Consider the following 135110-nt stretch of genomic DNA (forward strand, 5'->3'; position numbering starts at 1 on the left):
TTATTATTATTATTGTTGTTGTACTATTGTCGTTTATAATTTGTACAATTAACCTCCCTGTGGTTCGACCCCAGTCTTGCCGGGTTATTTATTACTTCGACACTCCTGCACTTGGGATAAGACATTAATCTTTTAGTCGTGTCAGCTATGTTTTTCAATAATATGTTTCTACCCATTATTATGTTGATAATTTTATTTTTTAATAAAATTAATATCTAAACACTAACAAAATATTCTATTGGTGTTATAAAATATTCTGGTAGTGCATTGTATTAAATATTGATTACATCATTCTCATTGACAAGATTGAGATACATAATCAAGCTATTATGAAGGAATTATTTAATCCAATTCAAAGTCATTCACACCTTTGATTTCCAATGGAACTGGTTGAAAATTCTGTGGACAGATGGATGCTGACCACGGGGATGAATTTGCCGGCTTGAACATGTTATTATAATTACTATAAAAAGGTATTATATATTTATCAAAGCTTCCTACAGATAATTATTTACAATTTTTTCTTATGATGAGATTGATCAGAAGACATGGAGCATAAACCAAATCTATGTACAGACACCCTAGACCATTTCTCTTCTACCCTAATGGATGCCTTGTTTTTAGAGACAACATTAATCAGCGCCATGTGAGAGGATGAGAAAGATTTCTTCAAGAGGAAGGAAGCGAATCAACTATTCACCACCATACATGAATATTACACAAAGTTTTTCACCCTTTTCAAGGCATTTCCTTCCTGCTCTCCATGATCCTTGTCCCGGGGGAATGCATTTGAGTGCTCTTTTATGCGACCCCAGATAAAAATATTCATTAAGTAATTGCATTCATTCAACCCATATTTTAAACTGCCGATCGATCTTAACAATATTGGTATTTTATTATATTCATCATTTTCACATTTTCTCAAATAATAAAAGGTTCTTTCAATCTGAAAATTACTGATTTGTGCTAAATAATAATAATAATAAAGAACGAACGGGGGATTAATTGATGAACTAATCTTTAATATCACATAAAAAAATCACTAAATCTAAATTATTAAACGGATAGCGGCGACTGACCCTAATGATTTATATACCAAGATTATTGGTCATATATATAAATTCTGGAAAAAAAAAATGTCCCTATAGGTTACTGTTACGTTTCAGCAACAATCTTTTGAACTTGAATTTTATGAAATGCAAACGATATATGATGAAGACGAGAGATGGCAAAAGGGCTGCGTTCAGCATGCCTAATTTAGTATGCCTGACAAATTTCTCACTGGTTCGAGTTCTCACAGATTTAAATAGATATAAGGTGATCAGGTTAGCAAATTGCCAGCTCTGTAGTCCTGCAGGGCACAGACTTTTACTACGTACAACAATTTTCTACTTAAAGTTTATATTAATAGCAGGTCGAGTTGACAGCCACTGAACCCATGTTCTGTTCATCAAAATTAGCTGGATTAGACAGTTTGACTCTGGATCCTCCATGGGTATGATGAAGACACGATACCTAGCTAGCTAGCAGTACTCTCTGCCTGGCTCCTCAGAGATATTCTATATATGTAATTAAACAATTTTTTTCATTGCTTATTAATTTATTCTTTATATATTCTCACCGAGGTGCAGGCCATGGAGGTCCAAAAGAACTTGGGACGTTGAGGGAGTGCTGGCTAGCATTCCAAAGTCACCACTGATGTCCATTTTGTGACCATGCACGATCTCTCCCGCGATAAAACATTTGCTTTCAAACTACGGCTAGCTAGCTACTGATACTAACACTAACACATCAGCTTTTTTTCTGTTTTCTATTTGTAGGGATTTGAATGAGAGGGTGACACGGATATATCATATGGTGATGATGTCTTCTCTACCACAAATATAAAGGACAGAAATGATAAGATCCAGCTTTGAGGATACGTATGGCACTGTCATATGTATACTACGTGGCTAAAAGAAGAATCACTGAATCATGTTATGATTGATTGTATCTTGGAAACATGCTAGTTATGCAAATCAGACCATATTTTTTCTTACAATTTTTACGACTTACAATTACTACAAGGTACATCAATGGATTAGGTAGCCTTCCAACATTAGCTCTTCAAGAACAGCAATGATTTAGATGGCTTTCTAACTTTTAGTTCTACAAGTACAGCGATGAAATAGATAGCTTCCTAACATTATCTCTACAATTACAGCAATGATCGATGTTGATATGGTTAATTTTCCGACATTTCTTATTGATCGAGCGGTCCATATATACTCTGTCCGATCCTATATGTATCCTAACATTCAGACAAATATAAGAATCAGATCAGAAGAAGAACATCCACCCAAGCTCCAACAGTACTAGAGATATCCCAAAACTACTACTAAACAATCAAAATACCATTTTAGCCAGCGAGCTCGCATGCATGCATTATAACCAACGAAATATTAGTATATATTATCAAATATAACGCATATGATGTACAACTAGTATGAGGTTGACAATATATTAAATTAATATTATATCATTGGCTTGCATTATATTATGGGTTGAATTGGATTTTTTTTTAATATACAAAAAAAACATTAATATATTTGTAATAAAAAAATTAATTAGTATAGAGATTAACTCGACGTGATCTGATTAACTTAACGAGTTTAAAGACAAACATTGTTAATATATTTGTAATAAAGAGATTAATTAGTATAGAGGTTAACTCGATGTGATCTGATTAACTTAACGAGTTTAAAGAAAACACATATTGCTGATGAAAGATAGAGAAAAAACAAATAAAAAATTAAAACTAAAAGTATTGAATCTGAAATACCAACAAGGACCGAAATTGATTTTCTAGATAGGAGAGATAAATGGAGGGGGAAAAGAAAGGGTCACCGACGACAAATCAACTAATTTTAAATATCACGTGTCATCAATAAAGAAAAAGAACATGAAGGAGAACCAAATAAGATGGTAGAAATTTATTGACTACCATCGTAAAACGCTGCACACGTTGTCTAAAATACATCACATTTTTCATGTATTAGCACTTGTTAGGTACTCGTCAATAACTTTGTTGATTTAAAAATTATTAATCAAATTGTAAATTATATTAGTATCTTCAACCAATCTAACAATTACAAAAAAAAAAAATACAAGATAACAAGACATCAATATCCCTATTTCAATAGCTTAGTTTTTGTCTCTAAGATAATATACGTAGTCATACAATATATATATATATAAAAGACAACACTCTTGCCCTACAATGTTAGTTTTTTATTTTTTTTATTTCTATTATAGGGGTATTTTGATTCTTTTACTATTATAAATATATTGAATAAACAAGAATGCCTCCTTCGAACAAGTCTATAATGCACCATATGAAAAGATAGATACCCCTGGTTAAAAAACGAGCAACTTTTCTTGTAAATGATAAAAAGATTATTGCATTACAGTGGTGAATAAAAAAAATATAAAAGGAGCTACAATGTTTTTACCTTCAGATTTAGTTGTTGTTTTTTTCCTTTTCACTTTGCCTTCGGCTACCTTTGCAACTAATTATGGAAAGAAATGATAGGATGTAATTGTTTATGTTTTTTGAAGTAGAAAGAAATCTGACAGTTAGAATATAGAAAAGGGAGGTATGCATACGCAATCACCTCACCTGAAAGAAACTACGAAAGAGCAATGGAATGCTTCTGTTTAGGCATTACGTGGCTATTAAAGCGTTGACCTTAAGCAACAATGTCGCCGTCCCACGTACCTCACCCCAAAGGCTTCTTAATTATTTTAAGGGGAAAAAAAACAAATAAAAGTAATTAAGAAGATAGTTGACAATCTAGATGGCGGGAAATCTTTACTATAAATAACCCCCCATGCAACCCCTTCCATTCGCAATCACAATAAAAGCAATCTCTCCCTCTCCTCCTCTGACCTTGTGTTCGGCTCATTGTTCCATGGCAATTCCAGTGATTGATTTCTCTAAGGTTAATGGCACAGGCGAAGAGAGGGCCAAGACAATGGCTCAGATTGCCAATGGATGCGAGGAGTGGGGTTTCTTCCAGGTAATTTTATTTTTTATGTAGTTTCAGGGCAATGTTTGTTGGATGATCATAACTCATAAAACTGGGTCTTAGAAAAGAATGGTGGATAATATTGGATTCCCTGACCATTCAAGCCTTTACCCTCAAAAAGAATTTCCTGGTGTGGCATTACCTGCCAAGAGCTTATGGTGTAAGAGAATTTCTCTAAATTAATGCGCATTGTTCATGACTTGTTACAGCTGATGAACCATGGAATCCCAGAGGAGCTCCTAGAGAGGGTGAAGAAGGTTTGCTCAGAATACTTTAAGCTGGAAAGAGAAGAAACCTTCAAGAACTCAACAGTAGCAAAGACTTTGAATGACTTGGCTGGGAAGAAGAGCGGTGAGAAATTGGAGAGCGTGGACTGGGAAGATGTCATCACTCTCCTAGATAACAACGAGTGGCCATCCAAAACCCCCGGATTCAAGTAAGTATAAGCACTTCCAATTTCCATGCATGATTTCTCTATCCTCTGAAACTCGTATAAACAAAAGGTGACTCGATAAAAGAACAGACTCGGCACAGACAAATGTAGCTCAACTTTCATCATCCCTGAAAATTACCAATGGTATAACTAATCAAAGAAAAACAGGCGGTGTATATAACTTTCTGGCATTAATGACAGGGAAACCATGACTGAATACCGTGCTGAGCTGAAGAAATTGGCCGAGAAGGTCATGGAAGTGATGGATGAGAACTTGGACTTACCAAAAGGATACATCAAGAAGGCATTCGATGACGGAGAAGGAGACGGTGCCTTCTTTGGTACCAAGGTTAGCCACTACCCACCATGTCCTCATCCTGAGCAAATCGATGGTCTCCGAGCCCACACCGATGCTGGGGGTGTCATCTTACTCTTCCAAGATGATGTGGTAGGCGGCCTTCAAATCCTCAAAGATGGGCAATGGATTGATGTCCAGCCAATGAAGAACACTATTGTCATCAATACCGGTGATCAGATTGAGGTCCTTAGCAATGGCCGATACAAGAGTACATGGCACCGTGTTTTGGCCTCCCCGGACGGGAACAGAAGGTCAATTGCTTCTTTCTATAATCCATCGCTTAAGGCAACTGTAGCTCCTGCACCAGCATTGGTGGAGAAAGATAGCGAAAAGATCAATCAAACTTACCCCAAGTTTTTGTTTGGTGATTACATGTCTGTTTATGCTGAGCAGAAGTTCCTTCCGAAAGAGCCCAGGTTCCAAGCTGCAACGGCCATGTAAAAAGGAGCAGCAGCTTCACATTAAGAAGATGAAACCTTTTCTTTTTCTAGTATAAGTTTTTAGTGACAGGTAATTTGCCTCATGGCAGAAGGCTTCTTTCTCTTGATCATACATATGAAGAGAAACGAAAGCTTGTTATATCCGTGTGTTTTCTTTTGATTGTCTATGTAATTTCCTTGTTTTGCAATGATGAGGTGCTTACACTACATTTGCTAAAGTTTGCTTTGTACAATAATAGTATCCTATATAAACAGTACTGTGAAAGCTCTACATCTTCAAGAAACTATATTTTTCCTTTCCTTTTTACCAGACTCTGTTTGTGTAATACACTACAGGATTTGATGAGAAAACTTGTCGATGGGGAACAAAGAGAAATCATTGAGGGAAGCGGGGTGAAGAAGAGTCCAGCAAGTCTATATATATATATGATAGGAGATGCAGAAACAAAGCGCTGGTTTGTTTAGATGGTTGTTACATAGAAGAGAAAAGGAGAGAGCGCCCAGTGTTGTAAACAATTTTAATGGTCACATCTGATCCTTTCATCCACTTGTATGTGTGCACAAAGCAGAAATTTGATGAACATGAGTTTTATGGAGTGATCACGAATTGAAAATCTGAGGGTTCTTGAGCCCAAAATTAAAGCACAAAGGTTAGAATGGCCAGCATCTAAGCCTTAAGGGACCATATAAGTAATTAACCCTGTGTTTGATGCATTGATCAAGATCATTAATGGTGCTTTAAAGATTTTTCTAATTTTCATTATCTCACAAATAGAGAGCGGTGCGGCATCCAGATTCAAGGAGTACCTAGATAATACACAAGCTTTCGATACCACGCCAGTATAATATCCACTCTGCCTGCGCTTTTTTAAGTTATTTTATATTCTGTACTCCTTCCTCTATCCTAGGAATTCCAACGCATTACTAAAGAAGGCGCACATCATATATAAATAAAGTTTTATCAACAGAGTATGAGCAACCAGGCACCGAGAATGTAGGTCCAGCCAAAGCTGAAAGGTTATGTTTCTATTGCCAATAGTCATTCATAGTATATACTTGCATTATCATTATCGACAAGAAGAAGAAGAAATGGCAAACCCTATCCTCATGTGGGAGTCAATGTTGGTAATGACTAATTAATAGTATTTACTCACTGTATGTTCAATTTTCTGTAGTAATCCTAATTTACAATCTGCACAGAAATTTACACAAACCTCGATCCTGGCTTGAAAATGGAGTAGGTTTCTCTTCAGTTTCTGAACTTCAAAGGGCCTTCTGATCTAGTCTCTCATTCCAGTTTAGGCAGCGGATCAAGCTGTGAAACCAATCGCCTGTTTGATCAGATTTGTTGACTGTTGGAAGCGGGTGCTGGCTCATAGATATCCGGACTGAATCCCCTCTTGAGAGCTGCTGCCTCCTCTTCCCATCAAAAGAAACCCATGCATTACTTCGAGCATCCTCTGGAATCTGTTTGATCAGCAATTATAAATCCTCAATCTGAAGAATATAACAGAAAGAAACATGAATGCAGAATCTGAGAGCGTTTAGTTTACCTTCAATTCAAGTCTTGCAGAATCTGGAAGGATGACTGGCCTAAATGACAGAGAATGCGGGCAGATAGGGGTAAACAACATGCAAGGAACATTTGGATGCACCTGATCCAGTATACACATCAATACACAGATGATTATGTTAATTGGAAATGGCCAGAAATAGCAATAACCACAGGGAATATATTAAGACCGTGTTTGCATTAGAGGTTTCAAGAGGAAAGGAAGGGAAATGAGCCCTCGATCTTGCTTGTCAATCCTTTTGCGAGGGAAAAAGGGATTGATAGAGATGGTTTTCCATTAACATGGCTTTATAGATCAAGAAATGGGTGGAAGAAGAAGAAGAATAGATAGCACAAAATCCAACTACAAGGAACAAACTTAAGTCCGATTTCTCAAAATATATTCACTCTGGCAATTCTTAAAGAGTGCATGGACAAATTTGTACAACTTTCCCTCATCCTAATGAAACAAGGCTCCCCCCAAAAAAATTAAGATTTAGGCATGAAAACTCAAAATAATGTAAGAATTGACATCTAAGATTTGATAACTATCTGGATGCTAAATATCACAAATTGCAAGAGACACTCAAAAGGACAGTTTACCATGGAACCTCCTGCGGCTGTGGAATAAGCAGTGCTTCCTGTAGGTGTGGCCACTATGACTCCATCACCTTGCACCTAGAAGAAAAGGTATTCATAAAAATAAGCACGGAAATATCATTGAAGATGTGAAAATTTCTTGTATGCTATGTATATGCTTAAACATGCAGAATGAGCATAAATTTTCATTGCTGTAAAAAAACTAAAATACAACTTAATTTTTTTCTAAGCAGAGGAGCAAACATAAGTCTTGCTCCTTGTGAAATAATTGAGGGCAGAATACAAGAATGTGAATTTGTGTCATCTGAGACATGATATTGCCAAACTCACCTTGGTTATAAAAGGTATTCATAAAATAAGTACGAAAATATCATTGAAGATGTGAAAATCTCTTGTATGCTATGTATATGTGTAACCATGCAGAATGTGGAGTAAATGTGCATTGCTGTTGAAACACAAAAATAAAACTTAAATTTGTTCTAATCGTTAGAGCCAATATAAGTCTTGTCCCTTGTGAAATAATTGAGGGCAGTATGCAATAATGTGAATTTGGGTCTTCTGAGACATGATATTGCCAAACTCACCTTGGTTATAAGTCGGTCATGTTCATAGCATTCAATCTTAGAAAGATATGGATTAGAACCCCGATCAACCACCATCTCATTTAAGACATCAAAAACTTTCCCGGGCACTGCTTTACCATTGCGAAAGATTTCACACCGGAGGCGCATTCTAAGAGTTATATAAACACCGTCCAAGGTCTTATTCCCATGAATAACTTGTCTCAAGTCCTGCCTGTAGTCTTCAAACTATATCAAAAAGAAAGAACAAAAGGCAGCAGTCAAGTATGAGAGCATAAAAACACCATTAACAAAACATGAGGTATCAAACTTACATAATGAGAAGTCAGAAATCCAAGAGATCCAAGGTTGAAGGACACAACAGGTGGAACCGCCCCTCGAAATAAATTTGATGCATGTAGTATAACCCCATCTCCCCCCAAGCATGCCACAAAATCAACCCTCTCATGAAGATCACTGAATCAAGAGATGCACATACTACCAGTGAGGCATTTGGAATATAAAATTATACATCAATGTCTTTGCTTGTTTGGATCCCAATTCCCAACTTCCGGTACCTGGTATCTTGACTATAAAAGGTCTGAACAAATCCAAACCCTGGAATTCTAGCAAATATGTCATGAACGTCAGGTTCAACAAGAACATTCATTTTCTCTTGGTGATACAAGAAGTAGGCAACCTGCCAACAGACAGAAAAATAAGTTAGGATTACTACACATGAATAAAATGATTTCAGTGGTGCTCATTACTACGAAGTTCTGAAAGCATTGTCCTGAGTTAATCCCTGCTTCCATTTTCAATTATCACTACTCAGCACCTGTAGGACCCGCAAACTGTTTCCCCTATGGGTACCCTCTGCATTCATGTTCAACCAACCATAAGACACGATGGATATCAATTTCCATCAACATTTTCCAAGCACTGAGTGATGAACTCAATGGACAAAGTTTGTCTTAAGGAAATTGCAAGACAAAGTGTTATTCCATGCAAAAAGGCTTCATTTGTGTTCTTATGTTCTCGTAATTCTGGGGAATGTAATATTTAAGGCTTTGTTTGAAAGAAATTTGTCTCTAGACTTCACACTTCGAATTGAGTGAATGAGAATGCAACTGCATATGTTGATTTTCTCTATGCTGCAATGGAAAATTTTCAAATTGAGAAAAACCCAATTTGAACTTTTTTGGATAAAAATTCAAGTAAAAACTTGATCTATTTTTAATGACTGTGCAGATGCTTTGATCCTTGGAAATTTGGAACAATGTCTACACAGTTATGGTTTCATAATTAACTTATATCAAGAAGCCAATTTTCCAGGAATTTGGCATCAATTGAGGATATTTTTACATAGTACCTCTTTTGCTTCTTCCATGAGTTCTTTCCCCAGCTTCTTCAGCAACAATACTGTCTTTGGCGTAGTTTTCCACATAAGCATCTGTTGCTGGGTGCTAGGATGAGTGAAGGCCAGGGAAGATTCTGTAACCTGCTCTCTGGTGCAGGAGAATCCATCTGTCCGCACAAGAAACATCTCTGCTTTCCTTCTTGACTGCACCCTTACAACACCAGTTGCAGAAGCACACATGTTTCCTTCAATAGTGCACATGCCATCATCACTAGAGGCTGAGGAAACAACACCATTGTTTGTATTATCATCCTTAATTATTTTACGTGCAAGATGCTCATTCATGCCTGAACCAGCAGAAGTATTACTACATCCATTCAGATGCTTGTCACTGTCAGCAGGTGAGCTCTGAGGCTTTGGAGATGCATTTTTACCACTTACTAATCCGTAGGATCTTTTTGCCTCCACGAACCCTAACTCAGGATCAATACCATCAACTTTCGGGACTGTCGCAACACCTGTCGTTCTAGAAACAAGCAACTTTTCAAACCCTTTCAACTGATACTTAGAGTATGTTGGAGGTGTGATTTTTTTAGTTCGGAAAAATCTGGACATCTCTGCTTTGGAAAAGAAATCGCAAGGAGGGACCTGAGCCTTCAGAGGGTCAGCTTCCAAGGAGATGTTTGCTGAGAATCCTACCCCATTATCTACCATTTCTAATGGAATAGAACCCTGAACAGAAGCATGGCCATTGTATCCCCCATTAATGATCTGACCATTTTCATCCTTTGGAGAGACAACTTCATTAGATGCTCCATTTGAACCATGATCTTTATCCAAAGCCTCTGGCAGAGATCCATTTTCCTGTCCTGAAAGGGACCCCCCTCTAAGGATGATGGAAGGTCCCTGCCTACTTCCCACATCTCTCTGAGTGGTAATCTGAGATGCACTGCGAGTCATATACTGCCTCCATCTGGAGACCATAGCAGAAGTTCTCCATACTCCTTCCTTGCTGTGGAGATAGATGGGCTTTTTGCTGAAATCTGAAACCAAAGAAGCAAACTTTTCAACCTGGTCCATTGAAGGTGCTGTCCTAACTTCAACAGGAATTTTAATCAATTCAACCTTCCCAGCTGCAATAGCATCAGCTACCTCTGCTTCATACAAGTTATCCTTAATAATTTCCGCCCTAAGATCTAAAATGGTCTTGAATCCTCTCTCCAGTAACCACTTTAGACCTTCCTCTGTTACCTGCCCACCCCTCCAAAATGCAGCCTCAGAATTTTTGGACATTAGATCTTCTTTAGAAGTGGATAAATAAACTGCATTCCAATTTGCAAACAGCATATGACAAGGACAATCATCAAGCCGGGGAAAACCAGAATCATAACACACATTCTTCAACCTCTGTAGTTTCCTCCATACATCTAGGCTTCGATCATAGTCAGGTGTCAAATAGTTTTCAAGAGCAACATGCAAACTCTCACAGCACCTTTTCATCTCACTCCTGAAAATGGCTAGAGGTGGAAGTTTATCCTCCATTGCACTAACTTCTGCATCCCGAAAGGAACTCATGATGGAAGATCTTCCAGAAAGAACATCTTCTCTTCCTTTATTCAAAAGCGAAAGGATGCAGCCAAGCACAGATACTATTTTATCTTCCAACAATGGCTTTTCCTCTGGCGTAAAATCATAAGAAATTTTACACTCTCCAGTCAATGGATTGCACAATGTATCCATCAATGCAGCATGAAGCTGTTCGGCTGCTCTAAATATTCTACAATAAGCCTCGACTTCAGCGATGTCCCCGGGAACTGGACCAATCCAGGGCAGCTGTGATGGATCATGAGACTGCCCGATCTTCTAATCAAATATATATCCATGTCAGTCTATCATATGGATGTCTTTCCTATATCATTAAGTGCCCATTTGGGAATAACTAGCTTTTGGCTTTTGTTTACATTCCATGGCTTTATTCAAAAGCAAAATTCCAAAGTGTTTGGTGATACTTAAAAGCTAATATCACAACCACTTCCACACATGACTTTACAGTCATTTTCAGAAGGCAATCCGTAGCTTTTGAGAAGCCACAGCCACAACTAAAAGTCACAGCATTTCCAAACAGACCCTAAATCATGATCTTTTATATCAACCATACATGTTAGATAGAAAATAAGTAAGAACCAAAACACGCAAAGTGGAAATAATATAACATACCTAGAAAATGAGAACAATTATTCTTGTTGATGCAGATAAATTGATAAAAAGGGAAATAGCAACATCAGTTAGGATGTGAAAGTAACATGTAAGTGGATAACCATGAGCACTAAGAAAACAAGATTGTGAGAGTAAGAACAGCTGAAAAGTGGAGCAGAATGTTAGTGGCCACTTCCTGATTTCAATCCCACAATAAGTTTTCAAACTCGGTTTCTCTAATTTGACAGCTTCTGATGATGGGCCTTGCCCTAGCTCAAAGGATACACTTCTGATGAAAAAATGGAAATGTTACCTTGTCAATTTACAACAATGTCATTTTGATGTGTGCTTTCAACCCAAAAAGATCCGTTAAACCCATTATCATTATCCAAGCATTATTTCTCCTTATTATGTAATCTTTTAAGTTCAAGTGTACACTAAACCTTTCAGTGGTACAGAGTCAAATGCTAGAAAACGCATTTATTATGATTACACTCGATACAATAGTTACCATAGTTTTATGGGGATGTAAAGAGTTCACCAAAACGTCTAATTTTGACTAATCATACAGGTTTGCTATTTCATGCCTATAACTATATTTAAAGCCCAAATTGGATGTTGGAAAGAAGGAAAAGCAGATAATTATGCCCAGAAGCTCTTCTTTTAGTTTTTTCCAAGCAAAACTTTGGCGCTCTCTCTCTCACTTTCAAAGACAAAATAACTTAACAACATTGTTGTTTCAATCACAAATATCTACTTAAGAGTACAATTAACTAGTTACAGAACGAAGCTCATTGCAATTTTGAATTCGACAAGCATAGTTCTCACTACTCAGCGGGTTTTAAATTAATTCCAATTGAGAAATTACATGAAGAGCCAGTCAAAAATTGAAGTTCGATCATAATAATCAGTAAGAAAAACCCATTAGCTGATCCAAGAGTCTCAATACGGGCAACATCAAATATTCACGAGTAAGAGTTTCCAAGTCACAGATATCATGTCAATCTTGCCCAGATGAAAAAGAAAAGGGCACCCGTTACTGTCTGGGACATTTAATCGAACAAGATAAATAAAAGAATACGAAGAGATCAGAAAGAAATCATATAGTGAGAAGGAGAATGACCTTAGAGTCCAAACCCAAGTTCACAGAGAAAGACCTGGATAACTCCGCACTGACGACAAACTTAAGCTTTCTCTTGAACCTCTCCTTTCTTTGTAAATAAAAACCACAACCCACCAGTTTACTGTCTCTGTTATGAAGCTTGAACGAGCATGGACATGACGTCAATATTCCGGTGACCGGAGATAACCTATTCATGATGATAGACACGTGGAAGAGACACAGCACCATGCGTGAATGAATTTTGGTTTTGGTGTTTGCTGTTCGGTTTATTTTTTATTTTTTATTTTTTTAGGATAATAAAATAGCGTTTAAGAATTGAGAAAAGAAAAAATTGATGTCGATCTTGTGCATATGAGATGGCGGATAGAAGTTATTTGAATTTAGGAGGTGATATTACTGGTAGCCTTACCTTTTCTAGCTTGTGGTGGTGGTGATGGAATTTATTTTTTTTTCTTTTAAATAAAGCTTTTGTCGTGTTGCTTCTAAAGTTTTTTTATAATGCTAATTTCGACCGAAATTAATTTTTAAGAAACTTTTATGCAGTGAGTTAATGGATTTAGTAAATCTTGTAAACTGAATGATTGAAATTATTTTTCTTACTTTCTTGAAATTATTTTTTATAAAATAGATATATACTATTTACTACTTGGATTCGCTCATTCATTTTATGTATAAAATCATTTTAAAGAATAATTCTGAGAAAAATACTCAATACAATTAGCATTGCTCTTTCTCAATGTCAATTCCTCAAATCCTTCATGTGATTCTTTCCCTTTGTGGGTGTCTTCTCTAATCTACTGTGTTTTTCATTTAATATTAATAGTATATTGATTTAATTGGAGAGGAAAGATGCAAATATTATTGTTGCGAATAGTGGATAAAATATAATTGTATAGTTAAGAGTAAACATTGCCACCACAAAAGAAAATACAGTTACCTCCACTTGATTAGCTTGACGGGGAATTATTGAAGGCTCGTCAAGCAAGCTTCTACTAGTCTCCACTTTTCTAGAACTAAGTTAAAAAAAAAAAAAAAGGAATAAAATCTCAATACTTAAATATGAAGTCTTAAATAAATTCAAAATTAGAGATTGGTCATGAGCTTTGCTCTACAAAAGGAAGACATGCTGATTGTTCAATATCAATGCAAAGGCAGGATTGGATGCCCATTGTTTTATCGACGACAGTCTCGTGAATCTTTAAGGAAAACCACACACACATCAGTTGACAAAATAAACTGCCATATGTTGCAAGTACTATTTCACTAGCTTGCAGATTAAACAAAAAATCATTCACTAATTTTGCATCCATTACAAGAAAAAAAGGTTCTCTCGTTCAAGTTACAACTCATTTTTCAACCCATGAATATTCTAAAATCTAGTCTTTTTTAATCTCAAAATTAATACAACTGATTTTGAAATTTAAGACCCAAAAATAAATATATAAACCAAACGTAAAAAAGGAAAAGGCTAATTAAGATCAATGACTTGTAAGAGTCTATTTAACCTGACCAGCGATTAATTAAGCGTCTGAATTAGTGAAAGATTTCAGTCGACCTTTTCTTTCTTTCATCCAAATCCCAGTCTCCAATTGACAAAACCGAATAGTGGGGACCGATATATATATAGTTGTTTGTCAGCCAGTCTTTGGTGGTGTTAGCGTGGCGCTGCCCAATTTTATTGGACAAAAGTAGCCTCGATAGAATGTTGTATTGACTATCTCTTCCTTTCCCTTTAATACTCTCTGTTCCCGAGATACTTCTTACCTTTCAGTCAGGCAAGGAATGCGCCTGTGCTTCAGCTCAGGTCATGCTACTTCTGGTACGAACTCTATCTATAAGCATTTGCCTCCCTGTCAAATCTTCTTCATAACCAACAACCTACATTTACAGCATCAAGCACCATCATTACAACAGAATCCTTCCTCCATCCAATAAAGGAATACGATGTTGCAACTGTGTTTCAACAATCATGTAGCTGATAAAAAAAATTTAGACGATTAAAGGGCTGAAACCTGAGAGTCTGTTTGTGTTTCGCTGAAACTATCATATGGTCCTCCATTTGCTTCTTTGGGACTGGATAGCTCATCTCTTCTCCCAGTCCTGAAAAGAACAGAGGAACAACACCCAATTCAAAAGAAGTGCACGGGATAAAAAGGAGGGGAAAAGGACCTTTACTAGCACAAGTCAAGAGGACATTTTGAATTTGAGATAAGCACGAAAATCTATCAGTTGGCTGACATTCTGACTTTTTCTTGTTCTCAAGGTTTTGTGTCCTCAATAATGACAAGCAGCCCTAATCAAGAGGGCATTTTCGATTTGAATTAACAAAGAATATTTCTATCCGCTGGCTGACATCCTCTCTTATCTTAAAGTTTCAAGTCCTCAATAATGACAAGGAAAAAACAAAAGAGTTACTCAAAAGAACGAGCGGCACAAGAACACGGCAAACAGTCAAAATTACCAAGGGACCAGTTCGAAAAAAAAGCATATATATAATCATTTATTTGATACCAAAAATACACGCTAATTGCAAACATAAACAAAAACTTGCCTACTTAACCAGTGCTTCGGTAACCCGATCACAGAGGGAGAACCCCCATGGCCTTCACCAAGCATTGAACAGTCAGATGAAAATAGCTGTCCTATTGTCAAGGATTAAACAGAAGCAGAAGTCGCATAGTATATATCTAAAGGAATAATCAGGATCTAAGGATACACTTTTATCACACCCACTCCTCCCTGGTGACTTCTGATCTTGAATCTTGTAGGAAAACCAGACAGAAATTAGTTAACCAGTAAATTGAATGCTAACCATGCAATCAAAAAATAACTGGTGTTTTTACCTTGCTTGTCTGCTCCAACAAGTCCTCAATAGCAGCAGCTACATCAGGAATGTCATGAGAAGATTCTCCATTATCTTTTGCGTCGTCACCTTCAGTGGAATTTATATTGCGGGTAGAATCACTCTTAACTCTAGATGAAAGCAGACTCTTCTGATCATTATCTTTAAGAATCTTTGCCTTTTTACAGATATCAGTAGAATGCTGGGCCTCTTCCATGAAGCTGCTGATTAAACTACCACCAGTTTGGGCTGATGAGTTTCTAAGGCCTTGTGGCTGAGTAATAAATTGAGATGCATTCTCTCCATATATCATTTGAACATCTTGTGTAGGAAACTGGCTCACAGTGCATAATCCTGCCTCTTCATCTTGAGAGGTAATTTCTTTTGGGCAAAACTGATCCACTGCAACAACTTCATTCTGCCAAAACAGTGCACCGGTTGTATAGAGATATTTTGTGCAAACAAGTACCACTCTAAATTTCAGAAGTTCAAGTGCAAGTGGATGGCGTGTGCATGCATACAAAGAAAAGTATCAGGAATATACCTGCCTGACACACTCGTAAATCCACTCAGATGTAATCAAGTATATGTTCCATTTACAGGCAGCTTCATACTTTGGCCCGCTGGTAAACTTGCATAATAAATGTGTGACCTTTCTAGTCAATTTCTCCACAAATTTAGCTCCAAGAACAAAGCATAAGTTTCTTAATAGCAATCTATCTTTCTCTTCATACTGTGAGATGCAAAAGCGGAATTTTTCAAAACCAGGCAAAGGAATCCGGCAGGGAAGTGGAGAATATATAATATGACTACCGATATCCAGCAGACATCCACCCTTCAATAGCAATCACATTCATTAGCAATTGTAAGTGAAATGGATTAGCAGACAATGAAGCCACAACAAACAAAATGCAAACAAATAATACAATAGCAAGAATAAGGAGCTACAGCAGCAGCAGAAAGAAGAAGATTATTAGACAAGTATTCAGTTTAGGCTATTATTCTTGAGGGATGAAAATACTTCTTAAGTTGATGGTAGAAATTGTGTTTTTCATGATAGCACAGTTGTGGGAAAAGTCAAAAAAATTAATTATACGTAGAGTCCATGGACTTGTTCTTGGAAGAAAAGGTACCAAATGCATACCTAAAGATGGTGCCTAGTAAAATAAGCTAAATCAAATTGGAGTTCTCAACCTCTTCTTTTTGCGTGTATTTATTTAGGAAAGAATCCATGGACTTTTACTTGAAGAATAATTTGAAGCATCAGCTAAGAAAGGTAAGAAAAGGTTATAGAAAACACCCAAGTGCTCGTTGTTTTTCTTCATGTCCCCACTTCTCTCCATGTAACAAATTCACATAAAAATCTCTCCCATTTCTTGTTCCTCCCCCTCAATGAAGTGATAAAGCTAAATATGAGGTGGAACATCAATGCATGCGCATGCTGATTCTTAACTGGAAGTAGAATCTGAGCCTCTATAATTCAAATCCTAATCAACAAATAATCATGCCACAATGAAACATTACTAAAAAAGAACATCGATGGTTACAAGTCACCCAAATATACCTCCAAACAAGACCGGACCCAGTGACTGGACACGTAAAGAGTCTGGGGATCATCAGCAGACCTAGATATCACACCATGGCATTCAATCATGAAGTGCACTTTCTGTTTTGCTATATCTACCAACACCTCACCTCCTCCTAGATTGATCCATTGCACAATTTCAGATCTCTGGCAGGAAAAAAATAAAACAATTAGAACATCACCAGACATTCCATGCAATAATTTAACTGCAATAGTTGGATATAAATGTATAAGAGAATGAAAATTTCAACTGGTTACCCTATCTTCAGGAAAGCTTTTTGAAAAACAAAATGTTTTCCCCTGAAATACATTTATTGACTTCATCCTTTGAACATCTAGACCACTGCAATCATTTTGAGTCCTTTTTGCACCCTTCTTTGGATCGTTTACAACAGGAAATACATTTTGTTGGGACCACCTCACAGTCCCTTCCAAAGGGGTACTCAAATTTATGTTCATTTCTGGTTTCGCATCTCTGTTTTCTTTCAATAATGATTGCATTCTAAGGCCAGAATTTGCACCACCGAGCACCTGATCAGAGTGAATGCTTGGATGAACAGTGAAATTCTTAGCTTGATTACGAGCCATGCCTGTAATTGTTCCTTTGAGAGAGCTCACGGGATCTACATGATCAGGTTGAGGAGTTAGAGAACATAACAAACATGCATGACAAGAGATTTTTAACAGCTTATTTACCAGAACAAAAATTAATCTCAGCAAAACACATAAAAAATAAATAAGTAACAAAATATGTCCAGTCTGATCATGAATAGAACAAAACAAACAAAAGTCAAAAGAAAGTCATCATAGAGTCATTAGAAAACCTTTGGGAAGAAGTAAATCATACGCAATATGCTGACAGAGAACAGGGATCTCTTTCTTTTCACGATCACAATCTTCAAGCCAGGCAGCTCTAACAACATTAATAACACCAGAAGCTGCAAGCCCTCTTAACTCCTTCTTTTCACTACAGTACATTAAGCATGTGAGAGACCAGGAATGTAAAGAATAAGAGATTCCCCAAATTCATCATGCCAAGCAGAAAGATCAAATCAACAAAATTTAAATTAACTGAAAACATAAGCAAGTTGGCATGGGATGATAATACATGAGAACCATTGCTTAAAAGAACCTGAAACAAATAAGGATAGTGGAAGAAAGCCAAGGCACAGAATGCTTACACCTCTGTCGGAGCCCCAACAACAATATGGGTCAATTTATCATTGAAAGTCATATACCGCGACCCCCCACCTTTCCGCACCATATTAACTAGTTTGCGTAATTCAGGAGCTTCAAAACCAACAAGTGATATTCTACACTCCGACAAGTACATATCACTATCTTCAGATTGAGAGTCATCGGCAACACAACCATCAAGGTTTGTTGCGATTGTTTCCTTTACCATAGGCTTATCACAGTCCACCACTTTTATAGAAACAGGACAATCTGAAAACATAGAAGACATGTTTTGTGAGAGTGTAGCTTCCAAGTCTGGATCTGAAGACCCAGCACACGTAGTAGCAGGCAAATTTGATTCTGAAGCCACTGAGGATGGGACAGAAAGCGTGTTCCCAATACACTTGTCTTGACTGTGTTGTGCAATCATGGGACCCCTCACTGTTTTGCTTGAAGATAGACAACCACCCTGGACAGGATAGGACTCCTCGTTAAGACACGCTATTCATCAAAGAAGGTGATTCGAAGTCAGATGCAATTTTTACAATCTCTAAAAATTTAATTGAATAACATGTTATGAATCCATGAATAAAAACAAAATTACTTCAAAATATTATTTAAATTTATAGCATCTATAATGTAAAGCACTACCTTTGCAAGCAACAGATTGATCAAACCATTTCCTCGTTACAATATGAATGTGGCCCCATCTTCTGGCAACCTTGTATTTGTCACCTTCAGGAGCGTACAAGCAGTCAAGAAAACAAATACACAAGCTTGATTACGCCTTTAGAAACGTTTATCATTCAGGACTGCCAGTTCTTGTACATATATTGCTATCTATTACTATATTTCCCAAGCCCAGAAAATGCATGAGATGTTTAAATCCCCTGAAGAGCAATTGCACAACACAATCCAACACAATCACAGATGCATGTGTGATATACAAGCTTACAACAGTCTAGGATAGGCAAATAAAAGAAAACACATATGAGAAACCATCTGTATGAAAACTAAAATAGACTGAACGGTTTTGTTATAAAAAAAAACACTTAAAAGAAAATTGCTGTAATGCGAGATTGAGAGTTAACAGTATAAAACAGTATCAAGATCAATGGTTTTCTTAAGAAAACAGGAAAGGATATATCAGATATCAAATGTGTACACTTCTTGGTCAGCTCAGCAGAATATTTCCCACCATTTTGTATGATGAGTTTTTCAATCTCCTTCCTTTTATCTGTGAAAATTAGCTAACTGGCATTAGAGAAATATATCTTTTCAGCAACAACAATAAGGAAATAGCTTATATGATAACCTGCTGGTATTCTTGTAACACATATTGTTAATCCAGAAAAAGGAAGAACCCTGTACGATTCCTGAGGAACAACACGGTGCTCATTCCAGCATTGATATAACCAATTAATAGTGACAATTGGTTTCTTCAGCACATTCAAAGCCCACTGCGAAAAGGAAAAGGAAAACAATAAAAAATCAGAAGAGCAATTATAGTAGTTATCAATGTAAATTTACATATCCTAACAATATTCTACCTGACCATCAAAACCTCTACAATAAGGATAGTAAAGATTGAACAATCATAAAGCAGATTGGGAATGGTCATTAAATGATGAAATTTTTAAGGCGTGTCAAATCCTTGTGGGTGGGGCACTACAAAATCTAATGACAGGACTCGATCACAACCTCTATCCAGTGTCAATGGAAAATGTAAGTTTAAACAGCATCGTTAAAAAAAAAATTCCTAAGAAGACATGCTTGATGACAAGCTCCAGTGGTTTAAAGAAAAAAGGAGCACAATCAAGCTCAACAAAATGCATCAATCAGTTTTTGGAAGTCTTAGAAGCTAATTCATTGCATCACGAACACTAACACACATGCATACAGAGAAAGAGCATGAGCGAAGAAGTAGAGCAAGGCATGAAACTAATTGTAGTGCTTGTCCACAAACAAAAGAATTACAACAAAACGAAAAACATTATGAATTTGCAAGAGTCGCCAAGAGCTAGACCTTGTACTTTGCAGCAGAAACATTCTTCACTACGACAAATCTAACATCCACAGATGCTTTAGTCTGCAACACCCCACCCATTGCTGTTACCATCTGTTCAATCTTAACCTGAAACAAAATAAAAAATATTGGAACCTACAGTATTATACATGTAATAATTGGAGAGGGAAGGACATGGAAACTGAAATTTGGACTCCCAACAATCTTCTGAATTAAGAGAGAGAGAGAGAGGCTGGAATGAGCCATTAACCCTTGAACAAAAAGAAAAGAAAAGAAAAAAGAGAGCTCATGACCAAACCGTTTGAATAAATATTGCATATAACCGTTGAACCAAAAAAAAAAAGTTGAAAATAATTCTTGGATAGTCCCCATCGATAAGCACAATACTTACCTTTTCATCCATGTCAAAGCCAGACGCGAGTACTTTGATGCCATCCATTGCAAGGCAGCAAGTGAAGCCCTGCTTAGGAAGTGGTCTATGTTCTTTTGCACAAGAAAGCACACAATGAGGACCTGCTCAAGATTACACAAACAAATAAAGATTGTCAATAAACAAAATTCACTTCATTAATAAGCAAGTTATTTCACACAGCCATATCCCTCCTTATTGAAACTACGCATATCAGCACAGTAAACAAGAAAAAAAATTAAAAAAACTATAAGATAATACCGAGCAAATTGCAGCCCTTAGCTTTAAGATCTTCGAATTTCTCCTGAAAGGTATAAAAACAATCAAATGAAGGTGAAACTGAATTGAAATGTGTAGGAATTGTTTAATTGATAGAACCTACATGATCGGGAGAAGAGATTATGTGGAAATCGTTGGGGCCGTGTCGCGAAGGATCGCAGCAGAGAAATACATCGGCACCGTTGTGCTTGAGACCATCGAGAAGAGCGTCGAAGACCTCAGGAGGAACAAGGTTCCTGGAAATGAACACGTTCGCTCCCTTGAAAGGCCACGTATTCAACATCTTCTTCTATCTCTTGCAAATGCTATGGGTGACCGCATCAGAGAGAGAGAGAAGACTAGTAAGCAAAAGGTAGTGGAGAGTAGGGATTTTATTTGTCTTCCTGGAGGGGAGAGAATTTTTAAAAGTGCGGAGATGTGAAACCACAAAGGGCTAATAAAATGAAAGCGCGGGAAAGGATGGATAGATGGGGTTCTGTCTCTATTTTTATGTTTTTAAAATATTTAAAACTTTTTTTTATTTTAAATTAATATTCTTTATATTTTTAATTATTTTAATATATTATTTTATTATTTTAATATATTTTTACGTAAAAAATAATATCTTCACTGCGTTTCCGATCATTGATGTCCCTGTAATGCATGCTTCAACCCTCCGATGGTAAGTCGCTTTTTGATATCTTGGAAAACCCGTGTCGTTTCATTTCCTGAAGAAAAGCATGTGATGTCGTTTGCTTGCTCTTATTTATAAGAGAGTACTGTCCACAAAAACTGCACGTCGCTCTATCCTCAAAAGAGCGACATGTCTTACATGATTTCCTGTTTTGACTTTTTTCTTGGTTGCTTAATGGTCTGTTTATTGGATCCAAAGGGGCTGTCCTGTCAGCGAATTTTGCCTTGGGACTTTTACATCTCATTACCAAGGCTCAGCTCTCTGTGGTATGAACTCATCACCACGGCCTGTTTCCAAGTCTCCGTTTCAGTTCTAAAGCAGAAAACCAACGAGATTTGACTTTTTTCTCGAAAGCAACACGGCCTCATTCCATCCATCTGCCTAAACCACAGTTTGCTCTGACAATCAGATATCACTGCAAGCCACTATCAACTACAAAAAAACAAGGCGGCGGATCAAACTAAAGAGCAAGCAATAAATAGAACAGAGAGTCTCAAACCGATGCCTCCAAGCAAGGAATATTGCACAAGCAATCTGCATCTCTTATCTGAGATGAGATGAGATGAGATGAGATGATACGCCAATTCACAACTCGCCAAACAAGGCAATTCAATTGCAAAAATGGTATCAATCAGCTAGTCAGAATTGATGAAGCTGTGAAGAAATGCAAAGGCAAAGGAAAAGGGACTTATGTTATACAATCACTTTTTTGGTGTGGACATCCTAGTCGAACTATTATTAAGTCAGCTAGATGGCTCGAAACTCGAAGGGGCAGTTGATGGAAGGTTTAACTTTTGGGGGGGAAGAACAGAAGCATGCTTATGTGACTTGTGTCTTTCCCCACTAGATTGGGGATGCAACTTCTCTGTACGGAGATGTGTTTCATCCAACTCTTGTTCTGGTTTCCTCTTTACCTTCTTCTTTGTCAGAGCACCATCAACACCCATCTTTGATTCATCCATGGAATTGCTTGAACTTCCTTTCGGCTTCTCCTTGAGCTTGTCCACAACAAGACCGTTTGTTGAAGGACTGGGTAACCGAACAGATGCTGCTGTGGAATTGGAAACTGGCTTACTAGCTAAAGCCAAAACAGGACCAGCCATTTCCATGGCCACCCTTTCTTGCACATGTGGCTGAGCAACTAAACCAGACTCAGCTCGAACAACCTCCTCTTGTTTAAGAGTCAACATCTTTTTACTCTTCATTTTCTCCAGATCCTAAATTTTACAAATCAATTTCAACATCAGCATCCCAACAAAAAAAGAAATAAAGAAAGCAGAAGATGCATGGGCTTTCAGAGTTTTTCACATAATGACCAACCGGTACTAAAAGACAACTAAAAAAATAATTATTTCTATAACAAGAAGTAAAGGTCCTCTCAGTAATAAAACAGCAGGCATCACTATTTCCAATCTATAACATCTACAAACCACAGTAGATGTTATATTCCATTGATAGAAAAACTACACTCCTGTTTTAATCGTAATTATACAAAAAAAATATCTCCGGCTTGAGTCTACATCAAGCAATCTTTTATCAACTTAAACAACTTTTTGAGACCCGCAAATGCCAGCCACTTCATAAATCACAATTCACCACAGCATAGTCCAACCTTATATGATTAGGATTGTAAATTAAGACTGTCAAGACATAGTTACAGTTATATTATTTAAACAAAAGAAGCATCTAGGAAATAGTAACCTTCATGTTTCAAATACAAGATGGTTGGGGATGGGGGGAAGCAGAATTAGATATGAGGAAGTTGCATACCTTATTTCTGCAGTATACAACCCTTCGTCTCTCTTTTGCCCTACAGATTGCACGCTTGATACCATGGTTGTCCATAAGGCCACTTGGCCACAATTGTGCAAGCTAAATCACAGATGAAATAGACCGTGAAAAGCATATTGGAGAAAACCAAATCAGATTCAATTAGACTTCATAAACAAAAAGAATCAGCACAAGAGAACATTGCTAGAAGGGCAAAGAAGTTGGTGATTGTAGAGCTGTAGAGGGCTAATAACTTATGGAAAATGGATATTGTCTTTAAGAATATATTTGGCATATGAAAGCACTAAGAATATTTTTGGCAAATGAAAGCACCACGAAACATGTTTGGGGAAAAGAAGGGGAAAAGAAAGCACAACCTCCACATACAACTTTCTGACTTGTGGACCTGAATCCTCATCCAATCCCTATAATCATCAAGATCAGAGCAACGCATGAGATGCATTGACAAAAAGATTTCCACAAAAAAAAAAAATTAAGGCATTCCAAGCAGGTATGTACCTCAACAAAAAGGTCATAAAGATCACAAATCTTATCCTCCAACAGAACATCCATGCTAAATTTCTTTTTAAGGGCCTCTTTTTCTTCAGAACCAATTTCTTGAAAATCATCAGATGCTCCAGCTTGCTGAACTAATGCCTGAGAAATCATTGGATCAATTCTACAGTGTTTAAAAAGCAATAGAAGTTAGCATGCAATGGTCAAGGAACATTCATACTTCCATCAATAAGGTGCTGTAAAGGCATCATTAATTGATAATCAATTATATCAAGATTTCAGATGCAAAAGCGCTAGTATTCAATTAATTCTTGACAAGCATGTCACCAATCAGCATTTAATATGTTTCATCCTTTAAAAAAAAAAAAAAAAAGAAACGATGACTAGGGAAATATGTAAAAAACAGTTTCATCTATCATTGACTTCTAGATAGATCTCCAGCAAAAAGAGCATTGTACCTGAAGGCCCTAAGCAACAGTTCTGAATGCCAGTCTGAGTTTTTTTTTTTTTTGTGTGTGTGTGTGTGTGTGAGAGAGAGAGAGAGAGAGATGTATCAACATACATTAGACTCCACAGAAGGGATTCGTGTCGTAATCATCTCCGTAACCTCCTTCTTTATCTGTTGAAACCTATCATCTTTCTCCTGCTTCACTGACAAGCCTGTGTTAATCATTATTTTCAAGTTTCTCTGCAGCAAAAAAAAAAAACGAGAAGCTCAGAAAATTTTCACAAAAGCTGTAAACGATATTGAAAGCCAAGGCGCGTAAAGACAGCAATGATAATACAGATTTCATCCATTTTCATACTAACAATTACTACCATGTTTTCATTTAATCTATCATAATGCTATCATGGCAACATAGAGGGCTTGAATGACCACAGAAACTCTTCCAAACATCAATAGATTAAGTGATGTGATTGTGGTTAGTGGTCTTTCAGATTAAGATTGTCTTGTGATTGTGTGATTTGATCATTTCCATCTCTAATTAAATTTTCTTCGATCTAAAAAGGTCAATTGTTCATTTTATATTCAGTAGTAATAAAATGAAATGTATCAATGAGAAGTGGTGACTTAAAACTGGTTTCCCAGATTCAATTCTTCAGAATTTCTCAAAACTAAGAAGAGAGTGACAGGACTTAAAGCACCAAATAGGCAACTTAACACTACATCCACAAGGAGCAGCAACCACAACCATCATCCAAACACTTCCCTCAACTACTTGGAGATATCACAGATGAGAATTGCGGTTGCAATCTGGGAGAGGGAGGGGGAGAAGAGGGAAGCAACGCAACCATATTTAAGAGTCATGTCTTCAATCTCAACAAGAAGATACCTTCAGTGTCCTGAGCTGAATTAAGTGACCAAGAATACTCATTAGACGATTCAGTAACTCTTTTGACATTTTCCCTTGGCTTGCCTGTTGCAACCATTGGAAAGTAAACATTTTACATTTCTTTGCTGCCTCCTTGTATAACTATCAAAGACAAGAAAAGCAAAAGAGTATGTAATGAACAGTGTTTAAAAAGTTAAGAATTATAGTACTGCTAGTCTGGCAACTTTGGCAAGCTTCAGCTTTATTTCTGTAGGCAATCTCCTTTTAATTGCCTGGGCTGAAGTATCAGTCTCTTGATTCTCCATAGCAGGTGGCCTTGCTGTAATTTTTTACACAGAGAAGAACATTTCAATTTGCAAGAAACTTGCACATATTATAGTCATTGGGAGTGTACATGTGACAAGTATTTTTGAGCTTACATTCTGCAACCATCTTCTCTAACTCCCTGATAGCCTTTTCTAGCATCGAACTTTTAGGCCTGACACTAGAACCATCCTTTCTGTGGACATGTGAAGTTTTCTGCAAAGTTTTACATTCAAGATCAAGACAAGCAACATGGACATGTTATCAGACCAACATACAAAATGCTATAGTTTCTGTGACAAGAAAGAAATGCAGTACATGATAAAAACCTTTAACTAGACTCTCTCTGGAACAAGAAATCATGGCAGCATACAGTAAAACTAAATGGTTCTAAAATAATTTGCACATGCATCCGAGCATTAGAGACTGTTTTCCAACAATACCTTCTCCTCTCCAAAAAAATAAAAAAACTATTATTATTCCAAATATTTCTCTCTGAAACTCATGTGGCACAGTTTAATACACCAGTGAAGATTCAAAGCTATATCTGCATGTAAGAGTTTAACGAGTAAATTCACAGATACAAGATCTTCATTTCCAGATTTTGCTGAGTTGCAATGCATGGTTATCTGAATCCATCTTAAAAATAGAGCTAAATGCTAATGCCAATATTACTAATTTTGGCTAAAAAATCTCAAAGGAAAAGAAATTATAAAATAAAAAAATGTCAGCTTACTGCTGCTTGCGTGTAAATCTTGCCATCAGAAATATTAAGATTGAGATCAGGAAGTTCACGGACCCCATTCTTTTCTTTTGATCTAACTGATGATTCAAGATCTTCAGCATTGTTTACCGTTTTTGCAGTTTGCAACTTGGGTTGCATATAAGCACTTTTTTCATGAGACTTCTGATTTGAAGAATCAGAGAGTCCACTTGCTTCCTTAGGTTTGCTTGTGAGGTTCTTAGGCTGGAGGCCTCCTGTCTTTGACTTTTCAATATCCTTTGTTTCCGCCAGGGATGCATAAGCATCACCATTTGAACCTCTCACTGACAAAGACGGATCCAACTTCATTTTAGTTTCTGCAGATTTCTTTTTGGAAGAATTTCCAGGTGAATTTGATTGACTCTGGAACTTTACATTCTCGTATTGTTCACTTATCATAGTCAAATTTTGAGACAGGTTTGAAGAGTTCTTTCCAGGAGGCAGTGCCAACTTCTCCACAGTTGACTTTCCCAGCTTTGCAAGTTTATTTGAAATGCGACCATCATCAGACTCATTAGGTGCCTTTAATAAATCTTTTCTTTGCCTTTTCTTTGGTTTCTCATTTGGCACAACAGGAGGCTCATTTCTTGCAAAAAATGAAACAAAAGGAATCAGAAAAGAGAAAAGCAAAACACTTTCAAGATGAAGAAAGGAAAAAAAATATATATAAACATGAGTTCTCCTAGATATAAATTACATAGAAAGCATATTCAACCAAGTCCACAGATGAAGTTACAGAGTCAGCATTGCCAAGATACTGGTTAGCTTAAGCACCAGAAGACAACACATGGTTAATAATCATTTTTGCAGTTGACAGAATGAACTGTATAACTCTTACTCCTATCTTAAAGGTCATTAACATGTGAAAGCCTGAAAAGGCTGAAAATCCTTTGAATGTGGAAGCTTTATGCACCAACAACGCTTATTTAAATTTTTTAATTCCACTACCCTGAAATCACTACAACACACCTAATTTGGATCTGGAGTATCTTGAAAAAAGCACAGTCTAAGAATTTGTGCTAAAAGCATCTAAAATAGTCCTGACAAATTGAAGCTGCAGGATCTTCATATTCTCTTCAAGGGGTCAGCAATCTTAAATGTGAGAGGGTGTGAGAAATCTTCATCGCACAAGTTTTGAGCATAATAAGGATTTTTCTGCATCAAAATCCAATTCAATTATGCCCCCGAACAAATCCATTTCTATATCCTTCAGTGCTATATGATACCTACTACCTCGTTAGGTTATTACTGAGTAATTGAAGGAAGAGAAAAGGGGGAGGCTTCTAAAAAAGGCAACTTTACGGTCTACATTCTGTAAGTGACAATCACTGGTTGCAAGGAGCAGAGACCTCTCTACTCCATTGTTTGACTCCTGCATCATATGATGCTCTCTACCACAATAATTCATTTGAAAAGAAAATAAAAGATCCAGTTGCAGTGAGATTTTCTACCCAATATTGGATGGAGCTATTATTCAATAAAACAAATTTGTGATCATTGAAGTACAAGCTCTAAAAAGGTTCAGAGGTAACTCACATGCGTTCCAGCTTCCCCCTGTTAACAAAGAAGCCATCATGTTTTATTGCTGAATTATCAACTTCAAAGTATTCATCCTGCAGAAGAAATATTTTAAAAAACAATGTAAGCCTCTTCATATTCGAAAACCACTTTCACACAATGATAGTACTGGAAGACACAGCTGCACAAATACCGACAAAGAAATTTGATGCAAACTACAGTTAAAGGTACCAACCAGCTCAGCGTCATCTATAAAAGAATCTTCTGTATCATACTGATCATCGTCAGGAACATCCATTAGATCCTCCTCGTCGCTGCTATCCTTACCCTGTGAGGGATTGAAATCGTGTTAGCAAATCAAATGCCATTTACATTGACTATATCCTCACACATTAATGAGGACTATGTACGTTCAACTACAAGCAAAAAGGAAATAACACATGTGGAGCTAAGTATAGTATACCGTGTATAGACGCTCAATCTTCTCGATTACCGCACTGAAACGATTTGGAGGAGGGTCCTCATTCACTTCATTTTCAGTCACTGGTGCCTGAAACAAAATTATCTAACAATTAATCACTATAAAGAACAAATTCCAGGTACCAGCTAACTACAATTTATCCAAATACATTGCAAATTTAATTAGTAATTAAGATGAATAAACACACATAAGCAATGGCATAAACATATATAGTTCTAAGTGATTGAGTATTGGAAATGGAAGGGAGCTTACAGGGGCAATTCGAGACTCGAGGTTAGGGTGAGCGTTAACGGGAGGCGGGTCTGGTGCGGCGGGTGCGGCGGGTGCGGATCCACTATTGACCTTGTTGGCGTCTTTCATAAGCTTTTTCCATGACACGAATGTTGTCTCTCCGGGTCGGAGCTCCACAGTGAATATTTGCCTGTCTCCTAATTTCACATACGACGGCGTTAACCTTGAAGATGACGATTCTCCTCCGCCACGGCTGCTCCCTTCCTCCATCGAGACAGTGCAAGGTCGGGTCAGAATTCTAGGGTATGAGATTTGAGTGGGAATCGGACAATTCAAGACTCGGGAAACATGGAGGAGGAAAAGAAACCCTAGGAGGAGATGTTGTAGGAAGAAGGAGGAGAATAGCTGGGCGGGATGCCGAAACGGTTTTGTGGGGTTTAACTGGAAAAGTGAAATATTTTATGTTTTTGTAATTTTCTTGCGTTTTCTTTCCCGAGAAAAATCGGGGGAGGGAAAGGGCGGGTCATGGCCCGTTTTGACAATTTAGCCCGACCCGGAAATGATAAGAGGGCGGTTATTTGTCTTCAATTCTGACAGGTCCACTGCGATGACTTGAAGCGGACCGCTCGTACACTAAAGTTCAAGTATATTTGGTATTGTGTTAATTATTATAGTTATAATACTTTAAGTATGTTTGGTATTGTGTTAATTATTATAATTATAATTTTAAAAAAATTATTTTATAAAAATTATTTTTAGTTGAAGTTAGTTTAAAAAAATAAATATTTAATTAAAATTATAATTGAAATTAAGATGGAAGAAAAAATAATTTAATATATTTAATTAAAAATACAAGAAAAGTGAAAAGAGAAAATAAAATAATTAGGTTATAAAATAATTTAAAAATATATATATTAATATTAATGATTTTTAATTTAATATTATGAATTTAATTATTATTATTATATACATCCAACAATAACTATAATTTTTATAATTTTTTAACGTATAATAAAATTAGATAAAATATTATCATTAATATATATATATATACAGTATCCACGCAGTTAACAATGCAAGAAAATTGCATAAACAATAAAAAAAATAAGTAATTCTTACTTTTTAAATTTTATGTTTTCAATGCAAAAAAGATATATTGCACTGTTCACTAAAAATAGTTAACAGTGCACCACTATGCACTGTTCTTGCACTGTTTAATAAACAGTGCAATTGCATAAACAATAAAAAAAAAATTTACTTTTTAAATTTTATTTTAAATAAAAATAAAACCGCAGCCACAGAGCCAAACGGGCTCTTCATGCTCAAAAGTGCAAAAAAGATATATGAGACAATAAATAGTATATTTTCATTTTTTCTAACAAAACAGCTACAACTGTATTTTAAATAAAAATACAATCACAGCCGTAGAGCCAAACGGGCTCTTCATGCTCAAAAGGCAAAACCTTAAACTTACCCATTTTTATTTTTCTTACAATTATTCAATTTTATCACTATGCTGTAATTTCCGTGAATTAGACCTCAAGAGTTAAAAAAAAATATTTGACGCGAAAGCAAGTTTAGGGAAATAAAAAGGCAAAGAAAGTTTGCTGCCGTAGTGTCTTTAGTGATTTGATTAAAACATCATTTTTCATTGCGTCATGCTAATTAAAATTTTTGAATTTTTTTAATATTGAATTAATTTTTTTTGTATTTTTTATTATTTTAATGTATTTATATCAAAAATAAAAAATATTATTTTAACATATTTAAATAAAAAACACTTTAAAAACTAATTTCTATAATACTAAAAAATAAGCTCTAGATTATTTGTAGTTGTATACTAAAAGTTATATTAAAATATTTTTAAACAAAAAAATTGAAATTATTTTTTAAAAAATATTAAAACAATTATATATTATATATACTTTATTCAACTTATATTAATTTATTAAACTTATGGATAGGGTTATGCACTCCATTTAATTAAAAATAATTTTATGATATAGTTATATAAAAAACTAACTTAAAACCAAATAAATATTGGATGATAAAATTAAAAAATTAACTAAATAAAAATTTAATTTTGAAAGTTAAAATTAAATAAAATAAAAGCCAAGTCAGTGTGCTTGTGAAATCAAAATTAAATAAATTATTCATTAATAGATAATATGGAAGTAAGATTTATTTATAATTTAATTTTTATAATTCCTAAAAACTATTTAATTAGTTATTGCAGTATAAAAAATAATTAAATGATGCCTTAATTAGTCTTTTTCCCTTGCATTTCATGTACTATATTTTAACATTATTTTTAGAAAAATAATTATATTTTAACACTTTGAATATATCTTTAGTTATTAATTGCTTGCACATATATATTAAATTGTATATTTTGTTATAGCTATTTTTTTAAAAAAAAACCAAAATGTTTTTAGCTAGCAACAATTGTTATAGCTATTTTTTTTAAAAGAAAAACCAAAATGTTTTTAGCTAGCAACAATTCAAATATCTAATGAAATAAAATTAGAAAAGAATTCTTTTCAACTTTTTCGCCATCATATATTCACATTACACTGATTTTTTTTTTTCTCTTTGATTTTTTTAATACATTGATTTTATTTTGTGGGGGTTTTATATTTTTTTTTATTTTGTAAAGAAAAAAAAGTAATAAATGGCACATCACCTATTATGTTTTTGAGGTGTTTGAAGATGAAAGCATGGTGAATATTAACTTGATGAAATGCCAAAAAAATCATATTTTACTCTAATGTTTGAAAACAAATAAAACCCCGTGAACCTACTGAGTTTGTTAATTAATGTCCTCAACCCGTCTTTTTTATTTTTATTTTCATGGAATATAGTAATTTTATTAAACTCAAGAAATTGAAAAATACCTTGTTATTTTCAAAATCCATGGAAATTACAATTCGCTAATAAAAAATAAATAAATAAAATAATAATTAATAACAATAATAATAATAAAATAATTTCCAAGTTACTTCTAATTCATTCATGGAAGTCAAATCAAATTCTATAGGATTGTTGTTATTGCTCATTTATAGAAAATATCTCAAGTCATCAATCATCAATCATCAATTAACCAATAATAGAATCAACCAATAATAGAGGGATAGATTCCACTTCTATAATATATTGACAGAATATCTTATCTTTCCATGCTAGAGAATGCTAATCTCCTTCGAATCATAAGATTTAATAAAGACTCTTTTTCAAATGAGATGTAAATCTGATAAGCAGGAGATAGAACTTAGATTATTAATAAAAAAAATTAAAAAAAAATATTAAAACCATATATAACTAGATCAAGATATATTAATTATTACTTTTAAAATATAAACATTGTATCTAGGATAATGATCATTTGATGGGTATAAATTCATTTAAAATTATATTGATTGAAATAAACTTATAAGTCACTATTACTATTTATATTCAATGGGCATATACATAATTGAATTGATTCATCTCAAATTAATATATTCAATGGGCATACACATAATTGAATTGATTCATCTCAAATTAACTCAAAACAAGGGTATCTCAAAAAATAAAAACACAAAATCATTAATACATAACATAACAAAAACAAACCAAAATCAACATCATGGATAAATAAATATATGTACATGGTTAACACATATAAATCTCACATTGAAATCAAATGATTATGCATAAAATAAATCAATTGCAACTCATCCTCCCAACTTATTATGGGATATTGATTACAATCTTATTCTACCTTGAAAAATAAATCATTTACAGCTTCATGCTACAAAATTGTCACATATCAGTATAAATCTCTACACTTCAAATGTTTTGCGTAAAATTTAGATAATATATTATAATGATAAATAGGCTAGAAAAGTTATTTTTACCTATAAAATGTTCTAGAAAGTAGTTGAAATAGTGGCAACACGTGGCTTGCATGCCCTAATGTATGGACATATTGTGATGTGTGGATTCATGTGCCGATAAAAGCTGGGGCAAGTGACACGCTAGATCAGGTGTACCTTCTCCTCCTCCTCTTCCTTTCTACACTAGCGATGAAGTGCACTGTCACCTAAAGAAAGAGATTGGTGAAGGGAAATGTTTGATATTTTTTGTTTTCTTCCTCTATTCATGTAATATTTATCGCTACTAATGATGTCATTATTGGTTAGTGATGCCAATGTTGCTAGGTGTGTTTTGGTAGAGGGAAAAAAATTATTGATGATGTGAGAAGTGAAAGACTTGTAGGTTGGGAAGGAAAGAGACTTCTATTGTGATATACTACCAAATTTTTTAAATTTATCGATTAAATATTTTGTTGGTATTTATACTCTCAATTTATTGATATGAAATTTACTGATGGGCTCACGAATAAAAATACTTCATTAGAAAAACTATCATCAGTGATTATGGTTTATAGGTAATAAAATTACCAATGGATTTATTGATGAAAAAACACATAAAAAAATTATCATCTTCAGTTTGTCGGTATATTCATCGATGAATAGGACATATCACCGATAAAAAACATCATATGTAATTCCATCAGTGATTTTTTTATTCATCAGTATTTCCCTTGATGAATTTGATATATAACTAATAAAAATTGTACGTGTATAATTCTATCGGTGATTAAACAGTGGCAGTAATATTTGCAATAATTTTTTTTCCAACTCTCTGAAATATACCAACAAACTTAGTCTATTGTTAGCATCTTTAGTAATTATTTAAAAATAGTTTTTAAAAAAATAAAAAAAAGTATAAAATAATTAAAATAAAGTAATATAATAAACAAAAGTATAAAATAATTAAAATAAAGTAATATTTAAATACTTATTATAATTTTAAACATTTATAAGTCCAAATAAAATTAATTTAGAACAAAGGCGTCGATGGAAAGAAAGGAAGCAGGTCTTTGTTGGGACCATAAGACCAATAAAAAGAAGCGCATGTACCACCTATTTGTGATTTCAACTCCATGTACAATTAGTGAAGTTTGAGCATCTTAGCAGTGAGTCATTCTGTTTGAGCAGTAATATAGGCTGCCCAAGTTTCAACTCGTTGGTTTAAAATCACCTTAAACTCTTATGTTTGAGTGCTCAAAACCAATTGCAAGTATCTAATAGTTGAAACACTATAAGCTATTCGCAAGTCCTAAATTATAGTGTTAGAAAGACAATACACCTGATTTCTATAAAAACAGTCCTCAATCGTAGTATTAGTGATGACGGTGTTGTTGGGTGTGTTTTGGTGGAGGGAAGAAAATCATGTGATGATGTGAGAAGTGAAAGACTCATAGGTTGGGAAGGAGAGGGACTTCTACAGAGACTTATTATTAAAAATTTTAAATTTATCGATGGAATATTATATTGATATTTATAGTCTTAGTCAGTTGACATAAAATTTACCGATGGGCTCATGAACAAAAGTACTTCATCAGAAAAACTATCTTCAATGATTATGTATATTGGTGAGTTTGTCAATAATAAAATTATCGATAAATTTATTAACAAAAAAACACATTAAAAAATTATTCTTTGTAGTCCGTCAGTATTTTCATCGATGGATATGACATATCACCAACAAAAATACCATAAGTAATTCCATCGGTGATTTTTTTATTCACTAGTATTTCCATTGATGAATTTAACATATAACCAATAAAAAAAATTGTATATAATTTTGTTGGTGATTAAACAATGGCAATAACACTTGTAATAATTCTTTTCCAACTCTCTGAAATATACAAATAGACTTAGCCCGTTGTTAACACCGTTAGTAATTATTTAAAAATATTAAACAAAAATATAAAATAATTAAAATAAATCAATATAAAAATCAAATATTTATTACAAATTTAAACATTTATAAGTTTAGATAAAATTAATTTAGAATAAAGGCATAGATAGAAGAGAAGAAAGTAGGTCTTCGTTAGGACCATGAGACCAATAAAGAGAAGTACATGCACCACTTATTTGTAATTTCAACTCCATATACAATCGGTGGAATTCAAGCATCTTAGCAGTGATTTGTTTTATTTGAGCAGTAATATAGGCCGCCCGAGCTTCAACTTGTTGATTTAAAATCACCTCAAATTTTGAAGTTTGAGTGCTCAAAACTAATTACGAGTATCTAATAGTTAAAACACTATAAGTCGTTCACAAGTCCTCAATCGTAGTATTAGAGAGACAGTACACTCAATTTTTATTAGGTTTGGATGATCTTGCCTCCGATCATAATTCTGGATTAAGATCCTGACGGGTCGAAGGATCATTCCTATATCTCTCATTCAACCAGTTGTTATATGTATCTTAAAAAAAAAAAGATGAACATACTTGTTTTTTTTGATAAATTTAGAATATATTTTTTTAGTAATAAAGAAATACCTCATTTAAAACTAAACATTTCAATACATGGAAAATACCTTAACCCTCTAAATCCTTCGTATCAAATTTAGAATTAGAAGTCAAATAATTCTTCAAATTTTCCATCTCATCATTATTTATGATAATCATATCATCTACATAAATCATGTGCTATTAATTTGTCATTCTGCCGTTTATGAAATAGCTTATGATAAGCATTACTTTGCTCACATCCAGATTTTTTTCATGACAAGTTGAAATCTACCAAACCAGGATCCTGTCCAGACCAGAAAATTAAGCCTTTTTCAGCTTTCACACACGCTTAGATCCATTACTGATTAGATGGATTCGATCCATTATTAGTATTTTTATTATAGTTGAAATAATTAATATTAAATAAATTATAATTTGTGTTGTAAATATTATTAATTCAATTGTAATTTAAATGATAATATTTATACCCCAAATAATAGTATTGTTGATATTAGTACTTTGAATTATAATAAAAATCATAATTGCCTATATCCAAAAGCGTACAGCCGTGGAGAAAATCTGGAGCCTAGGCATAAGATTAGCCCGGATATAAGTAGAACGGCGTCGAATAACACTTGCCTATATCCAAAGGAAGCGTACAGCCGTGGAGAAAATCTGGAGCCACCTGATCAAGGCAGCAGGGAAGCTATACATGCATCTGCTTTATTCCAGCAACCACAGTCTCATGAGAGCATTACAAGTGTGTTATTTAGCTAAGTCAAAACCTAATTAATAATCCAAATCAAAGAAATGTTGAGGATAATCGATCGACATACCACCATGCGAGTCCTAATCACAAAGTTGCTTTGGTTTTTAAAACCTCTGCACAGCAACATGGTAGTCAGAACATAAATGTTCAATATATATATGTGCAAGGCAAAAAGAAAGAAAAAAAGCCCCTTCAGACAAACACCGACTAATTGGAGGATCGAAAAAGTCCTCATGAATATATGTTCGTGCACATAAATCTTTTATCATGCACTGTAAGCGTATATTAATGTCAATTTGTATGTAAATTGAAACAAGATTTAATTTTAAAAATCCACTGGTATCATACCAACAGCGGTCATCCAATTTCACACGATATATAATTATATACATGCTAGGCCGTATTTTTTTTCATGAAAGTATATAAATTTTGACAAAAAACAAAAAATAAAAAGATCAAACTGGAAAATATATAAAAATTAGAATTAAAGGATTAAATTAAAAAATAATAAAAATTTAAATAACAAAAATCAAAACTAAAAGGATTAAATCTAAAAAAGCAATAAAAATAAAGACAAAGTGCATCTTTTCGTGTAAAAGAGAGAAATTAAAGTGTAAAAAAATAAAAAGAACCAATGATAAATCAATTATTTTTAGATGACACATACTAGCCATAAAAAAAAAAAGACATGGTGGAGAACAAAATGAGATAGCGAGAGAAAATTTTCTAACGGTCAAGAAATGTTTCATGCGCTGCCTAAAATATGTGACACTTCTCAAGCACCAATAATTTTTTTGAACATAAAAATAGTAATTAAATATTAAATTACTTCATTATCTTTGACCAACCCAATAATTACAAAAAAAAAACCTTAAAGAAAAGACTCCAATACCCATGTATACATAGCCGATTTTTTTTACTTCAAGGATAATTGTGTAATTCTACTCTATAGTTAAAAGAAAAATACTAAAATACTATTTTCCAGCAATGTTAGTTTATTTTTATTCTAGAGATATTTTAGTTATTTTACTATGTATTAAAATATAAATAGATAAAAACACCTCTAAATAAATCTATAATGATAAATAACTGTGTAAAAATATCAAAATATCTTTAAATCAAAGACAATAAATTTTTTTTACTAGATTATAAACATATATAAATCTCTTGTTAATAATCACAGAGTTCCAACTAGAGATTACAGGGAAAGTAAATACTTTTAATTTCAAACTACCTACAAGATGTTTAATTTTTTTTCTAAGTATATTTGTTATATATATATATATATATATATAAAAGAAAAGAAAATGATAATAAACTTAAATTCTTTTAGATTCCTGAAAGGCACCTCTATGGTCCGATGGCTCCAAAGTAAAGAGACGCAACCTGCAGCGTGTTCGATTTACTTCGAGTACAAAATGTGAAAGTTCACTCACAGCCTTGGAGCCTGAAATCCATTTTTCATCTGCAATGGGGCACGTAAGAAAGCTTCGAAACCTTTTTTGCCATATTCCTTATCTCGTGGCATGAAATCTATGGAGATGAGACCCTATGACTGAATTTTTCGATTTGATGGTTAAGGTTTGATCATTATTTAACAACTACTACGTATTTTCATCCCTCAAACCTAGACATGACCATCATACCTCAAGGCCATGGACTTGCTTTGTTTTTGAACATCAAGACCATATCTATGCTAGGGCACCTATATATCCAGGACGTAAGACATGTGCGCCTTCATTTTACGTATCAGACACAACCTAGTCTATGTAGAAGTCTTGTCCAGATTTCTAAATTAAAACCCTAAGCAACAATTAATATCAGTCATCTCCACAGGAGGAAGAAAAGGAACCAATGGTTAACAAGGTGAAATAAAACTACCAAAGCCAGATCAAACACCAGATAAAAGCAGATGGCTTGGTTTTGTCAACTACCCACAAACAAACCCTTACCTGGTTCTCCCTTTGTGCCACTCGAAAGTCTTGTATCCTCTAACTCGTAATAGTAAGCTCCTCTATTGCTTTGCCTTATTTCTGTGATCTCTCTTTAACTCCTAGCTCTACCTCTACCTCCTCACACCTTCAATTTCAAATCAAGAAAAAGAAACAAAGAGAAAGGACTTCTCTGTGTGTGGTGGTGCGAAATGGGGAGAGGTAAGATTGAGATCAAGAGGATTGAGAACGCGAGCAACAGGCAGGTGACCTACTCTAAGAGGAAAAATGGGATTATAAAAAAAGCTAAAGAGATCACAGTTTTATGCGATGCTCAAGTTTCTCTTGTCATCTTTGCTAGTTCTGGAAGGATGCATGAGTACTGCAGCCCTTCCACTACGTATGTAGTTCCAGTTTGTTTCTTCCTCGTTTGTCTAGGTCTTTTGTGAATCTTACGGTTCCCGTTTTTTCTCTCTTGTTTTTTTTTTTTTTGTTAACTTCTTACTGATTTTTTTTTATATATTTTTTGTTAATTTTGACGTTTTCTCTGAGTTAAATTATGTTTTTAATGGTGAAGGGTGGTCGATCTGTTGGACAAGTATCACAAGCAGTCTGGTCAGAGGCTGTGGGACGCTAAACATGAGGTGGTGTTTACTTCTCTTCTCTCCTCTTCTGTCTCTTTCCGCTTCCTAATATCCGATCCAATACCTTTTGTCCATAGTTTTTACCTTCGAAAGCATCATGTTATTCCAATGAAAATGAGATGAAGTCTATATGTTTTGCTAAAATCATGACAAGAAACATGAACTTTGAATTCTATGAACAGATCTACAAAAGGGATATTGCAGTCTATTATAATATTGTTTTTATAAAAGAAAACTAAAAATCTATAGTATTATGAACAGATCTAGAAAAAAATTGTTTTCTCAATGACTTCCTTTTCCTTGCTAAAATTGAAAGATCACTAAAAAGGTGTTAGCTAGACCACAAGGAAATGAAAATTGTTTCCAGAAATAGATCTAAGCAGTTGATCAAATTTACTCCTCGTTACAGGCTTCACAGGGACGCCACTAGAACACTTGTTTTTTGGAATATAAACCCATTTATCTGTCATGTAATACAAGTTTTGTGGGCCGATCTGCTCATTACCTGTCTCTCTTTTCGGTAATTTCTATCGTTTATGTTCATGCGCCGGTAAAGAAAAATTTAACACTTAGGGTTTCTATATATATATATATATATCAAAAAAAAAAAACAGAACCTCAGCAAAGAGATTGACAGAATCAAGAAAGAGAATGACAGCATGCAGATTGAGCTGAGGTAAAATATCCTTCCTTCCTCTCTCTATGATCCTTGATTTCTCTTTCTGTCTCTCACTTTGATCATGTCAAAATATGTGAGTTTCCAGGCACCTGAAAGGGGAAGATATCTCATCCTTGCACCACACAGAGTTGATGGCCATAGAGGAAGCCCTCGATGCTGGCCTTGCCGCTGTCCGTAAAAAGCAGGCCAGTACAATATTTTATAGTAACAAAAATGTTTATATTTGTTTGCTAATTAGAAGCGATCCTGACATACACGCATACATCCATACATACATACATACATATATATATATATATATATGTAAGGATTAATCTTTCTGAACTCCCTTTTTTTTTAATGTTCATTTTTGGATTTCCTTTCGGCAGATGGAGTACCACAGCATGTTGGAGCAAAATGTATGTAGATTACAAACTGTTTCTTCATATCGTGACTTACAGGATATTATTGCTTCGATTTTGTTTGCCTCTTCTTATCATCTTCGCTTCTCTTATTTTTCCCAGAATAAAACTAGTGAAATTCCTGCTTTATGTCTAACTATTTTCCTTCTTACTGAAAATTTTCAGGAAAAGATGTTGGATGAGGAGTTCAAGCGCCTCCAGTTCGTTCTGGTATAATTAGCTATCACCTTCACTCTGAACTTTATGTGTGCTTGTGTGTTTCATGCATGGAGAATTGGCTATGCCATGCACCATACTAATGTTCAAGAACCAACTAATTGTATATCCAAAAAGCTAAAAGAAAGCTCTAACAGAAAATCAAGTGCGTACAACAGTAAGAAGAAAAAAGCAAAAAAATATATCCTCACGGGTGGCAGGCCCTCTTAATTCATCTTTGTTAATAAAAGTAAATTTTGTTACTGAACTCGAGTATGTATCCTGATACCACAAAATGAAAAATAAAATAAAATTGTTAAAATCAATCCATATATATATCTTGATTAATTGGTTTGTGTCATCCCATCAAACAATTAAGTAGATCATGACGACCCCGTCCGGTTCTCAATCTTACTGTGAATATATATATGTATGTATGTATTAAGTTTGTCAACACATATTCTCTTTATCTATATGTATTTGCAGCAGCAACAAGAGATGGCTATGGGAGAGAATGCAATGGAGATGGAAAATGCTTATCATCAACAAAGGGTGAGAGACTATAATTCCCAGGTGCCTTTCGCATTCCGCGTGCAGCCTATCCAGCCAAATTTGCAAGAGAGAATGTAATTAATAGGGTCTTAGTTGGTATCCATAATCCCCATCTTGCTTTCTTAACTAACGTTTTCTGCATTCCAGTACTGTTTGTATTAATTAGATAAGATCCTAATTAAGCTTAGACTGTGGAAAACAAGTTATTTGTGTGTGACTGCGTGTGCATTCAAAACCCTATGTTTATTCAGAGTGATGATCCTCAAAAAATTAATTCGAGTCGTCATTCAGCTCAGAAATCGTGGGTTGATCATCTTAAACTCTACTCTCTTCTCCAAAACCAAAACCTTTACCTGACCTGATTATTAAAAAAAATGCCTAAAGGGTGTGTACCTCAGGGTTAGGCACATGTTTTGGCCAGCAAAAATGAAGTCGACATGCGATTGAAAATCCATCGTGTTGGCCTCCTACGTACCAACGAACCCCCAATTTTGCTTTGACATGGCCAACGTGGGTGTTTTTGTAGTGTTCTTAGTCAAACGATTCTCTAATGACAGTTCATCCACCCTCCCATACGAGATTTATGTTTCACATTGACGGTCGATAACCAATAACTCAGGGAGACATGTAATTTTCTCTTGACACACGACGCCTCACGGTCAATTTTAATGTCAAACCTCAAAAAAAAAAAAAACCCTCAATCCATAGGATAATCCTCAACTTGTTTTTTCTTAATTAGATCCTTGGAATGTCAATGAATTATCGATAAGATCTTTTGATTAATCTTAATTTTAGTTAATATGATTGTTAAGTTGTCACTCTAAAAATGTTAGTAAATTTGTTTTAAAACCATGGTTGGTAGACATATTCCACTCATTTTTAAAGTTAAAATCTTATTAGAAATTACTCTTCTACATAAGTTTTTTAACAAAAATAGTATCATGATCAAAATAAATTGTGGATGAATAAGAAATTGATCTAAAAAATCTTTTAATTGAAATGTTTTTGTGTGAAGCTTAAAGCCCCGTTTGTTTGCTAGAAAGTAGTTTTTTTGGAAAGTAAATTCCAGGTAAGTGAATTATTTTCTGATGTTTAACAGTGTAATGAAAAATAAGTTGGAAAACACTTTCCAATGTTTGGTTATGTTATGAAAAATGAGCTGAAAAATAACTTATTAATATTTTATTTTTCTCAAATTTATTAAAATAACGAGGAACAAATCTTACAAATTAAAAGGTTGAATGAGAATGAAATTGAAAAAAAAATATAATTTCATAAATTATCTCAAATAAAATAAATAATAATCAAAATAATAGAGATTAAATCTAAAAAAAATAAAAGATGAAGAAATTAAAATAATAATAATAATTAATATTTCATAAATTATTTCAAATAAAATAAGTAACAATAAAACAAATGAGGACCAAATTTGATACATAAAAAATTTCAATAAAAAAATGATAAGGGAAAAGTAAATAACAATTATAAAAATGAGGATCAAAATTAATATAAAAATTAAATTTTAAAAGATGAAAGTGAAAAATAAATATTCAAAACAAAATATATATAGCAATCAAAAGTTTGAGGACTAAATTTGATATAATCAGCAAATAATATGACATTTCTAAATTTTTCCACAACTTCCAAATAGTATTTTTTGTCTAAATTTTTCAGGAAAATATTTTCCTGAAAACCAAGCCAAATTTTTTTTTTACTAGAAAGTATTTTCTGTTGACCAACTTTTTTAATAATAAGCAAACATAAGAAAGTTTAGAAAGAGATTTTCCAGAAAGTGAATTTCGGGAAACAAACATAGTCTAAAACCTTCTATACGCAAACATAAGAAACTTTAGAAAGAGATTTTCCAAAAAGTGAATTTCGAGAAACAAACATAGTCTAAAACCTTCTATACTATAGAGAAAAAATATAAGATTATTTTAGAACACTAATAAAAAATGAGCCTATTAGCAATTAACTAGTCCATTATAGATAATATTAAACTATGTTGCTGATAAAATTCAGCAACAGAATTAGCAACAGATAATTTCATATGCAAATAATAGATGCTAATTTTTTAGCAACGGATTATCAGTCGCTAATTTTTTTAGCAACAGATTATTCGTTGCTAAAATTTGGTTGTTGAATATGTATATCAGCAACGAATATTCTATTGTTAATGACCATTGTTGATCAGCAACCGAATATCCATTGTTGATTTGTTGCTGATTAACAATAGAAATTTTGTTGCTAATCTGTTGCTGATTTAACATGAATTTTTTAAATTATTTTTTTATTTATTGAATTTTTTAAATTATTTGTAGCTATTTCAAAAATTATAGCTAAATATACAAAGAACATAAATTAATACTAGAAATTATTTTATCAAAAATAATAAGTCAAATGAAATAAATTTCATAATAAATTTTTAAATCTTGTCAAACTTACATCAAAATAGATAAGTCACAATTTAATAAATATATTTTATCATAAATGTGGTGGTGGGGGTGATGGTGGAAACGAACCAAAACAATGCTGACCATTATGAGGTAGAACTGGTATACGGTGGTCGAGGCCTTGGTCGATATACTAGATTAGACAAGGGATATATCTGTGGAGCCATATGTGACGGCATAGATGAAGCCATAGGTGTCGACATACCTTGGTCCATATTTGATACCCAAGCTTGGTATCCATATTACTAAGAAAGTTTTTAATTGAAGTCATCTCTTGTTGTAGTGATAAAATATGACCATCTCTTTCCTTTATTTGTCTTTCAATGCCTGAATTGATGAGTTAGGAAGTGTTGACTCCATCGTATAGGATTATGATGAAGCACTCGTACTAATCATGGATTTCGGCACACCAAGCGCACCATATATTCTACCCTTTATAACTCCTTTTATAACCACACATCGAGCTGCTCCATTAAATAAAAGATGATTTTTCCGATCAGTTTCATATACTGAAATCATCTCTTTTTTATAATTCTCCTACAATAAAATTAAATATAATGATAAATTCATTTTAATTTTAAATAATAATGAAATTACATAAACAATAGTTACAAACAACTTTTTTAGACTTGTTATCTATAAAGGTTTCAAGCTTCTTGACATTCTGATGCAACACTAAAAACACATCATCCCATAGAGGTTCTTTTCCACCTGGTTTTTCTTACTATCAACAAATATAAAATATTAGACAATATAAATATGAAAATTTAAAATCCAACATAACAAATATAAATAATCCTCACCATGCTAGCTCGATATAATACAAATGATACCGTACCTCCAGAATGAGTGCTTAATTTACCATCTATTTCAGTTATCCGATTATTTCTTATAAATTTTGATCTTCTTTGAAATTCAGGGGTGAACCAAATTTCTTTAATCATTTGATTCCAATCATCATTGTTTATCGAAATCGGATCTTTATTAATGCAATCCATAATGTTTATGGTATTTCTGTCTGACATAGCTCTCTTACGAGCACTTGTCAACTACTGGTTCAAATCAATTCTTGTCTTGTCCTCCCAAATCTTTCAAATAATTGGTTCATCATCATTAGAGAATATATATTTTTTCTATAGAAAAAGCAAAAACAAAACTCAACATAGTTGTTAACTAGTCTATATAATTACAATCACACAATCAGTAGTAAAAAAGATAAACAATTTTTTTTGGTATATACCTTACCATTTCTTAATATATTCCTAAAATATAATTAATTTACATGTTCCAACCTAATTAATGTCATTAGAGATGCAAAAACAATTATATATTAATTTATATTTTCAATCAATTAAATGGTCGAACAAACTTAATGCCTTCGCTAGAAATTCCTTTAACTGTATCTAAGAGGTTCGTACTTCATTTTGGTCTTCACTTCCATAAAAAAACTATTTTTACTATGTTAATATTCCTTGCATCTAAGATATGGTGTGCATGGAAAAAAAGAATGTAACACCTTCAAATATAATGTCATGAAATCTCAAACATTTCATTACTAATGTCAAGTATTGAATAATATGTCTAATATTATGGATTTTTTTAAAAATAATTCAACAGAGTTTCCTCTATTTTTGTTGGTACCAAGTTATCACAACACTTTTATTAAATGTCATTACAACTTTCATATTGATCCAATCATCCTGGATCACATCTCATTCATCAAACAATCTCTGAACACTAAATTATACTTATCAATATATTCAAGTCTCATGATATTAATTAATAAATCAACATAAAAGTATTACTAAAACAATTTAAAAGATAATCAATTTCATTACTATAAGTTCATCAATTTAAAAATGTATAATCTCATACCTTAAACTCCTTAAAGAGTTCATCCCTATAAGTTGAATTAACTTTTTTTCAATTGTGTCATGGTCCTTTAAAATTTGACCTCAAAATAAGTCTGATCTCACGCCCACACGATGAGTTATTAAAGTTTTAGAAAAATAACAAAGATTCATTAAAATAATAAAGCTTAAAAAATAATTATAAAACTCAGTAACCTTATAAATTCGAACTTACTCTATTGTTCCATATAAATGAAGCTCTTTTTTTTTTTTGTCTTTTTCTTGAAGGAAAACTTCTTCATTCCCTCATACATAAGCACATTTTATTTTTGGTACCTCTTTCGGTTATTGTTATTCAAGCACACAATAAGCAAATATCATTCAGGATCATTAAACTCTTATACCAACTGACACAAATAGAAGAAATTAAAGAAAACATCAAGCTAGAAAAGGTAAATTGAAGCCAAACAAGGTTGTCACTTAGAAGCCTAATTTATAATTTTATTATTGAATATTTATATTTTAACTGTCTCTTGTTTAAGAGATTTACAATTTCTTAAATAAATTTAAACCCAACATAAACAAATTAGGTAACCTAAAAGTAAAGGAAAAGTAATGAAAATCCTAAACAACTTAGGAAAAATAAAATTATTAAGCTTAATATTTACTTTTTTAAACTAAATAGAAAAAAATAAAAATAACTAAGAAAAAAAATAACTTTTTTTCTAAAAATTCCTTATGTGTCAATTTTTTAAATGTTGTCACTTCACAATTATTTTTTCAAATTCATTTTGTTTTCTTAAACCAAAAAAACAATTAATATTCAAATAATGAGAGTGACTTTATTCAAAACTTTTAATTAAAAACCCATAAATTTATGTATAATGTATTTGTTGGGATGAAGTTAGGAAATATATCATAAGCATTCTTTTATTAAAAAATTTATTAATATATTAAGAGTTTTTCCGTACTTTTGGAAACTTCCTCTTAACAACTTCAATTTCACTTTTTACATTAATAAAAAAAACTAAAACAGATAAGACATCTCCTATACACTATGGGAGAAACCATTGTGGATTTATATATTGATGTATTTTTTCATTCTATTTTTCATTTTAGTCCCTCAATTCTCTATTCTTTTTATTTGGTCTTCTAACATTGCATTGATTTGAAATTGATCTTGATGATTTATTTTTTATACATGTGTTGGGAATCTCATAGTGTCGATAAAATGTCTAGTAGCTTGGTTTGAAAAAATAAAATAAAATTTCATTCATTTAAAAGAATTAGAGTTTTAGGAACCAAATTCAAAGCTTAAACAAATACCCAGTCTCTTTTTTTATTGCTAAAACTAAGAGAACAAAAAAAGATCAGACATCTTTTGTAGATTGTGAGAGATATCACTGTGAATTCACATAATAATTTATCTTTCTTTTTTTATCTTATTTATTTTTATCCCTTAATTCTATTTAGTTTTTATTTGGTCCTTTAACACTGCTTTGATTTATGATTGATTTTGGTGTTTTGTCTTTTACACCTATATATAGGGATCTTGTAAAGTTGAGGAAATATTTTGTCATTTGGTTTGGCAAAATAAAATTTAATTGCATTGATTTAAAAGAATTAGAGTTTAGGGACCAAATTTAGAGCTTAAATAAATGTCCAACCTCTTTTTTTTTAACTACAATCAGGGAATGATTTGCTCATTTCACGACAAATTTAATGTCCTTTTTGTTTTTTTAGTTACTCAATTTTTTTTTAACTTGATGATTTTATATTGTCTTTATTCAAAATTTCACTTGATAGTTTGTTTTGGTTACTTGGGTAAGGGGATCTCGCAATATAGTGGTGGAATCTTGGCTCTTGGTTAATGCTTAATTTGTAAAAATAAAATAAAATTATTCTGATGTGAAACAATGCCATAATTAAAATTAAAACAAATATGACAAGCTGAAATCAATAGGTAAGGCAACTTGTGCTAGCGCTTGCAATATATACGCTACCGAGTGGAGACAAGCTACCATGTTTTGGCGATGTTTACAGCTTTCTTTAGCGATCAAACACCAATTTTCTTGGTGGTATTAGAAGCAACATAACGAGGACTTTTGGGAGTGGTGTAATGTATTAGTAGGGCTTTGACGACATTTGTTTCTTCTTCTCTCCTCGGGAATCACACTTGCCTAGCCACAATCAAAAGGTATATTGTCATTTTGTAAGTTTGAAAGGTTAACCTATGCTGACTTAAGTTTTTTTTTTATTGATTTTTTACATATTTTTTTATACTAATTTTATTTTTAATTTCATCATTCATTATTTAGTTTATTGTAAAATTAAGCTTCGTAATTTTCTTTGTTTTAGTTTATTATAAAATTAAGCTTCGTAATTTTCTTTGTTTTCCTTTTTAATAGGGTTATCCATGTCTCATAACATAAGTTATAGGTATAATGGGTTAACCCGATTTGACTCATGTTTATATTTTTAGTTGCTTTATAAGATTGATTTTTTTTTTTGGTTTTGATTTTAACATTGAATAGATTTAAGAATTGAATTTTTATAACTTTACATGTTTTGTCTTGTATCAGGTATGATGTTTATGGTTTGAAAAGCTTACCCATGTTTTTACTAGCGTGTTTTTTTAGTTATTTTTTATTATTTTATTTAATTTCATGAAATTGGCTATTATATTTTTTATTTGTTGTTTTATAAAATTATCATAACCTCACAATCTATGTTATTTTATCTAGCCCATGATTTAGTATGAATAATCTATTTGGTGTATAAACTAATTTTTTATTGGACATACAAGCACCTTTATACCTATATTTTTTCAAAAAGCTCTTAAATTTTAAATGACAAATTTATATGGAATTAAAGATCTCATACCAACCACTTGTAAAATTAAATTCTCTTTATTTTGAATGAACATATTAAAATGATCAACAAAACTTAGAGTCAGTTTATTATTGCAGCATAATTATATTTTTTTAAAAAACATTTTTTATTTTAAATTAATTATTTTTAATACTTTTAAATTATTTTGATTTATTAATATCAAAAATAAAATTTAAATAATAAAAAACCACCGGTAACCAATACTATTGTAATATACGCACCTAATTAATTCTAACATGGAACTAAATAAAAGGCAGATGATTTGTTCGATCTAACAAAATGACAAAATAGCCCTTTCAATGACAAGTGTCGAAAAATCTCCACGTAATATCTCATTCGTCACCAAACGCAGGCGAGTAAGGGTCAAACGGTTGCTGCCAAGCCATTACAAAGCCGAGCCATTATAAAAGAAAGAGAAAAAAAAAGAAGGAAAATCGATAACATTTGTTCCTCTCTCTAGATTTCTCTCTCCGGCTACCCTCTCGCTTTTCCTACCCGTGCGTCCTATTCCTCCTTTGACAACTCCATTAGCAAGTCTCTCTGTTTCTTTCTCTCTCCAAAAAAAAAAAAAACATTTATATTAAATAAAATAAATCAAGAAAACAACCCTTCTCTTTCAGTTCTTCAACAGTTCAACGGCCCGATACCTCTCTTCTTCACACAGAGGTTTTTTCGCTTCTCTAATAATCCTTGTTTCTGTGCTTTAAAAAAGATGTGGGTGCTAAATATTTATATATATTCGGTAATTGTTTTTTTTTTTTATATCTGCATTATCCTCGGACTTATTATACAGGCTTTTGCTTTTGCAGAGAAGGTGGATTCTAGGGTTTTTCTCTTCTAGCTTTTGACCGAGGTATTGTTTTGTCGGTTTTTGCTGCTTTTGTTTTGAGGGAGATGGTGAGTGAATGAAACAGAGGCTAGGTTTCTTTTTTCTTTTTGATTTGGGGGCGATTAGGGTCGTGCATTGTGGTTGGTTGCAATTTGGTGTAATTTTGGTTTGTTTTTATTTTTATTGTTGTCTTGGAGATGGGTGCGTCGTAATTGGGTTAAAAGAATTGGTTTACTGAGATGGGGGCGTGTGAGAATTCGTTGGAGCCACACGAGCCCTTGACTCTTGCTGCCACCGAGCAGCATTCGTGCTTGGAATTTATCAAGGATTCTGAGCAGCTGCCAGCCTTGGAGACTGCTCACAGTCTAATTGATACTAATGTGGAACCCTCTAGTGCGACTGATGGATTTGTGGACTTGTCTCAGAAAGATAATGTTGTTTGTGCCAGCCACAGTGATGTTGAGGCTGTGTCAGCTGATATGGGAATTGGGTTGATGGGTGAGGGGGAGAGTGTGGTTGGTTTAACAGCAGGTAAATTATTGGAGAATGAATCTGGGGTTATTGGGGGTTGTTTGGATGAGAGGCAAAGTGGGATAGATGATTGTAATGGGGAAACGGATAGATCCCGGGAAGAAAAAGCAGGGCTTGGAGTCAAGAATGGTGGACCTCTAGACCGTGAAAGGTCGTTGGAATTGCTGGAGAGAAATTGTGATCAACAGGATGGCCGAGTGGATGATAAGAAAACTGGTGTTCAAGGTGTTACAGAAGAGGAAAGTGATGGTTTAGTTACAGTAGAGGCTGATACTTCTGATGATGTAGTGCCTTCAATCTCATGTGAAACATCTGTAGAATCAATACTTGTGAATGATATGACTAGAAATTGTGATCAACAAGATGACCAGAATGATCATGAGAGTGGCAGTGTTCAAGGGGTTATGGAAGAGAAAAATGATGGTTTAGCTGCAATAAAGATTGTTAATTCTGATGAAATAGTTCTTTCACTGGGCAGTGAGATGCCAACAGAATTAATGCAAGCAAAGGATTGGAGCAGAAATGGTGATCAACAAGATGACCAGAGGGATGATAAGAATGTCAGTGTTCAAGGGGTCATGGAACAACATAGTTGCGGCTTAGCTCCAATAGAGTTCGATGATATACATGATGGAACAGTGCTTTCATCGGGTCAAGGAATGAATGCAGAACCACTACCAGAAAAAGGTTTGCCTAGTGATGGCAATGAACAGTACAAGCATGATTGTGGTCCCTCTCAAGAAGCAGTTATGGAAGAGAAAATTGACAATTTAACTGGGCTAGAGAATAGCGACCTTCAAGCTGTGATGGAACAGAAAAGTGATGGTTTAGGGGCAAGAAAGACTGCTGATACTTGTGAAAACATATTGCCTTCATTGGGATATGAAATGCCCGCTGAGCGTTTGCCTAGAAATGGCGTTGAGAACGACAAGCAGGACAGGAGCACCTCTATGGTGCTGACCATGGAAGAGAGAAACAATGATTTAGCTGGGACAGAGAGTATTAGTAAGGAAGGGTTCATGGAAGAAAAAAGTGATGGTTTTGCTGCAATAGAGACTGCTACTCTTAATGAAATAGGACCTTTGTCAGGCTGTGAAATCCCTGCTGGATTAATTTCAGTGAATGGTTATGGTGTTGAACTGGACAAGCAGTATGATGGTACGTCTCCTGCTGGGGTTCCAAAAGAAAGGAGTGTTCATTTAACTAGGTTAGAGACTGATAATCAAGACAAAATATTGCCTTCACTTGACCATGGAATGCATTTGGAATCAACAACTGTTACATGTCCACCAAGCAAGTGTCTTCAGCCCGATGACCAGAAGGGTGATCAGATCATTAGCTGTCTCATTGCCGGAGGGGTTATGGAGGAAACAAGTGTTGCTTTAGATGCGACAGATACTAATACTTCCAATTGGTTGTTTTCATCACAGGGCCTTGAGAGGACCTTGAAATTAATGCCCATGACTGGTTTGCCAGAAGAAAGTGTTTATCATGATGAGCAGAAGCTGATACGAAGTGAACTAGATTCTAAGGTTGTCAATGGTCTAGCTATAGAGAGGGTTCCAGAGCAGGAAAGTGATGCCTCAGCCAGGATAGAAGCTGATATATATGCCCAGGTATCACCACATGGTGCTATTGACTCTAACAGTGCAGGTGACTGTTCTGGAGAGACGGTCAATGAAGCAAAGAATCATTTCAGCATTGATAGTGTTTCTGAAACCAAGTGTCATGACATTGCATTACCATCTTCACAAAGGAGCAATGGAGTACGTAAATCAAGCCGGAAGGCCCAGACAAAAAGGGCTGCAAGGAAATCTAGAAATACAACCAAAGTCCCAAACCTTCATCTAGGTATTGAGACTGTCTTCAAAAGTGTGACAAGGAAGCGAAGCTGTTTCTCAAAACCAGCTCGGTCTTCTGCTTGGGGATTGTTGGGGAATATTACACATGCATTTACAATGATTGATGGTCGCAGACTTGATGAAATTGAGAATAATGGATCACAAAAAGCAAGGGCTGGCCGAGGAAGCAGAAAGCGGAATAATCGTGCTGGTGGAAGGTCACAAAGGTCTAGCAAGAAAGGCTGTGCTTCAGCTAGTTGCATTCGTTTGAAAGTTAAAGTGGGAAAAGAAGCTTGTCATACTGAAGCTAATCCGAAGATTATGATCCCAGAGGTAATTGATACAAAAGCATCTGCTGAACTTGTAAGCAATTATGGGGTTGAGTCATATCAGGAAACCAGTTTTGAAATGTCAAAGTTAGTCCATTATGCTGAAGATAATGTGGTTGAAGAGGGAGCTGGAAAACAGCTTCAGTCTTTTGATATTAAGTTGAAGAAGGCAGAGTTACATTGCGATCCTTATGGCATGGATGTAAATCTTGCAAACAAAGATATGGAGAGCATGGTGATTTTTGAAAAGTCACCTGGAGATACTGTGGAAGATTATATCGGGGTTCCTCTCCATACAGAGGTTGAAGCACTGGGAGCAACAACTGAGAAGAGGTATTCAGATCCTGGAACTTCACCAGATTCAGAAGTTATCAATTTAGTTGCCGAGGGCCAAGTCGATGCAAGATGTCCAGAAGATTTTCATGATGCTGTTCTGTCTTCTTCTAAGGCTTTTGCTACAGATCAAGGGGGTAATGGTAAAAGGAGGGGAAAAAAGAAAGAAAGGCTCCCTCAAGCCGCTAACTGTTCACCTGCTGCGGCAAGCTTAAACAAAGTTAAATTGGCAAAGAAACGTGGGAGCAGGCAGAGAAAGGCTGATGGTCTTTCCTCTACTGAGATTCTTACTTCATCCAGCAGTGTGAATGGTTTGATCAACACACCAAGCAGTAAAGAATGTTCTGCAGAACAGGTACCTTTGTCAAGAGAGACTGTACTTGAAGTCTCTGGAGAGGTTTTGACAGAAGAAATCAGTATGGAAACTAAAATATGTGTTGGTGGACTGGATGCTGAGCTTAGGTCATCAGGATCACAGATTTCAAAGAATCCTCTTCCTTCAACTAAATCCAGGGGAAATGGAGCGAACAAGGGAAGGTCCAAAGTCTCTGACTCTGCAAAAAGCCGGAGGGCAAATGGTTGCAAGGATAGAGGAAATAATAGGAAGTCAGTTAAAAAGAACAAAGCCAAGGGGAAGAGTGTTTGTGATCATGTTTTTTACAAAGTTGATGATGATCCAGAAATAGGTACTGAATTGTTTATGTTGCATGATTTGATTTTTTTATGCTTTTGCAGTCATGCCCTCATGGCACTCAATATACCCTTTTGTTATACCAAAGGTCAAGAAGCATTCTGCTCTGACATGAAGTATCGCTGTAATCATACTGCAGATGAAAATGGAAAAATTGATGCTGGCGAGGATACTGCTGCGGAAGAGGTAGCTGATTTGGACACTCCATCAAGTGGTGTAATGGAGCAAAATTTATCCCCAGATAATGCTTGGGTTCGCTGTGATGATTGTCTTAAATGGCGGCGTATTCCAGTTCGACTTGTAGAATCTATTAGTCAAACACATTGCCAATGGTACTTTATCTTTAACCCTACAAGTCATTTTATTTATCTTGCAGTTTTTTTTTCTTTTTCTGCTGCATGCATACCCCTTTATATATCTATTCCTTTTATTTGCTTAAGAAAAAAAAAAAATATTAGCACAAGATTAGGTTCAATGAAGAGGTTAAGAGCTCTTCCAAATTAGCATGAGAATCTTAATCCACAGGAGCCATCAAATCATTTTGAAAAAGAACTAAGGGTATTTATGTTCCAGAGCAGAACACCATGCAGAGGGCATGATTTCCTAGTGATCCCAAAGACAGTTGGTTGAATAATTGAATAATTCTCTTGTTGACTCTTGCTGATTTATTTTAGCATTTCTCTTCATTTGAGCTTCAATACAAACACCGTACAAGTTCAAAAATCTTGCCATTTTTCTCTCTCTCCCCAAACCTAGAAAACATGTATATACAACAGCATTTCCATGGTTTTTGGACGTACACAGTAATCTCTAATCACAAAAGTCCTCTTCCAGATAAAAAAAAGTGGACTGATGTTTTGCCACTACTAGGACACACGATACAGACATTCAGATGCAACTTTTATCAACTTTCATGCTTCCGACATGTATCCTCTGAAGGACAGTTGACCATAAACAGCTTGACCTTATGGGCTCTCTAGCCTCTCAAATAGGGTTAGTTGTACGGGTAAGACAGATAAAAAAAGGACTTCTGAAATTTCCAAGGATATACAAGTATTGAATATCTTGGCTTGAATCTCAACCATATGTTTCTTACCTGCTTGATCAAGTTCGCTTTGGTCATGGAGAAAGATGGCCTCTCTTTCAATCAATTTATTTCTCCTTTTTGGGCATGAATCAACCATGCAATAACCCCATGGACCTTGTACTCAATCTTGCTCGACTAGGCTAGGAGTCTGTGTGTGCTCCAAACTTTCTTTTCTCAGTTTTGGTTCCACTGAAATTGATATTTGGGCATTGCTTCTTGAGGATGAATGGCTTCCATATTTCTTTTAAGGCCATGCAACTTACTGTGCTGGCAAAAATTAATGATATGTATGGTTTCTCTTAGGATCTCAATTTGAAAGCTCAAGCCATCTTGTTTTGGTGTGAGTGTAAGAGGGAGCTGCCTTCCAGCATTACAAACATTTCTGCCAACTCTCTCCTTCCTCACTGCTTCCCTCTTCTGATCCCTCCTTTCTAATTGTTTCCTTCTTCTGTTCCCTCCTTTCTCACTGTCTCCTTTTCGATGCTCTAACATTGTCAGCTGTTCTTTTTTCTTTTGGTTTCTTAGGATCTGCAAGGACAACACAAATAAAGCCTTTGCTGATTGCTCCTTCCCCCAAGAGAAGTCAAATGCAGAAATAAATGCAGAGTTGGGCATATCAGATGTTGATGAGGATGGTTGCGATGCCCCTTCAAATTATATGGAATTGGAATGTAGACAGACATCAGGTATGAAGCATTTGGTAGGCATAGAAGAGAAGCAAGATCAAACAAAAGCTTGAAGCAGGGCCTGTGCTTTGATTCATAAGGGTTTCACCTTTTCACCTAACATGATATTTTACTTCTTTTATAGTTTCCAAGGAGTATGAATTTACACGCATCACTACCAATCAGTTTCTGCACCGTAGCCGTAAAACTCAAACTATTGATGAGGTCTGAATTTGACTCAATTTTATTTTTGCCTATCAATGTTACAATACTTATGCATAGCTGTGATCTGGCTCACATTAGATTTTGAGAATTGAATCTTTTTGTTAAGTGGTAACTGGCAGGAAGGACATGTGCTTTGTCTTAAGCAGCATGTGTGCACCTAATGTTGAGTTATGGCAAGTCAAACTCTATCTCAATGGCTATGGCCTTGGTTTCTGGGATGTCTTGATGGCTATCATACATAATGGCTCACATTTAGACCTAGCTAGTTTAGTACTGTAACATGGAAAGTGGTAAAATTAGCAAGAAAATATGTTTATGAACTTGGTTGCGTTGGTTCTCATATAGATTTAGATCAGTGTATGTCTCAAGGAATTGTGTTACTCTGGGAAAAATGTCATGAATTAGAAAATATTTTGAAAAGTGTTGAGTATGAGAGGGTGATAGTTTGCTGTTGCAATCTGAATTAAAAATGTGCAAATGTGTTTGTGTCATGCAACATATTTGATCAAATCATACATTCATCCATGAAGTGTGCTATCCTAGGTCAAAACCCCACCCCTTTGAGGATGATTGTTACTGACGATGATTAATCTTAATCATGGCTTAGGCTATCCACAATCACTAACATGACAATTGTATTATCCTTATCTTTTAGAAATCTGCTTTATACTTCTAATGCTGCAAAGAAACGATCTTCCTTGATACTTAATTTATTTTCTTATGATGCTGACATCTGTGTGCCTTTGGTTTTGCCCTTGGATGCTGTTGTTGTTCTGTACCTATCTATAATGTTCCAACTTTGCTAGTGCCTCTGCTATTCGTGGTGTTTTTTCAGATTGTGCTGAACTGTCTGCATCCATGTATCTTCCTGTGGTTTCCTTCAAGAGTAAATGATATCACTAGTTTTAGGATAAGTGTCAATCCATCGTGTTTTAGATTAATTTTTTTTGAAGAAGAATAATTGGCATGATTCTCTCCCCGCTATAAAGTTTTTTGTATTCTTGTTTGCGATTTGTCTGTCATTGTAATTACTCTCCCTCTCTTTGACACGAACAAAATGGCAAACTTAGGGCCAAAAATATTTGGACCTCCTGTTTTCTCTACCAAAATCCCTTCAAGAGTTTTTCATTACTAGAGACTTCCTGTATTTATTTAGTAGCATGGACACACCCAGGTATTGTAGGTATCAATCCTTGACTCTTACATTCTAATATACCCAGTGGGCACAGAATTTTTTTAAAATCTTTAACATGTATTCTGCTCAAATTGTCAACCCCCTCATTCCACCATTTCTGATCTTTAAAAATCTAGTGTGTAAATCGAGATATTTCTTTTTTAACACTCATTAGGTTGGTAAAAAGAGCAACTTTTTTGGAAAGTTTGTTTAGGCCGTGGCCTCTCTAAATTTTATGTTTTGACAAAATTTTCCATACTTTTTAAACAGATCATGGTTTGTTACTGCAAAGCACCTGTGGCCGGTCAGTTAGGTTGTGGAGATGAATGCTTGAATCGAATGCTTAATATTGAGTGTGTTCAAGGAACCTGTCCATGTGGGGACCATTGCTCAAATCAACAGGTTACATAGCTTACCTTTCGCAGATAGTAATCATTATTTCACTTTTCATAATAGCATTTGTTTTTCTAAAAAAATTAGTCTAAGTATCATTTTGCAGTTCCAAAAGCGCAATTATGCCAAAATGACATGGGAGCGATGTGGGAAGAAAGGTTTTGGACTGCGATTGGATGAGGATATATCCAGAGGGCAATTCCTTATTGAATACGTTGGAGAGGTAACTTCTTTTAATTTTTTGGAGGCTGCTGATCAGATATGAACTTTGTCATGAGTTGGGCTTTGAGCCAATGTTGGAAGTCATAGGTGTACCGGGTTTTCTCTGATGCTTGTTTACTTGCATATAATATGTTTGATGCATGATCATATTAGGTGAGTGGTACTAGATCACTTCAAAACTTTCTATGGATGTATATTTTCCTGGCCAATTCTGAGATCAGCTTAATTCAATTCACATTTGGAGTTAACTTTATCCAACTAGTGCTCAATAATTAAAGTTAATATGCCTTTTTGTGATAGTTTGATCTCTCTCGCACTATCCACATGCATACATGGCTATTCTACAAAAAGAAAGATATAGTTCAAAATGTTCAAAATGCGCATGCAAATTTCTTTCTATACAAAAAGAAAGATATAGTTCAAAATGCGCATGCAAATTTCTTTCTATTTTATTTCCTCCAAATTTCTAATATAGGTTCATTCAGGTGCTTGATGTGCATGCTTATGAAGCAAGGCAAAAAGAATATGCTTCCAAGGGTCACAAACATTTCTACTTCATGACATTGGATGGCAGTGAGGTTTGCTGAAGCTCTTCTTCTTCTTTAATAATATTTCTTTCATTATTTACAAGTTAATTTGCTTTAATCAACACTAAAACACTGGAATTGAAAGCCAATGATCCACGGCATATGCATCTGATTCTGAGGCAGCTTCTAAATGCTGTGATGAAAGTACTGGTGGTAGTTTCCAGGTCTTTAAATCTGACTTGTTACCAGACAGAACTTTTGGCATTATTTACACTACTTAGTATCTACTGCCTTATCAACTTTTCTGTTTATATGTTTGGTTAAAATTGCCAAGAGGTATCTAATGCACCTGGGCCCTCTAATTGTTAGATTTGTAGAGATTATTTATAAATGTGTTGGGTGTCCTTTGATTGATGACATCATCACTTGAAAGTTCACTAAAATAGCAATCATTTTATGATTTCAAATTTTAACTTCTAACTTCTGCTTAGTACTAATGATGCACCTTTAACCAGATGTACCATATAATTTTCTTGCAATGACTTGTTTTATTTTTTGTCTCATCTCTCTATGTTGAATGGATTTAAAGTTTTGTTTGATCTCTGCTGTTTTTTTTTTTTTTATATATATATATATCTAATTATCTCGCCACAATTGTTTCATGCTGTTTTATAATCCACATTTTCCTTCCTTTCAGGTAATTGACGCATGTGCGAAGGGAAATTTGGGGCGTTTCATTAATCATAGTTGTGATCCTAATTGTCGTACTGAAAAGGTGATTAATTTTGATATATGCCTCTCTTCATTTGTTTCATTTATTTAATGAGATTCATATTTTACACTTTGTTGCACATTGTTATGGTTGGATGATGCACTTTGCATTCTTGAGCTTTGAGTCATTGATGGAGATTTTTATTTCTTCAATTTCTCATGCACTGTTTCTTCAGGACCATATTCCCAAGTCTACTGCTGAAGTTCTGTTTTTTTTTTTTTTTCACTTCTCTCTATTGCACCTCTTTCTCTGGATCTTTTCATCGTTTACTTGTAGCTGGGTTGGCACAGGCCAAGAACCCCCATTGATGTCAATCCATAAACCTGTGAGCCACAATGATGAAGAGCTTAACTAATTTTTAGTATTTGAAAAATTTTAAGAATTAAAAAATGATTAATGAGTTGACTTCAGTCATGGGGATGCATGGCAGCAGCTCAAAAAACCTTTGCTTACGAGGCACTTGAATCATGCCAAACAGGATAACTACTAAATTGGAAAAATCAATGTCACAAATACCTACTTCTGTCAGTTTTGAACAAATGTCAGACAATTTGTCTGGTGTAAGGTAATGCACTTTCCCACATTTGGGATGCAAAGCACCATCTTCCAGAGACATATTCTGTGAGGCAATGACAGCATACCAACTGCAATATCCATTGCCTTCAATTTGATCTATGTGGGACTAATTTATACAAATGTTTAATGCAATTATTCACTTTGGACAAACAGGAAGACGTGAGTGTGTCTGGGAGTGGTTGTAGTTACTTTTCAAAGTGCTTTTCACTCAGAAAAATATGTCAATAATGTTTTTTTATTTTTTAAAAATTATTTTTGAGATCAGCGCATCAAAATAGTTTGAAAACATCAAAAACATATTAATTTAAAGCGAAAAAAAATTCAAATTTTTTTGAAAGTGCTTTTCAAACGTAGTGCCAAACACCCGCTAATTTTTAGATCCCAGAGTTCCTACTAGCCACCCCCTAATTATCTTGTGTGTAGAATTAGCATCGCTTTTCATATAGGAGACCTCAGTTTGGACCCTCTTTTCACAAGTTATTAATTAGTTTTATAGTATAATTTGGTTTCAGAAGGCTGATAGGAAACCACTAAGAGGTCTAGTCGCCATGTTTTGGATCCATGCCCATGCTTCTTTTGTGCCTGGACTTCTGAGAATTAGGCTTTGTGCAATGGACATTTTGTAGATTCACTGTCCCCTTGCATCATCCATTTGGATTTCAGGATTTCCCACAATATATGTTAATATATGTAGAAATCAAATTTTGAATTTCGCTCCTTTCTCTAATTTATCCTTTTTTCTGATTGGTTACATGTTAAACGTGATATATGTTCTCCACTAAAAAGAACCAAGAAAGAATTTACTTTGAATATTATCTGTGATTGGAGCAACTGGCAAGGTTTAAGTCAAATTAATTTTGTCACATTCTTCATCAACAAAGTGGCTTTATTATTATTATTATTATTATTATTATTTATCTAAGGGTCTATTTTTATGGGACACTGGAACTAAATTATATTATTTACTTTTAAATGTAAGAGATTATAGTGTTTAGAAACCTTGAATAGATATCTTTAAAATATTCTTTGGACAACATGCCATGTTTGTTTGGATCTCAATGGTTTTGGTCCATTTCTTTTTGGATCTCAATGGTTTTGGTCCATTTCTTTTTTGTTCAAGTATATCCCACTTCTGTTTGGGTCCATCTGTGTACATAATCTTTATCACACATAGGGCTGATAACTATGTACCAACAGATAAAAATTTGTGTCAAAACTTTGACCCGCCACATGTTTCTGTTGGTTAATTTCCTTCAAGTACTCGTTGCACTTTGGAGTTACATGTAAATGTTCTTATTCGATCGCCTTGTATGATTTATGGAGTAGTGTTTTGGCTTACTCAATGACCTTCTATCCTTGCACAAGTATCCTTTTAATGTTATTATGTATGGTGCCAACTGCGTGACCTTTAAATTCCAAACTTTCAAATCCATTATAACATTTCTCAATTAATTTATTTGCTTAACTTTGTAAATTTTTGTTTACAGTGGGTGGTCAATGGAGAAATCTGTATTGGATTATTTGCATTGAGGGACATTAAGAAGGTATGCTCACACCTTAAATTAATTAATCTTGTGCTTTTCCATCTGAGCCACAGTTGTCATAGTTTTTTCTTTTTTCATTCTCCGGCTACTTTCTGCTTACCATAGAAGCACATTGTATCATGGAATGCAACTGTTGATGATCAAGGGATTTTTCTGAAAATTGGAAGTTTGCACATGTGCTTTTATCTTCACTTTGCCTTTCCTATTGTTTTATTTTGTTAGTGTTTAGGTTTACTTCAGCTGGCAACCACTTGCTCATCTCTGCTAAACATTCCAGGGGATGGAAATGGTTGAGCAGATAATCTATATGAATATTATATTCCATGATTGTCTGGATTGCCACAAAATTGATTGGTCATTGTGGGAATTTATGTATTTATTTTACACTGTAGATTTGTGGGGAATTCATAAATTGTGGCATTACCAACTTGATTGATCATGTTGTTACCTTTGTGTTTGGCTAATAGAAAGATGTTACATTGGCTCCTTTAATCATTATGAAGCAAGCTTCTTCCTTTAAGGGTGGAATTTGTATATTTAAACACCTCCTCTTCTTTTGTTTCCTTTCGAAGATTAAGCAACGTTCCTAGTTTGTTTCTGCTAAATCACTTGCTTGCAAATGAATTGATTGAAGATTGCCCAGCACAACTAGCCTTCAACAATACGATAGTTTAGCTTAGTAACTATCCTTGGCTCTTAATTAAACAACAGATGAAAAAAAGAAATTCAGTGATGCTTGGCAGAAGTTTCTGAGAAAGCATCAGAGGTTGCAGTGCCTTACTACATGTATACCATAAAAGGCATCACTTGTCGCAGCCACACACACCTGCCTTTTCATTTTCACATACATGCATGATTATCTTATATTTTCATAACCATAGGTTTTTGGCAGGGCGAAGAGGTGACATTTGACTATAACTATGTAAGAGTTGTTGGGGCTGCTGCTAAAAGATGCTATTGTGGTTCACCTCAATGTCAAGGCTATATTGGTGGGGATCCAACTAGCTCTGAAGTAACTGATCAAGTTGATTCGGATGAAGAATTTCCTGAACCTGTAATGCTTGAAGATGGAAGAGTGGGAGGTGGCTTAAAAAATAAAATATCCAAAACCAATTTCTTTGGTTTGTCAAAAGACAGGGAAATAGAATTCAAAACAGCTGTTGGGAACTTGGAGGTTGCAACTGAAATTAAGGATTTGACAAGCCAATTAACCCCTGCCATGTCTCTATCACCCAGTGCATCAGAAATGAATGGTTTACCTGGAGATTTTTCTTCTTCCAGTCAACAAGTAGAAACCTCCCCAAAGGCTGAAGATGTAATGACCCAACCCACACTTGCTGTTCAGCAAGAGATTTCCGTGGAAGAGACTATGAACAAATCCTTGTATTCCAGTCAAAAGTTGAGGACCTCTTCAACTTCAACTCCCACCAAAATATTGCCTGATGATGTTATGATTAACAGGAAGTCTAAGTCTGCCGCAGCTGAAAACAAGAGGGTTTTTGTGAAATCTCGTTTTATTATTGAAACTCCACACCAATCTAGTTCAATCAAGAAGGGAAAGTCTGCTGGTAATCTCATAAACATAAACAAGGTTCAGACAATAGCCAGCAAACCTCAGTTTCCACTTATCAAACCCAAAAAGTTAATAGAGAGTACCTCGAATGGCCATTTTGAAGCAGGTTAGGATCCTCATACTGATCTTTTTGTCAAGATGGTATCGTCTGCAATGCTTCAGTGATTAATGCCTTGTAATGTTTTCAGTTCAGGAGAAACTTAATGAGTTGTTGGATTCCGAGGGTGGCATAAGCAAACGGAAAGTAAGTAACTCCTTGAATGTGTTTTTCAAGTTTTTGGCGGTTTCTTAATGTTGGTTAATAGCCTAAAACACAGTGTAGCCTTTGGAGGTAGCTGATGTTTGCCTTGTGAGCTTTATCCCACCCCCCAGCCCTGGGCCTCTAACTCTTTCCTGTTTTATTCTTTTTAGATTTTTAACTCTTAGTTCTTGCATCTGCCATACTTTTGTGTGGCTGTGCATGTCTACTTTTGATTTCCTGTAATAAAGATTCTTCAGTATCCAGATATTTCATTTCTTTATTTACCAAAATTACTTGAAATGATTTGGAGTTGTTTCTAAAATTATTGAAAACTCTATCTGTTTTATACATTTCTGCTCAATTGTCCATGTAAATTATTTTATATTTTTTTGACAGGATGCTCCTAAAGGCTACCTGAAACTTCTCCTCCTTACTGCAGCTTCTGGTGCTATTAGAAGTGGTGAAGCAATTCAGAGGTAATTTGCATTGTTTTTATCTATTATTTCTGATATCTATCGTACATCAAGATCACCACCACCCTGTGCTTTAGGTACATAATATTCCTTTTCATATGTGAGATGAATCCTGAAAAGGACTCATGCTAGATGATTGTATGAGGTCTTGATTTACTAATTTAGCTTTTTTGTTTCGCAGTAATCGGGAGCTTTCAATGATACTCGATGCACTCTTGAAAACTAGATCACGAGTGGTACTGATGGATATAATTAACAAAAATGGTAGATTTCCCTCTTCCTTTTGCATGGCATACAAACCAATCTTGCTTAGGAATTAGTAAATTTGTTGATGTTGCACCTTTATTTGCTTAAAGAATAACCAGTGGCTGGTTTCTTTCAGGTTTAAGAATGCTTCACAACATAATGAAGCAGTACAGAAGGGATTTTAAAAAGATTCCAATTCTCAGGAAGCTTTTAAAGGTGCACTTGTTGGCAGCTCTGTTATATAGACATACCACATCCCAACCTGTGTCAAATTTCATATCCTAGTACTCAGTTGATTTATCTACAGAAACAGACTCATAATAATGTTATACATTTTTTTTCCAGATAGATACTCTTAGTCCTTCATGGTTCAAAATTGCAAAATTGTTAAAAATAGATGCTTTATTAAGCGTGGTGGCTATTGAAGGAGAAACTATAAACTATCATAGTACAAGTTAATGGTATTCCTTTTGAGTTTTGTGGATAAAATCATTTTTTAAGCTCTAATCTCTTTCCATAATTTCTCATCTGCTCATATTCAGAAATATTCTTGCAACTTGATTTATTTCATTTAGACTATCTTTTAGAACATGACAAGCAAAGTTTTCTAGAATTTTGAGACTGAAGCGTGCTATTAACTGACTTTTCTGCAGGTTTTAGAGCACTTGGCAGTCAGGGAGATACTTACATTGGAACATATAAGTGGAGGTCCTCCTTGTCCTGGAATGGAGAGGTTAGATTATTCATCTAGTTTTTATTTAGTATATGTATTGTCCTACTTTGCTGATGAAATAGGGGTCGTACCTTTTGTTTCTTCAAACAAGGAAATGCATGCTGGATAACTGGTGATATATTTAGTTTACTTTGGGATCATTTGTGTGTGGTCATATTTCTTCTCTAATACATTTTAGCTCTAGGAAATCATCATGAGGGGCTGCTGATTCCATTTTGGTGCTCTGTAACTAATTATATATGGAAGTGAAAAGGTTGATAGGATTTTCTTAGGATGGACTGCTTATTCAATTTTGGTGGTCTGTAACTAATTGTATGTGGAAGTGAAAGGTTGATAGGATTTTCTTAGGATGGACTGCTGATTTTGTGAATTGACAATCAACAGAGGAATAATATTGTTTGATGTAGAGTAATGAGAAAATAGTGACTCTTTTGATTCACCAAGGGAATTGACCACCATCTGGAAGCAAATAATAAGATAGAAAGACAAGCTTATTCTGTGGTTCTTTTCCCGAACAAGCAAGTCTATAAAATGACTAAAAAAGAGAAGCAACCTTGGGATGAATGAAGCTTGCATTACCCAGGAAAGATGCCCATTATTCAATTGAAACTTCGTAAGGTTCATCATGGAATAAATGTGCAAAGAATTGAATTGAAATTCTCTGTTTTTCACAAGGTGCCTTCATTTTTATTTTTATGTTTGCTAGCTGCTGTAGGAATAGGGAATTTGATACTGATAAGAAAAGATAAGTTGGTGACTACCTTTTGACAAAAGACCAGTGCTTCTATCCTAGGACTCGAAACCTCTCGTGTTCATTATCTCTATAATTGCATCTGATCAGATGAAGGTGAGTTTGATTAGAGTGAGTAATTCATAGGCCTTGTTTTTAAGGTTTATGTTTGGGAGTGTGGACAATAGGTGGAAAGTACTTTTACTTGTTTGGGAGAGGAAAGGGGAGTAGAGGGGGAGAAATCATGTGGAACGTGGGTTTCTCTCTTTCCTTTCCTTTCCTTTCCTCATTTTTTTTTTTGTGCTGGGGGGTTGATTTTAGTTAAAACTTATGTTTTACTTATAACTGAAATTTATTGTGGTATTAAATTCAAAGGACATAATTATAATTGCAACACAAATAATATTTTCCTTTGCTTTTGTGTACCAAACGAAGGAAAAAATTCCTTTCCTTTGATTCCATTCATTTTTACTACTCTCTAACAAATGATAGAAAACACATTCCTTTCCGATTATTTTCTCCTCTTCTATGTTCATTTCCTCCATTTTCTTTCTTCCCCCATTTTACCCCTAGACATAGCCTAAAGGATGTTGCCAACTTGCCAATGCTACAGTTAACCTTTTGGTTTCCTGTTTTATCTCTCAAGACAGCCAAATTCTTGCAGCTGTTGACTCATTGCGTGCAATATGAAAATGCTGGTTTTTCTTGTCATATATATTTTACTGGCATGTGTTCCCTGATAAGTTTTATTTATGCAGCTTTACAGAATCCATGTTGTCCCTGACAGAGCATGATGACAAACAGGTATCGTCTCTGACTCTTTCCTTCATAACCTGGTTCTAAATTCACATTTAATACTTATTATATGCCTCTTCTGTACCAAAATTTACACTTCAGATTGGGGTGATTGCTTTCAGCCCCACAAGGATACATGGTTTAAGACCATCTCCTAGCTCTCTTGAAAGTTTTCTTCAACTCGATGATAATTGAGCTTTGGTTTCTTTTACAAGTATTGGAAATGCCAATGCTGACCTTGTATTTTAACGTGCTGAGTAAAAAAAAGTTTCCAACTATATGATAAGGCTTAATTAAAAAGAAAAAAAAAACTCTTGTGTGCATTAAATTTTGACAGTGGACAAATACTGCTGGATCAAAAACCAAAATAGAAAGGACTGACTTTGGACAGAAGGCCTTTTTCTGACTTAATGATTTTGAATGTTGCTTGCAAATTTTATTGTGAGTCTGTATTAGAGATAAAGCAACGAGTAATGACTAATTGCTGTCCTTGAGTGTGGAATTTGAGCTTTAATGATAGTGGTGCATGTGCGCATAGGTTCATCAAATTGCACGAAGTTTTCGAGACAGATGGATCCCTAGACATATCAGAAAGCATAGCTATATGGATAGGGACGATGGGAGGATGGAGATTCACAGAGTTCCAAACTGCAATAGGGTTTCAGCTTCTCATAATCATTGGCATGATCAGGGTGTAAGACACACAGAAGCACTTAATGGTGTTGTGGAATCAAACCCTGTGACTTCAGGGGGCACTGCTGTCCATGAGGTTGCTATGACTTCAGGGGGCACTGCTGTCCATGAGGACAACTCTGTGAATCGTGTAGGCAGTGTTACGAGAACTCGCAAGCGTAAAACTAGATGGGATCAACCCGCTGTGGGAAATATAGCTTCCAGCTCTCTTCAGCATATTAAACAGAATGTTAATTCTGGGTTGGTACAACAATGTGAACCTAACCCATTACTTGAGTTAAGTAAAGAAGTGCCAGTTCATGTGGACAAGGCAGGTAGAGAGTACAGTTATTGCCCTCATTGTGTTCGCAATTATTGCTGGCAAGATGAATCTAGTAGTGCTGATGACAGAAAGCAGAATATTCATGAGGATGTTCCACCTGGATTCTCATCTCCGATTAATGCTGCTCTTCCATCCAATGCTTCGTCCACTGTTGCTGACCACCCTCAACAAAATGTTTTCCACTTGAAGTTTCCTGTTGGTATGGTTGTCGGTCTTCCACAGAAGAAATTCAATTCCCGCTTTCCTGTCTCGTATGGAATTCCCTTGTCTGTTATGCAGCAATTAGGATCACCCCTGGCTGAAACTGTAGAGAGTTGGGTTATTGCTCCTGGCATGCCTTTCCATCCTTTTCCACCATTACCACCACTTCCCTCCTATATGAAAGGGACTCAACCTTCTTGTGCTGTTAGCTCTATTGAGGTTGATGGTGATGCAGTTCGAGGGCAACAGGACAGCCATGATCCTACCACTTGTCCAAATGAAAATAGTCCAAGCATGAGTGGTGCTAACCAACCAGATGTGAATAGCCCTTGTCCAAATGACCATCAAACATTTAAACGTGCGAGGGGATTTTCATATGATTTGGGAAGGAGGTACTTTAAGCAACAGAAGTGGAATAAAGTGTCTCCTCCATGGGTTCGGAATAGGAATGGGTGGGGATGTGTAGGAGACAACTCATGAGCTGGAATGTGCAGCACTGACATGGGAAGTCTAACAAATGAACAGAGGAACTCATACTGTTGACAGGTTGTAAGCTGTAGACTGCAGAAAGCTGGCAAATACTTGATCAGCATGCACAGCGTCTAAATGAGCATTGATTTTTTAGGAAATGCTCTGAAGAGCTACTGATTATTCACCATACTCTTGATGTATTCACAATTCTTTTTTTGGGTTTTTATTTTCAATGGGAAATTCATTCATATCAGAATGTCAATCCTCATACTCAAAGTTGTGATGCTATAGCTGGAGGGAAAGCATTCTTCTTATCCGGCAATGTCTTCTGTTGGATGTTGATCCATTTTCTCACACCTCGAAGAGGTAGGTAGTCTTGTTTATCTAAAATTTTCTCATAGGAGTAATATTGTTTATCATTGGAATTGATAACCAATTTATTGGCATCTTGCACTGGAAAAAAAATAAAATTCTTTGATGATCTGGAAGGTGAAAGATGATTGTGTTTCTTCGATGGTTTCTCGATTATTTTAAATTAGTTTTTGTACTTGGCTGGTGCAATTTCTCCATCGATTAGTTTCATGGATTTTGGAGTTTGGGTCTCCAGTTGAACTGTCTGTAGTGGCTACAGTAATTCGTTGATTTAATCAAGTCAATGGCTTGCAGTTACAATCAATTGAATGCCTCGTTATTACAAAAAATAACAAATTCTAAATGCTCTTGCCTTGATTTTTGTGATATTGGAAGAACTTCTATGCATGTCCACGTTGATTTTGGAGAATCTGAGTGCACATCCACAACACATACTTTCATAGCAAAAGATTAGTGGTGTGAAACCAACTTCTCTGTTAATTCATGCTGACTATCCTTGCTACCTCTTCGTCTTATGCAAGAACACGGAGCTCGTAATCATTAACAAATAAAATCTGTTGTTTTATTTTGTCTCATAGATTGCAGTTATTTATTAGCAGCAGAAAAAGAAAGCATTAATAGGACTGTAAGATTTATGTCTCGTAAAAGATAATATGTTGTCTAGTGATACAGTCGGGCACAAATGCTTGATTTTTTATGGAAAGACCTGCTTACGTCGTTTGGTGTTCGTATACTTGTGGTTAACATTTATGGTATGTCGTGATTTATTCTTTAAGATTTTCATTCTCACCAATTGTTTAGGTTTCGTCGGGTATGATCAACAGTTATTGTATTACTGCCATCATGATGTTGGATCTTTATCATGGATTTTGTTGGATCGCTAATTAGATTTTATCAACTATGAATTTCCTTTTGTTGGATGTATGTTTGGGATTTGTCGGACAGGCGGCCAAAAAGAACAATTATTTGAAAATTGTATAGTTGCCATGACGGAGATCCTTAACATTTTACTACACTAGCTGCTGAATTGGATCCCGTTCCACCGACTACATGCAGGAGTAAAATCACCTTGTTTTCTTCGCATGCTGATAGCCAGTAGGACATAAGGTCATTCTTGGTCTCCGCTGAACTGCTGATTGCCATCCTTTTGCTCCTGTAAAGATTATCTTCCAAAAAATAATCCATACATTTACATTTTTCGAGGTAATGGACGTTGAAAAAAAATCCGATTTAATTTGGTCAGTGAGACATTATAGGAGCCAAAACTCATGTCTCGTCAGCTTTTCTCGGTCCATTGAGTTGCTTGTAGTTTGGGGGGGTGTGTGTTTTTTTGGGTAACAGGAGATCAATTTAATGACCATAACATAGCATGATTTCGAAGTGCCTGCCCCCACACGCTTTTAGACCTTTGTTTTCTTGCACGCCACATGAGAGTAAAAAAACACAGACACTGTCAACAATTATAATACAGTTTAACTTTAAGGGCCGTGGGATTAAGCCATATTAATACAGTTTCTCTCAACACCCTTAATTGTCCTTTCAACCTTTCGGATCAAAACAAATTCCCATTTCAGTCGGGGGATTAATCTTAGTGCATCTAAACTGGCTCAGATATCCATACCTTTCGGATCAAAACAAATTCCCATTTCTATGAAAGAAAACAAACCACATCTTCTATTTCATTTTTGCTAATACAAAAATCTCTTCCTAATTCACAGAGATTACCTTGATATTTACTGCTTCCATTATGTCACTTCCCATCTGTTTTTCTTACTAATACCTCCTCAACAAACTTCTGAAACGAACAAAGCACCAGGTTTTCACTAGTGTTTTGTATCTTCTCCAGCCATTGAAATACTTTCCAATCACCTTTTTATAACTAGGCCTTTGCTGCATCAAAACCCAGTACTCAGCAATATTTGGCCTGCTACTTATGTACTCATCTTCCAGGTTCAAGAGGACTATGCGAGCCAGCACTGGGATCAGCATTACATCTGCCATTGAGAATTCCTCCCCTGCTAAAAATGCTGTTTCTTTTAGCTTGGTCTCAACTTCATCAAGAAGTCTAACAAGATGCTCTTCGCTCCGTTTCAAAACTTCAGGGTTTCCCAGCCTGTCCTCCGTTTCATATGCATCTTTTAGCTTACAGTGGTAAGAACTGGCTAATTCAGGAGATTCAGCCATCCGAGCTATGATCACTTGTCTAATGAATTTGGAAACAGAGATGCGGTACTTCTCAGGGACGTGGGAAAGTGTGAAGTACTTGGGGTTCCACTCCTGTATCTTGCACATCCATTCAACAACTTCTCTGCTGCTAAAGGATGAGTCACCACCACCCAAAGAGACGGCAATTCTTTCGATATACCTACAGAGTAGAAACTCTCTGAAAATATGGTGTATTTGAAAGAACTTCTAAAAAGAAAGAAATAAAAAACTAGTGGCCTTTCGATACACTGAAAATGTTGAAATCCTATTGATATATCATAATACGTGAGTCAACTCAAAGTTGATTTCTTAAATACTTCTGAGCATATTCGTTAGGATGAGAAATAACTAAGGGAAAAAAGACCTCCATGGATTGTGTCAAATTTGAAATAGCTTCCCAACACAACGCATACACTCGATAGAACAGTGTTAGAAAAGGAAATGCGAAGGATGAGACATACTGGATTATTTCAATAGTGTCGAAAATGATGTGAGAACCGTTCTGGAAAACTGGGAGTTTTGCGCTTTGATTTATCCCGAAGAATGAGGCGTCCATATTCTTGCCCGTTATAGGATTGACATGGTTTGATGTGTAATCAATGCCCTTCTCTTCCAAAGCTAGTCTGACCTTCTGGCTATCCAGGGAGTATGGATGGTGATATAGCTGCATGATTCGATTAACACCGGATCACACAATTTACTGGTCGGTTGAAAAGTCGAAAGCTTTCACTTCAGCTTTTATCCTCCAACGATCGTTCAGCAACAGAGAGTTATGTCAAGGTCTGGGCTTGAACTGCATCAAGAGATCAGCTTAACATCATTCACTTTGTGTACTAGAAGAAACTATAATGGATAAATACCACTCTCATAACCCACTAGAAAACTAAACAACACTCCAGCAATAATATTTTTATCAAGCAATCAAATAACAGGGTTTTTATGACTGTTACATTGGATAATTCTTATGTCAACCCTGTACTATGGGAATTGGATCCGATAAATTCATTCAAAGGAGGTGAACTGAGAATTGAGGAAAAGATGGAGGCTCAACTTAATTGAGACATGTAGTTGCATGTATACAAGCAGAGACGCATGTAATAAAGAGGAATATCAGTATTCATTTTCCGAAACCGAACTTTAAATTCAAGAATCAGGGATATGCTCATATGCACAAGTACAGGCATCCGTAAATTTCTGAATAAATTGAAAATCATAAATAATCCATGTTCTTCAAGCAACCCAGATATGTATTGTTTACTGTTGATGATTCAAAAGAAGTGGCTTGAGTTTCCCACGACAGGGATTACCGTAGGAAACCTGTAGAAAAAAGAACGTTTTGGCCGGATTGATATGCTGAAAACTGTAACTGTCCCCTCCAACCTAACTTAGCACTTGCAGTTTTTCCGACCAAATTCGTCAGCCAGCAAACAACCCATATCAAGTATACCATGCAAAGTCCGAAGAATCGCAGTCCAGAGGTTTTACAGTGGAAAGATAATAAAAAAACAACTTAGAAGAAGAAGGAAACTCAGAGGTCAAATAGCAATAAAGGATGAGTTAAGGCTCAAAGCCAAAAAAAGAGAAAAAAAACAATTAAAACCAAGAAACTGAAAGAATAGACCTAACAAGAAAGAATTAATGACAAGTGAGAAAGAAAGAAGAAACGGTTGACTGAGACTGACTTACCAAGAAGAGAAGACTGTCAGAGTTATTGGGTTTTTTTGAGATTTGCGTGTGTGGTGCGGGCACATGTTGATGTAAGAAGAATCCCTCTCCCTCTCCCTCTCCCTCTCCCTCTCCCTCTCCCCCCTCCCCCTCCCTCTCTCTCTCTCTCTCTCTCTCTCTCTCTCTCTCTCTCTCTCTCTCTCTCTCTCTCTCTCTCTCTCTCTCTCTCTCTCTGCTTTCTCAATTTTGGTGGACTAGAAGAATAAAACTAGTAAAAGGCTAGAGGGGGAATAAGGAAAGAATATTAACAGCTGCCATTGAGAGAAGATGACTTGGTGCTTTCCAACTTCCATTCGATAACCGCCCATAACAGGACCTCTTACGCACTACTCGCTTGGAAGTTTGCAGAAACACCGGACACGCGCTTCCTTTGTTTTGGAGCGAGCGAGCGAGCCGTGTACTATTTCTCTTCGAGTCAACATGTTAAAAAGCGAATAATGCCCTATAAAATACATACAAATAGAACAGTCACCGACTTTCTCCCTGCTTACTACACGTGGAATGAGTTCTTGATAAAAGATTTAATCTTGTGTTTATTATTGAATAAAAAATGTTTCTCGTAATAATCATTATTTATTTATGAAATACGAGTCTTTATATCTATCTTTTCTCTGTTAATATTTAATATTAATAAATAATTTGTATGTGATAAACATTCGGCACCTAGTAGATTTTACTATATCTTAAGCTTGTAATACATCAAGTAGATATTTTTTAATGTAAAATAAAAATTCAAGTGATGCTAGTAATTTTTTAAAAAATAAAAAAAATTAATGACAGTAAATAAATTAAACTAAACTGAAAAATTAATAATAATCAACTTAAAAAATAAATGCTTGTCAATATTACGGAAATACATGTTCTCAATATTCTTAGAATGTTTCAATAATCTTATTTGACAATAAAATAGAAATTAAATAAGAAAGTTACAGCCCCATAAAAAAAATGAAAAATGGTTGAAGATTAATTCTTATCAAATTAAATGTTTAAGGAAGAAATTAAAAAAAATTAAAAAACCATGAAAAAAAAACTCAACCCGAGTTAGCTTGCTAAATCCTTAACTTGGTTATGAGATTAAGATAACCTCGTAGAAAGTAAATTAAATAAAACTACATAGCTCAATTCTTAAACAACTCAATGTTAAAGAGTGAAACAAAAAAAATTAAATTTATAAAAAAACAAAAAAAAACCCGAGTCAACTTGGGTTAATCCGCCAAGGCAGTGACCTAAGCTATGAGATCGAGATAACCCTCATATAAAAAAATTAAAAAAAAATCATAAAACTCAATCTCCTATTAACTCAATGTTGAATGATAAAATTAAAAAAAATAATTAGTTTAAAAAAAACTAAAAAAAATAAGTCAACTTGAGTTACTGTTTAAAAAAGACTAAAAAAAATAAGTCAACTTGAGTTACTTTATAAAACTCGTAACTTAGATCATAAGCCTAAGATTAATATCATAAAAAGCAAACCTAGAAAAATCACAAAGTCAAGTTGCAAGTCAACCAAATGTTGATAAATAAGATTGAAGAAAAGAATTCAACCAAACAAGGATATAAAACAAAACAAATAAGACTAAAATTTAACATAAAAAAAATTGAAACCAAACGTCAAGGGGTGTTATAAAAAAAATCAATTAACAAAAGGATAAAAAAAATGAAATTAAGTCCTAGCTATGAATTGGCAGGAGCATGACAACTTTGTATAGTGTTTTGTGTTGTCTGAGGTTTAGGAAAAATAATCTTGAAGCTCAAATGCGAAGAGTTTTCTTGGGCATTGGTGTCTACCTTATATGGAAAGAATGAAACAACTGAATATTTAAAGAAAAGTGCTTAGGGGTTAATAGAATCTTTAGGAGATTTCAAATGTTATTTTACACAATATTTCATTTCCATGCCGCGGACCACTCCTAATTGGATGTTGGCTGAGTTTATTTTGCTTTGCTGTTGGGGTTGCAAGCCTCTTGTTAATAACCCTCGTGTGTTTCAGTAGCTGTTGGTGGTTCTTTTATGTTTCAGCTACAAATTGCATTAACTATTATATATATATATATATATATATAGATATGTTATTTTTTTATTCTTTTCAGTTGGTTATCTTTGGCACCTGCTGGATCTTGGGTTCCTTAGCTAACTGATGTGATGTTTTTGGTTTTCTCTCTAGGTAGCTATCTCCATGTATTGTTTTTATTAATGGGAGCATGTTCCTTTTTGCTTCTCATTTTGTATGTGTATATTTGACTTGCCAACTTCATGGCCTATTTTATTTTGATTTATTATATTCTTACATTTGATCCAAAAAAAAAACAAAGATCAAATTTGATGTAAAAATTAAATGAAATTAAACACCAAGGGATGAGATTAATAAAAAAATAAAATAAAATAACAATTAAAAAAATAAAGATTAAATTAGTCCTTGATGTTGACAAAAAAAAGAAAAGAAATATAATATTTCTTTAAGCTTAAAATTTGATAATTGAATCTCTTATTATTTTAAATCAATAAAATTAAGTTTCCTTTTCAAATTAAGAATTAATTATGCGACGAAATGTTTCCTCGACACCTCGAGATATCTATAAGCATACATGAAAAATAAATCACCAAAAATAATCAGAGATTAAATCAATTTTAAAAGACCAAATAAGACGATAAAGAAACTAAAGGACCAAAGTGTAAAAATTTAAAGGACCAAAGTGTAAAAATTTCTAGGATAAAAAAAAAAGAAACACAATTTAAAAAAACAAAGCATGATTCTCCTCATGATCTAAAGTAAAAAAAAAACCTATGCACCATTAGTTTTTTATAATAAAATAGTTGTTTTGACAACAAGTTTTAAAAGATACTAAAAACGTGACTCGCACTATGTTGCAGTTCATTTTGTTTTGCATTAAAATATCAAAAAAAGTTAAAATTTAAGAGTGTTACGTTTTTCTACAAAGTTAAAAGCATTGGGTTTGTCTGCTATTCCTGGTTTTTCTACAAAGTGATACTTAAAAGCATTGGGTTTGTCTGCTATTCCTTACTCAAAAGTTATATTTATAATATTAATAATAATATTAAACTTTTCTAATCCAAGTTTAAGTGAGTTTGGTTGCAATATCAAACCCGATGCCTTGGATATAAGTCTGACTATAACATTATGCTATAAAAATGTGATAATTAAAAAAGAATAAAATTAATATTATAGAATAAAATTTTTAAAAATTAATTAAAAAAACAATAAAGTAAAGCATTATTCCGAAAGTAACGCATTATTCCGATGAATAGTGCTTTGCAATGAGGGGTACAGTAAAATCACCTCATAAGATCACAATAATCTAATGAATAGTAAACAAAACAAATCATAAAGTTTAATTATTAATTAAATTGATATTAAAAGATGTAATTAAAAGGAAAAAACAACTTAAGAAAAAGAAAAAAAATTAAATCAACTAGTTTAACCTATCAAACATGGGTATTCATGTCATGAAATTGAAAGAAAAAAGGTTGATGCCTTTTAGTTATAGTTAATTACAATATTTAAAGATAAAATTGGAAGAAAAAAACTAATAAAAAAATAAAAACAATATGAATCAACTGGGTTAACCCACCAAACAAGGTTAACCTATCAAACTTGGGATTCATATTATAAAAGTGTGATAACTAAATAGAAAAAAATCAACAATAATAAACTAAATTAAACAAAAAAAGATTAATTAAAAAAACCTACAAGAAGAAAAAAAACTAATAAAGAAAAGGTAAAAAAAAAATGAATTAACTGGGTTAACCTGCCAAACTAGGTTAATCCTTCAAATCTGGAATTCGTGTTGTGAAAATTTGATAACTAAATAGAAAAAAATTTAATATTAATAAACTAAATTTTTAAAAAATAATAATTAAAAAGGGAAAAGAAATAAAAAAACTGAACAAAAAAAATATTCATTTAAAAGAAAAACAAAGAAAAAAAAGCGTAAATGAAGAAAAAAACTAATGAAGAAATAGAGAATTAACTAAGTTAACCCTTCAAACTAGGTTAATCAGTCATAGGTTAACCAGTCACACTTGGAATTCGTGTCATGAAAGTTTAATAACTACATAGAAAAACAAATTATACGTCAACACAGAATTACCCGGTTTAACCCGTCAATCCCAGGATATGTATTATGAAAGTTTGATAACTAAATAGAAAAAAACTTAACTTTAGCAAACTAAATTAAATGAAAAAATTAATTAAAAAAACAAAAAAAAAATTGGTTAACATGTCAAATCTGGAATCCGTGTTATGAAAGTTTGATAACTAAATAGAAAACAATTTCACATTAGTAAACTAAATTAAAAAAAACAAATATTTATTAAAAAAATAAAGAAAAAAGAAAATAAAAATTTCCCAGCCTTTTCATTGTGGGTTAATTATGATATTAAAAGATAAAATTAAAAAAAACTAATAAAAAAAGAAAAAAAGATCTGAATCAACTGGGTTAACCCATCAAATTAGGTTAACCCATTAAATTTGAGATTCGTTTCATGACAATATAATAACTAAATAGAAAAAAATTAATATTAATGAACTAAATTAAACAAAACAAAAATTAATTAAGAAGAAAAAAAACCTTCAAGAAGAAAAAAACTAATGAAGAAAAATAAAAAAAAAATCTAAATTAACTGGGTTAACCTGTCAAACCTGAGTTCTATGTTATGAAAATTTGATAACTAAATAGAAAAAAATTTAATATTAATAAACTAAATTTTTTAAAAAATAAAAAAATATAGGTTAACTTGTCAAATCTAGAATCTATGTCATGAAAGTTTGATAACTAAATAAAAAAATTAATATTAACAAAAAAAATTAAAAAAATATTCATTAACAAATACTTAAAAAAACAAAGCAAAAGTAAAAAAAAAAATAGCTCAGCATTTCACAGTGAACTCGATTAAACAATGCACAATGAAATACTGTTACAATGCACAATGAAATACTGTTCTTATAATTGAAAGGTTTACCGGCGTAAAATAAAAGAGAATTATTGTGAAGAATAACAAAATGTGATTTTATATTTTAATCAGTTTTTAAATTTAAATAATAAAATAAAATTATTAAAAAATTATTTTTTAAAAGGTTAGAAACACTGTGATTATTAAATTTTTATAAATTATGTTTTTCATACAAATCGTATAAAATTGGCTTAACATTTTAAACTCAATGGTTAATCTTATCAACCTGATGATTAATGAAAAATTCAAAACATTATATATTTGCTATTTTTATTTTTTTTAAATACCCATAACTTTTTTATAAATAAAATACTTATCATCTTCACATTTTTCTTATAACAAAATACACTAAAACAATTGTATAAATACTAGTAAAAAAATGAAACCGTATTCCATTCCAATGAGCTTAATAATTATAAAAAAATAAACATCTTGATTTTTTTATATGTAGTATTCTATTATATGACAATAAATACTAAAAATTAAAGATATTTAATATAAACATAAAAAAAACTCTAAATTAAGTCATTCTCAATAATCTTTTATAAAAAAAATTTCTACACAAACAACTAAATTATTAGCAAGAAAATCATCATTTATTTTGCTAATGAGCCTCGCTTTCACAAATTTCTTTTAAGAAAAAGCTTGTTTTATAGTGATTTAAAATTAGTTAAATTCTATCAATTAAATGATAGATTTTTTTTTTTTTTATCTTTTAGAAGTTGTCATTCCTCTACACAACTAAAAAATAGTAGTTAATTTATGAAATTTATGATGTTGTGATGTATTAAACTCATAATATTGCAATTAAAATCTCAAATAAAGTTTTTATTGCTCACAAAATCTATAGGATAAATTTATTTATCCACTCTGTATGCATCATCAACAGTAAATGAGTTATAACAATCTTGAGTAAATAATGATGAACTTAAGCTAAATAATTATAAGTAAATACTCTTTTTTTTTAGGGTTAGAAATGAAAATTTTAATTTTCATATGAAAAACATGATGTTTTACATTCTATTAACATATTTTATTTAGGCATATAAAAAGAAATCACAAAAGTGAGTTAATTAATTTCACATCTTATAGCGCTAAAGAAAAAGGAATATTTAACTCATGCCATCAAAACTCTAATACAAAAATTACAAAATATAAAATTTGATAGATTTAGAGTTGTTTAGAAATTTATTACTTGAAGATTTGATCTTTTTCAACTTTAAATAATTCTTTCAAAGTTGAGTTGTCTTAAACCACATCTCGTTTAATTGTCTGGCCTCCAATAACAATTTGCACAAATTATATATAAGAAATCTCCTAAATTCCTATTTATGAAAGAGAAATTGTTATGTTTAGAATGTTAGTTTTAATTTTGTATTTATATATATTTTTGTCTAACAGACAACAACTTATAAAAATAAGAGGTATAATTTACTATTTATAGAGAAATCTAACAATTTTTATAAATTGACAAATATCAATTTGCTTTCTGAATCATACTCACATATTAATTCAGGATAATTTTACAAATTAACTCAATTAAATGCTTATTTAATTTTTCTAGGCCTAGAAATATAATTCATATAGTAATTATATTTTAGTCCTTAATTCCTACAATATATTTTAATCAAATTATATTTAATTAAATTATTTTAGTTTAATTTCTTAATAATGATTATTAATGTGTTAACTTATTATGTTTCCAATATATTGATCTAAAAATAAATTTTAATTCTAATTAAATAATTTAAATTTATCAATTAAATAATTAATTAATTTATTTTTGAAGATGTATCGTTTGGTAATATTTTATGATTTCCAAATACTCATTGGTAGCTGAGAGAATAATATATATATATATATATATATTATTTTAAATTGCCATTGACGGGGCAGGCAAGATATGATTTATGAAGAGTTTATGATCAACGTCTTCTTGCCTTTAAAAAAATATCGAGATTCTAAGGGACTTTTTTATATAAATAATAATCCATTAAGAAAAGAATAAACTTCTCTGTCAAGCAAATGCCAGCGCCAGCCCCAGCCCCAGCGAGCATGCATGACGGCCGGAAGAAAAGGCCACAGAGACTTTCGATGACAAGTCATTGAACATATGGCCACCAGCAGCACGTCATGGCTAAAAGTTAAGTGGACTGTGTGGATTGCCAACGTGCGGTTTCCATGGGTTGCACAAAGAGTTTCGTCATTTTCTTTCTTTCTTTCTTTATTTATGTCATGACATGATGGTTTGACCATCCTCCTCCACTAGGCTAAGCTGTAGCCGTTTTCTCCCAATTGTCAAAAATTGTTAGGCTAGTTGGAACACAAATTAATAACCAGGCATGCCTTATTTTCAAGGGGCGCCGTGTGATTGATCACCATCACATAATCACCGTACTAATAGCTTCCTTCCTTCCTTCCTTCTTTTTTCGTTTTATCATGAGAGAGGCTTAACTTAAAGATGTTTATGTAAAGCTTTGGGAGTGCAGCTCTCGTGCGAAGGTCCTGCATAAGAAAAAAATGTGGTGAGCATTCAATCGAGACATTGTTTGTAACACAAAACTATTTAACGGAAATTAGATTCTTTTTCATTGCAGGAACACAAAAAACATTATTTAACTGAAAATTATGTTGTAAAAGAGATGGAACCAGTATGGGTGATAGGAAGGCTCGAGCCATCTACAATCATGATGTCATCCAAGCCATTATAGGGAGTGTGTAGGGAGAGGTTGGTGAGATCATAGGTAACATGATGAGATGCTCTAATATCCACAATCCATGTTAAAGAGAGAGATGAATTCGTTTCATAGTGTGGTTGTGGTTGCCAGGGTGAAATAAGATGATTTGGATGAGGAGTGGAGTTGGTGTTGGTCGAGTAAATAAGAACTAGCTGAAATAAGGGACACCTTTTGGCAGTACGGCCTTGAATTCTACAGATTTAGCAGTATCTCAGTTATGGACGAGAAGGACGATTGCCAAGAGAAAAAGGTGGTCTGCTAGTTGGTGGTGTTGAATACCGACTGACATTGTGGTTGAAGGGATGCTAGGAGTTGTTTTTAAAGCTTGAGTGAGAGTGCCAGCTTTATGTGTTGCGACTGGTTAGATTCATAGTGACTGGGAAGGGAGATGATTCTGGCTTTGATAATTTTAAGGATGCTTCAAAGTTGAGCAATTTTTCATGAAGTTCTTCAAAGGTAATTGGTGAATCTCGGGCTTGAACTACTCGAACAAGTTCCTTGTAGCCATCTCCAAGGCTGTCAAGAACTTTTTCTATAAGATCCTCTATATCAAGTGGGACTCCAATAAGGTTTAGTTCATTAGATCAGGCTTTGATGTTCTACATAAATTCAGAGACACTTTCAGAACCTCTGGTAAGTTGCTTCAGTTGGGTTTTAACTTTGCTTGACGCGTCCGCGAGATGGCTTGGCGTATGTGTTGGCCAAGATATTCCATGCTTCACAAGATGTTGTGTATTCAGCAATGAAAGGAATAATAGTTGGGGAGAGGGAGCCAATGAGGGCATTGAGTATGAGCTGATCTTGTCTAATTCAGAGAGTACATGCTGGATTATGGCTGGTGGTGGTATTTTGAGTGATGGTGGCAGTGAGACATGGTTTTGATCCACCAACATAACGTAGAAGGTCATTCCCAATGAATAGGGTGTGAAACTGTAATCTCCAGGAGAGGTAGTTGTTGGATATGAGTTTAAAAGGAGTTTAGGCTGCTATATTGACGGTGATGAGTGTTTTATAACTGTTATTGAGGTTTTGAATGGTGGTTGTGGCAGAAGAGGGAAAGCAGGAAAAGAAAAAACTATTACTGATGCTCTGATTTTGCTAATACGATGACGTCTAAGGATGATAATTTTACTAATACCCGATGAATATCGACCAACTTTATTAGATAATAAATTTGATGAATAGTTCGAATTTAAGTTGAATTAATGTAAAACATGAAGGGAAAAGATTGGATTCCAAGTGGGGAATGAACATTGTCCTGAAACCCGACATGAACTTGTCTCAAAATTCAATGGCGGCCTTACATTCGTACACTTTTCAGTAGCAACCAATAAAAACAACATGGAAATAGAAGGGTTTTAGCCCATTTCCCATTTTCTTCTTTATCTCCAATGAAAATTCTAGATTCATGAAAATAAAAGGGTTAGTTTCTCTTATTCTTCTTCTCATACTAGCAAGAACATGAATACCCAAAATCTAATAGGATTGGATTTGAGTTTTGGAGTATTTAAGTCTTTTTTATTTTGGTTTTTCCGCTTCCTTATCAGTTATTAAAAGATTGTTTAGGAGTATTTAAGTTTTTTTTTTGTTTTTTTATATATAGTAAAAAAGATTATTTTTAAAATTAATAAAATTTAGTGCTATTGACCTAATATTTTTTTATTTTTCATAAATTTTTAAATAATAAAAATATTTTTTTATCTCTAGGATAAAAAAATATTGGGGTGCTAGATAAGGTTTTTTGTTTTTGTTCTTTCCATTTTCATATATAATTAAAATATATATCTGACCTTAGAAAAGATAAAAGAAATTTTTTTGTATTCATGGGGTACTTTTATACTTTTATACAGATTTCATAGTAATTAAAAATATAGAGGGATTTTATAATTTTTATATTCTCGGATCATAAATATATATTTATATTTATAGGGTTTTAAATTGGATAAAAATAATAATTTTTGGTTAGAGGATGTCTTGCGCGAACTCAATCAAAAGATAAAAGCCCAAATTGAATTCTCTCTCTCTCTCTTTATTTTTATTTTTATTTTCTTATCAGGGGAGCCCAAATAAAATCAAGGCTCGGGTGAATTTTTCCGATGGGCCTCGTTTAAGTTGATAAACAGAGCACGAAATGCCCTTCAATGTAAGTAAAGTATATAGCAGTACCAGAATCGTTCATCTCCTCTACCGTTGAGAGTGATTCAGTGGCGGAAATGAAACAACAGCTAGCTTAGCAGTAGTCACAGAGCTTTAGCGGTCTCCAAGCACGGTAAATCTTATCGTTTTCTAAATTCATTATTACTTGCGTTACTTATAGTTTCCTCTCTTAATTGCTTGTTTAAAATTTTTTTCTTACCCTTGAAAACATATGTTTACACTCCATTGAATGACAGATGTATCAGATAAAGAAAAAAAAATTAATTACGGTTTTGTGGGTGTTTGCTTCAGGTAGATTTTGGGTTTAACAGAGATGAGCAGAATTTATAATAACTCGAATAAATTATATTCGGGATTTAATAAAATGCTAAAGAGAAGATACATGTCAAGTGAAACAAGTGATACAACGAAAACAATATGTAAAATTATGATGTCTTCTTCGGTAGTCACACTTGATACTGCCCTTGATCAAAGTGGGGTTAGGGTTTCAGAACAGATAGTGGAGGATGTCCTTAAGAAGTTTGAAAATGCTGGGATGGTGGCTTATCGATTCTTCGAATGGGCCGAGAAACAACGGCATTATAACCATAGTGTTAAGGCTTTCCATATTGTGATTGATTCTCTAGCTAAGATAAGGCAGTATCAGCTAATGTGGGATGTTGTGAAGGCTATGAAGAGTAAGAGAATGGTAAATGTTGAGACCTTTTGTATTATTATGAGAAAGTATGCTAGAGCTCAGAAGGTGGAGGAGGCTGTTTACACGTTTAATATCATGGATAAGTATGATGTGCCTCCAAATTTAGCAGCGTTTAATGGGTTGCTTAGTGCTTTATGTAAGTCTAAGAATGTGAGGAAGGCTCAAGAGATCTTTGACAGTATGAAGGACCAGTTTGTTCCGGACTCAAAAACTTATAGTATATTGCTTGAAGGATGGGGAAAGGATCCAAATCTGCCTAAAGCAAGGGAGATTTTTAGAGAAATGGTCAGCAATGGTTGTAGACCTGATATCGTGACTTATGGTATCATGGTAGATGTGCTTTGCAAGGCGGGGAGGGTTGATGAAGCCCTTGGAATTGTCAATGAAATGGACTCTACAGTTTGCAAGCCAACTCCTTTCATTTATAGTGTTCTGGTTCATACATACGGAATAGAGAATCGGATTGAGGATGCTGTCAGCACCTTCCTAGAGATGGAAAATAATGGAATCGAGGCTGATGTTGCAGTTTATAATGCTTTGATTGGTGCTTTTTGTAAAGCAAACAGGCTTAAAAACGTCTACAGAGTCTTAAATGAAATGGATTGCAAGGGTGTGATGCCCAATTCAAGGACCTTCAATATCATTCTGAGCAGTTTGATTGGCCGTGGAGAGACTGATGAGGCTTATAGGGTATTTCTCAGGATGATCAAGGTATGCGAGCCAGATGCAGATACATATACTATGATGATAAAAATGTTTTGTGAGAGGGATGAGCTAAAAAAGGCACTTAAAGTGTGGAAGTACATGAAGTTGAAGCGGTTTATGCCAAGCATGCACACTTTTCAAGTTCTTATAAATGGACTCTGCGAGAAGGGTGATGTCACTCAGGCTTGTGTCTTATTGGAAGAGATGATAGAAAAGGGAATTCGGCCTTCAGGTGTGACATTTGGGAGGTTAAGACAATTGCTTATAAAAGAAGGAAGAGAAGATGTACTAAAATTTCTTCAGGAGAAAATAAATGTCCTCGTCAATGACCCTTTATGGGAGTGGTGAACCATTTCGGATGAGCTTAAATCTGTTTGTTATGTTTATCCATCAACAATGAGATTCAGAGTTGCAATGCCTGTATAGTGCTTGGTATCAAGTGCATAGGCCAGTTTTCGCACATGGGTTTTACTCTTTTCCTTCCTTCCTTACTTTCTTTTTTCTTTTCTTTTCATTCTTTTCATTTTTCATTTTTCTTTTTTTTTTTTTGTGTTGCAATGCTGCAGTTCTGCATATTATTAATGTCCTGGTTTTGCTTCTTTATTTTTTTTTGCCCCCTAAAATTTTCTGATTACAACTGAACTTTCTTTAGCGGAACTGGACTATGGAACAGCATCAACGCCTGTAAAGAGAGAATGAGAACAAGTGCCTGCGGAGGGCTCAGTCACAAAAAATTGAGAGAGAGAAGAGGATTGTAACTTCTGTTCAAAAATAGAAACAGTAGAAAGCCATTAGATAGATTGACAATCTTTGTTCTCCATGACTTGGGCAGTTGAGATGAATTTAATGTTTAAACCCAAGTGCCTTAAGATAGAAGGGAATTTGCCTATTGGACAATCTCTGCGTTGAATTTCACATGCATGTACTGCATCCCTATCTATCGGGCAGCTCTACTTTAGAACTTTGTTAAAGTTCTTTGCTATTGGTTAATTTCATGCAATTTTTTGGAAGCAGACTATTTATCTAAACAATTTCAAAATGCTCTCAATTTGGGACATGCTTAACTTAAGTATAAAAACATTGAGATGGGTCGCTGTTGTCCGGCACTTATGGAATGCCTTGAGATTTTTTTAAGGCTTTGGTAGAAAGCATGCCTCTTGGTTTGCTTGAATGTTGGAACTAATGTTAAATTATTTTCCATGCATCCATGACCAACAATGTTTTGTTACAACCTGTTTTTTTTGTCATGTGCAGACGCAAGTGCAAGTTATTTAAGATTTATGATATCGTTTGTTAATGACAGATTGTATGGTTTTGTTTCTGGTGATATGACTATGGGATCAGAACCTATATGATTTTTATTCATTTGGGCCTAACATGATGTTATCAGTCAGCACTCTGAGCTGCTGAAATTTTAATCGATAGTCTCTAGTAGTTCTCTAAATGTGGCATGTCTCTAGTAGTTCTCTAAATGTGGCATGACTTCGCAGAGCCAAAGAAGGAAACTGGTGAAATGAAGCAGGTGAATCAAAAAGTTATACTCTGATCTTCAGTCAGGGAACATGCTGCTGCTGGAAGTTTTGCGAGGAAAGCTCCTATTCTGCTGTTTGGAGTGGCAGAAATCACGCTCAACCCTCGGCCATGACAGCTATCAGGAACATAATATGAGATGTTAATTTTTCCTTGATAGAGCGAAGGTATATTGCAACAAGTAATGTAGAACGCACGCATGAGGTTGGAAAAAAGCAGCATTTCCCCAGTACTTATTTTCCCCCATAAGGGAAAAAGGAAAGGGATCAATAAATGAAACCACATTCTGTTTTGATATAGAAAAAAGAAATGTTTTAATTACATTGGTAGTGATGTAAAAGTAAGTAGAATGATAAGGTATTCCAAGATGCAAAAGAGCAGCCACATTTGACGGGCCTGAGTTGAAAATTCCAAGGTTGGCGGGGATTAAAAAACAATGTCCTTGCTGACCTAATCAATGTAGGAAAATCTACATTACTCTCCTGCTTGAGCTGCTGGTTCTTGATATCTCCGTTGCATACGAACTTTCCTTCCATGAAGGTCTGAATGACTCGTGACCGAGCGGCAATGGCCTTTCTGGTAACCTGGGGATGTCAATGTCGCCCTCTAGCATTTTTAGAGCATCGGCAATGGTTGGTCTGAAAGCTACCATCACGTGAGCACAGAGAATGCCAACAAGAACAAATCTCTCCATTACCCCTTTGGGTCCCTGATCCCTTATCGACTCGTCGAGAATTTCCTGTGACTTTCCTGATTTCGCTAGTGTCCAAGCCCAATCTGTAATCAAAAGGAATGATGAGTTTGATGTATCAATCACCTTCCTGCCACTCATGATTTCAAGAATCACAATTCCAAAACTGTAAACATCACTTTTCTCTGTCAGTTGCCCATATAGAGCATATTCAGGTGCCAAGTAACCGTGTGTGCCGGCTACTCTTGTGGTGAGATGAGACTGGCCATCTAAACTTTGCTTAGCTAACCCAAAATCTGCAACTTTTGCTTTCATTTCCAAGTCCAAGAGTATGTTAGTCGCCTTAATGTCACGGTGATAAATGGCAGGTTTGATACCATAGTGCAAGTAAGCAAGTCCTTTGGCCACGTCCAGAATGATATTCTTACGCTGAGGCCAAGTTAATTGCTTCCTGCTATGGTCATTGGATAAATGGTCGCCGAGGCTACCATTAGACATGAAATCATAAACAAGGTATCTCCTTTTACCTTTCAAGTTATCACTTGTAACACAGCATCCTCGCAGAGAGAGAAGATTCCTGTGCCTTATTTTGCTTATGATCTCAACCTCATTGGAGAAGTCTTCATCACCCTGTGAATCCAAATCATGCATTTGTTTCACTGCAACCAAGGTGCCATCTGCTAGAGTTCCTTTGTACACAACGCCATAAGCTCCTTGGCCTATGAAATTCCTTTGAGAGAACCCTTGTGTGGCTCGTTCAAGTTCTGATAAATGAAACCATTTTGCACCAGAGTTAGGCAGCATGCTGGCCTTGAAACTGCTGACAAATCTTTCATGTGAAGCACTGACCTTCCTCTTCCTGTCCCATTTTCTATACATGGTGATTAGTCCAAAAGCAAGCAAGACACCAATCAAAGAGCCCAATAGCCCAAATACGAGCTTGAGTAACTTATTTTTGCTCTTGGCTGGCTTTTTAGTACCTGAGTTAGCCAATGGCAAGGCTAGGGTGCAGGCAGCTGTTGTGGCATCCAGGGGACCAAGCTCGCTCACAATCCCAGCAGCATATAAACAAGTATAGTAGAAGCACTTGGAGGTGGCGGTGACATTTGGGTCTAGACTCGTTAACTGAGAATTTATCTTCTGCCCTGCATCAAGACATGAGCTGCACCTCGTTAGTTCTGAAAAATCGCCTCTGCAAGCCGTGTTTAATGGGGTCATTGGACCAACCTTCTCAATCCAATCCTGTGTAGTAACGATTCCAACACAACTAGAAGTGCTACTAACAAATTGACTCGAGTCCTTGAAGCAAGAAGGGACTAATGATGGGTCTATCGACAAGGTGGCAAGTTTGGCTTGAAAATCAGATAAGCAAGCAGATGAAGCATTTGAATTAGGAAATTGAAACATGGAGGTCTCTCTTAAGTGTTGGGCAATTCCCATGCCCAAGACACTTAGAAGAGTCTGGCAGCAATGTTCTAATCCATCAGGTTGACGGCACAGCGATGTGTCCCACGGCACAGTTTGGACGTAGCTGAGATCTACGGGACATGAAGAAGCGGCTGAAACTGGATGAATGGATAAAATGGTGAAGAAGAAGAAGAAGAAGCAGGGGCAGAGAGAGGAAGAGAAGAGCAGGTTATTGCCCATTTTTGTGTGCGGCTTTGAAAACCACCTTGTTCAATCACATGTTGGACTTGTATAAAGTTAGTTATTGGTTGTGCTTTGAACAGAACAATCAATCAATGTTGGCTGGCTCTGGCTGTGGCTGTGGTCGTGGTCAAAACTCACGTTTTGGTTGCGGACACGGAATACACGCACGCGCGGAAACACACAAGTATAGGTACTTTATTCTGACTTTCATTACTCGGCAGGTAAGTGAAAGATCTTCCTTTCTTTTCATTTCAAAAATATTTTAAAATAAATCTAAAAAATTTTAAATTTTTTTATTTCAGATTAATTTTGTATATATTTTTTTAAATTTTAATAAAATGATGTTAAAAATAAATTTTAAAAATCAAAAAATATTTTGAAACATTGCTAAAAACAATACTACAAGTTTTGAAACAATAACACAAATTAAAACAAATATTTAAAAAATAGCATAGTTTGAATATAAATATATTTAAAAATATTATTTCTACATACAACTGTTATTTAGAATAATAGGGAAGTTTCAGAATATATTTTTGCGTGTATCTACTTTTTGAAATAATGCTTATTTAGTCATGTTTTAAGATTTTTTTTGAAAAATAATTAACCTAAATAAAAATAAATTTAAAATCTTATAAAGATCTAATAGTTAAAAGACAAGATTTATGATTCAAAATTCAATGATCAAGAAAAAAAGATAATATAAAATGATGTAGCAAGAAAGAGAAATGAAGGAAAAAAGAAAGAAAGAAAGAATAAATCATCAAAAACATATCAAATTTATTTTTAATATACCTAGTACCATTATAGATATTTTAACAAGATAATTCTAACTATATATTAAAATAAAACCAAATAAAATCATAATTAACTTTAAACAAAATACTTAATAAATTATAATCATGTTTAATGATGTTTTAAGATATGATTAAAATTGTTTCATTAAAATCTTTATAATGATAAAATCTTTATAATAATATTAAATGTGTTAAAAATAAAATTTTATTATGTCTTTGATAACCTATTTTTTATGAATCATTTAATCTTGAATCTTATTTAATATCCATTAAATTTTCACTAGTTTTTAAATTAAATTTTTAATATTTATTAATTGAATTAGATTAAGAGTGACATGATTTTTAAAAACAACTACTATTCTCGATAATTGTTGCATTCAAAATGGCTTACTTTCCATAGACTTTTATCAAACTATCTTGGAATTCTAAAATACCCCATATTGACTTAATGTCATCTCAGGCGTTTCATAAACCTCCCGTCCGCCGCCCCCTCAATTAAAGTCAACTGCATGTAGCTTATTAAAATTAAATTAAAAATGAATCTAAATGAGCTCTTGATTTTACTGTTGATCATGAGATAAATTATAATAGATTAACATTGGGTTTTTTAATTTTTTAATTTCTTCCTTCATTATTATATTTATTAAAAATTAAACTTTAAATTTATTTAAATTTATTTTTTATAAAGTTATTATCTTCTAAAAAAATCTTGACATTGAAGAAGTGTTTGATTTTATTTAAAAAAACACAATGATTTCATTATTTTTAATAGATTGAAAATTAAAAGATCAAAACTTAAAACAAGAAGAAATGAACCTTTTTGTTTTTTTCCTTTCTTTTTTTTTTTTAAAAAAAAAACACTATAGTCTTAGCGCTTTTTCAGAGAGCCTAGCCATAGGATTTTTTCAAGCTTTTATATGGACTAGGTGTGCGTAGCTACTAGGATTGCGCTTTTGGCTAGAACAAAAGGCTAGATTTATTTTTGAAATTAAAGATATTAATAGAAAAAAGACTTATATTATCAAATTAGTTTCTTTCGATAGAATTTAATTTATTAGTCTTCTTGTAAAAAAAACTATGTTGTAATCAAGTGAAAAAAAAAATAAAGGGCTTGCCACAGCATAAAATCAAACATTTTAATTTGTATTTATTTCTTAACTTCATGACTTAATTTTAGTTAGCAATAAGATCTATTTTTAACATTTGTTAACACATCATTCTTAATCTCTGTTATTAAAATTATGCATCAAACTTTAAACCCATAATTAATTTTTTTCCCTATAAAATACGCTATATATATATATATATATTGTAAAAGATTTTGCTATAAAATACGCTAATTATCTAGTTTTATTACGATAAAAATGGAGTCCTCCAAAAGTCAATAGCCACCGAAAGGCATGGCGGAGACCTGGGAGACGACAGTGGAAGACCAATCTTCGGTTGACGAGGGTGATTGGTTTGATTTATTTTTGTATTTTAAAAAATTAAATAAATTCAATTTAATCCATAAAAATTTTAATTAAGGTAGAATTTGATTTAGTGAGCTTTTAATCTAAAACGAGCTTTTAGTTTTTTGTAAGTGTTTTTTCAGAGGTTTGATTTTGGCTTTTTCAGTTTTGATTTTTGAAACTGAACTGATTTTTATTTTTTAATTTCCTAAATAAAATTATAAAATAAAATAAAAGCATTAGATTTAATTAATTTTGAATTATTTTTTCATGAATATTTTAAATAATTCAATTAATTTTCTCACCCTCCTAGTGGCTTCGTTTCATTGTCCAAGTTTTAACAAGTGGAGACCATGAGCTGTCAACACTTCGCGAACTCATAATTTTAAAGTTTTAAAGATGTTCAATAGTGTAATTATTTAAAAAAAAAAATTAATAAAAAATAAATTAAAATAATATTTTGTTATCAAAATAATAACATTTTCATTTAAGTTTAATGAAATTCCATCACATGATAAAGCTCAAAAGCTTATTTATTTAAAAAAAAATATTAAAAGGAAAAACATATTTTAGCACAAATTGGCAAATTCTTTTTTTCTTAATATAAATTTATTTCTTTAAATAAATTAAATTATATTTAAGTCTTTTATATGAGGATATTTTTATCATTTTATATAAAAGTATTTAATAAAATAGTTTATTGAAAAATAGATTAAACTATAAAGATAAATGAGAAACAATTTACTTAAAGTATAAAAATAGATTGGAAATTGATTAAAAGATATAAGGAAAATTTAAAGCTAATATTCTCAAATTAAATGAATCTTGGGCCAGTAAAAATCCTCAGAGAACAACGTTAGCTCATAGCTCAATCTTTTCTAGATTGTTGGTTATAAAAACAATTATGATTTTCAGTCTTTATCATAACTGTCATGATCCTATTAATTTTTACCAATTGATTAACAAAAGTATAACTATGTAGATTATATCAATATCATGTAAAAAGGAAAAACAAAAGAGAGAAAGAGAAAGAAGAAAATACTTGATTAGAATTATTACTGCATAATGTTGATTACACGAGATACTTGCTTATAAGTCTTTAGTCTTTAATAACAGGCTAACAAACTTTTACTAATTAACTAATTATCTACTATAAAATTGTGACAAGTATCACAATTTGAAGTAGTATACTCTAACATCTCTTCACAGGATTAAGGAGTGAAAAACTAAATATGAAATTGCAATAATATGTGTGGAATAAAGGAGCACTTAGCCCCTTGTTAAGGATATCAACAAATTGCTTTTGGGAGGACACAAACTGCACTGAGAGTTGTTTTCTTGATACTCTTTCACAAACAAAATGAATATCCATTTCGATGTGCTTAGTCTTTTGATGCTGAACACAATTGAAAGACAAGGCAATTGCTAACATATTGTCACAAAAAAGAACAGGTACACTAGGTAATGAAATGTGCAAAAACGCTAATAGCTGTTTTATCCAATTCAACTTAATTGAGGTGAATGATAAAGCGCTTCGGTAGAAGATCGAGAAATAGTTTATTGCTTCTTAGAGGACTACAGAATTGGATTATTACCTAAAAAGACCACCAAACTAGTAGTAGATCTCTTGTCATTAAAGTCCTTTGCCCAATCAACATCACTAAAGGCTTTTAACTATAAATCTCCTCTAATATATAAGAGACCAAACTTCATAGTGCCCTTTAGGTATCGTAATATTCTTTTAACAGTAGTAAAGTGAGATATCATGGGGTGCTACATATGCTAGCATACCTAATGCACAAAGAAAGCAATATTTGGCCTTGTGAAAGTGAGGTATTGCAGAGCCCCTATAATGCTTCTGTACAACTAAGGATTTGAATAAGGCTCCTCATCATCTTTGAGTAGTTTATGGTAAAGGAGACATAGAGTATCACACGTTTTAGCCTCGCTCATTTTAGATTTAGCCAATAAGTCCTCAATATATTTGGTTTGTGAAACAAACTAGTAGCAATTCGAGTAATTTGGATTCCTAAAAAATATTAGAGGAATCCTAAATTTGTGAGACCAAACTTAGTAGTTAGAGCACTAATAACTTGCTGAATTAAACTAGACACACTCCCGGTGATAATGATATCATCCACATAGAGAAGTAACACCATAATCTCATGACTAACATGTTTGACAAATAATAAAGAATTAAAGTAAGTGGTTTCAAAACCCAAATAAGGAAGGAACTGAGTAAACTTGTCATTCCAAGCCCAAGGAGCCTGTTTTAACCCATATAGAGATGTATGTAGTTTACATACGAGATAAGGATGATTGAGATTTTCAAAACTAGGAGGTTGAGACATATAAACTTTCTCTTGAAGAATACCATGTAAAAATGCATTTTTGACATCTAATTATTGCAAAGACTAGTTGAAATGTGCAACAAAAGTTAGAACTAATCGAACTGTGGTAGGTTTCACCATAGGACTAAACGTCTCCCCACAGTTCAATCTAGGTTCTTGACTAAAACCTTTAGCAAACCTTGCTTTGTGCCTTGTACAAGAACTATCAGAATGTCTCTTCACCTTAAAAATCCACTAACAGTAAACTAGATTCCTGTTTACTGGCAATGAAACTAAATGCTAAGTGCTTTGAGCATGTAAGACATGAACTTCTTTTTTTATAGCCTTTAACCATACAAGAATTTTGATGGCAGCCTTGTAATTAGTTGGTTCAACCACAGTCAAATAAGTGCCTTAGAATCCTGTATACTGGCTATGAGAGTCTTCCTTTTAATAATCTCACTTTTACTTCTAATATGTATCGAACAAAGATTAAATGGAGGAATGAACAACACCACTTGTAAATTATCAATAATAAACTCATGATATTCGAAATCAGAATGTATAATAAGATTAGATGCTATAGGGAGTAGAGGAGAGGTTGAAAGTGGAGCAGTAATAGATTGAGGACTAATAGAGACTACAGATAAGGTAGGTGTATGAGTAGTAGAAAGGTGAGAAGGAGAATCTGGGATGGTTGAGATAATTAAGTTTTATGTAGTAACTATAGGCATTGGACAAGGGGACAACAAACATGATGGTATTGATGAGAGTGTGTTTGAAGGTGTAGACAATAATTCTGTATATGAAAATTATTGCTCATCAAATATAACATGCTTAGATACAAATATTCTCATTGTTGGCATATGATAGCACAAATAGCCTTTACATTTTATAGCATATCCAAGAAACATATATTTCATAATTTTAGCCTGTAATTTGGGGCTATTATAAGGCTTGAGAAGACTAAAACAACCATATAAAAAAACACTAAAATATGTAATAATTAGGGAGGATCCAAATAACATCTTAAAAGGGGAGCTATGATGAAAAACAACAGTAGGCATATGATTGATTAAATATATGGTTGTTTGATAAGCATAAAACCAAAATTTGGATGATAATTTAGTTGTTTGTTATAAAGTGATAGTGGTTTCAATGATGTATTGAAGATAAGGATAATTAGTTTCTATTTCAAATTCAAATTTAAATTTGAATAAGTTTGTTAGGGAAGTATGTTAGTGGTTCCTATTTTTATGTGAGTGCAGGTTCCTATTCTTTTAACATTTCCTATCTTTATGCAATCTAATAGATTATGATAGACTTCTATCAGCACTATTTTGGATATAAATATATTATGAAACTTCTATTATTAAATAATAAAAAGATAGTACAGCTTTTATTCTCCTATAAAAATTCCATGGTATCAGAGCTTTAGCTCTTTATCATTTAAGCTTTTAAGCTTTAATGGCAAAAATTATTATGATCAGGGTAAATAAACCTTCATCTTTCTCACAAGTAATTACATAAAATGTACAGTCTAAAACCACTATAGTAAACAGTGGTACAGATTTTTCAACATCACATTCTTCATTTCAACTTACCATTCACAAATTGAATGAAAAAAATTACTTATAATTGGCCTAGTCTATGAAGTTAGCAATAGATGGCAGAGGTAAACTCAATCATTTAAATGAAGACGTAAGCAAATCAGCAGCAGATGATTCTAATCTAAAACTACAGAGATCAAAGAACTCGTTGGTAATTACTTGGCTTATCAACTCAATTGAGCCAGCTATTGGAAAACCCCTTCTTTTTTCACCAACTGCCAAAGATGTTTGGGAAGCAGTACGTGACATGTATTCAGATCTAGAGAATTCATCATAGATTTTTTATTTAAAATCTAAGTTGTGGCAATCAAAGCAAGGACATCGGGAAGTCATGACATACTACAACTAGAGGGTGATGTTATGACAAAAGCTAGATCTTTGCTATAAAGATGAATGAGACTACCCAAATGATAGTGTGAGGCATAGGAAAAGAGAGGAACATGATCGAGTTTATGTGTTTCTTGTAGGACTCAATCATAACTTGGATAAGGTAAGAGGTCGGATTCTAGGCAAAAAACCTTTACCATCTATCAGAGAAGTTTTTTCAAAAGTTAGGAGGGAAGATGCCAGGTGAAAAATAATGTTGACAGATCCAGAACCTAAATCCAACCTAGAAATAAAAAGCCCAACTCTTGTTTCTAGAGGATTTGATTTATATGAAGATAGAAGGAAGAAACCATAGTGTGACCATTGCAAAAAACCATGGCATATTAAAGAGACATGCTGGAAAATCTATGGCAAGCCCAAGAATTCTTTTTAAAAAAGGAATGGTAATGATGGCAGAGCATTTCAGACCATGAGTGAAGATTCTTAGGGACCACAAATCAATTCAGAGATGCCTAATTTCACAAAGGAACAATTAGGGCACCCGTACAAACTCTTTCAATCTCCACAATTCTCAAATCCTTCTTGCTTTTTAGCTCAATAAGGTAATTATCTCATTGCAGTTCTCTCTAGTATAAAATCAAATGCTCATTATTCTTGGATCATTGACTCTAGAGCTACTGATCACATGACTGGTTCTTCAAAAATATTCTCTTTCTATGAACCATGTACAGGAAACAAAAAGATCAAAATTATAGATGGTTCTCTTTCAGCTATAGCTGGAAAAGGATGAGTGTTTATATCTTATTTTCTTACATTTTATAATGTTTTTCATGTTCCAAATTTATCCTGCAATTTATTATCTATAATTAAAATAACTCATGATCATCAGTGTCATGTTAACTTTTATCCTTCTTATTGTGAGTTTTAGGAACTAACCTCAGGGGGGCTAGAGAGATCGGTGGACTTTATTTCCTTGAAGATGGATCCAAATAGAGAAAACGTATTACAAGTACTTGTTTTAAATCTATTTTTTTTGCTTGTAGTGAGGAAATAATGTTGTGGCATTATAGATTAGACCACCTAAGTTTTCAATATTTAAAGCATTTATTTCCAAGTTTGTTTAAAAATAAAAATACAACTTCATTTTAGTGTGAATTTTGTGAGTTACCTAAACATCATTGTACCTCATTTCCATTACAACTATATAGACTTTCAAAACCCTTTTCATTAATATATAGTAATGTATGGGGGCCTTTAAAAGTCTCAAAACTTTTTGCAAAAAAATAGTTTGTCACCTTTATATATAACCATGCCAGGGTAAGTTAGGTTTATTTACTGCGAGAAAAATCAAAAGTGAAGGAAGTTTTTAAAATTTTTTACACCATGGTGCTAACACAATTTCAAACAAAAATTCAAGTTTTTCATAGTGACAATGGAAAAGAGTACTTCAACAAAGCTTTGGGGAAATTGATTTTAGAAAAAGGCATAATTCACCAAATTTCTTTTGATGATACACCTTAAAAAACAGAATAGTTGAACAAAAAAATAAACACCTTTTGAAAATGGCTACAAATTTATGTTTCATAAATAAAGTATCTAAATACCATTAGGGTGAAGCTATTCCCATAACTACCTATCTTATAAATAAATGCCTACTAGGGTCTTAAATTTCAAAACAACTTTACAGGTATTCATAAATTATAATCCTATATCTAGGCTATCATTTATACTTCCTTTAAAAAATTTTAGGTGCACTATCTTTGTCTATATTCATGACCATAACAGGGAGAGACTTGATCCTAGGGCTAGAAAATGTGTTTTTATAGGATATGCACTTATTTAAAAAGAATATAAATGTTTTGATCAGATTTTTTTAAAAAATTTTTGTCATCATAAATATAACCTTTTTTGAATTCAAACGTTTTTTAATAACTCATCTTCAAGGGGAAAGCACAAGTTAAGATTTAGACATGTTTAAAATAGAAAAAACACCAAACAATTTGCTTGAATCATCAAATTCAAATCAATTTGTTCATCCAAATATTGAAACTTTAGGATTGAGTATAACAAATTCTGATACGTTTTTTAAAAGTTTGGATGACTCATTTTCTTTGCCATCTAACAATCAAAATGATAATGATACTGACAATGGGAATAAAATAAGTACTATAAATTTAAAACTTTTGACCTTCAGATGTGTTATAAGGGGACATGAAAGTGTGATTTCATTAAAAGACTTTCACTCATAGTTGCTTGCAGAGGAGGTGATTATTGACACTTTAGTTAATTCTCATTTTATGTCGACTATGGTTGTTATTACAGGTGATACATACATATAAGGGACATCCTTTTCAGTCTCAAAGTTTCTCTCCAAATTATGGTCATCCTTATGTTCACACTAGAAACTTTCAGCTATATAATAGAAACAAGAACAGGGGTAAAGGTCGATTCCTTCATGGATTTAGATTTTTGCTTTCTAAATCAGGTTTTCCCCTTATGGCATATGTGCTTCCCAACTCAAATCATGGAGTTCTTGGTCAATCCCTTGCTCATCAGTTTTGAAATCCTTCTACACTCATGGTTCTAGTTTGTCAGTTATGCACCTCTAATGAACACACTGCTCCTTTCTATAGGGCTTCTCCTTCTAAGAGAACCAGATGCACCATTTGTGGTAGAAGCAATCATACAACATGGTATTGCTTCTATAATGATAAGGGTTTGAATTACATTGCTTTATATTCCCTATAGTCATCTTATCCTAAGCAACCACAGCCTCTGTAGTATACTCTATATTAAGCTCCTTCTCCATATTTATGAGTCATATCTTCACAGAACAGGAAAGTAAAATAATCCCTTATGCAAGTTATCCACAAAGTGATCCACTTTGCCTTTCCATCATCTTATTCTTCAGGATCTTCTCAAGTGTGGCTCACTGATTCTGATGCCACCAATTATATGACAACTGATTTGGTTAATCTATTGCTGGCCTCACCATATCTAACAACTGAAACAATTCATACTGTAAATGGTAAAGGTTTGCTAGTATCCCATATTGGTCATTATACTCATCATTCATCAATTTCTCTAATTAAATTGAATGTTGTACTCTGTATTCCTTAAATTACTCAGAATTTATTATTAGTATATTGCCTTTATCTTGATAATAACTGTGGACTCATATTTGATGCCTTTTATTTTTGGATTGAGGATAAAGCTATAGGAAAGATCCTTTACAGAGGCCTATGCAGTAATGGATTGTATCATATCCACTCTCTCTCACCTTTAACCTCGTAATAAACATACCAAACTAAGGCTTTTCTTGGTCAACTAGTTCAGTCCACTTTGTGGCATCAGAGGTTAGGACATCCTACAAATAACATTGTTTCCTTGATTTTAAATAAAGTTCACATGCATGTTCCAAAAATCATTATACTTATAATGTGTCATTTATGTTTTGAAGGGAAATTTAGCAAACTATCTCTTCTACAGTATGTCAATAAGTCTGTAACTCTATAGGTCTGTAACTCTATTTGACACTATTCATATTAATTTGTGGGGTCTTGCACCATGTATATTATTTGATGGGTATAAATACTACACTATATTTGTTAATGAATGTACCAGATATTGCTAGATTTTCCCTTTAGTAAATAAATTTGATTTGTTTCCTACCTTTGTTGTTTTTTATTCCTTTGTTTCTACTCAATTTGTTTCATCATTAAAACTTATCAAACTGACCGGAGGATGAGTATACCAGTAATTGACTGAAACTTTTTCTCCTTAAAAAGTGCATTTCACATTGCCTCTCTTGTCCATATACTCCTGAACAAAATAGGATAGCAAAGAGAAAACATAGACATATTGAAAGTTGTTTAGAAGAATAAGAGCTTCACTATCTTTTTCTTATTTAATAATAAAAGTTATATGAGGTATTTATACCCAAAGTGGTGCTGGTAGAAGTTTATTATAATCTACCATATTGCATAAAGATAAGAAATGCCAAAAGAATAGGACCCACTAAAATGCTTCCCTAACAAACTTATTCGAATCTAATTTTGAATTTGAAACAGAAAGTAGTACTGGTAAAAGTCAATCATAATCTATCAGATTATAGGAACCACTAACATACTTCCTTAACAAACTTATTCAAATCTAAATTTGAATTTGAAATAGAAACTAATTATCCTTATCTTCAACACTCACCCTCAAGTTGGTGCATAAATATCTATCATACCCAACTCGCTGATAAGAAACTCAAAGATTGATCTGAATAATCCTTTTATAAGAATGTCAGCCATTTGTTATGTTGTTAGAACAAATGGCATATAAATAATACTAGCTTTTAATTTTTCTTTTATAAAGTGTCTATCAATCTCAATATGTTTGGTTCTATCATGCTGTACAGGGTTATAAGCAACGTTAATCACAACCTTGTTGTCATAATAGAGTTTCATTAGCATCCCTAATGGTCTTTTTAATTCTTGAAGAATCTTTTTAAATCACAAGATCTCATACTTCATACATCATAGATCAATACTTAGATTATGCTACTTTGTGCTGCTACACTTTATTTTTTACTCCTTTAAGTGACTAAATTTCCCTATATATAGATGCAGTAACCTGATGTGGATTTTCTGTCTGTAACTAAGCCTACCCAATCTGTATATTTATATGCTTCAATAGTCTTCTACTCACTTTTCTTGAAAAACAATTACTTTCCTAAAGTATTCTTCAAATATCTTAGGATACGATATATTGTCTTAAGATGTACTTCATAGGGTGAGTGCATAAATTGACTTATTATGCTGACTGTAAATGCAATATCTAGTCGGGTGTGAGATAAATAAATCAATTTTCCCACCAACTTCTGGTACCAAATGATATTTAGAGGATTTCCATCCTAAATATCTCTTTATTTTTTATTAGGATCAATTAGAGTTCTGGCAGGTCTACATCCATTCATTCCTGTTTCTTTAAAGAGATCAAAAATGTATTTGCTTTATGAGACAACAATACCCCTTTTTGAATGAGCAACTTTTATTTCAAGAAAGTATCTTAGAGACCCCACATCTTTAATCAAATTCTAAAGCTAGACTTTTCTTCAATTGATCCATTTTAGTGATATTATCCCTAGTAAGAATAATATCATCCATATATATTATGAAAATTGCAATCTTACCATCATTGGAGTGTTTTATGAATATAGTATGATCACTTTGAGCTTGGATATATCCTTGTTTTTTTATGGATTGAATGAATAGTTCAAACCAGGCTCTTGGAGACTGTTTGAGCTTGTATGGTAACTTCTTCAGTTTACATACCTTAAATCCAAAGTGTTCATCAAATCTAGGCGGTGGATCCATACAAACTTCCTCCTCCGAATTACCATTTAAAAACATATTCTTCATATCTAATTGTTGAAAAACACTCTCACAATATTCAACTTTGCCACTAGAGCAAAGGTCTCAAGATAATCAACACTAGTGGCGGAGCCACATAGGGGCAAGAGATGGCAATTGCCCCATTCCAAAATCAAATCCAAAAAGAAAATTCCTTTCAGTTTTGGGGTATATATATATATATATATAGAGAGAGAGAATGAAATAACTAATGAGTTTGAGAAAAGAGTTGGCTTGCTTAGCAGTCATGTTTTTTTATATTCGTGTTTTTTTTATATTGTGTTGTTAGAGACTTCACTCCAAAAAAACTGGGTTTACATCTTCAAAAATTAGTTATTAAAAATGTTAGAGTTTATAATAATTTATGGGTTTGTTGAATTAATATATGTATAGGTAATATTGTATGCTAACGAATATGAATTGAAATGAGTTTTGATAAAATGATAAGTATTGTGTTATAAATTTCATATGAAAAATGATGATATTGAATTTACTAATGATTACAGGACAAAAAACAAATTAGGTACATAATAAATAAATTAAAAGGCATTTAATATTTATGTTTAATCCACTTATACAAAATAACAAGTCAGTAAGAACAATATCAATTTGGAACAATCCTTTTAAGCTATGATTTTAGATGTTATGTACCATATGTCAGTATAGAATTGTTGTCAAGAACTTTTTTAATCCTTGAAAGATTTAGAAATAGATAAATGAAAGCTTGTTTTATATATTGAAATATATTTTTAATGAGATTAAAAATAAAATCATTATGAAGCAGTTTTAAAATATAAAATCTTGAAGAAAACAATTATAACATAAGTTATTTTATTTTAAAAGTATTTTTAAATTAATTTTGCTTGACTTGAATTGGTACATGTATTTTAAATTAATTTTTATAGATAATATATGTATGTATAGTATATAATATCAAATATTTGTTAGTAATTTACCCCCTCATTTAAAAAATCTTGACTCCGCCACTAATCAATACCATAGGTTTGAGTAAAATCTTTGGCCACTACTCGTGCTTTATATCTTTCGAGAGATCCATATGAATTATACTTGACTGTGAACACCCATTTGCAACCCACTATTGTCTTTTCTTTTGGCAGACCCATCACTTTCCATGTATAATTTTTCTCAAATGTCCTTATCTATTTAGAAATAGCATTCTTCCACTCAGGCATCCATGTATAATATTTATATCTTATACATTCTTGTCTACTGAAGAGAGATGTGAAGTAAATGCAAAAAAAAAAAAAAGATTTTTACAGGACACATAGTTAGACATAAAGTGTTTGGTATAAAATTGTACACCCTTACAGGTAGCAATGAAAATATTAAGATCATCACAAGAATTGAAATTAGAGTTGGAAATAAACTAGATAGATTGACAAATATCAGTTTGATTATTATCTAGACACTTAGATGAGTTTGGTTTTTCACTTAGTTCAGATTCTTAGCCTTGTAGAGGATTGAGATTATTCTCCTTTGAGTTATGCTTCCTTCTTAAGTGGTAAGCCATTCAAGGCAAAAATCACAATGTCTTCATTTGCAAAATATACCCCAGCAGCAGACAAGTAGTCCCTAGCTTTTTTAATGCGATGAAGATTCTGTAAAATCAAATCTGAACCCTTTTTAATTGTTTGTAGATTAGATTTCATCTGAAAAATACTAGTCTTAGATATAGTGAAAAATTATTCCTTTAATCTAATCCACAAATCTTTAGAGCTAGTGCTACTAATTACACGAGACATAACAATCAATAATAATGTGGTAATGATCAATTGCATAATAGCTCGATCATGCATTTTTCATACTATATATTCATTAGTTTCAGAGAAAGAAAAGATTATACCAGATTCAACACAGGTTAACCCATGTTGAAGTGGGTAAGGGAGCAAACCATCAATATACTCCATAATTCCATTAATTTCAAGTAAAAGTAGGATTTAGAAGTTCCAATTGAGGTAGTTTGACTCATCAAATTTGGCATTAACTGATGTAGGAATGGAGGAAATGAGAGTTGTAATTGAAGATTGAAGCAATTGGGGTTGTGAAGCAGTCACCATCAGTACTTCAAGATCAATCTGTGAATGAGACAATACACCAAACACTTGCTATGCAAGATTCATAAAGAAATACAAATCAAACAATGAAGAAACACTAGATACCACCAAATATAAAGATCAATTTATAAATGCAGAAGAAACAAAAATTATACAAGAAAAAATAGAGAATGCGGAAGCAATAGAGGATCAAGAAATTTCAAGCATGAGCAACAATGTGCTCTGATACCATGCTAATCTTTACCAATTGATTAACAAAAACTATAATTATGTAGATTATATCAATATCATGTAGAGATAAAGAGAGAGCAAGAGAGAAAGAAAAAGAAAAAGAAAATACTTGATTAAAATTATTACTGTATAATGTTGATTACAAGAGATGGTCGCTTATAAGTCATTAATAACACACTAACAAACTTTTGTTAATTAACTAACTATCTACTATATTAAAATTGTGATAAGTGTCATAATCTAAAGCGGTATACATCCACATCCACATTGACTTATATAGCTTTTTAATACAATATTTTATTTTTATCCAACTGTATTATTTAAAATTTTTATTTTTATTTATTTAAAATTAATTTTTAATGTTTTTAGATTATTTTAAAATGTTAATATTAAAAATATTTTTTAAATATTTTTTCTAACAAAAAATATTTTTAAAAATAATTCCAAATAGAATTCCAAACAATATCTAAATAATAATTATAAAATCATAAAAAAATCAAAATTCACTACTACTTAAAGTTAATGAGGTAATCATAGTTTTTTATTCTTATAATTGGTAATTTTTAGTGATTTTCTAACTAGTTCAAGACAAATTTCTTATTTATCAACTAATCTTTTTACTCTCTATATAAATTTCTTGGATTCTATTTATGAAAATAAACTATCCTAAAAATCCAATTGCTATTTTTTTAATTTTATATTTGTTGAAAATTTTGGTCGCATATTGTTTTTTGAATTAAGGTCATTTCCTTCTCTTATTTTATTATATTCATTAAATTTAAATTGTGAGTATAAATTAAATAAATATAATTTGAAGCATAATAAGAATGGAAACAATTTAATTATATATTATTTTTATATTTAATTCAAAATTAAATTTAAAAATAATAGAATGATTTGAAAACATGATTAATCATATTTAATGAGAGGATCCAAAATTCCTTTCCGATGAAAAGAAAAGAAACAAGTCCATTTGAGTATATATATCTATATATATTCATTTGTTTTTTTGGAGACATCAGGGAGAGATTGAACAAAATTCAAAAGTGATGGGAAAGAACTAAATGATAATAATAAAGAAGATGAAGGATTTATAATAAACTTGGAGTCCTGAAACCCATGACCCATCACTTAGAAGTCAAAATGGGGCTGCTTCCGCATTCCCACCCACCGCCTAGGCAGTTCTCAGAAGCACAGACAGACAGGCACATAATCAGAAAATGTTAGAGAGAGAGAGAGAGAGTGAAGCAGACGGACCCCTGAAATCTAAAATTTCTCTTACAAATCCTGGAAAATTTTCTTCTCTCTGTTTCTAATTATCACCCAACTCCCGCCATTTTGTTTACACCACCTGATACCCTCTCTCACCTTTTAATTCTTTCTCCTTTTTTGTTTTTCTTTTCACACAAGGAAAAGAAAAAGAAAAAAGAAAAATTCCCCTGTTTCCAGGATCTTCCTTTCTTTTGCTTCAATTCCACTCCAGTTTCATCCAATTCTTTGTCTTTTCTTATATATCAAAAAACCCATTTCTCAGAACTGATTAAAAATAATAGCTCAATTTTTTTTTCTCGAAATGGACGAGTTTGGTGTGTTTACAGAACGTTTGGGGTTAAAACCGCAAGGAAAATCGGCTCCAATGTCTACATCGAGAGGACCCAATAACGCCCAAACTCGAGATTTCCCTTCTTCAAACCCGAAATCCAACTCATCTTCTTCTAAATCAACTTACAATTCCAATTCATATAATGGGTCTTTCATGGATGATCACGAAACTCTCTTTAACAATTCAAAATCCCAGAATTTTGGTGATGATTTTGACATTTTTGGTGGTTTTCAAAAGAATTCAAAACAGACGAGTACTGGGTTTGGTTTCGATATTGATTCTGTGTTTTCAAATACTAAAAGTTCGAGTGTGCAATCGTCTTTTGTTGATGATATATTTGGTGGATTAAATGGGTCTAGTTCATCAGTTAATAACAATAACAATAACAACAACGAGGATGATGATATTTTTGGGGCGTTTACTTCTTCGAAGGCCGCCAAGCAAAGTGCACCAGTCAAAGATTTGTTGGGGGGTTTCGGCACAAAATTGAAGCCTCCGAGCAGTAATGGATCTGTTTGTTTTGATGATTTGATACCTGGGTTTGGTCCCATTAACTCATCGTGGAAAGAGTATGTGTCTCTTTATGGGGAAGTTGACGCTTTCATTGATTACATGCTTAATTGATGCTCTCATCGATTACTTGCTTAGTTGTTTGGTTAACTAAATGCCAATGCTTTAGCTTGTATTTGCTGTTATTGGTTTGTATATGTAGGGAGATATTTGCATACTATAATAAATCTTGTGCTTTATGTATGAATACTGGTGGGCATGACAAGTTAAAGTTAATTTACTTATCACACATTCTCTAGAAAATGATGAGATGGTAGTTTAATGGCCTAAAAGTTGAGACAGGATGATATACTTCAAAGTGATTCTTGTAATCGAGCATTAGATTTCTTGTTTAGTATGGATTTAGTTAAATTTTTCGGAGCCTTTTATAGTGATTTACCAGTCTATTTATAATCTTTTTTTATTGGAACTATATAGTGTTACCCCATTTTCGGTACGTAATGGCATGTCCGTGAACGTTTCTTGTTATCATCCCTTTGGTGCAGAAAAAATATGCATACAATTACACCAGCATTCACTTCATCGGAGGACCCTTTTGCTGTACTTGAACAAACTTCAACCACAACAAAATCGTTTACAGACCCACTGGAGGAATTTGGTAAGTTTAATCATTCTGGAAGAACAGAACCTGCTGTTTCATCAAATTGTTCCCCACCATTGAGACCCCCTCCAAAACCAGGACAAGTTTTGAAGACAGGTCAAAATTAGTCTGTGTACTTAAATTGAAACAGTAGGTCAACTTGATTTCTTTACTTATCTGTTCTCATAAACTTAATAATATTACAATGCCCCATGATGCAGGAAAAGTTTTGGATGTTTCTGCCATAGATGAACTGGAAGACTTTGCTATGGGTAGGATGCAAAACAATGCTCGTAGTGTCTCTAATGGTCACCATGCTGGGGAAGTAAAGGAGAGCGCGGATGATCTAGAATCATTTTTTGGCAGGGTTTCTCAGTCCAGCAATATACCAAAGTTAAGGTCTGGAGTTCTGGTAAGAACTACTGATACCGGAGTAAAGGTTTCTGTAACACTAGTAGCTTGTTTTTATTTGACTCTGGATGGACTTGTTAGGACCCTCTATTTGATGCAAAGATAAATGGAAAGGGAAAGCCCGAATTCCCTTTTAAAAAGGCTTCAAGCCCCTCACCTGGCATAAGGAAGACTTCTTCTACAACAAATGCACTTGGTGACCTTTCTTTGATTTTTGGAGGTAGTTTTTTTTATTGAAATTAGATTTCAGTGGTAGCAGTAGAAATGTTCTTTTGATGCATTGGCTTTTCTAATATGATGACACCTTTACTCTGCCAAAGATGCCACATTATCTGGAGAATTTGAGGAGGTTGAAGGGGAAAGTGAAGAAAGAAGAAGAGCCAGATGGGATCGTCACCAGAGGACCAGGGATCGTATGGTCTGTTTTCCTTCTTGTCATTTCTCCACTCTTTGTTTCTCAAATACGACCAGAGTTATAATATTGACTGGATGAACTTATTTTTTTTCTCTTGGATTATAGTAATACTGCGTGTTTGTTTATATAGAGGGTGAAAATAAATCAGTGGATTTATGAAATAAGAATAGAGAAGTAGTATCTAAGAGCTCTTGTACTTGATGAATTAATGGCTGTAGTCATAAATTAATGACCTTCATCTTGCACAAAATTCCTTCCAGCAGCAGTGGAAGAAGTGATTTGTCCTTCTCTGGTTTTTGTCAGTATTTCTAACCCTGGCTTCATCTTGTGCACCTTTTCTTAGTAAGAGCCTGCATAGAGTAATAATGATAACTTGCCATTGAGTCATATCTGTGACTCCTTGCTTGTTGATTTAAAGCACATAGCTGATGTTCCTAGTTGACGGTATGAAATTGAATGCATCCTTTGTAGATTGAATTTGTATTTGTCACCATAGATGAAGATTTCTACAATTTTGGATTGTTTTATATACAGGAACAAGCAGTTGCTGATATGAACCAGCGTGACCTTCAAACTTTGCATGAGCAAGAGGAGAGGCATGTAAGTAAATTCAGAGTTGCCTTGACTTGAATTCAGAGTTGCCTTGACTTGCAATGCATTAGTGGGATCTTTGTGTACTGGCTCTACAAGTTATTGGTTTTTTTGCACCATATGCACAATGTAAGGATGGTTGTGGTGCTTCTTTTGGGGTTAAAGACAAGTTGTAAAGAACTCACTCTATGTGCTAATGTGTATGTACATATGGTACATACATAAATGATCATATCTATTCATTTCTTTGTTGCTCTCTCTTTGTGAGGCCGGGATTAACAGGATCATGGCTGTATCTTCCAATATTTATTTTTTTTCTTCCCACTGTAACCTCTTAATTTTGAGTAATATTTTGGTGATATTTGATATTAATTTGCAGAGGATAGCTGCCAAAATGGATGTTCAGATAAAGCACTGGGCTGCAGGGAAGGAAGGCAATATGCGTGCACTGTTATCATCATTGCAACATGTGAGTTTCACAACAGCCTTTTTAATTTGTAAATCTTTTTGCTTAACTTTCAGCACTTTACTAGGCATGAAAGTATTGCATCTATTCTCTTATATTTGTTACTTTTTATATCTGAATTGCTTGTTAGTCTCTGACCAAACTGTGGTCTTGCATCTTAGAAGTGGCAATTTGGAACCAGTCTTTGAAGCGAGCTTCTGGATTGATGATCACAACTGCTGTTTCTGGCTCTGAATGAATGCCATGAAACATTAATATGTTGATATGCTCCATTAAAATAGTCTTGTGCCATGCTACGACTTTTTATTTGTTCTGCATCTGGAAGTGTTGGGTTATCTGTATTTATGATGGTGAAGTTAAAATTATTGTTGGAGTTTTGATATGATGATAGTGCCTGCACACTCCATGCATGCCTATTTTTGCGGTACCTTTATAGGCACTGCTCTAATGGTGTAAAGTCTATGCTTTTTCACCACCAACCATACTATCAAGAAAACATTTTGAGGGCCACTGGCAGCATCATTGGACTTGCTAGAACTTGTGTATTTGTTGTGTTTTCTGTTTAAGAGGTTGCTTGAAGCGATGGGTTTCAGTTCAAACGAAAATGAAATGTCATTCTCATGTTTTGAAGCTATTATTGAATGTTCAATGATTCCCCCCCCCCCCTCTTCTTGGTTTAATTAAGCATAAAGTAATTACCAACATGTTTATTTTATATGTGGAATGATGAGCAGGTGCTTTGGCCTGAGTGTGATTGGAAACCAGTTTCACTGACAGATTTGATCACCTCTACCTCAGTGAAAAAAGTCTATAGAAAGGCAACATTATGCGTCCATCCTGACAAGGTTCAACAGAAAGGTGCCACTATTCAACAAAAATATACTTCTGAGAAGGTTTTTGATATCCTCAAGGTACAGCATGAATTTCCTAGTATCAAAATTAGGTACCTCCATTGCTGGGTAGTGGATTGTTTTCGACTGTGGTTCATTTGCTACATCTAGCCTTTAGTTGCTTTTCTACTTTGTTTCTCATTTGCTTGAGGGTGTCTTTTGCTTTTCATTGAACAGGAAGCTTGGAACAAGTTCAGTAAGGAGGAGCTCTCTTGAATGCCTTTGATGATGCGTCCTCTGATTATTTTGAGCCCCACCATTTGGCAGTCATACGACTTCCATTTTGAGGTAAATGTTCTTGCATGCTGTGTCGATCTTACACCCTTTAGGTGTAATATCTCCATTACAACATGAATCCTCAGTCTCATAACTGAGAGATATGCTAATTGTAGATCACCTCTGTTGTATTTGATGGTGTAAATTAACGCTTCTTCTAGAAACATCAGGTTTGACAACATTTAGAGAATCCTTCCCCAGGAAAAGTTTCAACTACCATTTGGCAATTGCATTGATGGTGAGAATTTCAATTTGCCCCCATTTTTTATTCTTTATTAGCATTTAGTAATTGAGTTGTGGGGAAGGCGTGGGGGATTTTCTTCTTTACTGTAATAATGATATTCCATGAGCCTGTGAATTTAATCTACTAAACAATCAGAAAGGTGTGGTTGTTTTGCTGTGCATTTAGCAGGCGCAATTAATTAATGATTCTTGAGTTACAAAAGCTGATTTTTCAGCACTCGCTGATATTCAACATCACAGCATTTTTTTCTTATCATAATTATTGTTCTTGAATGCACCCATGTGCTTTCTCAAAATGGGGCGATGGTTTATTTGGTGGGATGTGATGATCTGCGTCAGTGCAATCGATTTGTCAAGGCTCTTGCAGTGACACACAGAATTTCATCCTACCAGAGTGTGAAGTTCCATTCTAAAGTCTTAATGATTTGAATTTGATACTTGCAAACGTTGAAATTGAAGAGGTCACTTTTGACAGTGGTTGATTTCACTGCCGGTGAAGTAAAAGAGGGGCAGTTAAGACTTTCTGAAGATCAATGTACAAAAATACGTAAAAAATAAATATCTACATGAATGCGTTTTACAAGTGCCTTAAATTTGCACTTGTTAAACGCTGATATATATGCCATCAATTACATGACTCGACTGGCAAGTAGCATGATGGTAAATACAAGAGGCATGATTCCCGGATAGGCAATTTTCCATATCATTTTGAGGCTTCTTCTAAGTAGTTTCGGGGCACAGATGACAGAACATGATTGTTGGTTTCTGTGCTGATAGCAGCGTTCGCTACGCAAAAGGCTATTGAGGCCGCTACTCTTTAAAAAAATCGGCCTAAATGCCCTCTGGACATGTTGCAGCTTCGAGGAGGGGAGCATTGCCTTACATGGGAACTGCCAGGCATAGAATGGTTTGGAGGCCACCAGACCGGCAGAGCAAAGGGTTTTGGCATCATCTGCAGAGGTTGGTAAGTGTTTGAACGGTAAAGATGGTGGTAGGATGAATTTGTGGAAGTTGGTAAAGGTGGTGTTGTTAGAAGAGAAGGATGCATCCAAAGACAGATGCATTATAATGGTATAATGAATAGTGTGATAAACTTTCATTATATAAGATTAAGAGTGATAAACTTTCATTATATAAGATTAAGAGTGATGTTTTAAAATGCGGTTGTTAAAAATAATTTTTAAAAATTAAAAAATATTATTTTAATATATTTTTAAATAAAAAATAATTTTAAAAATAATCATTATTATTATTATCATAAATATTTTTGTTGGTGTTTATTTTATATTCTTGGGTTTACAAAGAAACTTTTGAATTCACGATTTAGGCTTAATTGTTTCTTCTTTTTATATATATATATATATATATATATATATATATATATAAAAAGATGATGGATTAACGTCTGACAATTAACTGGGAATCATATTGGAATGTGGTAACGATGACGTGGTCTTTTGATTGTGCTTATATAAACCTACACAATTAAAATTAGGGATGAAATTGAAGTTATAAGAGAGCCGAAGAAGAAAAAAAAAATATTAGTTGGTAATTGATGGACCAAATTAAAATTTACCAGATTCATTTTTGGAAGGTTTGTAAATTTTAAATCCTCAATTCCTTATTCCCTTCAGACTTGTATTCTGGTTGGATAATCCGACACCTTTACAAATACGGGTCTTTTTGTAGTACCACCATGTATATTATTCTAACAAAAAAAAATAGCTAAAGGAGTACATGTTTTTACTGTATTTATTGAAATAATTTTTTAATTAATTTATTTTTATTTTTAATTTAATAATTTAATATTAGATTTATTTGGAATTGAATTTTAATTTTTTTTAAAAAAATTTGAAACTCATGACCCAAACCACGGGTTTGAAGAGTTAATTCAATTAACTTGGAATTTATTTTTTTAATTGATTTTTTTTCAATCTCATTTTTAATTGTGAATTAGGTTTTATGATTTTTTTCAGTTTACTTTCTATAAGGTTATGCTCATCTTATGATTCATGTCATGAGTTTGACGAGTTAATCTTGATTGACTTGAGTTATTTTCTTAATTTTTATCTTTTAATACTGAATTAATTGAGAATTGAGTTTTATAATTTATTTCAATTTGCTTTCTATTAGATTATTCCGGTCTCATAAACTAGGTTGTGAGTTTAACAGGTTAACTCAGGTTAATTATGATCATTTTCTTGGATCTTTTTTTAATTATTTTTTTCTAGTTTCATCATTTAACATTTGATTTAGTTGAAATTGAGTTTTGTAATTTGTTTTGATTTGTTTTCTATAAGATTATGATGATCTCATAACTTAGTATACAGATTGACAAATTAATTTAGATTGACCTAAATCAATCTAATATGATATCATCTTAATATTTATTAAAAAACATTTATGTTAAATATTTACTCCTAGTCAAACTAAATTTTTAGTAGTAATTTGGGTTGTATTTGGACCCATTAAGGCAACCAAATCATACTATTTTAATTTTTATATGATTCAATTATTTATTTTTTACCAAAATAACATGTAATGATAGTATCTAAATATTTTTTTATACTAAAAAAAATCGATTTCACCCCCTAGCATTTGCCAAATGATGTATGTGCATGTACACTCCCTAGATGACCATAAACCACACTTTTTCCAAGCTAAAGAGAAAAGGTCAGGGATGAAAGAGGCTAGGCATGGAGATTGCTGTAAAAAAAAAAAAAAAAGAATAAGAGAAATCAGGCTCTCCTGGTTTCAATATCAGAAACAAATATTTCATAACTAGCATGCAGAGTTCAAATGACTCCTAAATCAGTAAGTGGGTGAAAAAAAAGCACATGAGAAAGGCAGGAAGGGCATTCTTGTTGGTCTCAAAACGATGCTTTGTCGTAGCATTGGCTATGCCAGCAATAGATGCTATAAACTAGAGGGTAACATCTTTATGCAAGCCAGATCTATACCCAACTTCTTCTTTTTTCCCTTGCAATTTCATGCATCCTTTCAATTCTACTATAAGTATCTCTTATGATGTGGTGTTAGACTTAATATTAAGAGCATGCTTTTGGAGAATAAGTAGTTGTTGTTTTTTAAAGTATTTTTCACTTGAAATTATATTAAAATAATATATTTTTTATGTTTTAAATTTATTTTTTGACATATCAAAAGAATTCAAAAATATAGAATTATTTAAAAAAAAAATATTATTGGACAACAATGTCAAACAAAATCCAAATCAATTCAACCATATGATAAATCATTTTATTTTTCCTAGATAGTTTTAAGGACATTAAACACCATTGGATGCTTTATTTTTTTTCAAAAAAGAGGATAACCAATGGTGTGACTAAATAAGTTAATTGAAAATAAGTAGTTTATAAATTAATATTTCTTTGTGAGAACTTTCATTCTTTTTTTGGTTGATATTTTATTATGATAAGTTAGAGGTGTTTTATCATAAAAAATCAAAGATATTTAGTTGATATGTGAAACTTTTCCCCTTTCCATAAAGGAGCGAGACTTAAAAAGCTATAAAAGAAGCCAATGTAACCTCAATTGGTCAGGTTCAAATTTTTCTTTCTTTTATATATATATATATATATATATATATGTATATATGTATGGCTTTCTTTTAAAAGAGGATTGATTTCTCTTTCATATTACATTAACTTAATTATTGGAGAGTTTCCAAACTCAAAGGAGGGAACTTGTTGCATGTATTAAGCATAATCTATCAGTCATTTTGTAAAAAAAAAAAAATGGATCAAATTATCAGAACCAAAAGATTAACAATCGTATTCTAGACCTTGGCTTGACCTTCAAACCCATGAGATAGAATTGGATTTCATTAATGGCGCTATCTATAGGGAAATCATAAAAAAAAAGCCATTGATCGCTCTTTCACCAGCTAGACTATTATCATTCATAATTAACATTGAATTTGGAGCCTCAAAATCTTGAAAGATTTTTAATAAGTACTAGTGAGGTGTTGATTTAAAGCGTGTAACTTTAGGAGTTATTTCAAACCAATGGCTTTATTGCCATTATCATTCCTAATTACTATCATAATTAGAAAAGCTTTCAATGGATACTAAGAAAGTGTCGGTTCAATCCGCGCAACTTGAGGAGTTATTGTTAACCAATGACTCCTTTCAAGTTTGTGGACTTGACAAGGTAGATGATTCCTAAATAGGGGTTACCTTTTCTTTCGCCATTTATAGTTTCAAAATAACTGAAAGAAATATGTTTAATTTGAAAGAGAGTTTTTTTTATGACTACACAAAAAACTTTCATCGGAGAAACTCCGTTTCCTTTTTTCTTTAAGACCAGTACTATAATTCTAACAAAGATTTTTTACTGGATGACTGCACCTCAAAGCAGGATAAAAATATATTATGGTCAATGACTAAATACAAGTTTCTTATATATGAATTATATTGTTCAAAATAACAAATGCTTTATACTTTTCAAGTCTCAAATCTTTTAAAGATGAGATAAGTTTATTCTCTTTAGTATGATAATACATTTACTTTGGAAGTAATAAACATCTTCTTTATGCCATAACATACTTTACCTTACAAGGGATTAACATACCCCTTAATGTAATCACACTTTTCTCTAAAGATGAAATAGACACTGCATTAACAATGAGGATAGATATGGTCTTTCTAGGGTGCAAACCTCTTAAATCTTCTAAATATAGAATGGATTTGCTTTGTCTAATTCAATAGCATATTTACTTTGAAAGTAATGAACATCTTTCTAGTATTACAACACATTTTACCTTGAAAGGGATTAACATGTTCTTCTTAGTGCGATCATACTTTTCTTTAAGGATGAGATAAACATTGCATCATTATCGATGATGGATATGATTTTCTTAGGGCGCAAGCCTCTTAAATCTTCCAAATATAGAATGCATTTACTTTTCCTAGTGTGATAATACATTTATTTTGAAAGTAATAAATGTCTCCCTAGTGTTACAACATATTTTACATTGGAATGGATTGATATGTTTCTTCTAGTGTGATCACACTTTTCTCTAATGATAGGACAAATATTGTATCAATAATAAGTAAATGCCTAGAAATGATATCCCTTCTCAGTTTATAGTAAGCAAAACCATTTTAAACTCTCATAAGGTTAGATGATTTGCTACCCACCACCATAAATAATTTTCTAAGGATGAACATTGGACTTAAAAATGATTTTCTAAATATGAATATTGGAACAAAAATGATCTCTTAAGTATAGGTGTTGGATCCAAAATGATTTTCTAAATATGGACATTGGACTTAAAAATGATCTTTTAAATATGGGCATTGGATCTAAACAAAAACTCTAAGCTTGAGGAAAGCAATATGAAGATAGAAGAATCATATTATAAAAAAAATGATGTACATGAAAGAAGAATGGATACATATATACATGTATATAGGGATCTAAAAATCCAGACTAGGCTCCTCAGTTAGATATTTCCCTTACTAGGTTGCAGCGGCCCTAACCGAGAATACGACTGTAACAACTCTAAAATTTTGGCATATATATTTTTTTAATAAAAAAATCTAGCTCATTTTCCCTGTATTTTTAGGCACCTAGTTATTGACTCTTCATCCACATTTTTCTATTATCAAAATTTGACATTTTACTTATCATCTAGGACTTTCCTATCTCATCATGATACCATTTCTTAACAATCAATTTCATATATCCCATTGTATATGTATAGATGAAGGTGGTAATTTTGGAATAACCCTGGGAGACTCTCAGGGTCAGTTTGGGTCATGTACTCGCCAAGTTAGTGACAAGCCATGAATTCCACATATACAACACATATATTATTAGGGACATTATTTTTAAGAGTCATAGACAACCTCTCTCTCCCCCAAAAGTCTTTGGAAGGGGTATAAGATGTGTCTCCTATAAGGAGATCTTCTCTCCTCCTTCCCACTAGAGAAGGCCGCAAATATGGCACCCGCTTTCATCCTGAGTCCTAATTTGATGGACCCGTGGCTCCTATCACTTTTTTTCAGGTTTTGGTTGAAATCTTAACTTCTCGTTAAGGGTTGAAGTACTCTCTTTTTAGGAATAGATCTGATGTTCTTAAGACCTTTTTTTTTTTTATTAAAAGAAAGATAAGGAAAAAAGTTCTAATGAAAGAGATATTTGAAATCGTTTTTTTTTTTTTTGGATCGAGAATAAAGGTGGTGAAGAGAATCTAGGGCCTTGCTATGGGAGTAGATTTTCAAAAAGCATAGAGAATGGAAGTAAAAGAAAAGTTATAAACAAAAATAACTAGGGTTATAAAGAAAAAATCTTTTTACTCCGAACATCGAATGGACAACTTTTCATATAATCACAAATCTTTAGAATTCAATTTAATTACCATATTTAATACAAGCTGTCGTTTTGTTTTTTAATGGACACCTTTTCCTAGTAAAAACAAGCTACCTAGGCTTCTAATACTGTTGTATAGGATATTTAAAATATTTTGAATAAGGCAAAACAACTCTCATATATTGTTGGCAAGAGATTTTCAAGATCTTCATGTATAATACACAAATATTTAGGGGGCTTTTAATGGATTAATATTTTTTCCCCTTAAGTCCTCCCTTCATGACAAATAAACAAAGTTTTGGGTGATGATTCATTATTTTTAGGTTTAGCAAAGTGTTTTATATATATATATATATATATATATCCAAATTTATGTGGGTATGAAATAATACTTAAAAAAACTAGAATGTTACCTTGTTGAATTTTCACACTTTTTATTGAAACAACAATCGCTATATTGAAATCACTATTTATTTAAATTACTTATAATTGTTGCTGGCTTTGCAAACAAAAGAAAATCAATAAAAATTATGTTGGTTATGAAAATAAAATAAAAAAGATTTTTAAAATTTAGAAAAGAAATTCACAACTACTGCATTATAGCCATTTTAACACAAGTTGTCATTTATAATTATAATAAAGTATATTTTTTGCATGATAAAATCTATCGTCTATACTTTTTACGAATTTTGTGCTAAAAAAATCACTTATCACTTTGCTCCTATATGTTATTTTATTTTATTTTATTGTATACACATTAATAATATATATGATTTGTTTTAATTAACTATCACCCAAGTGTACTTTAATTTTCAGATTATATAAATATGATATATATATATATATATATATATATATTCGTAAAGTTAATCTTGTTCTTGTACTAATAGATAGCTAAAAATAATATTAATAGCTAATCTTGTTATTGTACTGATATATAGTTAAAATTAATGTTAATAATATCGATATACTTGTTATTCTTTTGATTTTTTTAAAATATCTTTTACTCTAAAATATATCAAATATTAATTTTTATTTTTAAAAATTTATTTTTAACAATAATATATTAAAATAATTTTCAATAAAAAAATTTAAATTTTAACAAACAGGCATCTAACCAAGTTATCAAATGAGTTCTTAGAATATGGCTTTTACTAATTTGTTCCATGAACTAGCTAGGTATTGCTTCTTCTCCTCCGAATCAATTGTGACCATTGAGCATCCGAATTAATTTTAAGAACATCAAACACTAATGAAAAATAAAAAGAAGCACATTTATTGAGGATTAAGGGCCTGCAAGTGATCTGATTAACTAGCCCTTTTAACCTAGGGGCCACACCTGATTGGTTTTACATCCTATTCAACTGTAGATTTTATAATTTTGGATATCCTAGTTAGTTTGTTCTAATTCAACTCATTTTATTATATTCTAGAATACAAGTAACCCTAAAAAAATTTAAATTATTATTAAAAATAAAACTAAATTATCTCTGACGTGGTTATGAATAGTAATAGACAACATTAAATCATTTGACCCAGGGCTACAAGCAAAGGTCCTGGTAACTCAAACTTAATGTTTTATTAATATTGTTTGTTTTTGTATTTTAAAAGTGTTTTTATAAAAAAATAATTTTTTTTATTTTTTTGCTTTAGATTAATTTTTTTTGATATTTTTAGATAATTTTGTTACATTAAAATCAAAAATAATTTTTTAAAAAATATAAAAATATTTTTTAATAAAAATTATTTTAGAAAACAACTGTAATTCAAGCCTCCTTCAATCCCCTCCCCGCTGGTTCAAAATTCCACCGCAATAAATGGGTGGCAGATTTGCATTTTGACGCAGAGATTGAGTAGAGGCTCGACAACTAATCATTGTTTCTTGAACCCAAACCACGACTTCAATTTGTCAAAAACTGAGTAGGCAAATCGACGGCCAACATCAAACCACATGCATGCTCCTTCTGTGGTAACACCACAACCGTCAGTTTAAGTATTTTGGCCATCAATGAATTCAACGGCATCCTCCGATTGCCTCTTGCTCATTGATTTCCGAGAAATATATTGAACAATGTTATCTCAGTCAGTGAATAATATTAAAGTATTTATCTAACTTGCATAACAATATAAATCATTAAATTACATTAATTATTTGATATAGAATAACAATTAGCTATGAATTTAAATCTTATTATTTTTATTTTTTTAATAAAAATTAAAAATAAAATAATTTAAATTTAAATAATATGATTTCTTAACAAGTTTAAACCTGTTTGTTTTTCATTTTAAAAATGCTTTTAAAAACATTAATTAATTATTTTTTATTTTAAATTAATTTTTTAGTATTTTTAGATATTTTAATGTATTAATATTAAAAATATTTTTTTAAATAAAAATATATTTTAAAACCTGAGAGGTAATATCACACCTCAGCCAACTTCAATCCCCGAAACCACAAGAATCCTTCATTAATGCTCCGCTGAAAATGTGATCATTTATGAGTTGCGCCGAGCAAGCATGAATTTCATGCTTTGCAAGAGTTTCAGCGCATAAACAAAAAATACTCTAAAACTTTACATAATTCAATTCCCAATCCCACCACAGCTAGGAGAAAAAGAATCTTGAAATCTCCTTGCACCTCGGAAAATCTTCCTCCATTCCAAGTTATTATGATAAAAGAGGAGAGTGAACGGCAGGGAAACGGAGTGATAGGTGGTGGTAAACTTCACGGCAACTACCCACTAAAAGCACACCAACTTAGACCTTAAGAAAAGTTCAGTAAAAATTCCATGCCGGCAAAAAGTTAGACCCCACCACTCTAGAGGGACAATCCAGCGGTGGCGGCGGAGGTGGCAGCCTTGCCTACCACCTTTAGCGATTTTAAATACTTGTAACAGGCATCATCATTGACGTCTAGAGTTCGAGTATGACATGACTCAAAAATATCAGGGATTTTGTATTTCCTTACTCCAGTGTTGCATAATTGCATTTCATGGGAATTGTGAAAATAATGAATAAACGAGGTTGATCAACGTAGTTAATAGCAACTTGTGCAGATGTTCTGCTTTCTTGCTTTCAATTTTCAAATGCTAAAATGGATTCACAAGGAGTGTTTCGCTCAATTGGTCTCGCATGCTATTCTACCAGCGGGAAAATTTTCGAGACCTAGCTAGGGGAGTGCAATCTTTTCTTTATTACTACTTTTCTTGATTTAAGGTAAATTAAAAATGAAACATGATATTAAAATTCTACAGAACAATTCTGAAAAATCTCATTTCCCATTGCTTTTTCTTTCTTTTCCTCTGTTTCAACGCCACTGTCCCATGCACTTTGTAGATTTTCTCCGAGCTTACATATCTCACAGTACAATTTAGGAAAACTTGCTTTCATGAAAGGAATGACCAATTTAATTCCACAAAATTGCCATTACTTTTCCTCTTCACCGAGACCTTTGTGTCAATACCATACGGGGTTCTTCACCAACATCCATTTTCCATTTGGATGGCAGGGAATGGGGATATAGGAGAAGGGCTCGCCTTTAGCCAAGGCATCTGGGCCAAAAAGTTGAACCTTTCACTGTTGCTATAGTTCAAACAAAGACGCATATCTAATATTTTGGACCCCCACAAAAAGGTGGCCGAACTCGTGCTTAATGCTGTCACAAGTCGATTGATCCACCCACCATTTGATCACTTGTCCATGTTCTCATGATCTATATATGTACAACTTCAAGACAGATTAGATATGATCGGCCTTGTTTCAACAGCATGAACTGGATTGTCATTATTGTTCTTCCACCCTCTCTTTTCGTCGCTATTGATTGGAAATCGCTGCACTTTCAATGCTGCAAATGGAGATGCCGAGATGCCAATACATGCCTTATCAAGTAAGAATAAAAATACCATTTCCTATCTTGAGCTGCCCTCTGCTGATTTGAACAGCTGGAACAATAAGTGATCAAAATTGGAGTTGAATTTAGATTCAACCGTTGAAACCATTCAACTAACAAGCAAATACAAGGAACTTGCTTATCAAAGAATGAAAATGAAAAGAGGATTGAATTAACTAGTTAGTTAGGACAGACATCATAAGGGTAATCCTTTGCAGAAGTTCTTTCAATTTGCAGTGAAAAATAGAGAGTTACAGAGCGGGGATAGGTGCCTAGGGACACGTTTACTGTCCACTTACATTGCAGGCATGGTCCCAGCTTTTGTTTTTAAACTGCTAAAATAAACAGCAAGAAAATATATTAAAATATGATGATCGATCAACATGAGCAGGGACTAAAATCCTAAAGTAGGCTTCTCCTTCTTGTGATATGCTCATCAGTTGTGATACCAATGAAATTCTAATGGTCTAGTAACTGGTCTTGAAGGGCTTAATAGTCTTGACATCATCAATGACTCCAGCAATAGAGCCAGCGGCAGCAGCTATAGTAATAATGAGGCAAGCAACACTAAGGATTTGGAGGCAAAGCCATCTCGTGCTCCATTTTGGTATCTTCTTTTGTGAAATATAAATCTCAACTGGGAAGTAAACGGTCAATGGCCAAAATCCAAAAGCCCCAAGGAGACCAACAATGTCATTAAAGAAGGGAAGGAGCATTGAAATCACAGTAGTAATAACCACAAAAGTTGTTCTCCAAACCGTTCTGAAGAGGTTGATATTGAATGGACGGAGACCAGGAATTGAGATTTTGATATCTTTGGTAACGAAGTCACTATCTGGGAATCTTCGGGCCGCTTCTTTTTCAATAAAAGCAAAGAGGGGTTGGCAGTAAACTTGGTATGCACCTACAAGGTGGATTACAATGGCAGTATTGGCAATGTCAAGTAGCCAATATGGATTGTAGAAGCCAAATCCAGTGAGGAGGTTGCCAGGGGACATGTCTCCAAAAGCAGCATATCCAAAGCAGCCACAGAACATGTAGAAAAGCGTTGTCACTACAACACTTATTAGAGTTGCTTTCTTCATTGTCTTGGCTTCCGAAGGTGGGGCTTTGACAGTGTCCTGCCATGAAATGGACCAAACAATTGGTCAGTTTAGCTGGCAAATCATAGAACAAATGTGAGAATGTATACTGAGCACTTATGTTACAAGAGAATGTAATGTAACATACCTGAATTTCAATGAGGATGATGGAGTAAGAATAGGCAAAAGCAACGTCACCAAGTGCTTGGAAGCTTCTCCATATCTTTTGAGTTTGAGTCACAGTGCCAATACTTATTCCGGTAAGGCTTCCCCTGACTCTTTTATTTTCTATAACTTTACCAATGCCAAGACCTAGGCCAATTGTTGAATAAGTGAAGGACATGACTGCAGCGACAAGGGAGAGCCAGTGCAACTGATCAAATCCAGGAATCTGAGACAGAAGGATCTCAGCTATGCCAAACCCTATCATATATGGATTGGCATTCATGCGGCATGGATCTTTTCCACCACTCTGGTGGAAACAATTAGACCTCTTTATTGCCCTGTATTCAAAAGACAAGGACCAATCAGCCCAACAAGAAGAAGAAGTAGAAGAAAGCAAAGTTAATAACAAATTCTTGGTTGGACTAAAACTTACATCATGCTTATAGAAGATGCAATTGTGTAGCCAATGGCAACCCCGAAAAGGTTCACATACTGAACAAATCCACATATTTTGACCTTCACACCACCTGTGTGAAAATAAAGATCACCGTGTAAAAAAAAAAAGAAAGATACATAATGTTTAAAGTTAAAAGGGGTCATGCTAATTTCATTAACAATATATGTGTCAGCAAATTTACCAAGGTTGGCCCTAACAGCATCCATGTATGTGTAGTTCCTCTTGCCATTGACAGGATCACCGGAGCGGTAGCAGGCAGAGAGCAGAATGGAAGTATAGTAAGTGACAAAAGAGAACAAAAGCATCACAGCTGGTCCAGCAATCCATCCAAGCTGACCTATAGCCCAAGCCAAGGATAGAACCCCGGACCCAATAACAGCTGTTATGACGTGAGCACTAGCAGTCCACACATTTCCTGTTTAAACAAACAACACAAGAGAGAATCAGGATAGAAAAAAGATAACCAAAGTAGTGAACGCCAATACGTTTTTATTTATTTGTGAGAGTTGTCCAGGAAATGAAGAAAAGTAAGCTCACCAGTTCGTTTGGGACGCCCATCATCATCAAACCACTTGGAGTCACTTTGTGGATCTGTGTCAACCGAGACACTGAAAGCCTGGGGTGGGAGATGGTTCTTTGTGGCTGTATTCTCACCCATCTTTGCTCACAAAAGATACCAATTACGTGAGTTATGTTATAAAAGAACATCTAAAGTGTCTGAGACTATATGGAAGTATGTGCACTCAACAAAGTAACATTAAAGCATGTGGAAAAGAAGCACAAGTGTCGAAAGAGAGTGATGGGGCTCCTTCTTTGATAGATCCAAGTGCAGTTATAAGTATGGTGTTTAAGTCTCAGAAAACCGAGAGTAACAACAGCTGACACATAGGCTCAACCACACACCTCCCAAGAATCACAAAACCCAAATAAATTCAGAGCCTACTTTTTATCGGTTCTTCAAAAGGGAGAGGCAAGGGGAGTGTGCTTATTCATCAGGATCAGAGGCACTGCTCTGATGAGCTGGAGAATAGAGTGAACTAAATTCAGAGATACACTGCAAGGCAAGGGATGGTGCGGTATTTATAAGAGGTACGAGCCAGCCCAGGAAAAAAAAAAAAAATTGCACAGGCACGTGGTTTTAAAGTCTTCTTTTCCCACCAGCAATACTTTGTCTCGAAAACCAAATTCAAGCCGTTCATGCTTGTTCTTGGACTTCTACTTGTAAAATCACGAGGGTACCAGATTTCCAATTTTCATTTTTTTTGACTTGTGCACGTAATTATTTTCACTATATTTAAGTTAAATAAAGGCAGTTAAAGACGTTAAGCAATGAAAACATTCTTTAACCGCTTCAGAAGCGATGCTGAATGCTGCTAATTACGTACCTCCTGTTATTGGGGGTGAAATTAATCAACTTTTGGCTATGCTACGCATGAATTCAGGCCTCTCTTTTGTTATTTACAAGGGTGTTCCTTGCACTTTTGTTGCAAAATTGCAATCACAAGGGTTACTGTGCTGCTTTTTCTTTCAAAAATGAGATTCTCTGAGTCATCCCTGCCACTGGTCATGGCTTTAGTTAACTTGGAGCAAATATATATATATATATATATATATATATATATATTATTTTTGCTCTTTTTACTCCTTTCGCTTTCAATTATCTTTTTCACTCTTCTTTTGTACAGTGAAATGGAGCTATTCTCTCTCTCGGACCAAACTCGGAAATGTGTGGTAACCGGGGTCACCAGAGTTATAATAAGATGGACAAACCCTATTCCGAATAATGAATTATATGCGACATGAGAGATAAAGATTAACTCGAAAGTAGTCTTACCTTCATATCCGGTACCCTTCTGTCTTCTCTAGCACTCTGCTGCTTCTAAAAGCTTGATAGATATTAACCATAAAAGCTCACGGCAAGAGCTAAGAGCAGACACTGATGGAAGAATTTACGAGGGAGAGGAATTCCTGTGTTGATGTGTTCTCTTGTATCAACCCTCAATGGCTTATATATATATAGAAGCATGCGAATTGAGCCACGTGAAAATAATATACATATCATTTCTCTTCGAAAGACCACCTTTGAATGGAGATTATTCCACGATTAATGTTGTTCGAGAATAGGGTTCCCTTTTTCTTTTATTTTCCATTAAATTGAAAAGAGCATATAAGATCAGAAGAGTGGGATTTTATTTTCATGATCATAAGCAAAAACCATGACTAACATTCGTAGGTGGACAAATGAGCATCTAATTCCCGTCTCTTACTCCCAATGAATGAGGAAGTAAATTAAGGTTATTTTATACCTAATAATAAATATTATTTAAATATCTGAATTTTTTACATGCATGATTATATGGTTTTCTTTTTAAATTTATTTTAATTCCATGTTACTTTTTTATTTTAAATTATAAATAAATAAATTGTATTTCCTGCCCTTCTTTTGGAAAGATGCTAGATGTTCATTGTGCTGGCGGGTTGCCAACAGTTCAGGGTGTACAATAGATTGAAGGGCTCTAAAAACGTTATAGGTAGGCACTGAAGCACAATTGCTAGTAAAACCACCTTACGCTATAAAATCTTAAGTTAATACTTGCAGGTCGTGGCTCAGCTGCTGATGGGACTGCTTGTCTTTCTTTGAATCTAGGTTCGAGTCCTGGTCGGAATGGGGTTGGCAAATTGTTCTCTTCATGTTTTCACTGGGTCTTCTTTATATGATATGTCTGTCATCCCCGCAGTGCCTTACCTGTTTACTGGGCTTGCAGGATCTTTAATGGACCGTGAGATTAGTCATGGTGCGCGCAAGCTGGCTCGAACACCTACATTAATAAAAAAAAAAATCTTAAGTTAATTTTTAATAAAAAAATCCGACAATTTTATAGATGTAATTTTTAGTATCATAATTTAAATCTAATTTAATTTTTACTATAGATAAGATCATAATTATTTAATTTAAATTGAATAAAAATACTAAGTATATTAATTAATTAACTAAAAAAACAACATTGTAAACAAATTAACGACCGCCCTAATTATTGCCCCAACCGAGAGTACTGTAAATAAAAAGATTCGTTTTGTCAACTGTCTTAAGGGATACGATTCGTTTTGTCGCTACACGTGGTAGGACCACCAACACACAGGTTGAACACCTCCCTTCTCCGAGTTTTTCATCATGAAAAACAATCCGAACCTTTTCTAGTGTATTGTTCTATCACCTTTCAATACATGTATATGTTCTTCTTGATCCTTTGATATGTTAATCCAAAAGCTCTGATGTGCTAGCCTGTTGATCAACCGAAGCAACACTTTGTAGCCAAGTTACCTGTCGTTGTAGTGATCAAATAGATGAAAGCTACAATAAAAACATGAACTTGAAGCTTCAGCCACTGCACTATCATGCGTTAGGAATCAGAGAAAAAGCTGAATAGGGACTGGACATGACAAATTTGAGTCCAAACTGTACACGGCGTTCCCTAATTAACCGATCGGTATCATCAATCAACGTATATATGCGCCTGCCAATAACTCATAATTTGCTTGAATTAAGCATGAGATCATTGGTGACCGCATGCCCACGTCCCTTCTATCATCCTCACGTCCTAGTTCTTTCAGAGCAATCTTAAGATTTGCGGCAGAGACTCGTCCTCTTAACCATGGTGAAACATTTTTGTTGATGATACTTGGGACTCTACATACGCGCGGAGCAAGGTGTCTGGGACTTGAACTTTGGTTAGGTATGAGCTAAGAGAGGAACAAAATTAAATATCAAACCAGCCTCGCATCAGCCAGAAGACCTTCTAGCACAGCTGAATTGTTTGACCACAAGTTATTCGACTTTGAAGATGGAGAGTGACCGAGCCTTCTCTCTTTCTCCAAACCTAATAGTGCTTGTCCCAATTCCCTTGAAAGCGCCGTCGAAGCACCTACAAATGGGATTTATTGAGATGAGAATAATACTTATCATCATGTCAGAAAGCAGGTATTCAAGGTAATGGCTTGATCGGTTTCTTTTCGTGGGGGATCGAAAGAGGGTTGTGAGCCTATCCTTGTCAAAGAAAAAACAAAAAGGAATTCCAGATGAATGAACCATAGATATATTTTTCCAGAAGATTTACGATGACGTGTATATCTCTCAGTTCTACAAAACATTTTTTAAACTAAAAGAATTTAGTTTTCATAGGTGTTAGGTCATTAATCAATCTGCAAATTACCCACACACTGCTGTGATCTGTGAAAATACCCACCTTTGTTTATTTCCTTCCTTCCACTTGTGTCAAGATTCACGCTTAAAAAAATCCATTTGCCTTATTGGGTTCATAAATGACATCGAGGAAAATACATATCAGCCTAACCTTTAGCCCTAGCTACTGGATAAGAGACTATTGGAGAGAAATGTAGATATTGTTTTTTTAAAATATTTTTTATTTAAAAATATATTAAAATAAGTTTTTTTATTTTTAAAAATTTATTTTTAATATCAACAAATTAAAACGATCTAAAAATAAAAATAATTTAAAACAAAAAAAATATAATTCAAAATTTAATAAAAAATAGGTTGAATTTTAATACCAAGTGGGTACAAAATGTGTATTCATAAGGTAGAAACACCCTCCCCCAACTGTTTAGGCACACAATTGAGAATTTGTTAGATGGACAGCAATTCATCTTTCAATATTTTTTTTTTCCAAAAACCAAATCGAACAAAAATAAGTAGTAATGATGGTAGTATTAATTGTTTTGTCTAAAATTGTTTGTATCATGAACTATTTACCATTTCCAAATATTTGAGCTCTTTAATTATTCCTGTTTCTACTAATAATTTATGGAATTCGGATTGAAAAAGAAGAAGCAATAATTTATTGAAGCTTGCCTTTAAGAAACCAATGTGTTATGTGTACGCAATCAAACAATTACAATTATTGAAAGTAAATCCCAAATGCAAGATCTCGTTCAACTTTAAAGGTAAAGTTCATGCCCATCCTATCTATAAATTAAACAGTGGAACATGTCTGGTAGCCTCACGGGATAAATTCGCAGTCATATAATGCAAATATTCTCATAGAGATAACTAACTTGTATATGTGGTGAACAATTATATCCACTTGTTTTCTTCGCTACTACTAGCACTACGCCCAGTGCTAGTAGTAGCGAAGAAATAGAAGTGCTGCAAGGGGCCAAATCTGAAAAATTGAGTTGAAATCATAGTGTTAAGCCTTCGATTGTAGCGTGAGGAACCACTGCTACAAAAATTGAGTTTTTGTGGCCGGTTTTTGAAACATATAATGGTATTTCAAGGCAATTGTCAATGTATTTTGTACATATATACAAACTGAAGTGGACCAGCCTTTTGAAAAATTAATGCATAAATGTCGACTCCCATCAACAGCAATAATACTACGATTTTCGGCTTAGCAAGGGGCAGAGAAGTGCATGGATGAGAGTTGAGAAATCGTTCCTGCTTTGACCAGGGCTAAAGCGATAGGTACTGGCTGCATAAGGGCCCAATGTGCCCTAATATTTTCATTTGGGAAACTGATTATGCTGACCTTAAGAGCTCTCGTGTCTCGAATTATGCTGACCTTTGGAAGGCGAAAGGTGCACCGCTTACATCATATATTGACTCTTCCCACACTAGATTGATCAACGCTTCATAGTTTAATTGGATCTTGGACTCCTAATTTATACGTTACACTAAAATAGAGCTAATCAGTTGCGACGGCAGGTCATGAAGTAAAGAATTATCAAGCTCTATCATCAAGTCTCATGAGCAAAAATACTTGCGTGATGCCATTAGGAAGTGAACAATCTGGAGAATATGTAGCGTTCAATGTTTTGTCAGAAGGGGTCGGGGAGGAAATAGAGGGCTCCATTTTATTTAGTTAACCATCTACCATAGAAACCAATATCACAATTGTTCCAATCAAATTAGCAATATTTCAACACGTACGCCACTTTTCTCCATGATACAATCTATAAGAATTTTTTATCAGAAAATCTTGAGATTTATGGATGTTTATATATCATGATATCTTCAGCCTTCATTCTAGAGAAAGAAAGTGTTCTACACGGAGCTCCTAGCAATTTTCCAAATAAAAGAAAGAATATCAGAGAAGGTTTTGTTGTTTAGGTTGGTATCAATTAGGCAATTTGTTGACAAATGTTTAAGAACATAAGGAAAGAAAAAGCGGAAAAGGTTGGAAGGAAAAAGCTTTACCAACTCTCCATGTGCTTTTTTCTTGTCAAGTTCCATGTTGGGATATATTATGTTTACATACATGCTAAATATATATTGAACTTTTAATTAACAAGTCTTTTGTTTTCTTTGAGAAGGTAATCAATCGGCAATCTCGAACAAGGTCATATTAAATTGGAAAGTCATCAATTAGGGACAGATAGTACATGCATGATCAACACTTAATATGAACCGATAAATTTTTTAAAAAAAATATTAAAATAGACAATTGCATATGTAAATGTGGTTTTATTGGTTTAGATTAGTGAAGATCTTTTTTTATGATTGGTAAAAATATAATTTGTTTAAAATAGAATTTCATCAAGATTTTATCTTTAATTATTTGACTAAGTTTAGTTAATATAAAAAATAAGTTCAAATAATAAAAAAAAAGAGAAGAAGTTATCCAAATATAAATTTACTAGAGTTTTTGTAAAATATGTTAGCAATTTGTTATCAATAGACTAGAATGCTTGAAGATTATCTTTATCCTTATCACAGAAAATATATATATAAGTAAGGTTAAATTTGAAAAAATAACGTGATTTAAAGGAGAGTTTCAGAACATAAAAGCATCGATTACATTGAAACAAGTGTGTCAACCAACTAAGAAGATTACATATAGTTTCAGGCATATACTTTTAACACACGAGGAGTGTGTAAGAAATTCTCGAGGATAATTGGCCCCTAAAAAGTTAAAATTCTTATATGAATTATTAACAACTAAATATTTCAATTAGGATGACAATAGTTTGAAGATATAGGCAGGCTAATAAGGTAAGAGACAGAATATGGTTCATTATCTCTACAAGTAAGGTAGTATAGATATAAAGGGTTTGTGATTAGAGATATTCCTCTTGTAATCTTTCAAACTAGAGAAAAATTATATATTCTTGGTTTGGCTACCCTAGAAGGTTTTTTTATATATCTTTGGAAGATTTTTTCAAAAGGTTTTCTCTTTGTAACCAAACATCTTTGTGCATTTAAGTGTTTTGTATTTTATTTATTTATTTGGATATTCATCAGTGTTTACAAAGTGTTATCAAATCATTTGTTAACATGTAGAAAACAAGAAAAATAAACTTTCAAGTGGTATTAAAGCAAGTTTATTTTATAAAAGTGAGATCTATTTTTCCTTATCGAAGATGTTAACATTTAGTTCACCACCACAATTCAATGATGAAAACTATGCCTACTAGAATCTATGCCTACTAGAATGTTAGAATAAGAGCCTTTCTCAAATCATTAGATGAGAAGATACGACACTTAGTAGAACAAGAATGGATCAAACTTGAATCTTTGTTTGTTGAATGGAATAGAGATGATGATGCTATTTATAATTGGAATAACAAAGGCTTGAGCATTATATTTAGATTTATGATATTTGAATATATAACTTTTTAAATTTGTAATAAATATTTTATTTTTATATTATTTTAATTATTATTTTTTTAACTTTTTTTCACTATATTTTTAAAATATTATTGACAAGATTATCGATAGAACAACTTTGTCAGTATATTTTAAAGAGAGTTGAAAAAGAATTACCTCAAATATCACTGCTATTATTAACTTACCGATAAAATTATAGATAATATTCTGTCGGGGATATGTTATATTTATCAATGGATATACCAACTGATAAATAAAAACATTAATGGCATTATATATATTTTTCTTATCGATAATATGTTTATGATGGAGATATTGATAATATGAAGCAAGTAAATTTTTGTGAATCTATTGGTATATTTATCACTGATAGGTTAACTAAAAGACAGTGAATTATTGAAAGATTATTTCTATCCGTAAGTCCATTAATAATATATATACTAATAGACTATGAGTGTAAATACCGATAAAATTTTTCATTGGTGATATGTTAAATTTTCTGATTGAGATATCGATGAAATGAAGCAAGTAAAGTTTTTTTGCGCACTTTTACCGTTTATAAATCCATTGGTATATTTATTATTGATAGGTTCACCGAAAGATAATGAATTACTGAAAGATTATTTCTGTTTGTAAGTCCACCGGTAATATATATATCGATAGACTATAAGTCTAAATACTAATAAAAAAAATTCTCTGTAAAACTGTTAAATATAATAGTGAAATATCTTGAGTATTTAAGTTTTCTATATTATTTATTTATTTATTTAGTAACTTATCAATATTTGCAAAGTATTATTAAATCATTTGTTATCCGTCAATAAACATGTAAAAAGAAGGACTTTCAACATACATAATTTAAAGAACTTAACGTCCTTTAGCTACCAAATTTCATATTCACTGTTATAAAAACTATCATGAAATCAACTATATCTTGACATTGAATTAGAACCCTTTAAGTTGGAGAATAGGTTTTTATTTAGCTAAAGTGTGATGCTCTTAGATGTTAGGGGAAAATATATTTTATGCTGAAAATTGAACCAATTGGTAATATACTTTGAAAGAAATATTTGTACTTCATATTGTATAATGCCACAACTGGCTAATAAATTCATTATGACTGACCCAAAATATGGATAACCTAAATTGAAAATGATTTTTTCCTTGAAAACTATAATAATAAAACTGGGAATAAAATAAATTTTTAAGGCACACATGAAACACTAAAATATGCTTAAGATGTTATTTTTTGCAATAACATCTATGTGCTTGGTTATGATTTATATTAGGAAGCTACACACACTACTCACATATACATCAGACACATCACAACACTCCTGCAATCCTCTAAAACCAACAGGAGCCTAGTTTCCCTAGAGGTGCTATACATTTATATATATGGATTATGGAATCGTTTTAACTTTATCTATTTGAGAGGTAGAAAGCAGATGGCAAGTAGATCCTTAGACCATGACACCAAAAGAAAAGGAAATGAAATTAGAAGTTGAACTGCTCGGAGCCGGAGTTGATTCTCTTCACTCCCAAAATTTCAATTTCGAGAAGGAGGTTTACAGTTTTTTACAGACAGGTTGACAGTTTTTTACTTTAATTTTGTTGAAAAAATGTGTAGTAGTTAACTGTCCATTGTAATCGGTGCTCTGTGGATGATAAAGAGAAGTCAACTGAACAGGGGCTCCCGTGTTTAAAAGACTAAGGGAGGGTTATGCGACGCCGGTCAACTGAGGCTGTTCATAATTATTGCTCCTTTTTTTAGCCGCATCCCATTGATAGTGATATTAATGCGGAAAAATGAAAAAGATTCAATATTTTTTTCTTTTGTGTTGGTTGGTTGTGACTTCCAAGTTGAACATCGGGAAAAAACAAGATTAAAAAACGAATGTTTTATTTACAAAGAAAATGTGTCTTTTTTGTTGAATGTTTTAACCGTGACAACTTCGAGTGTTGCGCGGCAGGGGAGGTGAATGGGGAGGAGACGCGGGGTTGACTCGCTTGTGGCCGCGGCGAATCGAGCCAGGTACTGGTTTGAGAGTCTTGTGAGTGGAAGAGGAGGAGACCTATATGTTCAGGCAATTAATGGACTTGGGATCCATGGTCACCATGCCCATGTTTCTCGTATCGTTTCTATTTCGGAGCGGTATTGGCTAGCTTGTATTTCCATCGTCCAAGGATAAATTTGACGCCCAAATTTGTCTCCTCTAGAGTCTTTCTTCCATACAATATCTTGTTTAAAGGGAAAACGAAGAAGTAGCATCCATTCTGATGGCGCAGAGTTCTTCATTAAAAAAAAGTTTTTACAGCTGTTTTGGGCCAAGCCTTTACTGCAATTCCACTCCAAAATTCTAACCTAGACTGCTGGAATTTTCAATCTGACACCCGATACTAACATGGCATGTTTAATCCTGCCCTAACACGCATTTATACGTTTTTTTTTAGGTTTCTACGACCCGAGCACTAAAACTTTTCACGAACATGATTTTTTCTAAGTATACACGAGTTTTTCTATTCAAAATAGACATTTTTTTTTTCCACCGGTAATATACATCATACAACAATCATAACATGATATAATAATCAACAATTATCATGACTAATTAATGATAACACATCAATTTCTTCACTAATAATATGTTTCCTAATTCTCCATGAAGAAATCTTAAGACATAAGTGTATTAATTTGTCTAGTCACAAGGAAAAAAGAGATATCACATCTTAGCCACAAAAAAGGAATCCATAAGCTAGTCATGCAAGAGTGCATGCCGCACAAGTTATAGCCATACAAAGGTCAACTAAGACTAGGCCATGATATTCAGTTTATAGACATCACACCCATATATGCACCCCCTTCTCTTCATTTTATCTTTCTATTCTTATATAGTATTTTATCCTCCTATATTTACTAATTTAAATATCAAAATGTTCTATATTTCCATGAAGGAATAGTATTTTAGAAAGAACCCAGGCCATGCTAGAAAAGGTCTATATTCACCAACCCATAAGGCAACCATGAAAAGTCCATATTGTGTAAGCTTTTCACAACTTTATTAGTAGTGTTTTCCATGGGAAAAATAACAAAAAATAATTCATTTTTTTTTATTCATTATCAAAAATATCTTTCATGATTAACAAAATTCCAAGATATAAGAGAATAATTTATCCCGCTATAAGAGTTTTAACTTCTTTATATCTCCATCAAATGTAATTGTTGAATAAAATTATTCTGGTCATACAAGAACAATTTTATACTTTTTCATTTCATCAATAAAAAATTCAACACATAACTTCTTCACATACATTAAATATATAACTTTAATTTCATGAAAAAATATAATGAAATGACATATAAAATATGCATAATAATTCAGCTCTTCAAAAAAGTCACTTTTATTATAAAAAGCAATCCTACACAAATTTTAACTATTTGCATAACCATTTTCATCAATTCTTTTTTACTCTTTCAAGTATGTTTTCCAATAAAAAAAAAACTTAGGAGTGAGATGATATTAAAAACTTTATAATCTAATTACAATAATAAATTAAACATCATTTTTATTAGATAATTTTTTTTTTCTATTTTATCATAATATAGTGCTACACGCACTTTTTTCCAAAGACTACATCCCAATTTACACAACTACTTTACATATCCCAAAAAGCATAGAGAAAACGACCTCATCACATTTTTCATGTCTATCCGGTTGTTTTTTCTTGAGTGGAATAAAGGAGAAAAATGTCCCATCAGTATTTCAATTATAGTGTACCACTCAACGGTAAATGACAAGGTATAAAAAGATAACTTTAAGATGATAGAACTTGTGATTAAAGAGTTATATTTCTTCTTTTTTTTTAATTATTTCAAATCTTAAAGCAAATATTTTGACGAATTTAAGTTATATGCATCAAATTAATGCAGAGATTGTCTCTTAAAATCATCCAGGAAAGGATTTAGTTTCAGTCCATGCATAAATTGAACTGAAAATACTCTTAACGTGCAACTGGAAATAGAAGAAGGTAAAAATGGGCATGTGTGAGCACTGAAGGATGCCGGGCTGCTTTGGCAACTAGCTTTTCATAAATAGGAAAGGACTATCCCTACAAGGCAGAATACCACAACGAGGTCCTTAGCCTAGAACGCATTACGCAACCCACCCAAGCTAGTTGACATGTAGTTTGGCAGAACGAGATTCGAAAGGAAATTCAAGAGCATGCGCAGTGAAAAATCAACTATATGTCCAAGACAATGAGTACGTACAATAAGAATTCAAGGGATAGGACAAGCCATGGGCTTATCATAGCGATGTAGCTTCATGCCTCTGTGTACAATGGCATGATCTGTCATGAGCTAGTACTAGGGCTTACAGTTGCAAATAACTTAGTTTACAAAATATATTTCATTCTCGAATTCCATAAAATGCCAGTATGTGAAATGGGGTGTCAAAATTTGAGTTCCTAATTAACTTGTCTCCGTTCATTTTTATTTTTTTTAATGAAAAAGATTGGAAGAAAAAAAAAGAAGCAAAGGAATATAGTTTTTTTTAAAAAAAAAATACTGTTCTCCTCGTCTATAACCCCCATAACGTATCCAGAAAATGGAAAGTATGATTTCTTCTGGTTTTAATGAAAAAATTAAGTATTTTAGTGTATTTGGTAGCTTTTGCCTACACGGTTTAAAAAAATAACTTAAAAGTTATTTTAAAAAAGTTTTTAGTGGGATAAATACATAATTGTGTGTCTATTTACTAAATAGACATTTTTCAAATTATTTGAGATAACTATGAAGGTGGGAAGGTACGGTGGAAGATTGGCAAGTGAATATATATCGAAGAATTTCAAATCTCTCCCTCTCTAATTAGAATCCAGACAGGTTGTGTCCTTCACTTCCAAAAAGTTAGAGAGGGCTTCTTTGCACCTAAAAGATTTAGATGAGAACTAAAATATCTAAGATATCGCAACACTTGGTAACCAATTGTTACCTCATCAATTTTATTTTATTTTTTTGAAAAATAGTATAGTATTAAAAAAATATCTAGTAAAATATCATCATTCTATATTAATTTATAAAAATAACATAATTTAAAATAACATATATTTAATCTGTATTTATTTAAGAGTGTGATAATAGTTATTTTTTAAAAAATATTTCATACTAAAATATATTAAAATAATTTTTTTAATTTAAAAAAATTATTATTAACATAGCGCATTTAAAATATATAAAAAATTATTTTTTATAAAAAAAAATTAAATTTTATAAAAACACAAAGGTTATGTCACTTATGAGACATCATTTTCAAGACACACGGGTTGCCGCCCGTAGAGAAACAGGTTGTACATGTATATATCTTAGAGATACATAGGTTTAAATCCACCTTTGAGGTTTTGCCCGCCATATAATCTTAACTGTTCTTCTACTAATAATTCTCCTTTATTGACTGCTGAAATTCTACTGATTTAGTAACTGGTCTGGAAGGGTTTGATCGACTTGAGATCATCAACAACTCCAGCAATAGAGCCAGCAGCTGCGGCTATAGTAACAATGAGGCAAGCAAAGCTTAGGACTCGCAGACCAAGCCATCTTGTGCTCCACTTTGGTATCCTCCTTTGTGCAATATACATCTCGACGGGGAAGTAAACAGTCAGTGGCCAAAATCCCAAAGCGCCGAGTAGACCGACTATGTCATTAAAGAAGGGAAGTAGCATTGAAATCACAGTGGTAAAGATCACAAAGAGGGTCCTCCAAATCATTCTAAAGAGATTGATATTGAAGGGGCGGAAACCAGGAAATGCAACTTTTATGTCTTTCGTAATGATTTCACTATCTGGAAACCTTGCAGCTGCTTCTTTTTCGACGAAAGCAAAGAGAGGTTGGCAGAAGACCTGGTATGCGCCAACAAGGTGAATTACTATGGCAGCATTGGCAATATCAAGCAGCCAATATGGGTTATAAAAGCCAAACCCAGTAAGGAGATTTCCAGGGGACATGTCTCCAAAAGCAGCATAGCCAAAGCAGCCACAGAACATGTAGAAAAGGGTTGTGACTGCAACACTTATTAGAGTTGCCTTCCTCATCGTCTTGGATTCTGATGGTGGGGATTTGACGGTGTCCTGTTAATTATGATATAAAACTTGTAGGTTGGTTTAAATTATAAATGAAAATATCAAATAACGTAATCCTGTTCGTATGCAGCAAGAGAAATGTGTATGCTACAAAGATATAATAATGTTAGCACCTGAATTTCAATGAGGATCATGGAGTAAGAATAGGCAAAAGCAATGTCACCAAGTGCTTGGAAGCTTCTCCATACTTTTTGGGTAGGAGTCACAATGCCAATGGCTACTCCAGTTAGACTTCCACTGATTTTCCCATTTTCTATAACCTTACCAATGCCGAGACCTAGACCAATTGATGAATAAGTGAAGGACATGACCGCAGCGACAAGAGAGAGCCATTGTAACTGATCAAATCCAGGAATTTGAGACAAAAGTGTCTCAGCTATGCCAAATCCTATCATGTATGGATTGGCATTCATACGGCATGAGTTCTTTCCACCGCTCTTGTGAAAACAATTTGATCTCTTTATTGCCCTGTTTTGTGGAAGAAGAAAAGGCACCGTAAGCCCAGAGAATTCAAAGTATAGCTAGGCATGGTCAGCCATAGCAAGTAAGACAAAACGAGGTTCATTTTTGTTTTACTTGAAAGTGAAAGCTTACATCATGCTTATAGACGATGCAATTGTGTAGCCAATGGCAACTCCAAAAAGATTCAGGTACTGAACAAATCCACATATCTTGACCTTCACACCACCTGACAAAATTAAAAATGAACATATAAATAAGAAATTAGAATGTTAAAAAAGATTCAATCAAGCTAGCTCCATAAAGCAGCAGGAGTATTTACCAAGATTGGACCGAACAGCATCCATGTAGGTGTAGTTCCTCTTGCCAGTTAAAGGATCACCAGAGCGGTAGCAGACAGAGAGCAGAGAAGAAGTATAGCAAGTGACTATAGAAAACAAGAACATGAAAGCTGGCCCAGCAATCCATCCAAGCTGAGCAATAGCCCAAGCCAAGGAAAGAACACCAGACCCAATAACAGCTGTTATGATGTGAGCACTTGCAGTCCATACGGTTCCTGTAAGGAAACAGATCAAGATGAACAGAATAATCTGTGTTTTTAGATTTTCTTGGAAATCTTACTTGATCAGGAAATAATAATGTAAAGGAGTTATAAGGAATTAATCACCAGTTCGCTTTTGACGGCCATCATCATCAAACCACTCGGAGCTTCCTTGTTGATGCATGGCAATGGAGACATCAAAAACCTGGTGCTTCTCTGCGCTTGTGTTCTCAGGCTCACCCATCGTTCTTTAGCAGTTAAAGAGAATTGAAGAAAGAGGAGTAACTAATACGAAGGGATAGAAGAGGAGGGCGGGACGGAAGGGTATTTATAGAAAAAGATATTTTTATTTTATTAATTATAGAAACTGTTCGCTTGGCTGAATAATAATACTTATTAATAACCATGTAAATTAAAGTTGAACTCAAATTGAATATAATACATGCCGATGCCATTTTTTTATAATGAAAATAAATAAATAACATAATTATAACATAATTATTAATAATCAGTAAGGACAAGTCTTGATACTTAATTGAAAAAAATAAAAAATAAAAAATCAATGGTTGAGATGCTCATCACCTTTTCATTTTATTTTATTTTTTATTTTTTAAAAAAAAAACAACTGTTCTTGAGATATAACATTACTAGTGCAGAGTATTTTTACCTTTTCTTTGTAATTCTTCTTGGATTTGTATTCTTAAGATTTAATTAACATGTATGGGATTAATTCCTTGTAGAAGAGGATTTTTTTCAATAGCAAATTAATTATTAACCATTACTTGATATATTACAGTGCAAATTCTTCTGATCATTAAGAGTATAAATCTCACCAACCACAATACTAATATTAACAATACATTAAAAGGAAATTACCATAGTAATGATGAGCATCTTTTCCCACATGTTTTAGTGTATTTCTAAAAAAAAAAAAATTTAATTAATGTTTTTTAAAAATTTTAACTTTTAATATTAAATTTATTTTTTATTAGGTTATTTTAATCTAATAACACAAATCAAATATTGTTATTGCATATCAAGAATTAAACAATTTTTTTTTGTATTTTATTCTGTTTTTTTCAATATTAATCAAATAAAATATAAAGATATTCATTCTATTTTATATATTATTATCCAATACAATTATATTTTTATTATATTTTGTCCATACCCTAGTCATTTTCCTCTTTTTTTATGCGAAAATAGTAATCAAATAATACTTTAATTCTACTTTTGGAACTTTAATAAACTCAACACCATGATTAACATACTATAGTTACATTAAAACATTTATATTGTATATTATGTAAACTTATATTAACTATAAAAATTAATCATCCTTCATAATTTACTTAATTTAATAAAAATTAATTTACTCATTGTTATCATAATATTTAATGTAATGATGATAACACATCTAACAATCGAGACATGGTGTGATCACTCTTGAGAGTTGATCATTATAAGACAAAAAACAATTACTTGTCACTTATTTGACTATCCGTATCATATTCGTTTATTCCTATGCTTGAAGCTTTGTTTCCCAACGACAAAGGAATTAATTTATCTAGTCGGCTGGGTACCGCTGCTAGCTATAAGCTTCTAGCTTTCTTGGTTACGTAGTTCAACTCTTAACTTGTGAAGAAAAAGAAGATAGTATGGAATGTTGATTGTTCCTTGCATAATACGAAGAAAGAAGAAGAAGCTGCGATCGTACGAATATTATGGTGATGAATAATCAAGTCACGACAAGCTTAATTCCTTGATTAAAAAAAAAAGAAGAGCATATTCCTTGCAAAAGATTTAGAACATTGTTTGGACGATGCATAAAAAATAATATACAAATCACATGTCCTTCCCGTGGTGCTTTAGAAGTAACAAAAAGATATCTCCACAGTAGTAATTGGTTATTATTGAAATAAAAAAGCAAAAATAATAAAAGTAGATAAGACAAGAAAAGACTAAAAGAAAGAGAGATAAAATTATATTTAGTAATGTTGTGTAAGATTAAGGATTGTTTTGTTAATTATGAAAATGATTGTCTTCATATCTTATTAGTTATGATAGATAAAGTATAATAAAATATGAAAAATTATCTTTTATTTTTAAATTAAATTTTAAAATTATAATAATTATTATTTTTATTTACATATTGATTCAGCTTAACTGGTCAATCCTCAAATTAAGTTTTAAAACTATAATAATAACAATTTTTATTCTTATATTGACTCTGATCAACTTGGACTAACCTTCTTAATCCGTGATTTGAATCTTACCCTGAGTTAACTCTCAAATCAATTTTTAAAATAATGATAATAATCATTTTTATTTTATTTTGACCCAGGTTGATCTTTCTAATACATGACTCGAGACTTATCTTAAGTCAATCCCTTAATCAAATTTTAAAACTATAATAATGAGCACTTTTTTTCTCATGTTGATTTGGATCAATGATCAACCCCATTATTAACTAATGTCTTATCCTGAATTGACTTCTGAATCATATTTTAAATTTTTTATAATAACCAGTTTATTTTTACGATGACATGGGTCAACCCAACCCTTAACCTAAACCTCAATTAGTGATCGAGTTTTATTTTAGATCAATTATCGAGTTGAGTTTTAAAATTATAATAATAACTATTTTTATTATTGTATATCTTAGTTGGATAATGTTGAGATTAAGAGTTTTTTACAAGAATATTTTAAGAATAAAAAAATAAATATTATCTCTAAAAATATGTCTTTTTGTACCTTCTATTTAAGAGAAATTCACTGAAAAATTATTCTAAAAATAAATTTATTTTTATATTTGTTTATATTTCTTCAACTAAATACATTTTTATCTTCGTTATCTTTATTTTTTCTGTTACAAAATAATAATCAAATGCTACATGTAAGCCTCCTATTATTAACCAATTATTTCATAATTGTATCATCAGTTCCAAACAATTATTAAATATATTAAAAAAACACGAAAAAAGAAATGAAATGGTGAGTTCAACTTTATTCCTCTTAATTCAATATCACTATTGTTCGTATGTAGTGTAGGTTTTTTCGTTTCAATCATTGGAATTTTTTTTTTTTGGTAATTTGATGCTCCTAAGTTACATTAACATGATTTTACTGATTGAGATTTCTTTTTATTCATATTTTCTTAGTAACAATATTTTAATGATAATTTTAGCTAAATT

The 135110-nt window shown here is 33.3% G+C and overlaps 12 protein-coding genes across 22 annotated transcripts; 5 read left to right on the forward strand and 7 right to left on the reverse strand.

Moving 5' to 3' along the window:
- The first annotated feature begins 3882 nt into the window (after positions 1 to 3882).
- LOC105109412 (2-oxoglutarate (2OG) and Fe(II)-dependent oxygenase superfamily protein) lies at positions 3883 to 5582 on the forward strand. The gene is made up of 3 exons (XM_011004125.1): positions 3883 to 4058; positions 4277 to 4503; positions 4702 to 5582. Exons 1-3 carry the CDS (start codon positions 3951 to 3953, stop codon positions 5297 to 5299), a joined length of 933 nt encoding a protein of 310 aa, XP_011002427.1. The 5' UTR covers positions 3883 to 3950; the 3' UTR covers positions 5300 to 5582.
- A 708-nt stretch (positions 5583 to 6290) lies between these two features.
- LOC105109414 (NAD kinase 2, chloroplastic-like) lies at positions 6291 to 13122 on the reverse strand. Of its 5 annotated transcripts, none has more exons than XM_011004131.1 (9): positions 12690 to 13121; positions 9716 to 11230; positions 9383 to 9667; positions 8589 to 8710; positions 8346 to 8487; positions 8035 to 8259; positions 7454 to 7528; positions 6852 to 6953; positions 6291 to 6765 (listed from the first exon to the last, which is right to left on the reverse strand). In XM_011004131.1, exons 1-9 carry the CDS (start codon positions 12915 to 12917, stop codon positions 6562 to 6564), a joined length of 2898 nt encoding a protein of 965 aa, XP_011002433.1. In that variant the 5' UTR covers positions 12918 to 13121; the 3' UTR covers positions 6291 to 6561. The 5 variants fall into 5 exon arrangements, with proteins under 5 accessions (XP_011002433.1, XP_011002430.1, XP_011002429.1 ...); XM_011004128.1 differs by having other exon boundaries at positions 9716 to 11233; XM_011004127.1 differs by having other exon boundaries at positions 9383 to 11230; positions 12690 to 13122.
- An 845-nt stretch (positions 13123 to 13967) lies between these two features.
- Positions 13968 to 21441, reverse strand: MEI1 (transcription coactivator). 2 transcript variants are annotated; one of them, XM_011004132.1, is made up of 17 exons: positions 21110 to 21439; positions 20989 to 21031; positions 20710 to 20831; positions 20319 to 20426; positions 19608 to 19752; positions 19438 to 19529; positions 18944 to 19037; positions 18298 to 18793; positions 17941 to 18083; positions 17375 to 17739; positions 17096 to 17263; positions 16076 to 16366; positions 15533 to 15949; positions 15406 to 15450; positions 15241 to 15326; positions 14702 to 14789; positions 13968 to 14567 (listed from the first exon to the last, which is right to left on the reverse strand). In XM_011004132.1, exons 1-17 carry the CDS (start codon positions 21287 to 21289, stop codon positions 14490 to 14492), a joined length of 2961 nt encoding a protein of 986 aa, XP_011002434.1. In that variant the 5' UTR covers positions 21290 to 21439; the 3' UTR covers positions 13968 to 14489. The 2 variants fall into 2 exon arrangements, with proteins under 2 accessions (XP_011002434.1, XP_011002435.1); XM_011004133.1 differs by lacking the exon at positions 13968 to 14567 and having other exon boundaries at positions 14706 to 14789; positions 15406 to 15443; positions 21110 to 21441.
- Positions 21442 to 22158: 717 nt separating this feature from the next.
- On the reverse strand, positions 22159 to 29176 carry LOC105109416 (wound-responsive family protein). Of its 2 annotated transcripts, none has more exons than XM_011004135.1 (13): positions 28617 to 29176; positions 28347 to 28433; positions 28119 to 28211; positions 27902 to 27978; positions 26402 to 26951; positions 25719 to 25818; positions 25509 to 25618; positions 25300 to 25383; positions 24528 to 24653; positions 23969 to 24106; positions 23827 to 23874; positions 23450 to 23551; positions 22159 to 22896 (listed from the first exon to the last, which is right to left on the reverse strand). In XM_011004135.1, the coding sequence occupies exons 1-13, from the start codon at positions 28863 to 28865 to the stop codon at positions 22423 to 22425; spliced, it is 2238 nt and encodes a 745-aa protein (XP_011002437.1). In that variant the 5' UTR covers positions 28866 to 29176; the 3' UTR covers positions 22159 to 22422. The 2 variants fall into 2 exon arrangements, with proteins under 2 accessions (XP_011002437.1, XP_011002436.1); XM_011004134.1 differs by having other exon boundaries at positions 26339 to 26951; positions 28617 to 29175.
- Positions 29177 to 37542: 8366 nt separating this feature from the next.
- Positions 37543 to 40361, forward strand: LOC105109417 (floral homeotic protein PMADS 2-like). Of its 2 annotated transcripts, none has more exons than XM_011004137.1 (7): positions 37543 to 38042; positions 38220 to 38286; positions 38901 to 38962; positions 39051 to 39150; positions 39334 to 39363; positions 39532 to 39576; positions 40051 to 40361. In XM_011004137.1, exons 1-7 carry the CDS (start codon positions 37855 to 37857, stop codon positions 40189 to 40191), a joined length of 633 nt encoding a protein of 210 aa, XP_011002439.1. In that variant the 5' UTR covers positions 37543 to 37854; the 3' UTR covers positions 40192 to 40361. The 2 variants fall into 2 exon arrangements, with proteins under 2 accessions (XP_011002439.1, XP_011002438.1); XM_011004136.1 differs by having other exon boundaries at positions 37548 to 38042; positions 40048 to 40361.
- Positions 40362 to 47726: 7365 nt separating this feature from the next.
- On the forward strand, positions 47727 to 66198 carry LOC105109418 (histone-lysine N-methyltransferase ASHH2). The gene is given in 18 exon segments (XM_011004138.1): positions 47727 to 47974; positions 48118 to 51857; positions 52002 to 52194; positions 53475 to 53635; positions 53760 to 53839; positions 55284 to 55415; positions 55513 to 55629; positions 56114 to 56206; positions 56853 to 56930; positions 58991 to 59047; positions 59940 to 60726; positions 60809 to 60864; positions 61258 to 61337; positions 61516 to 61598; positions 61717 to 61796; positions 62234 to 62313; positions 63802 to 63847; positions 64377 to 66198. Coding segments are annotated over 17 exon segments (6888 nt in total). The 5' UTR covers positions 47727 to 47974; positions 48118 to 48376; the 3' UTR covers positions 65661 to 66198.
- Positions 66199 to 67363: 1165 nt separating this feature from the next.
- LOC105109419 (Glutathione S-transferase family protein) lies at positions 67364 to 69896 on the reverse strand. 2 transcript variants are annotated; one of them, XM_011004139.1, is made up of 4 exons: positions 69789 to 69896; positions 68564 to 68895; positions 67519 to 68262; positions 67364 to 67441 (listed from the first exon to the last, which is right to left on the reverse strand). In XM_011004139.1, exons 2-3 carry the CDS (start codon positions 68770 to 68772, stop codon positions 67671 to 67673), a joined length of 801 nt encoding a protein of 266 aa, XP_011002441.1. In that variant the 5' UTR covers positions 68773 to 68895; positions 69789 to 69896; the 3' UTR covers positions 67364 to 67441; positions 67519 to 67670. The 2 variants fall into 2 exon arrangements, with proteins under 2 accessions (XP_011002441.1, XP_011002442.1); XM_011004140.1 differs by lacking the exon at positions 69789 to 69896 and adding an exon at positions 69410 to 69737.
- Positions 69897 to 79573: 9677 nt separating this feature from the next.
- Positions 79574 to 82946, forward strand: APPR6 (Tetratricopeptide repeat (TPR)-like superfamily protein). 3 transcript variants are annotated; one of them, XM_011004144.1, is made up of 3 exons: positions 79574 to 79805; positions 79985 to 81560; positions 82586 to 82946. In XM_011004144.1, the coding sequence occupies exon 2, from the start codon at positions 80007 to 80009 to the stop codon at positions 81441 to 81443; it is 1437 nt and encodes a 478-aa protein (XP_011002446.1). In that variant the 5' UTR covers positions 79574 to 79805; positions 79985 to 80006; the 3' UTR covers positions 81444 to 81560; positions 82586 to 82946. The 3 variants fall into 3 exon arrangements, with proteins under 3 accessions (XP_011002446.1, XP_011002445.1, XP_011002447.1); XM_011004143.1 differs by having other exon boundaries at positions 79985 to 81542; XM_011004145.1 differs by having other exon boundaries at positions 79989 to 81542.
- Positions 82947 to 83076: 130 nt separating this feature from the next.
- Positions 83077 to 85168, reverse strand: LOC105109420 (probable receptor-like protein kinase At1g11050). The gene has a single exon (XM_011004141.1). It carries the CDS (start codon positions 84961 to 84963, stop codon positions 83095 to 83097), a length of 1869 nt encoding a protein of 622 aa, XP_011002443.1. The 5' UTR covers positions 84964 to 85168; the 3' UTR covers positions 83077 to 83094.
- Positions 85169 to 100317: 15149 nt separating this feature from the next.
- LOC105109422 (auxilin-related protein 2-like) lies at positions 100318 to 105433 on the forward strand. Its single transcript, XM_011004146.1, has 9 exons — positions 100318 to 101358; positions 101845 to 102056; positions 102161 to 102351; positions 102432 to 102570; positions 102671 to 102768; positions 103300 to 103365; positions 103736 to 103825; positions 104557 to 104733; positions 104890 to 105433. Exons 1-9 carry the CDS (start codon positions 100760 to 100762, stop codon positions 104926 to 104928), a joined length of 1611 nt encoding a protein of 536 aa, XP_011002448.1. The 5' UTR covers positions 100318 to 100759; the 3' UTR covers positions 104929 to 105433.
- A 10214-nt stretch (positions 105434 to 115647) lies between these two features.
- Positions 115648 to 119140, reverse strand: LOC105109424 (amino acid permease 3-like). The gene is made up of 6 exons (XM_011004148.1): positions 118992 to 119140; positions 117695 to 117815; positions 117339 to 117572; positions 117134 to 117227; positions 116684 to 117038; positions 115648 to 116574 (listed from the first exon to the last, which is right to left on the reverse strand). The coding sequence occupies exons 1-6, from the start codon at positions 118995 to 118997 to the stop codon at positions 115921 to 115923; spliced, it is 1464 nt and encodes a 487-aa protein (XP_011002450.1). The 5' UTR covers positions 118998 to 119140; the 3' UTR covers positions 115648 to 115920.
- Positions 119141 to 130113: 10973 nt separating this feature from the next.
- LOC105109423 (amino acid permease 3-like) lies at positions 130114 to 132197 on the reverse strand. The gene is made up of 5 exons (XM_011004147.1): positions 132043 to 132197; positions 131698 to 131931; positions 131511 to 131604; positions 131030 to 131384; positions 130114 to 130904 (listed from the first exon to the last, which is right to left on the reverse strand). Exons 1-5 carry the CDS (start codon positions 132158 to 132160, stop codon positions 130251 to 130253), a joined length of 1455 nt encoding a protein of 484 aa, XP_011002449.1. The 5' UTR covers positions 132161 to 132197; the 3' UTR covers positions 130114 to 130250.
- Between the last annotated feature and the right edge of the window lie 2913 nt (positions 132198 to 135110).

Source organism: Populus euphratica, unplaced genomic scaffold, assembly GCF_000495115.2.
Source record: "Populus euphratica unplaced genomic scaffold, PopEup_1.0 scaffold214.1, whole genome shotgun sequence".
Classification (NCBI taxonomy): Eukaryota; Viridiplantae; Streptophyta; class Magnoliopsida; order Malpighiales; family Salicaceae; genus Populus; species Populus euphratica.

Bases quoted from the DNA above. Each gene is read 5' to 3' on its own strand.
- LOC105109412 (XM_011004125.1), top strand. From the start codon at position 3,951: ATGGCAATTCCAGTGATTGATTTCTCTAAGGTTAATGGCACAGGCGAA. The intron at 4,059-4,276 runs GTAATTTTATTT...GACTTGTTACAG, and splicing joins AGGAGTGGGGTTTCTTCCAG to CTGATGAACCATGGAATCCC. The intron at 4,504-4,701 runs GTAAGTATAAGC...CATTAATGACAG, and splicing joins TCCAAAACCCCCGGATTCAA to GGAAACCATGACTGAATACC.
- LOC105109414 (XM_011004126.1), bottom strand. From the start codon at position 12,917: ATGGTGCTGTGTCTCTTCCACGTGTCTATCATCATGAATAGGTTATCT. The intron at 8,711-9,382 runs GTACTATGTAAA...GTCTGTTGGCAG, and splicing joins TCATGGAAGAAGCAAAAGAG to GTTGCCTACTTCTTGTATCA. The intron at 7,529-8,034 runs GTGAGTTTGGCA...CTTTTCTTCTAG, and splicing joins ATGACCGACTTATAACCAAG to GTGCAAGGTGATGGAGTCAT.
- MEI1 (XM_011004132.1), bottom strand. From the start codon at position 21,289: ATGTTGAATACGTGGCCTTTCAAGGGAGCGAACGTGTTCATTTCCAGG. The intron at 19,530-19,607 runs GTTATCATATAA...TAATTTTCACAG, and splicing joins TGTTACAAGAATACCAGCAG to ATAAAAGGAAGGAGATTGAA. The intron at 15,950-16,075 runs GTATATTCCTGA...CTGTTTTGGCAG, and splicing joins TTTACGAGTGTGTCAGGCAG to AATGAAGTTGTTGCAGTGGA.
- LOC105109416 (XM_011004134.1), bottom strand. From the start codon at position 28,865: ATGGAGGAAGGGAGCAGCCGTGGCGGAGGAGAATCGTCATCTTCAAGG. The intron at 27,979-28,118 runs GTTGGTACCTTT...TTTCTTCTGCAG, and splicing joins TTATAGATGACGCTGAGCTG to GATGAATACTTTGAAGTTGA. The intron at 25,384-25,508 runs GTACTATAATTC...TGGTTGCAACAG, and splicing joins CCAAAGTTGCCAGACTAGCA to GCAAGCCAAGGGAAAATGTC.
- LOC105109417 (XM_011004136.1), top strand. From the start codon at position 37,855: ATGGGGAGAGGTAAGATTGAGATCAAGAGGATTGAGAACGCGAGCAAC. The intron at 38,043-38,219 runs GTATGTAGTTCC...TTAATGGTGAAG, and splicing joins TACTGCAGCCCTTCCACTAC to GGTGGTCGATCTGTTGGACA. The intron at 38,963-39,050 runs GTAAAATATCCT...GTGAGTTTCCAG, and splicing joins AGCATGCAGATTGAGCTGAG to GCACCTGAAAGGGGAAGATA.
- LOC105109419 (XM_011004139.1), bottom strand. From the start codon at position 68,772: ATGCAGCTATATCACCATCCATACTCCCTGGATAGCCAGAAGGTCAGA. The intron at 68,263-68,563 runs GTATGTCTCATC...TCTACTCTGTAG, and splicing joins GACACTATTGAAATAATCCA to GTATATCGAAAGAATTGCCG.
- APPR6 (XM_011004144.1), top strand. From the start codon at position 80,007: ATGAGCAGAATTTATAATAACTCGAATAAATTATATTCGGGATTTAAT.
- LOC105109420 (XM_011004141.1), bottom strand. From the start codon at position 84,963: ATGGGCAATAACCTGCTCTTCTCTTCCTCTCTCTGCCCCTGCTTCTTC.
- LOC105109422 (XM_011004146.1), top strand. From the start codon at position 100,760: ATGGACGAGTTTGGTGTGTTTACAGAACGTTTGGGGTTAAAACCGCAA. The intron at 102,352-102,431 runs GTAAGAACTACT...TGGACTTGTTAG, and splicing joins AGTTAAGGTCTGGAGTTCTG to GACCCTCTATTTGATGCAAA. The intron at 102,769-103,299 runs GTCTGTTTTCCT...TTTTATATACAG, and splicing joins AGAGGACCAGGGATCGTATG to GAACAAGCAGTTGCTGATAT.
- LOC105109424 (XM_011004148.1), bottom strand. The intron at 117,228-117,338 runs GTAAATTTGCTG...ATTTTCACACAG, and splicing joins TGCTGTTAGGGCCAACCTTG to GTGGTGTGAAGGTCAAAATA. The intron at 116,575-116,683 runs GTATGTTACATT...ATTTCATGGCAG, and splicing joins TCATCCTCATTGAAATTCAG to GACACTGTCAAAGCCCCACC.
- LOC105109423 (XM_011004147.1), bottom strand. From the start codon at position 132,160: ATGGGTGAGCCTGAGAACACAAGCGCAGAGAAGCACCAGGTTTTTGAT. The intron at 131,605-131,697 runs GTAAATACTCCT...TAATTTTGTCAG, and splicing joins TGCTGTTCGGTCCAATCTTG to GTGGTGTGAAGGTCAAGATA. The intron at 131,385-131,510 runs GTAAGCTTTCAC...TCCACAAAACAG, and splicing joins GCATCGTCTATAAGCATGAT to GGCAATAAAGAGATCAAATT.